The 124,179-nt window shown below is 47.5% G+C and overlaps 3 protein-coding genes and 1 long non-coding RNA gene across 13 annotated transcripts; 1 reads left to right on the forward strand and 3 right to left on the reverse strand.

Moving 5' to 3' along the window:
- Window positions 1-2,744: 2,744 nt before the first annotated feature.
- LOC129049356 (uncharacterized) lies at window positions 2,745-28,034 on the reverse strand. The gene is made up of 5 exons (XR_008512403.2): window positions 27,707-28,034; window positions 21,595-21,781; window positions 20,688-20,784; window positions 9,107-9,237; window positions 2,745-3,093 (listed from the first exon to the last, which is right to left on the reverse strand). It is a non-coding gene; the product is annotated as an uncharacterized LOC129049356 (long non-coding RNA).
- HNF1A (HNF1 homeobox A) lies at window positions 7,242-31,268 on the forward strand. Of its 3 annotated transcripts, XM_024257198.3 has the most exons (10): window positions 7,242-7,567; window positions 16,919-17,118; window positions 21,877-22,063; window positions 22,521-22,762; window positions 24,981-25,132; window positions 25,260-25,461; window positions 26,202-26,393; window positions 27,981-28,102; window positions 28,196-28,340; window positions 29,798-31,268. In XM_024257198.3, the coding sequence occupies exons 1-10, from the start codon at window positions 7,242-7,244 to the stop codon at window positions 29,923-29,925; spliced, it is 1,896 nt and encodes a 631-aa protein (XP_024112966.1). In that variant the 3' UTR covers window positions 29,926-31,268. The 3 variants fall into 3 exon arrangements, with proteins under 3 accessions (XP_024112966.1, XP_024112964.1, XP_054384307.1); XM_024257196.3 differs by having other exon boundaries at window positions 27,981-28,340; XM_054528332.2 differs by lacking the exon at window positions 26,202-26,393 and having other exon boundaries at window positions 29,798-31,250.
- A 912-nt stretch (window positions 31,269-32,180) lies between these two features.
- On the reverse strand, window positions 32,181-45,117 carry C10H12orf43 (chromosome 10 C12orf43 homolog). 7 transcript variants are annotated; one of them, XM_009248323.4, is made up of 6 exons: window positions 44,949-45,117; window positions 39,833-39,875; window positions 39,553-39,651; window positions 35,061-35,134; window positions 33,763-33,853; window positions 32,181-33,249 (listed from the first exon to the last, which is right to left on the reverse strand). In XM_009248323.4, exons 1-6 carry the CDS (start codon window positions 45,091-45,093, stop codon window positions 32,904-32,906), a joined length of 798 nt encoding a protein of 265 aa, XP_009246598.2. In that variant the 5' UTR covers window positions 45,094-45,117; the 3' UTR covers window positions 32,181-32,903. The 7 variants fall into 7 exon arrangements, with proteins under 7 accessions (XP_009246598.2, XP_002823917.3, XP_024112967.2 ...); XM_002823871.6 differs by having other exon boundaries at window positions 32,181-33,252; XM_024257199.3 differs by lacking the exon at window positions 44,949-45,117 and adding an exon at window positions 41,125-41,382 and having other exon boundaries at window positions 32,181-33,252.
- A 3,087-nt stretch (window positions 45,118-48,204) lies between these two features.
- Window positions 48,205-68,211, reverse strand: OASL (2'-5'-oligoadenylate synthetase like). 2 transcript variants are annotated; one of them, XM_002823870.4, is made up of 6 exons: window positions 67,741-68,211; window positions 62,406-62,688; window positions 60,371-60,546; window positions 56,553-56,794; window positions 53,015-53,162; window positions 48,205-50,143 (listed from the first exon to the last, which is right to left on the reverse strand). In XM_002823870.4, the coding sequence occupies exons 1-6, from the start codon at window positions 67,936-67,938 to the stop codon at window positions 49,646-49,648; spliced, it is 1,545 nt and encodes a 514-aa protein (XP_002823916.2). In that variant the 5' UTR covers window positions 67,939-68,211; the 3' UTR covers window positions 48,205-49,645. The 2 variants fall into 2 exon arrangements, with proteins under 2 accessions (XP_002823916.2, XP_054384308.1); XM_054528333.1 differs by lacking the exons at window positions 48,205-50,143; window positions 56,553-56,794 and having other exon boundaries at window positions 53,052-53,162.
- Between the last annotated feature and the right edge of the window lie 55,968 nt (window positions 68,212-124,179).

The raw sequence follows: 124,179 nt of genomic DNA on the forward strand, positions 1-124,179 counted from the left end.
GATATCATGAAGCTGTTAGATGTTAAATGAGAAAATGAATGAGAAAATTGCATGTACTGTCCATAAAGTTGAAAAGATAATAGGGGTGGGAAGGAGAACAGTCCGAGTTTGAATGCAGGTGGGCCCTGGGGCGTTGTATGGACTGAAGGACAAGGGTCAGTTGAATTGCCAAAGAGCTCTGAGACTGGCTGAAGGGACACTCATCTTGTGCTGGCTGCTAAGACCAAGGGGAAGCCTGTGCCTCGCCCGAATTTTAGCCTTGCAAACAGCTGCTCACCCATAAAACTCACAGCCACCATTTATTGAATATCTACTATGCCCTGGGACACAGCAGACTGTTTTAGAGAATCTGCGAAGGAAACACAGTGACATCTGTTGGACACCTTGCAAACTGCCAGCTCAGGATAGTTAAGTTTGAATGTTAGATGGAGGGACCTTCCTTTCCACAATGACATGATTTTGTGAAGCTGAGTGTACGGCAGTTGTCATGATTAAAAGCAAGTGCCATGCAAAACTTACTGTGTAACAGGAAATTAAGGTGATAGCGTCCAATCTAATCTCAAGGTTTGAGTAGCTGTGGACAGCCCAACAGGCACACACCTCCCGTTAGTACATCCTTACAGGAAGTTAAGAATGAGTGAAAATATTGTTTTCTTTTTGTTTAATTTATGTGCATTATTTTTTTCAAGCAGCTACTAAGTTGTTAGGACATACTTAGTAGTTATCTTGGCCTACCTACTGCACTTACTAAACATAACTGTTCATTTTTTAATTTTTAATTTTCAGATTTTTTTGAGACAGATTCTTACTCTGTTGCCCAGGTTGGAGTGCAGTGGTGTGATCTCTGCTCACTGCAACCTCCGCCTCCCGGGTTCAAGCTATTCTTCTGCCTCAGCCTCCTGAGTAGCTGGGACTACAGGTGTGCGCCACCACACCCAGCTAATTTTTGTATTTTTAGTAGAGATGGGGTTTTACCATGTTGGCCAGGCTGATCTGGAACTCCTGACCTTAGGTGATCCACCTGCCTCCGTCTCCCAAAGCGCTGGGATTACAGGTGTGAGCTACCGTATCCGGCCATTTCTTTTTTTTTTTTTTTCTTTTTCTTTTTTCTTTTTTTTTGAGACAGAGTTTCTCTCTGTCACCCAGGCTGGAGTACAGTGTCATGATCTCAGCTCACTGCAACCTCTGTCTCCCGGGTTCAAGTGATTCTCCTGCCTCAGCCTTCCGAGTAGCTGGGATTATAGGTGCCCACTGCCAAGCCTGGCTAATTTTTGTATTTTTAGTAGAGACGGGTTTTCACCATGTTGGCCAGGCTGGTCTCGAACTCCTGACCTCAAGTGATCCACCCACTTCGGTCTCCCAAAGTGCTGGGATTACAGGCATGAGCCACCGCACCCGGCCACTGTTCGCTTTTTTTCTCAGTGATTCTCTAGTCCATTGCCTTAACCACTCACCATGACTACAGCTCTTATTTACAGTGACTCTCAAGAATGCAAATGCAAATGCCATTCCTGACCTTGAGTTAATTCAGCTTTGTCCCCTGAGCGTGGGGGAAAGGCAGGCTGGGGGCTGGAAATTTCTGCTTGTGTACCTATCTCTGTAGACTCTCTGGAGGCTGCTCCCCAGTCTCTGTCACTCCCTCTCCAACCAAATCCACCTGCTGTCCCAGACTCAAATGCTCAGCCACCTATCTGCCTGAGGACCCAGCAGTTAATGAGTTTACATGCTGAGGGCAGGAGTCAGGGCCCACCATCCTTGGTTCCTCTGGCTCCCTGGAAAGGGAAAGTCACCAAGAGGCGGCTGCAGGCAGCAAAGAAAGTAAGCAGGAGAACCTCGAAGCCACAAAGGGACAGCACACAGCATCTTCCCTGTTTAGCCTGGACTTGAGAATGCTGTCCCCAGCAGTAAGCTGCCCAACCTCAAAGCAACTTGCGCGGGGGTTTACAAAAAAATGCACTTGGCCAGGCACGGTGGCTCACACCTATAATCCCAACAGTTTGGGAGGCCGAGGTGGGCGGATCACTTGAGGCCAGGAGTTTCAGACCAGCCTGGCCAACGTGGTGAAACCCCGTCTCTACCAAAAATACAAAAATTAGCCGGGCACGGTGGTGTGTGCCTGTAGTCCCAGCTACTCAGGAGGCTAAGGTAGGAGGATTGCTCGAACCCAGGAGGCAGAGGTTACAGTGAGCTGAGATCGCACGACTGTACTCCAACCTGGGTGACAAAGTGAGGCTCTGTCTCAAAAATGAAAACAAAACAAATGCACTGGAGGAAAGAGGGTACCACTCTCCTTAAGGCGGGGGCTGCCAACTTGTCCTGCACAGCCAGTCCACCTGGCTCAGGGGGACTTAAAGCCCAGCTCTGAGGGACTCTGAGCAGTCATTTAACCTCTCTGAGCCTCTCTTTCCTCCCCTGCAGAAGAGGGATTGTAACAGTTCCTAATTCATGAGTTGTTCTTAGAGTGAAATACATTACTGGCCAGGTGAGATGGCTCATGCCTATAATCCCAACATTTTGGGAGGCTGAGGTGAGAGGACTGCTTGAGCCCAGGAGTTCAAGACCAGCCTGGGCAACAAAGCAAGACCCCCATCTCTATGAAAAGTAAATAAATAGGCAGGGTGCAGTGGCCCACCCCTGTAATCCCAGCACTTTGGGAGGACTAGGTGGGCAGATGGCTTGGGCTCAGGAGTTTGAGACCAGCCTGGGCAATGTGGCAAAATCTTGTCTCTACAAAAAAATACAAAAAAATACAAAAATATTAGCCAGGCATGGTGGCATGCGCTTGTAGTCCCAGCTACTGGAGAGGCTGAGGTGGGAGGATCACGGGAACCCCAGAAGTATAGGTTGCAGTTTGCCAAGATTGTGCCACTGCACTCCAGCCCGGACGACAGGAGGAGACCCTGTCCCAAAAACAAACAAAAAAGACAAATATATAAATGAAGCTGGGCATGATGGTGCGTACCTGTAGTCCCAGTTACTTGGGATGCTGAGGTGGGAGGATCGCTTGAAGCCAGGAGTCAGGAGTTCTAGGCTGAAGTGAGTTATGATCATGCCACCACACTCCAGCCTGGGTGACAGAATAAGAATCTGGCTCTTAAAAAAAAAAAAAAGTAAAATGGAACAGGTGAAGTTATTTTAATTTTTAAAATAAAAAGTTATTTTTATAAATAAAATTTTAATTTAAACCAAATTATTTTAAACTAAACATTATATTAATATATAATATATAAATTTTTAATTAAATCTAATTTAAAATTATTCTAAATGTTAACTTTTTTTTTTTTTTTTTTTTGGAGACGGAGTCTCGCTCTGTCGCCCAGGCTGGAGTGCAATGGCGTGATCTCGGCTCACTGCAAGCTCCGCCTCCCGGGTTCACGCCATTCTCCTGCCTCAGCCTCCCAAGCAGATGGGACTACAGGCGCCCGCCACCACGCCTGGCTAATTTTTTGTATTTTTAGTAGAGCCGGAGTTTCACCATGTTGGCCAGGATGGTCTGGATCTCCTGACCTCGTGATCCGCCCGCCTCAGCCTCCCACAGTGCTGGGATTACAGGTGTGAGCCACTGCGCCTGGCCTAAATATTAACTTTTAAATTGTCCTTTTTTTTTTTTTTTTTGAGACGGTGTCTTGCTGTATCACCCAGGATGAAGTGCAGTGGCATGATCTTGGTTCACTGCCACCTCCGCCTCCCAGGTTCAAGCGATCCTCTGGCCTCAGCCTCCTGAGGCTAACTTTTGTATTTTTATTAGAGATGGGGTTTCACCATATTGGTCAGGCTGGTCTCAAACTCCTGACCTCAGGTGATCCACCCACCTCGGCCTCCCAAAAGTGCTGGCATTACAGGTGTGAGCCACCACACCCGGACTAAGTTTTCTTAATTTAAAAATTTAAGTCAATATATTTTTTTAAAATTATCACTTCAAGAAGTGACATTAGCCATCTTTGAAGTGCTTGGTAGCCACATGTGGCTGGTGGGTGAGGGCAGGGCCTGTTTGTTTTTTTTGTTTTTTTTTTTTTCTTGAGACGGAGTTTTGCTCTTATTGCCCAAGCTGGAGTGCAATGGTGTGATCTCGGCTCACTGCAACTTCCACATCCCGGGTTCAAGCGATTCTCCTGTCTCAGCCTCCTGCGTGCATCACCAAGCCCAGCTAACTTTTTAAATTTTTAGTAGAAATGGGGTTTCATCATGTTGGCCAGGCTGGTCTCAAATTCCTGACCTCAGGTGATCTGCCCACCTCAGCCTCCCAAAGTACTGGGATTACAGGAGTCAACCACTGTGCCTGGCCACAGGGCCTGTCTTTATTTAGAAGTTTGCTATTTTGTTCAGCACAGATTATTTTATATTAGTTAATAAATATTTTTTGAGGCTGGGCATGGTGGCTCACACCTGTAATTCCAGCACTTTGTGGGGCTGAGGTGGGAGGATCTCTTGAGTCCAGGAGTTTGAGACCAGCCTGGGCAACATGGTGAAACTCCGTCTCTACCAAAAATACACACATACACACACACAAAAATTAGCTGGGTGTGGTGGTGCACACCTGTAGTCCCAGCTACTCGGGAGGCTGAGGTAGAAGGATGATTTGAGCTCAGGAGGCAGAGGTTGCAGTGAGCCAAGATCATGCCATTGCACTCTAGCTTGGGCAACAGAGCTAAACTCTGTCTCAAAAAATAAAAATAAATAAAAATGAAAAAAAAAATCAGAATTGCACACATGAAATGGGTGAATTGTACGGTAAGTATATCTCAAAAAAGCTAAAACAATATTTTTATTGATTTACATACCATCAAACTCGCCCTTTTAAAATGTGCAATTCATTGGGTTTTAGTACAGTCACCGAGTTGTCCGATATCACCACAATCAATTGTAGAACATTTTTATCATCCTAAAGAAACCCGGCACCATGGAGCAGCCACTCCCCATTCCCTTCTCCCACCCAGGCCCTGACAACCACGAATCCACTTTCTCTCTATGGATTTGCCTGTTTTGGACATTTCATATAAATGGACTCACACACTATGTAGTCTTTAGTGACCACTTTTTCACTTAGCATCATGTTTTCAAGGCTCATGCATGTTGCGGCATGTACTGGAAGTCCATTCCTTTACATGACCAAATAATATACCATTGTATTGGCTGGATGCCTGTAATCCCAGCACTTTGGGGGGCCAAGGCGAGGGCATCACCTAAGGTCAGGAGTTCGAGACTAGTCTGGCCAACATGGTAAAACCCCATCTCTACCAAAAATACAAAAATTAGCTGGGTGTGGTGGTGTATACCTGTAGTTCCAGATACTTGGGAGGCTCAGGCAGGAGAATTGCTTGAACCCGGGAGGCGGAGGTTGCAGTGAGCCAAGATTGTGCCACTGCACTACAGCCTGGGCAACAGAGCGAGACCCCATCTCAAAAAAAAAAAAAAGAAAAAAATATATGTCTATACCATCACATGGTCAAGCCATATTTTGTTTATATATTCATCAGGTGATGAATATTTATGTTTTTTCCACTTTTTGGCTCTTGTGAATAATGCTGCTATGAGCATTCATGCACAAGTTTTTGTATAGACATCTGTTTTTAATTCTTTGGGGTTTTGCATTAATTTTAATTTTTAAAATATATTGCATAAAAATATTATTTACCTTGATGACTGGGTTTGGCACTCCCTTAAAATTTGCAGCTGGGCTGCCAGGCATGGTGGCTCACTCCTGTAATCCTAACACTTTGGGAGGCTGAGGTGGGCGGATGGCTTGAGTCCAGGAGTTTGAGACCAACCTGGGCAGCATGGCAAAACCCTGTCTACACAAAAAATACACACACAAGGCCGGGCACAGTGGCTCACACCTGTAATCCCAGCACTTTGGGAGGCCAAGGCAGACGAATCACTTGAGGTCAAGAGTTCAAGACCAGCCTGGCCAACATGGTGAAACCCCAACTCAACGAAGAATACAAAAAAATTAGCCAGGCATAGTGGCATGTGCTTGTAATCCCAGCTACTCCGGAGGCTGAGGCAGGGGAATCACTTGAACCTGGGAGGCGGAGGTTGCAGTGAGCCAAGATCGCTCCACTGCACTCCAAGCCTGAGTGACAGAGTGAGACTCTGTCTCAAAAACACACACACACAACCCAAAACACACACAACACACACACACACACAAACAAAATCAGCTGGGTGTCGTGGTGCGTGCCTGTAGTGCCAGCTACTTGGGTACTTGGGTGGCTGAGGCGGGAGGATCACCTGAACCCAGGAAGTCAAGGCTGCAGTAAGCCATGATCACACCACAGCACTCCAGCCTGGGTGACAAAGTGAGAACCTAGCTCAAAAAATAAAAAAATAAATTTGCACCCGGGGCAACTACCACACTCATCTCAACTCAGTCTCACCTTGCATGTTTTGTGCCTTGCTGGCTGTATGACCCTGGACAAGTTACTTAACCGCTCAGAGCCTCGATTTCCTCCTCTATAAAATGGGGATAATCTCTGTACCTACTCACAGTTGGTAGCAGAATGCAATGAAGTGAATTCACCCTCACAGAGCCAGCACTGTTCTTGGCACATGGTAATCTTAACATATTTTTTCCTACAGGGAGGCCTGGTGTCAGGCCAGGAGGCGGGTGGAAAGGTCCCAAAATGGATGGAAGGGTCCCAAAATGGCCGTGAGCGTCCTCTGCCCTTGAGAAGAGCTAGCCCGGCTGTCTAGAGCTCCCCGCTGCTGCCGCTCTCGTAAGCAGCAAGCGTTTTTGGCTCTCCTGTCTCAGCATGATGCCCCTACAAGTTCTTTCGGGGGTGGGACCCAATGCTGCACTCCTGACGGCCTCCCTGGCTCCCAGCACCTTCCATCCCAGCTGCTCAGGGCCCCTCACCTGTGCCTCCCCCACCCTCCCCTCTGCCCACTCCCATCGCAGGCCATAGCTCCCTGTCCCTCTCCGCTGCCATGAGGCCTGCACTTTGCAGGGCTGAAGTCCAAAGTTCAGTCCCTTCACTAAGCACACGGATAAATATGAACCTTGGAGAATTTCCCCAGCTCCAATGTAAACAGAGCAGGCAGGGGCCCTGATTCACGGGCCGCTGGGGCCAGGGTTGGGGGTTGGGGGTGCCCACAGGGCTTGGCTAGTGGGGTTTTGGGGGGGCAGTGGGTGCAAGGAGTTTGGTTTGTGTCTGCCGGCCGGCAGGCAAACGCAACCCACGCGGTGGGGGAGGCGGCTAGCGTGGTGGACCCAGGCCGCGTGGCCCTGTGGCAGCCGAGCCATGGTTTCTAAACTGAGCCAGCTGCAGACGGAGCTCCTGGCGGCCCTGCTCGAGTCAGGGCTGAGCAAAGAGGCACTGATCCAGGCACTGGGTGAGCCGGGGCCCTACCTCCTGGCTGGAGAAGGCCCCCTGGACAAGGGGGAGTCCTGCGGCGGCGGTCGAGGGGAGCTGGCTGAGCTGCCCAATGGGTTGGGGGAGACTCGGGGCTCCGAGGACGAGACGGACGACGATGGGGAAGACTTCACGCCACCCATACTCAAAGAGCTGGAGAACCTCAGCCCTGAGGAGGCGGCCCACCAGAAAGCCGTGGTGGAGACCCTTCTGCAGTAAGGAGCCCTGCCCCGTCCCCACTCCCAGGAACAGCCTAGAGAGGCCCCTAACGAGCCCCCCTTCTGAGTTGAGTCCCCATGACCTTCAGCCTTTAGCCTAGTTGCTGGGAAGGGGGACAGGGCCCATGAGAGCCCAGGGGTCCTTGCTTGGAGGTTTAAGCCTCCAGCCCCTGAACTGCTCCTCTGCAGAGTCCCAAATCCCATGAACTGAGGCCTTCAGCCCAGTCCTTGGGCAGGGGGGACATTTCCCAGGGGAGTCCAAGATGGGAGAAAAAGCAGGTGAGTTCACAACTCAAATGCCTGGAGAACTGGGGAGTGGTGGAAATTTTTAGCCACTGTGATCATTTATACTCTCCAGACCCTAACTCCTGCACTGAGTCCTCAGTGGGTAGGCTCCGGGGTCCAGGAAGCACTGCCAGGGAGGAAGGCCCGAAGCTGGGGTTTGGGGGCTTTCCTGGCCTCCTAGGGACTCATGCATTTAGCCAGGGAAGCCCAGGTCTTTCTTACCTGAGGCAAGCAGAGCCTCGAGGTGGGAGCTGCTCCCCTTTCCTGTATGGCCACAGGCACCCCACCTCACCAGCAGGCGCCATTAGAGGCTGCCCGTTCTACATCCCCATCCGCTGGCGGACTCCCCGTCTCCTGGAGAACTGGGTGGGTCCTGAGCTCGATGCCTCCCCTCTCCTCAGCAGAGCTGACCTAGTTACTAATTACCCACGTGCTTTATTATTTCTCTTTTGTTTTATAAATTTATAAACGGCAAAAGGCTCTGATAAGGTCTGTGATCATTAACTTGTAGGAATGGTGGCCTGGAAAGATCTGGGCCAACCCACCTCCCACCTAGTGGGGGTGGGGGATGGGGGTGTGGGGGAGAAGGAAGGATGGCCTGGGGGCTGCAGGGGCCACCCCTCCCCAGCGGCTCCCTGACTTCCACCCTACAGCGCCTGCTTGAGGAGGTTCACTACTTCCTGGGCGCTGTGCTGAGGTTTCACAGGAATAATTTCCCTTCATGGTGAGGAGTCCTGGGCAGAAGCTATTGGTGACTCTGCTTCACAAATGGGGAAACTGGGGCTTAGAGCCGGGAAGGAGCTGGACTAAGTTCACCAAACTGAGGCCCCAAACCTACTCTGTTTAGTGTTCTCAATTGCTATGACCGGGGACCAGAGGCCTGCAAGGGGTGACCAGGGAGTCACAGAGAGACCAAGCCCCAGAGATGCTCCAAAGGGGCCCATCTCTTTTCTGTCCAAGGTCCTGATCCCAGTTGGGGTGGGGGAGGGCTGGGGATTCCTGCTTTCCCAGAGGCCTCAGGGAGCCTCCCGAAGGCCTGGACAGGGGGCAGGGGAGCAGTCAGGGCCCCCTGACTTGGCAGGAAGAGGAGGGCAAAGGACTCCAGAGCTGCAGGGGAGGGGCAAAGAGTCAGGCATCCCAGACCCAGGGCAAAGGCAACCCGACGGGGTGGGGCTGGGCCTGACCTGCCCGGGGCCCCAGATGGGATTGGGGGCTTTGGGGTGAGGGTGGGGGCAGGGGATGCTTTCTTACCTGGCTGAGTGAGCTCTCTCGGTCAGCAGCCCCCTTTGGTGGGATGGTGGGGTTGGGGAGGCTTGATCCACAGCATTTGAAGGGGAAGCAGAGGTCAAAGTGCTTCCTAGGGACCAGCAGAGACCTGGAAGCTGAGGCAGAGAGGCCATTGGGGGAGATGGAGAGAGAAGCTGGGAGAAGCAGAATGGAGAAGCCGGGGGGTGGGGGCTCAGACCCAGCTGGGAGAAGGGGCACGGGAGAGAATGAGGCGCCCCAAGCTTGCAAGGAGGCTGGAGTGCTTCCCGCCTGCCCCGATTGGGTTTTCTTTAATGCTAACAGCATGCTATTTACTTTCCATTTAAATTTGAGATGTTGCTATAAATTATCAACCAGCTCCTTGTTCCTGCAGAGTTTATAACTAACTACCTGGGTTACTTATTGTTCAGGTAACAAAAGGGATCGGAAAACGCCCTGAGTGAAAAAATTGGGGCCTCCAGCGTCAGGGTCGGGGAAGGAGCCAGGGAGAGAGGGGCGGGGGACCCCTATTGAAGGGCTGGGCCATCGGGGAGGTTGAGGCTGGGAAGACGTTACAGAGGCAGAATGTCTAGTAGAAGCTGTTTCCTGGGAGAAGTCATTGTCTGGGAAGAAGCCGGGGTGGGTCCTGGGTCCCAGGCCTCCCTGGGGAGCCCCGTGTTGGTGGCCACAGCAGGAACCTGAGCTCTTTCTTCAGATCTCCCCCTTAGCTCCCTGAGCGACCTTGGGAAAGTCTGTTCCTCTCCTTCTGCCTCAGTTTCCCTCCTTGGCCAAGGAATAAAATCCAAACTCCCTGCCATGGTTTCGTTTCCCTCCCTCCACCCCACCAAATTCCTGGATCTCTTCCCAGGTCTTTCTCTTCCTCGCTGCCTTTGCTGCAGTGATTTTGGCTTTGCTGTTCTTCAGCACCCCAAGCCAATTCCCAACCCAGGGCCTTTGCACGTGCTCTTCCTGCTGCTCAGAACCTCTTTCCAGATCTTCCCATGGCCGATTCCTTCTCCTTCAGCTCCCTGATTGCTCCATCCAAAAGGGGGCCCCACCCCGTCATTCTCTTCCACTGCTGTTGTTTACTTTCTCTGGGTCCCTGTCAAGACTTGTGATCATCTGATTTGTTTGTTTTCTATCTCCTGCCATGAAAATAGAAGCTCTTCAAGGACAAGGCCTGTGTTGCCTTATTTATCACTTGTACCCACATCCTGCCCAATGGCTGATGCACAGCAGGAATGAATGAGTGACTGGGATTCTCTGAGGCCCTGAAGACATCTGCTGCCCTGTTGGTCAGGGCCCAGCAGCCTGAGACATGGCCAAGGGAGAAACTGGGACCCAGGGTTCCTTCCTGGGTGTCCTCCCGGGTCCTTTCTTTCCCTGATCAGCTCAAACCCCAACCTGTTTCTTTTTTGTTGTTGTTGTTGTTATTTTTGAGACGGAGTCTCGCTCTGTTGGCCAGGCTGGAGTACATGGCGCGATCTCGGCTCACTGCAAGCTCTGCCTCCTGGGTTCACGCCATTCTCCTGCCTCAGCCTCCCGAGTAGCTGGGATTACAGGCATGCACCACCACGCCTGGCTGATTTTTTGTATTTTAGTAGAGATAGGGTTTCACTATGTTGGCCAGGCTGGTCTCAAACTCCTGACCTCAGGTGACCCACCCACCTCGGCCTCCCAAAGTGCTGGGATTACAGGCACTCAGAGCCACTGCCCCTGGCCTTCAAACCCCAATCTTGAAGTATTCTGATCCTGCCCATCAGGCAGCATCAGAGCACTGAGACTCAGGAAAACAGTAGCCACGGGGGGACAGAGGATCTGACGTCCCCAACAAAAGCCAGACTGCCTGCATCCTAATCCCAGTTCTGCCCCTTTCTAGCTTGAGCAGGTGATTTTATTTTTCTGAGCCTCAGTTTCGTCTGCAGGGTACAGATGACAATAACCCTTGTCCACAGGGTTAAATGGCATGGCACTTGTAGAGTAAACATGTAGTAAGTGCAATATACAGCAGTTATTATTAGTGATCCCATTTTACAGATGAGCAAGTTAAGGCTGAGAGAGGCAGTGCCTTACCAAACGAAACTCTTTCAAACGACTGAAGGCAGGCCAGGACTTGGACCTGGGTCCTCCTACCTCACGCTCCATACAGCAACCTCGAGGTCGCACTTTCCCCTCCCCAGTCATTGCTGCTGTTCAAGTTGACCATCAACTCACTTCCATACAGTGCTTCGGAGTTCACAAAGGGCTTACAAAATGCGCTAAGCTCATTTTTTCCTCCTCCCCATCTCTGAAGTCTGAAATATCATTAGCCCCATTGCACAGATGAGGAAACTGAGGCACACGGAGGTTAAGGAAAGAATCAAGGCCAGGTCTAAAGCCCCCACACTGAGAAGTCAGCTCCCCCTCCAGATGTGGAGATGAACACCACAACCTTGCATGGCCTGAAACCCCAGGGGCCAGAGGGCAAGAGGCTCAAAGCCTTGGACGTCCGATTGACCCCGGAAACGGTAGGAGAGAGAGGAGGAAGATGTGGGGGGGTCTTCACTTCTCTTGGGCTCTGCTGTGTGGGGCCAAGGGTCTCCAGGGCTGCATTGTTAAGATGATGATGATGACAATATTATTCCACAAATTCAGCACTTACTGTGCGCCAGGCACTACCCTAAGTTCATCCTCCCTATTTGAAGCTCATTTAATTTTCCCAGTAGCAGTGTGAGGTAGGGGTGGATTTCCCCTACGTTACAGGGCAGGTGTGGGTCATGCAAGAGCACGCGCGGCTAGGTTGCAGTGGTGGGATTTGAACCCACGTTGGTTTGACTCTCAAACCCATTAGAGTCAAAGCAGGAGATGCCTGGAGACTTGGCCCCTTAGTTCTTTTTTCTTTTCTTTTCTTTTTTTTTTTTTTTTTTTTGAGATGGAGTCTCACTCTGTTGCTGGGGGTGGAGTGCAGTGGTGCAATCTTGGCTCATTGCAACCTCTGCCTCCCAGGTTCAAGTGATCCTCCTGCCTCAGCCTCCTGAGTAACTGGGACCACAGGCATACGACACCACACCCAGCTAATTTTTGTATTTTTAGTAGAGACAGGGTTTCGCTATGTTGGCCAGGGTGGTCTCTAACTCCTGACCTCATGTGATCCACCCGCCTTGGCCTCCCAAAGTGCTGGGATTACAAGCATGAGCCACCACGCCCAGCCTTGGCCTCTTAGTTCTGAGCTAGGACAGTTGGAGAATCTGCCCTCAAAAACAGTCAGGCCCTTGGAGACTCTGTGTGTGTGTGTGTGTGTGTGTGTGTAAGAGACACACAGAGAGACAGAAGAGAGTGAGTAGGGGGTGGGGGGAGAGAGAGAGACATTGATTCAGTAGGTTCTAGAAAAAAGTGGCACAGGTGGCTTCTCCCAGAAAAGGGAAAGACATGCCCTCTTGGTTCTCTGTCTCCTAATTAGCATTTAAAAGTCACTTTTTTGTTGTGGATTTTTTGCCCAACTCTACTAGGAATTGTTTAAAAGTGGAACATTCGTATCAGCTCACTTTAACAGTTTGCTTTCCATTTTCACATTCAAAAGCCTGTCTTCTGTTTCTAAGAGTTGCACATGTATTTGTGCAGGGTAGCTGGCCTTTGTTTTATTTTCAAGTTCAGCTTAAATTTGACCTGGCATGGGAGAATGAGAATGAGAGAGAGAGAGCGAGACAGAGAGAGAGAAAGAAACAGACAGACATGGAATCAGATGGACAGGGGCACATGGCAAATCTTTGGTTTGAACCCAGGAGAGGCTGTGAAGAGGTGAGAGGAGACTGACCCTGTTCTCTTTGTGGGAGAGAGAAGGGAAGGAGGGAGGAAGGACACAGGAGGACACCGCACAGGAGGGTGATGGCTGCAGATGGGGGAGGGGAGGCATCGGGCAGCCTGGCTCTAGGATCAGATAAACATGTTTGCCCCGGAGCACCAGGCTGGACTTTGTACTGCCCTTCCCTCTGAGCTCTGACTGGCACTCAGCGAAGCAGGGAGGTGAAGGAGAGAGGATCCTAGGAGCCCCGGAAAGAAGGGAGAGAGAGAAGCTGGGGAGAGGCCTGGGGAGGGGGGGCGTCCTGGCAACATGAAATATTTTTGAGTCCCAACTAGATCACCTTACACAAGTGACTGTGCCTTTCTGAGCCTCAGTTTTCTCCTCTGTGAAATGGGCACAGCGTCTACTTCCTAGGGTTATAAGATGTAAGTGGCCAGCCCTCAGCACAGTGCCCTGGCTCACAGTAAATCCTCAAGAAACATGAGTTCTCAGATTTTTTTTTTTTTTTTTTTTGAGACAGCATTTTACTCTGTCGCCAAGGCTGGAGTGCAGTGGTGCCATCACAGCTCATTGCAGCCCCAACCTCTCAGGCTCAAGAGATCCTCTTGTCTCAGCCTTCTCAGTAGCTGGGACGACAGGCTTATGCTACCACACCTGGCTAATTTTTCTATTTTTTGTAGAAACAGAGTCCCACTATGTTGTCCAGGCTGGTCTCAAACTCCTGGGCTCAAGGAATCCTCCCACCTTAGCCTCCTGAGAAGCTGGGACTACAGGTGTGCACCACCATGCCTGGCTAATTTATTATTTTTTTAATACAGACAGAGTCTCACTATGTTGTCCAGGCTGGTCTTGAACTGCAGGGCTCAAGTGATCCTCCCACCTCGGCCTTTCAAAGAGCTGGGATGCATGAGCCACCATACCCGGTTTACAATTCAGTTTTAAATATTATATATGCCAAGGTGGGAGGATCGCTTGAGCCCAGGAGTTTGAGACCAGCATGGCCAACATACCAAGACCCTGTCTCTACCAAAAGAAAAAAAAAGAAAAAGAAAAAAAAGTACAAAAATTAGCTGGGCATGTTGGCATGTGCCTGTGGTCCCAAGTACTTGGGAGTCTGAGGTGGGAGGACCAATTGAGCCCAGGAGTTTGAGGCTACAGTGAGCTATGATCACGCCACTGTGCTCTAGCCTGGGAGACAGAGCAAGTAGCCTCTAAAAAGAAAAATAAATAAATAAAAATAAATATTGGCTGGGCACGGTGGCTCACACCTGTAATCTCAGCACTTTGGGAGGCCAAGGCGGATGGATCACCTGAAGTCAGGAGTTTGAGACCAGCCTGGCCAACATGGTGAAACCCTGTCTGTACTAAAAATGTAAAAATTAGCTGGGTGTGGTAGCGCGCACCTGTAATCCCAGCTACTCGGGAGGCTGAGGCAGGAGAATCGCTTGAACCTGGGAATCGGAGCAAGGCTTTGTCTCAAAAAAAACTAAATAAAAATAAAAATAAATATCATGTATGCATATATAGTATATTATATATTACGTAATTTACAAAGTACACAAGGACAACAGAGAAAACTGTCCTTCTCACTCCCATCCCCAGCACCCCATTCTCCTCTGGAAGGAACCAGAGTCCCCAGTTCCTTGCGTGCCCTCCGGTATTTTACATGTGCACAAATATGTAGAAATCCTCTTTTACCTCACTTCAAATTATTCATAAATAGCAGCACAGCAGACACACCAGATAAACTCCGCTCCATCTGGGCACACAGAGCTTCCTCAGCGGGGTTTTTTCAGTGGTTGCATTGAACAGATGCATCTCCATTTAGTTAATCAGTAGCCTTTTGCTGGGCTCCTTGGTGGCTTCCAATCTTTTGCTATGGCAAGCAGCGTGGCAAGGAATTGCCTTCTACTTGTGCCATTTGTCACCTGTGCCAATATTAGAAGCCACAAATTCTAGAAGTGAATTGCTCAGTGAGGCAGGGGAGAGCACAGGCTTTGGAATCACGCAGACCCAAGTTCAAATCCCAGTCTGCCTGTTTCAGTGCTGCTGTATTGAGCTGTATTTATCTGTAACTTTTTTTGTTTGTTTGTTTTTTGAGATGGAGTCTTGCTCTGTTGCCCAGGCTGGAATGCAGTGGCGTGATCTTGGCTCACTGCAACCTCTGCCTCCCAGGTTCAAGCAATTCCCCTGCCTCAGCCTCCCGAGTAGCCGGGATTACAGGCACCTGCCACAATACCTGACTTATTTTTTATTTTTGTAGAGATGGTTTTCTCCATGTTGGCCAGGCTGGTCTCGAACTCCTAACCTCAAAAGACCCACCCACCTTGGCCTCCCAAAGTGCTGGGATTACAGGTGTGAGTCACTGCACCCAGCCTATCTGTGACATATTGGTAATATAAGTTCAGGAGAGGGAGAAAGAGGTGGGGATTGAGACAGAGCAAGAGAGGAGGACAGAAAATTTATATGGCTCAGGCATCTGATCCCTTCTGTTCCCCCACAGGGAGACCCACAGTGAGCAGAGACATGACTCACAGGTGGCATCGGGTCCCTTGAGTCTCTCTGGTGGGAGAATCTCAACCCACAGAGTAGGATTCCAGTGTTCACATGCATTTTTGGTACTATGAGGCCTCTGAATGTCAACCCTGTCACCTGGGACTCTGTTGAAATACCAGCCGTGGCCGGGCGCGGTGGCTCACTCCTGTAATCCTAGCACTTTGGGAGGCCGAGGCAGGCAGATCACGAGATCAGGAGATCGAGACCATCCTGGCTAACACGGTGAAACCCCGTCTCTACTAAAAATACAAAAAAATTAGCCGGGCTTGGTGGCGGGTGCCTGTAGTCCCAGCTACTCGGGAGGCTGAGGCAAAAGAATGGCATGAACCCAGGAGGCGGAGCTTGCAGTGAGCCGAGATCGCGCCACTGCACTAGAGTCTGGGCGACAGAGCGAGACTCCGTCTCACAAAAAAAAAAAAAAAAAAAAAAGAAGAAGAAAAGAAAAACCAGCCGCCTGTTCTGGTGCTGCGGGGAAACTGGCCTAACCACAGCCAAGGGTGCAGATTTTCAAGAAGCGTTTTTTAAAAATATATATATACACAGACAGAGAGAGAGAGAAGCCACTGAGGCCCACAGAATTTGCATCATTTTATCCCTTGCCCAAGGTCACAGGATAAGCAGAGTCCCATCCACCTGAAAGGATTCAGTTCTAAGACAGCCTTTAGGGCAAAAAATCACAAAGTTGATATCTATATATCTATATCTATATATCTATATATATCTATAGATCTATAGATATATATAGATATATATACCTGTTTGTGCCCTAATCACTGGCAGTAAATGCACTTTTTTTCTTTTCTTTTTTTGAGACAGGGTCTTGTTCTGTCACCCAGGCTGGAGTGGGTGTAAAATTGGAGAATCCGTATTTCTTTCCTTGTTTTCAGATTTAATGCTTTCCTTTTTCCAGCAGGTCTCTTTCGTCCATCCATCCATCATCCATCTACCCACCCACCCACCAATCCATCCATCCATTCATCCAACCATCCATCCATCCATCATCCATCCACCCATCTATCTGTCCATCTACTCTACCCTACCATCCATCCACCAGTCCATCCATCTATCCACCAATTCATCCACCCATCCACCCATCCATCCATTCACCCATCCATCCATTCATCCATTCACCCATCCATCCATCTACATATCTTCATCTGTGTTGTGTGTCTGTGTATCCATGTTTCTAAACCTTTATCTGTTCCAGTGTCTGTGTCCATAGGCCTGTGTCCACGTTTGTCATGTGTGTGCGTCTACAAGTCTCTGTCCTCATGACCATGTGTCTGTGTCCCTGTGTCCTGGCATAAATGACCATACCTCACTGTCCCTGAGTCCATGTGTAGGCCCCTGGGCTCCATAACTGCTTTCATGCACAGTCCCCACCCTCAGGGCTGACAAGGTTCCAGCACCCAGGACCCCAGCCCCACCTATGGGGAGAGACACCCCTGGCTGAGCAGACCCTGTCCTTGCCCTTCTCCCAGGGAGGACCCGTGGCGTGTGGCGAAGATGGTCAAGTCCTACCTGCAGCAGCACAACATCCCACAGCGGGAGGTGGTCGACACCACTGGCCTCAACCAGTCCCACCTGTCCCAACACCTCAACAAGGGCACTCCCATGAAGACGCAGAAGCGGGCTGCCCTGTACACCTGGTACGTCCGCAAGCAGCGAGAGGTGGCACAGCGTAAGTAATGACCCCACCCCGCGTCTTCCCTGGGAGGCCCCAGGACTCTCCCCTAACTCATAGGTGGGGCTGGAAGCTTCACCATCCCCATTACACAGACAGGTAGATGGAAAGGAAGTCAGTGGGATTCAACCTGCGTTTATTGCCTATTCTGCGCCAGGCACTCTGTGGGACGGGAGTAGGCTTGGTCCTGAACATCCAAAGATGAATGAACTGGGTCCCTGCTTTCTTTTTCTTTTTTTAGATAGAGTTTTGCTCTTATTGCCCGGGCTGGAGTTCAGTGGTACGACCTCAGCTCACTGTGACCTCCTCCTCCCAGGTTCAAGCAATTCTCCTCCCTCAGCCTCCGGAGTAGCTGGGATCACAGGTGCCCACCACCATGCCTGGCTAATTTTTTGTAGTTTTAGTAGAGACGGGGGTTTCACCATGTTGGCCAGGCTGGTCTTGAACTCCTGACCTCAGGTGATCCACCCGCCTCAGCCTCCGAAAGTGCTGGGATTACAGGTGTGAGCCACCATACCCAGCCTGGGTCCCTGCTTTCTCAGAGCCCATGGTTAAGTGGGAAAGTGGGAGAAAAGCTCATTATGATCCAGCGAGTCATGTATTAGAATGGGACAACAGCAGCCACAACAACAACAATAATGGCTACTATTTATCATGTGTTTTTGGGGTGCCTGGTCCAGTGCAGTGTATTACACAAAGCATTTCAGGGTGCTGAGCTGACTGTCGACTGGGGAGTAACCTGTTCTTCCTCAGGAAGGCAGAGGTATCAGGAAGGCTCACATTGCAAATATGACCTTTAGACTAGGTCTTAAAGTGGGAGTTGAATTTTGACCCATGGAAACACAGGGAAGGGTGTTTCAGGCAGAAGGAACAGCATCAGTAAAGGCTCAGAGGCAAGGTCTACGCTCAGGAAATCCTCCACTGCAAACTCAGGAAGCTCTGGGAGCCCTATTACTCAGGGAATGGCGGGTTTTCTTCTCCAGGCTTCATACCCCACCAAATCCCAAGGGCACTGTCACCTTCCAACCTCCATCTATGTGTGACATTTTTTGACATTTCTTTTATTAATTATCCAGGTTTTTTATTTATTTATTTTTTATTTTTATTTTTTTGGGACAGAGTCTCGCTCTGTAACCCAGGCCGGAGTGCAGTGGCGTGATCTCGGCTCACTGCAAGCTCCGCCTTCCGGGTTCATGCCATTCTCCTGCCTCAGCCTCCCGAGTAGCTGGGACTACAGGCGCCTGCCACCACGCCCAGCTAATTTTTTGTATTTTTAGTAGAGTCGGGGTTTCACCGTGGTCTCGATCTCCTGACCTCGTGATCCGCCCACCTCGGCCTCCCAAAGTGCTGGGATTACAGGCGTGAGCCACTGCGCCTGGCCTTAATTATCCAGGTTTTTAAAAAAGGAAATAGCCAGGCATGGTGGTATGCCATAATCTCAGCTACTGGGGAGGCTGAGGTGGGAGGACTGTTTGAGCCCAGGGGTTCGGGTCCAACCTGGACAACATGGCAAGGTTCCTCCTCTAAAAAAGAAAGAAAGGAAAGATAGGAAAGGGAGGAAAGATAGGAAAGGAAGGAAGGAAGGACGGAAGGAAGGGAAAAGAAAGAAAAAACGAAAGAAAGAAAGAAAGAAAGGCAATACACATTTGGTTAAAAAAAAGAAGAAAAACAGAGTTTATAAGAAAAATTAGATGCCTTTCCCCTAAAGCAGCCACTGGAATTCCCAGACTCTTGTGTATCCTTCCAGAGAGATTTTCTGCATATAGTAGCAATAGATATGTTATTTTCTTGCTCTTTTTCTGATTAATGGGAACATACTAGACACACTATTTTGCACCTCATGTTTTGTCTCTTGGCAATAAATCCTGTACATCTTTTCATATTGGCACTGAGAGATTGATGGATCTCATTCTTTATAAGGGCTGCTGGCTGTTATTTGTTTAACTGGCCACCTATTGAAGGACTTTTAGGGTTTTTGCAATCTGTGAATACAACCAACTGCAGCAAAAAACATCCTTCTTTATAGAAGTGCGTGTTCACATGTGACTGTGTCTGTAGGATACATTCCTAGAAGTGGAGTGCTGGAACAGAGTAGCTGCTTTAAAATCTTGGGTACATATTGGCATAGTTCCTTCCAAAGAAGTTATATCAATTTACACTTCCACCAGCAGTAAAAATCACTGTTGAGAAAAAAAAAAAAAAAAAAGTATGCAGGCCGGGCGCGGTGGCTCATGCCTGTATTCCCAGCACTTTGGGAGGCCAAGGCAGGTGGCTCACTTGAGGGCAGGAGTTTGAGACCAGCCTGACCAACATGGTGAAAACCTGTCTTAACTAAAAATACAAAAATTAGCTGGACATAGTGGCGCATGCCTGTAATCCCAGCTACTTGGGAGGCCAAGGCAAGGGAATCACTCGAACCCAGGAGGCAGAGGTTGCAGTGAGCCAAGATCACGCCACTGCACTCCAGCCTGGGTGACAGAGGGAGACTCTGTCAGATAAATGTATGTACGTATGTATGTATTATGTATGTATGTATGCATGTATGTATGCATGCATGCAATAGACAGCTCTAGTCCTTACTCTATAGCTACCCCTCATCCCAATTATTGGGGTGCTTACACTCTACTGTGCTGTAATACACACTTGGAAAAACAGTACATTTTAATACTATTTTAATTTGTATGAGAAGAAACAATAAAGATTTATTTTGAAAATCTGTTAGAACTAGATTTAGTTTCTGAAAGAAATAGTGTTCTCCTAAAACCATCACTAGAAGAAATTTTACAATATTCGATAAAATGCATTAAAAAATTTCTAACAGAAATGTCATCAAGGACTTCAGCCCAGAGCTGAGAACAGAGATGTAAACTGTGGCCCAAATAGCTTTCCCTGGGGGATTTTTAACTTTTAAGGAGAAATTGGAGAATTTGAGATGCAGAGTCAGTATATGTCTGAAGTATTAGGACTCTTTCAGTAACAGGGGACAGAACCCCAACTCAAATGGATTTAAACAGAAAAGGGAATGTATCGACTGAAGCAATGTGAGGAGTCCAGGGCTGCTTCAGGCATGGCTAGATCAAGGGGGTCAAATGAGATTCACACAGCATTTCTTGACTCTTTTCTTTTTTGTTGGCTTCATTCTCAGACAGGATCACCTCATATAGGCAAAGATGGGTTCTGGAAGCCCTGGGCTGCCATCCTACCAGCTTAGCAACCTCGGAAGGAAAAGAGCTCTTCTTTTCAGCTACTTGCAGTTGAATGACTCTTTTTATACTTAATAATGTAAACTTTTATTTATTTTATTTTTTGAGATGAGGTCTTGCCATGTTGCCCAGGCTAGTTTTGAACTTCTGGGCTCAAGCGATCCCTGCCTCAGCCTCTTAAGTAGCTGGAATGGCAGGCACGCATCACTGTGTCTGCTATAAAAGAAACTTTTAAATGAAGTCTAACATAAAAAGTGCCCAAATCCAAAGCATACAGTTCAATGAATTTTCACAAAGTGAACACACCAATACAGATAAAAAACAGAATATTACCAGCTTCCAGCCTGGTGTGGTTGTACCCACCTGCAATCCCAGCACATTTGGGAGGCAAAGGTGGGAGGATCACTTGAGCCTAAGAGTTCAAGACCAGCCTGGGCAACAACAGAAGGAGACCCCATCTCTACAAAAAATAAAAATAAAAATAAATGAGCCAGGTGTGGTGCACCAGGTGTGTAGTCCTAGCCACTTATGCCCGCTGCTGCTTCTTGGCACTGAGATGGTGAGCGCCCTGCTGCTGCTGCTGTGCCCCTGATTCAGAATCTACCTTCCTCTCGGCTGGGTGCAGTGGCTCACGCCTGTAATCCTAGCACTTTGGGAAGCTGAGGCGGGCGGATCACGAGGTCAGGAGATCGAGACCATCCTGGCTAACATGGTGAAACCCCATCTCTACTAAAATTACAAAAAATTAGCCAGGCGTGGTGGCAGGCGCCACCTACTTGGGAGGCTGAGGCAGGAGAATGGCATGGCATGAACCCGGGAGGTGGAGCTTGCAGTGGGCGGAGATCGCGCCACTGCACTCCAGACTGGGCGACAGAGCGAGACTCCGTCTGAAAAAAAAAACAAAAAAACAAAAAAACAAGAAAACAGAATCTACCTTCCTCTCTTCTCATAAAGTGCTGACCTAACACTTGTGTGTCCCAATCCTTTGGTGGCCTGCTCAGGGATAATCCGGTAGACTAGTTTCCAGTAAAGTGATACCAGCTGATGAAGGCTGGCTGGGTCTCTTCCTCTAGCTAATATTTGCATTTTAAGCCTGATTTTCAAGTCTGGAAAGCTGAATATAATTCTGAATCTACTGAGGACATATGGCTGAAGTTTTTGCTCTACTGCGTGACCCTGGAAAAATATGGAAGCTCTCTGAGCCTCAGCCTCCTCATCTGTAAAATGGGGATAGTAAATGTGCCGAATCAGAACAAATGCTAATGCTTACCTGCAGTCTTGTATTGAGAAAGATGGTGAGATCATATCTTGGGTTGGTAGGAAAGCATTCAGGGATTGATTAGTGATGTTTGCCTTGAACACAGGTTAAGAAAGTGATGGCATGTGTGCTGTGTGTTTGTCATCACTGGATTAGATGATTTCTAAGTTCTAGCTGTAAGCTCCTCTGGTTCAGCACCCTGGCAATGAGAAAGAATCAAGGGCAAGGTCAGGGGAATGCACCTGGGAAGGTGAGAGTGGCCAGTACCCCATTCACGGCTTTCTATGCCTGCAGAGTTCACCCATGCAGGGCAGGGAGGGCTGATTGAAGAGCCCACAGGTGATGAGCTACCAACCAAGAAGGGGCGGAGGAACCGTTTCAAGTGGGGCCCAGCATCCCAGCAGATCCTGTTCCAGGCCTATGAGAGGCAGAAGAACCCTAGCAAGGAGGAGCGAGAGACGCTGGTGGAGGAGTGCAATCGGTACAGCGGCGGGCGGGAAACAATGCTGGTTTGGTCTGGTCTGCGGCAAGGCCAGAGAAGGGGAAGGTGACTCTAGGTCCTGTAAAAGGCTGTCCAGTCACCGAGAACTCCTGATGTTGGCTTAGCCTGGCCCAGAAAATTGAGAATACTTGAACCTAAACCCATTCCTCGCAGCCCCCCTGCACCCTGGACACCAAGCAACCCCTTCCATGGATGCTCACCTAATTTGATTCCCTCTACAATCCTATGGCTCTTTTGCCCACTTTATTAATGGAGATACTGAGGTCAGAGAGACTGTCACTTGCCCAAGGTCACACGGCAGACCTGGCATTGGAACCCAGATCTGCCAGCCTCAAACCCTCCCGCAGAGCTCAACTTCTCAGAACCCTCCCCCTCATGCCCAGGACAAGGTTCCTCTGAGCCTGGCCTAGAGGCTCACGGGTGGCTATTTCTGCAGGGCGGAATGCATCCAGAGGGGGGTGTCCCCATCACAGGCACAGGGGCTGGGCTCCAACCTCGTCACAGAGGTGCGTGTCTACAACTGGTTTGCCAACCGGCGCAAAGAAGAAGCCTTCCGGCACAAGCTGGCCATGGACACGTACAGCGGGCCCCCCCCAGGGCCAGGCCCGGGACCTGCACTGCCTGCTCACAGCTCCCCTGGCCTGCCCCCATCTGCCCTCTCCCCCAGTAAGGTCCACGGTGAGTGGTATGTGGGGACAAGGGACACGTGGGAAGGTGGGAGGGTTGGGGAGGACTGTCCCAGTGACAGCAGTCACCTAAACCTCTTAGCACTTCGGTTTGGTTCCATTCCATTCACGCCACTCCTTATCACTCTACTTCACTCTGTTCATTCATCCATTCCACTCTATCTCCATTCCATTCACTCTACTCCTTTCCACTCTATTCAATCCATCCACTCCACTCCATCTACTACAATTAAACCCATTCCATTCACTCCATTCACCTCCACTCCATCCACTCTACTCCATTCACTCCAGTCAACTCCACTCCATCCTTCCATCCAACTTCATCCCATCCACTACATTCAACTCCACTCCATCCACTCTACTCCATCTACTACCTTCAACTCTACCCCATCCACTCCACTCCATCCATTCCATCCAACTTCATCCCATCTACTACATGCAACTCCACTCCATCCACTCCACTCCATCCTTCCATCCAACTTCATCCCATCCACTACATTCAACTCCACTCCATCCACTCTACTCCATCTACTACCTTCAACTCTACCCCATCCACTCCACTCCATCCATTCCATCCAACTTCATCCCGTCTACTACATGCAACTCCACTCCATCCACTCCACTCCATCCTTCCATCCAACTTCATCCCATCCACTACATTCAACTCCACTCCATCCACTCTACTCCATCTACTACCTTCAACTCTACCCCATCCACTCCACTCCATCCATTCCATCCAACTTCATCCCATCTACTACATGCAGCTCCACTCCATCCACTCCACCCCATCCATTCCATCCAACTTCATCCCATCTACTACATGCAACTCTACTCCATCCACTCCACTCCATCCATTTCATCCAACTTCATCCCATCCACTACATTCAACTCCACTCCATCCACTCTACTCCGTCTACTACATTCAACTCTACTCCATCCACTCCCCTCCATCCATTCCATCCAACTTCATCCCATCTACTACATTCAACTCCACTCCATCCACTCCACTCCATCCATTTCATCCAACTTCATCCCATCCACTACATTCAACTCCACTCCATCCACTCCATACCTGGCTCCATCCACTCCACTCCATCTACTACATTCAACTCTACTCCATCCACTCCATACTCTATTCCATCCACTTACTCCATCCACTCCATTCAGCTCTACTCAATCCACTCCACTCACTCAACTCCATCTACTCCACTCCCTCTACTTCATTCAACTCTGCTCCATCCACTGCACTCCACCCATTCCATCCACTGCACTCCAACCAGTTCCATCAGACTCCACTCCATCCTCTCCACCCATGTGATTCCATCCACTCTACCCACTCTTCTCTCCATTCCATACCATTTTATTCTATCTGTCCCATCCACTCAACTCCATTCACTCCACATGACTCCACATTTCATCCATTCCAGTCTACTTCATCCACTCACTCCACTCTATACCATTCCACTCCACTCCACTCTATTCACATACTCCATCCATTCCACCCTACTCCATCCACTCCACTCCAACCCACTCACTCCACTCCATACCATTCCACTCCACTCTGTTCACACGACTCCATCCATTCCACTCTAGCCACTCCATTCATTCCACTCCACTCCACACTATTCCTCACCATTCCATCCACTCCATCCTACACCATTCCACTCCACTCCACCCTACACCATTCCACTCCACTCTATTCCTCCCCACCCATCCTCTCCACCCTTTACCACTCCACTTGACTGTATCTATTCCACTTGATCACACTCATTCCACTCAATTCCATCTATTCTACTCCACACCATCCACTCCACTTCATATCATTCCACTCAACTCAACCTAAGTTGATTTGGGTTAATTCAATTCGATTCATTCATTTCAGATTGTATCAATTCAATTCATTTCAATTCAACTAAATTCAGTTAAATTCAGTTCAGTTGTCTTCTACTGAGCACCTACTGCATGTCAGGTATAGCACTAGGCAGTGGGGGGAATGGAGCTAATAAATGCAGTCCCAGCCTTCAAGGAACTGGGAGCAGCTGACCCAGGGCTTGGCAAAAGGTAGAAACACAGGCAGATTTGCTGGCTGCATAAAGGCAGACAGGCAGCTGGCCTAAGCAAACCAATGGAGTTTGAAGTGATGAGGGCTATGGAGGCAGGGGAGGGCAGGGAAGTGGGGTGCCGAGGCAGGACACTACTTTCCTCTCCAGGTGTGCGCTATGGACAGCCTGCAACCAGTGAGACGGCAGAAGTGCCCTCAAGCAGCGGCGGTCCCTTAGTGACAGTGTCTACACCCCTGCACCAAGTGTCCCCCACGGGCCTGGAGCCCAGCCACAGCCTGCTGAGTACGGAAGCCAAGCTGGTGAGCGTCCCTGCTTGTAAGAAAAACCCAACCTCATCTTTCCTTGGCAGGGAGATTCTGGAGCAGTCCCTAGGGAGGCCCTGTGGGGACCCCGGCCCCCCGGACTCAGCTTGGCTTCCCCTCGTAGGTCTCAGCAGCTGGGGGCCCCCTCCCCCCTGTCAGCACCCTGACAGCCCTGCACAGCTTGGAGCAGACATCCCCAGGCCTCAACCAGCAGCCCCAGAACCTCATCATGGCCTCACTTCCTGGGGTCATGACCATCGGGCCTGGTGAGCCTGCCTCCCTGGGTCCTACGTTCACCAACACAGGTGCCTCCACCCTGGTCATCGGTAAGCTGGTGGGGACGGGTGGGCACCTGGGTGGGAGGCTCATGGGGCAACCACAGAATCCAGGAGCTGGAAGAGCCACTGGGACTCCATTCATTCATTCATTCATTCATTCAACATGTATTTATCCAGTGCCTACTCTGGATCAGTCACTGTGCTACATCAGTGATACCTGGGTGAACCAAACAGACCAAAATCTCAGCAACTCAAGCAGGGAGGCAGGCACTAAGCATAATACATCAATTCTGTGGTACCTCAGAAGGTGAAGGGTCTATGGGCAAATTATAGCAGGGTAAGGGGGACTGATGTTTTCTAAGTTTTTGTTTTATGAAGAAAAATTAAGCCCAGAAAGCCTTTATTTGCAGGTAAAATTATGCAGAAGCCCAGTACATAAGATAGATAGGGAGCTGCTAGGAGAGGGGAGAAGAGAGCTAACCCCAGGGCCTTTGCACTGCTGTGGAACCCCAGAGCTCCAGGGAACCTCAGTTTGACAACTTTTGAACAAGTCACTGCCTGCCTCTCCCACTAGCCTAGATAAAGAGCTAAAGGCTCAGAGAGGGGGAATGACTTGCCAGAGCCACTTAAATTAGTGGCAGATCCCAGTGGAGGGCTGTTTCCTGACCACCCTGCCCCCTCCTCCAAACCACGGGCTCTGGGAAGGAGAGGTGGTGCCCTTGGGAGGTCTTGGGCAGGGGTGGGATGTAACTGGGGGGCCCAGCTGATTCCCGCCCCTTCCACTCCAGGCCTGGCCTCCACGCAGGCACAGAGTGTGCCGGTCATCAACAGCATGGGCAGCAGCCTGACCACCCTGCAGCCCGTCCAGTTCTCCCAGCCGCTGCACCCCTCCTACCAGCAGCCGCTCATGCCACCTGTGCAGAGCCACGTGACCCAGAGCCCCTTCATGGCCACCATGGCTCAGCTGCAGAGCCCCCACGGTGAGCGCCCTGTGCCCCACACAGGGGGAGATGATGATAGAGGTTGGCTGTCGGTGGATGCACGGGAAAGGGGTGCCTGGCAGGCACTGCAGTCTGAGTGTGTCTCTGGAACAAGCGTGTTTCCGTGACTGAGGGTGTCCGCAGGCCACAGTGTGTTCCCATGTGAATGCATGTATCCATGTCTGCGCACATGACTGCTTGTGTGAGCAGATCCCTAGTGCGTGTCTGGGTGTGTATCGGTTGTGCATGCGTTTGTGTGTGCGTGCCCGTGTTTCTCTGAAACTCTTAGGACCATATGAATTTCTAAAATCTATTCAGATTTTAGAGAAGTAATCTGGGGCCAGGCGTGGTGGCTCATGCCTGTAATCCCAGCACTTTGGGAGGCCGAGGTGGGTGGATCACTTGAGGTCAGGAGTTCGAGACCCGCCTGGCCAACGCGGTGAAACCCCGTCTCTACTAAAAGTACAAAAATTGGCCTGGTGTGGAGGCACGTGCCTGTAGTCCCAGCTACTTGGGAGGCTGAGGCAGAAGAATCGCTTGAACCTGGGAGGCGGAGGTTGCAGTGAGCTGAGATTGTGCCACTGCACTCCAGCCTGGGCAACAGAGTGAGACTCTGCCAAAAAAAAAAAAAAGAAAAAAAGAAAAAAGAAAGAAAAGTAATTTGGTGGATATGCCAGCTATCACATAACACTCCCAGCAGGGTTTAAGACAGCCCCCTGTGATCAAAGCACTGCTATTTCTGCAGCCAAAGATAGGATTTCCACAAGGCAGTTTAAACACTCATAACCTCATGTCAGGTTCAGGCTGGGTTTTGCCACCAAATGAGCTCTAGTGCCAATCTTAAGGAAATCTTTTGGTTTCAGACCTTTTTGGAATTTGGGACTGGGTGAAGAGATTTGGGGCCTGTATATGTCTGTGTGTACATGGTTGAGAGTGTATGTGTTACGTTTTTATCTGAGTCACTGTGAGAATGTGTGGTTTATGTGCGTTTTCCTAGCGTGTGTGTGTCTCTTGTAGGGTCTATGTGTCTCCTGAGGGGTGGGTGGAGGTGCTGTAGGCAAAACATGGGGTTATATTTGGAAAGGTGGCCTGGAGATGGAAGTACTGCTGTCCTCTGCCTTGCTCGTTGACAGGGGCCACCTGAACTTACTACACAGCACCTGAGTTTAGTACAGTAGCACCTGTGCTCAGTACATAGCACCTGTGCTTAGTACATAGCGCCTGCATTTAGTACAGTAGCACCTGCGCTTAGTACGTAGCACCTGTGCTTAGTACAGTAGCCCTGCACCCGCACCTCCCGTTCCCTTTCATACCTGCTATCTCCAGGTGACAAGAGGAGCTGGGGTTGGTTTCTGGCCGCCTCCAGGCTCCCCTGCATCAATCGCAGCTGAGCAGTTCCCTGTAATGGGGAGAGGGTCTGTCCCTCTATCTGGAGCCCCCAGTTTTGAAAATCAGCCCTGGATCTCCAGCTGCTGCCCAGTCTGGCTGTTCAGCAGGCCCCGTGCCCCCCTTTCCCCAGTCTTGAGGCCTGGGACTAGGGCTGTCAGGCACGTCTGCCACGTCTGCCCCTCTCTCCCCTGCGGCCAGCCCTCTACAGCCACAAGCCCGAGGTGGCCCAGTACACCCACACGGGCCTGCTCCCGCAGACTATGCTCATCACCGACACCACCAACCTGAGCGCCCTGGCCAGCCTCACGCCCACCAAGCAGGTAAGGTCCAGGCCTGCTGGCCCTCCCTCGGCCTGTGACAGAGCCCCTCACCCCCACATCCCCCGGGCTCAGGAGGCTGCTCTGCTCCCCCAGGTCTTCACCTCAGACACTGAGGCCTCCAGTGAGTCCGGGCTTCACACGCCGGCATCTCAGGCCACCACCCTCCACGTCCCCAGCCAGGACCCTGCCGGCATCCAGCACCTGCAGCCGGCCCACCGGCTCAGCGCCAGCCCCACGGGTGAGAGGCCCTGGCTCCACCCCCTCCCTTACTGTCCCTGCCCCCTTCCATGTTGGTCCCACCCCTTTTGTTGCTGTCCGTCACTGTGGGGCTGTGCATGCAGCAGGCCTAGGGCTGCCTCGAAGAAGCACTGGCAGGCATGGGGGGTGGGGTGGGGTTCCCCGCCTCCCAGACACGGCCTGTGTGCCCATGAAGCCCAAGAGGCACAGGCGACCCCAGGAAGACGGGGCCCACCTTACAAGAACATCTCAGGGACTGGATTGAGGAAAAAGATGAAGTAATCATTAGAGGCAGTGGAGGGTAACGATAAGGACCAGGTCTGTGAGCCAGAAGCGACTCTTGCACGGCTTGGCTCAGGGTTGAACATTCTTTGAATTTGTTGCCAACATTTCAAAATCAGGAATTTTCACATAGAAATCTGGATTTCTGGCATCTTTTGGAAAATTGGAAAAATTCATATTCCCATATAACAGTGCACCAGGCCTCACTGCATCCACTCACATTGGCGCCAATGACCCCTGGCGGTGGGGCGGTCACCTGAGTTTGTCATCTATGATGTCATTGCCAGGAGTGGGCACTTTCGAGTCAGGTGGGTGGGCTTTGCAGCCTGCCTTTTTGCAAGCTGCCCCCTTTCTATAAGGTTCCTGGACCCGGCCCTGGCAGCTGTCATGACAGCCACTGAGACCATTCTGTGTCCTGGCATTCACCCCATGAGGCGTGTCCATGATCACCCCCATTTTACAGATGAGAAAGTGGACACTCAAGGAGGGGAGGGACTTGCCTCATCTCCCACAGCTACCAGATGGCAGGGCCAGGACTCGAACCCAGGTCCAACCTCAAAGCCCATTCTCTTAACCATTGCCATCAGTCAGGGTTCTCCAGGAACACAGAACCAATAGATTTATTTGAAGGACTTGGCTCATGTCTGCGGGGGCTGGCAGGCCTGAAATCTGTTGCTGGCAGCTCCAGGGAGTGAATTCTGCAGACTTGAGGCAGAATTCCTTCTTCTCTGGGGAACCGGTTTTTGCTCTTACGGCCTTCCACTGATGCAGGAGGCCCACCCATATTTTCAGGGTAATCTCCTTCACTCAAAGCCAACTGATTGTGGCGTTAACCACATCTACAAAGCATCTGCATTCACAGCAGCACCTAGATTAGCATTTGGCTCAGCCTAGCCAAGCCAACACGTACAACTACCTACCACGGCATCTCACCGGGACTTCTCCAGTGTTCCCACTAAGATGTATTGAGGCCACTCCCTGGGCGGCCCCGGACCCTGGCTGGGAGGCTCCCTTTGTTAAGAACCCAGGATAGAGGTGTGACTTTGGGGTTCCTGTTATCTGCTGTGATCCAGGAGGTGTGGCCCTGCCTCCCCATCCCGAATACCCCTAGGGACAGGCAGGTGGGGTGGGTGTGGGTGGCTGGTGGGTGGCCAGCAGCCTTGTTTGCCTCCGCAGTGTCCTCCAGCAGCCTGGTGCTGTACCAGAGCTCAGACTCCAGCAACGGCCATAGCCACCTGCTGCCATCCAACCACAGCGTCATTGAGACCTTCATCTCCACACAGATGGCCTCTTCCTCCCAGTAACCACGGCACCTGGGCCCTGGGGCCTGTACTGCCTGCTTGGGGGGTGATGAGGGCAGCAGCCAGCCCTGCCTGGAGGACCTGAGCCTGCCGAGCTCCTGTGGCCCTTCCTGGACAGCTGTGCCTCGCTCCCCACTCTGCTCTGATGCATCAGGAAGGGAGGGCTCTGAGGCACCCCAACCCGCGGAGGGCTGCTCGGGTTGCACAGGAGGGGGTCGTGGAGAGCTAGGGGCAAAGCCTGTTCATGGCAGATGTAGAAGGGACTGTCGTTGCTGTGTGGGATACAGTCTTCTTACTTGGAACTGAAGGGGGCGGCCTATGACTTGGGCACCCCCAGCCTGGGCCTATGGAGAGCCCTGGGACCGCTACACCACTCTGGCAGCCACACTTCTCAGGACACAGGCCTGTGTAGCTGTGACCTGCTGAGCTCTGAGAGGCCCTGGATCAGCGTGGCCTTGTTCTGTCACCAATGCACCCACCGGGCCACTCCATCCTGCCCCAACTCCTTCTAGCTAGTGACCCACATGCCATTTGTACTGACCCCATCACCTACTCACACAGGCATTTCCTGGGTGGCTACTCTGTGCCACAGCCTGGGGCTCCAATGCCTGAGCCCAGGGAGGCCGAAGCTAACAGGGAAGGCAGGCAGGGCTCTCCCGGCTTCCCCTGTCCCCAGCGATTCCCTCTCCCAGGCCCCATGACCTCCAGCTTTCCTGTATTTGTTCCCAAGAGCATCACGCCTCTGAGGCCAGCCTGGCCTCCTGCCTCTACTGGGAAGGCTACTTCAGGGCTGGGAAGTCGTCCTTACTCCTGTGGGAGCCTCGCGACCCGTCCCAAGTCCAGGTCCTGGTGGGGCAGCTCCTCTGTCTCGAGGGCCCTGCAGACCCTGCCCTTGTTTGGGGCAGGAGTAGCTGAGCTCAGAAGGCAGCAAGGCCTGAGCAGCTGAGCAAGGCCCGAGCAGCTGAGCAAGGCCTGAGCAGCTGGCCAAGCTAAGGTACCCAGGAGAAGAAAGAGGTGACCCCAGGGCACAGGAGCTACCTGTGTGGACAGGACTAACACTCAGAAGCCTGGGGGCCTGGCTAGCTGAAAGCAGTTCGCAGCCACCCTGAGGAGTCTGAGGTCCTGAGCACCGTCAGGAGGGACAAAGGAGCCTGTGAACCCAGGGCAAGCATGGTCCCACATCCCTGGGCCTGCTGCTGAGAACCTGGCCCTCAGTGCACCGCGTCCACCCTGGGATTCAGGAAAATGCCTGGGGTGACCCGGCACCCCCTGCAGCTTGTAGCCAGCCGGGGCGAGTGGCACGTTTATTTAACTTTTAGTAAAGTCAAGGAGAAATGCGGTGGAAATTTCTTGCTTGTCCACAAATCATTCAGATGGGGTTTGGGCAGGTAGAGGGAGGCTGGGGCAGGCCAGGAGCCTGCGAAGAGGAGACGGGCTCCAGCACCCACGCTCTCACACCCCACGTCTCTGCTTTTCTTGCTCTGCTAAGACTCTAATGACAAAGCCAGATTTCATCTTAACCTCAAGCTTCTACTTTTTAAAAAAAATTTTGTTTTGGAGACAGGGTCTCACTGTCACCCAGGCTGGACTGCAGTGGGATTATACAGCTCACTGCAGCCTTGACCTCCTGGACTAAAGGGATCCTCCCACCTCAGCCTCACAAGCAGCTGGGACCACAGGCGCTCACTACCATGCCCAACTAATTTTTGTATTTTTTTTTTCTAGAGACGAGGTTTCGCCATGTTGCCCAGGCTGGTCTGGAACTCGGCTCAGGTGATCCACCTGCCTCGGCCTCCCAAAGTGCTGGGATTACAGGTGTGAGCCACCATGCCTGGCCATGAGCTTCTATTTCTTTTCTTTTTTTTTTTTGAGATAGGGTCTTGCTCCATTGCCTAGGCTAGAGTGCAGTGGCGCAATCTCGGCTCACTGCAACCTCTACCTCCTGGGTTCAAGCGATTCTCCTACCTCAGCCTCCTGAGTAGCTGGGATTACGGGCGTGTGTCAACATGCTCAGCTAATTTTTGTATTTTTAGTAGAGTTGGGGTCTCGCCATGTTGGCCAGGCTGGTCTCAAACTCCTGGCCTCAATTGATCCACCCTCCTTGGCCTCCCAAAATGCTTGGATTACAGGCGTGAGCCACTGCACCCAGCCACAAGCTTCTACTTCGTGCAGAATGCCTTTCTCCCATGAAACCTAGTCCACGAGTGCTATGACACTTCCTGAAGTCTTGGGTGGGGTGAATGCACAAATCCTGGGGGTGTAGAGAGGAGGAGGATGTTTACTTAAAATGTCTTAAGGTTCAGCATTGACAGAGAGGCAATATCCAAATCACTCTTAAGTTTTGTTTTGGGTCCTCTGACAATTGAGTTTCCATAATCTGGTCGGCTCAGAGACACCATCATGTGTGGTATATTCACAAATGCAGACAAAGAAAATTCTAGAAAGCCAGGGGTGAAAAAGCTCTCCTTTCTCAGACAATCCTGTGGAGTCTATGTGGGCTAAGGAGAGAAGAACAAAAGCTTCTCTGGGCCTTGGCCTCTTGGGGATCCCTTCTCTCATTTTCTAAAAACTGTTTCTCACACCAGGCTAAGGAGGTGGTGAGGAAGGTCTCCCTTCCCCTGCCCACCGCAGACGGTTCTAGGGAGATGGAGGTTTCACCACTTGGCCATTAGTCTCAAATAACCGGAAGGTTCCTTTTTTCCTGAGGTCATGAAATGTTCTGGAACCACAGCGCCCCCCGCCAGCCCTCTGTGGGAGCACAGAGGGGCAGGCCTTGATTGGGCTTCTCACCCTACAGCCACTTTTTTGGCCCAACTCTCGAGCAAGCCCTCATCACCATCAGGGTCTCATGGGCAGTCTGGGTTTGCCAGCCCAGTCCTTGAACTTGGAGAGGGAGGTGGAGCTTGGAAATTCCTTGTCCCCGGGGCGGGGGGGGGCACCTTGTCCTTGGAGCTGGCTGAGCCCTGTGCCCACGGCTGGGTTCAGTTTGCAGGTACAGCTGTGGCACTCTTTGCTGGTGGGAATGGAGAGGCCTCGCTGGCCTTCTTTGCCTTTTTCTTCTTTTTCTTCCTTTTGGTCCCAAGTGACACCTGGTCCCCGTTGAGCTCACCTGACTTCTGCTTCTGGACTGTGGCCATGCTGGTGGGAGTGGTGGCAGCGACAGCCGAGTCGACACTGGCCACCTTCTTGGCTTTCTTTTTCAACTTCCTTTTCTTCTTTGCCTCCTTCTCCACTGTGCCAGGGCTGTGGATGGCTGACTCCTGCAGAATGTCGGACGCCGACACAGCTGCCTCCCGGCACCGCCGCCACTCCTCGTCACTGTCCTCACTGCTGCAACAAGAGGGTACCCTGGGTTAGCTGGAGTCAGGACACAGCCCCAGAGCTGCCTCTCGCTGTCCTCCCTCGGTCCAGGTCACCAGAAGGTGGCCGCAGAGGGAGGCAGGTAGTGAGTTCAGGCTTGGGAGTGAGGCCAACCTGGCTTCCAATACTGGCTTCTGGGCGTAGCAGCCTTGTGACCTCCTTAAGTGACTTAACCTCTCTGACTGTATCATCTATAAAATGGGGATCTTAACAGAGTCCAGGCCTCCCAGGGATGTCCCAGGAAGCAACTATGATCAAGTGAGGTGTCTGGCCCAAGACAGGTGCTCAAAAGCAGTAAACATCCAAAGCCGCCGCCAAGAGGGCTTTCTCTCCCGCTGAGCTCACGATTTCTCTAGCTGCCTGACAGGGTCGCTGCCTTGGCCTGGTCCTGACTGGAGTCTGCTTGGCTATTCCGGGGAACCCACCGAGACAGAAGAGGAGAAAAAAGGAGGGGACGTGAGGAGAGGTGTGAGTTCTCACCTGGAGCTGGAGGGCTGTCGCTTTCGGCGGGGTTGGGGAGACTCTTCCTTCTCACGGTCTCCAGGGACAGATGTGAAGAAAAGGCGGAAACCTAAGATTCAAAGGGGCAGAGTCAAACAAAAACAAAACAAAACAAAAAGAAACATAAACAAAACAAAACAAAAAAGAAACAAAAAAGAAAAAATTTTAAAAAGGAAAACAAAAGAAACAAAGAAAGAAAAAATAGAGAAACAAAAAAGAAAAAAATTTTAAAAAGACACAAATTAAAAAAATTTTAAAAAGAAACAATAACAAAAAAACCCAACCAACCAAACAAAAAAAAAGGGGCAGCGTCAGCACCCCCAGATGCCAGCCCCTCCTCCCAGGTGCCAGGTGCTGAAGGTGCCCGCCTCTGCCCTCAGGAGCTCCTGGTCCAGAGGCAAAGACCCAGGAATCGGTCGTCTAACTACAAAGTGATTCTGCATCTGCCAAGAGTCGTGCTGATGCCTGATGGAGCCAGTGGAGGGCGCGCTGGAGCAGGAGCCAGCAGCCACATCAGCTCAGCAAGCCCTCAGAGGCTTCTGGAAGTCAGCACTTGAGCTCCTGACCTAAGGCAGCCTTCAAAGTGGCAATGTGTTGGTACAGGACAGACGCAGATGGGCGAGGCTGTGGAGGGCAGCAGTAAAGTGCTCCTGCTCAGGGTGACACAGACAAGGCCACCTCAGGCAAATGACTTCGTTTCTCAGGGCCTCAGTCTCCTTGTCTGTACATGGGGTTCAGTCATAATACCTGCCTCACCACAGGGGCTGAGCAGATGAAAGAATGGTGTGGTGGCTCATGCCTGTAACCCCAGCACTTTGGGAGTCTGAGGCGGGAGGACAGCTTGAGGCCAGGACCAGCCTGGGCAACATGACAGAACCCTGTCTCTAAAAAAAATACAAAAATTAGCCAGGTGTGGTGGTGCACACCTGTAGTCCCAGAACTTTGGAAGGCTAAGGTGGGCAGATGGCTTGAGGCCAGGAGTTCAAGACCAGCCTGGGCAACATAGCGAGATCCTGTCTCTAAAGAAAATAAATAATTAGCCAGGGGTGGTGGTGTGTGTCTGTGGTCCCAGCTACTCAGGAAGTTGAGGTGGGAGGACTGCTTGGGTCCGGGAGGTTGAGGCTGCATCGAGCTGTAATCGCTCCACTGCACTCCAGCCTAGGTGGCAGAGCGAGTTCCTATCTAAAAAAAAGAATATACCAAAACTGTTTTGCCCAGCTCCAGACACACATTAGGTGCTTAATAAATGATAGCTTCTATTAAGTATAACCACTCACCATCATCCTCTGAAGCAGCTTTCTGTACCTTAGCTTTTGTTGGCTCCTTTGCTGCTTCTGAGATGGTAATGAAGCTACAGGGAGAGGAGATGGTTGATTTAAGATGAGATTTTTGGATAACAACAAAAATAATTAAAAAAATTCTTTTTCAAGTGGAGGGGATGGGGCATGTGATTGTAAATGCAAAAGCAAAAGCGTGCAGGCCTAGTAAGAGGGCTGATGGTCTGGTTACAACATGCTGACCAGCCTCTGCCATGCGAACTGCGGTGCTTCATTTCTTTAAAGCCCACTTTATTCCAGTAAGTGTTGAAGAAGTTTTAAAGACATAGTAAAACAAAATGAGGCCAGGCATGGTGGCTCATGCCTGTAATCCTAGCATTTTGGGAGGCTGAGGCGGGCAGATCATGAGGCCAGGAGATCGAGACCATTCTGGCTAACACAGTGAAACCCCATCTCTACTAAAAATACAAAAAATTAGCCAGGCGTGGTGGCGGGCGCCTGTAGTCCCAGCTACTTGGGAGGCTGAGGCAGGAGAATGGCGTGAACCTGGGAGGCGGAGCTTGCAGTGAACTGAGATTGCGCCACTGCGCTCCAGCCTGGGCGACAGAGCAAGACTCCATCTCCAAAAAAAAAAAAAAGAATTTAACAAAATGAATGCAATTTCAAATAGGACAAAGAGATATAAGGGCAAGAGGAACAGAAAGACCTAGAAATGTAGTCAGGAAGTCCTATACACTTGTTAGAGAGAGGGCATACATTTTGCTCTGAGCTTCCTAGCAGCAAGCATGAAAAGGGAAATATGACCAATCTAGAAAACTGGTTCAGAGGACAGCTTCTGGAGCAGGGCAGACCTATTTTTAAATTTTTTTTTTTAATTAAAAGAAATTGGAGATAATTGTAGACATGCAGTAGCAACAAATAATGCAGAGGTTCCATAGACCCTCCATCCATTTTCTCACAATGGTAACACTGTGCCTCACTATAGTACAATATCACAACTAGGAAATGCAAATTGATCCAGTTCATAGACCTCATTCAGACTTCAGAGACCTGGGTTTTGAATCCTGGTTTTGTCACTTATTAGCTATGTCCCTTAAGCAAACGACTTTATCTCTCTGAGCCTCTGTTATCCACCTGTGCAGTGGGAACGATGAAGGTCCCTACCTCTTAAGGTTGTCACAAGGATTGAAGGGGAAAATGGATATCAAGCACTTGTGGCACACGGCCTGGCCACAAGTAGCTGCTCAGTAAATGGTAGCTATGATGATGATGCAGATGATGACTGTCATCAAGAAAAGCTTCGGCCTTCACAGGATCTCTAACATAAAAATAAACCACATTTCTCTAGAGGCACAAGGCCAGGAAGCATGTGTCTGGTGAGTGCGGATGGAGATGCCACTGTGCATGGCAGAGAACAAGGCTCTCAGCAATGCCCTCGAGGCAGACGCAGCAATGCCCTGGGTGCTTTCCCTAACCTCCCTTCCTGTATGCCAAAGGCGCCCCCCCAAGCCCTGTTCAGGAAAAGCAACCTGGGGAGAGGGTAATAGAGATGATGCCACCCAGGCACCTGTTCTTGACCCCACACAGTGGTTCAATGGTGGCCACCAGGGGCATTTGGCAATGTCTGGAGACATTTTTGGATGTCACAACTGGTGGGGTGAATGCTACTATCATCTAGTAGGTAGAGGACAGGGATGTTGGTAAACATCCTATAATGGGAAGAAGGATAGACCCCCACGACAAATGCTACTCAAAGATGTCAGTAGCGCCAAGGTTGAGAGACACTGACCTAACACTAGGGACCAAATGCAGTATCATTTACATTTCTTTTTTTTTTTTGAGATGGGGTCTCACTCTGTCACCCAGGCTGGAGTGCAGTGGCATGATCTCAGCTCACTGCAACCTCTGCATCCTGGGTTCAAACGATTCTCCTACCTCAGCCTCCCAAGTAGCTGGGATAACAGGTGCACGCCACCATGCCCAGCTAATTTTTGCATTTTTAGTAGAGATGGGGTCTCACCATGTTGGCCAGGCTGGTCTCGAACTCCTGTCCTCAAATGATCCACCCGCTTCAGCCTCCCAAAGTGCTGGGATCAGAGGCATGAGCTGCCATGCCTGGCCTAAGGTATCATTTAGATTTCTTTGGAGAAACATGAAAACGCTGCAGGGAATATTCTAACCATGGCTGACTGGCATTTCTACTGCAGAAACATCTCTGTGACTCAGTGCAATGCCAAGCAGGCCCTGTTCAGCCTGAAGCCAGAGAGTCACAAAGGAAAACTGCTCCCACAGGCTGAAATGCAGCTGCCTTCCTAAACACCTCCTCTACATTCTCCAATTGAGGGGAACCCTGTGGGGTTCAGGCTGCGGGGCTCTGGCCCATCATTCTGTCTCGGGAGAATAGCTGGTTCACACTTTGGGAAGGCTCATTTGTCCTTTTTGATATCTACTTCGATTGGAATGACAATGGCCCCAAATCCTGCCTCATCTCCCTTTCAAAACCCTGCCAGGGCTCTGCCAGTCAGGAACAGGTCTAGACCAGTGTATCCCAAGACCTGTTCCACAGGTTGTTGACTGGTCTTCCATGGAACAAAGGCACTGTGGTCAAACAAGTTTGGAAAATGCTAGGCTAAACAGTTACACAGGTCTCTTCACTACAGGAATTCTCAGAGCCTTGAATATACTACTATGGCTTGCAGTCTGCAAGGACATGTGGAGGTATGTAGATTGCAGTGTTTCTCACACTTCTTTGCTGTTGGACCTCCTTTTTTCTAGAGCCACGCTTTGGGCTAGTGCTAGAATCCAAATGTTTGCGTCCTCCCCAAATTCTTATGGTGAAATCCTCACCCCAGCTGGGCATGGTGGCTTACACCTGCAATCCCAGCACTCTGGGAGGCCGAGCCAGGTGGATCACTTGAAGTCAGGAGTTCGAGACCAGCCTGGCCAACATAATGAAAACCCATTTCTACTAAAAATGCAAAAAGTACAAAAAATTAGCCAAGCATGGTGGGTGCGCACCTGTAACCCCAGCTACTCAGGAGGCTGAGGCATGAAAATCGCTTGAACCCAGGAAGTGGAGGTTGCTGTGAGCCGAGATTGCGCCACTGTGCTCCAGAGGGAGACTCTGTCACCAAAAAAAGAAAAGAAAAAGAGAAATCCTCAACCCAAGGTATTAGGATTAGGAGATGGGGGCCTTTGAGAGGTGATTAGGTCGTGAGGGTGGAGCCTTCATGAATGAAATTGGTGCTCCTATAAAAAAGGTCTGAGAGACACCCCTCACCCATTCCACTATGTGAGGACACAGTAGGAAGGCGCCATCTGTACTGGCAAGAGGGCTCTCCCCAGACACTGAATCTGCTGGTGCCTTGATCTTGGACTTCTCAGCCTCCAAAATGTGAGAAATCCATTGATTTTGTTTATAAGCTACCCAGTTTATGTTATCTCGTTATAGCAGCCCATACGGACTGAAACAGGTTGTCTTCCTTGACACCTACTTTAGGAATGCCAACCTGAATCCTTACCGACTGGGTTATCAACCTGTGCTGAGAATGTAAGATAGAGACCTGGCACAGCGTCTAGCACACAGAAGGCACCCAAGAAATAGGAACACGGTCCTTCCTTGCCCTCGTGGCGGGAATGAGCTTCTCGATGTTCCTCTCTTACTCTCAAGGTTGCAGGATAATGCGGGGTTAAGAACATGGGCTTGGCCCGGCACAGTGGCTCACGCTTGTAATCCCAGCACTTTGGGAGGCCAAGGCAGGCAGATCACTTGAGGTCAGGAGTTCGAGATCAGCCTGGTCAACATGGTGAAACCCCGTCTCTACTAAACACAAAAATTAGCCTGGTGTGGTGGCGGGTGCCTGTAATCCCAGCTACTTGGGAGGCTGAGGCATGAGAATCGCTTGAACCCAGAAGGTGGAGGCTGCAGTGAGCCAAGATTGTGCCACTGCACGCCAGCAGAGCAAGACTCTGTCTCAAAAAACAAAACAAAACAAAAAAATGTGGGCTTGGAGTCAGACGCACTTGGGTTGGAAGCCCAATTCTGTTCCCTCCTGGGTTCTGAATCCTGTCACTTAGTAGCACCATCCCCTGGGCAAATGACTTTGCCTCTCTGAGCCTCAGTTACCCACCTGTACAGTGGGAATGATAACAGTCCCTACCTCTCAGAGTCATCAGAAGGATTAAATGAGAAAATGGACATCAAGCACTTAGCACAGAGCCTGGCCACAAACAGTTGGCTCAGTAAATGGTAGCTACGACGATGATGTGACTTCAAGCAAACATGTCTCCTTGCTGACAGCCTGTTTCCTCACCTGGAGAATAAAGGTAACAACAGGACCCACATGATAATGTTGTTTATGAATGCAGGGAGATGACATATGCCAGGTGCCTGCTACCGTGCCAGCCTGGACACCGTGAGCACTCAGCCAACGTGAGCCATTGCTGTTCATATTAACAAGGGCAGGAGAGGAGAAACTGCACCTTTGTTTACCTGTCCAGCAGGGCTCCCAGCTTCTTGGCTACGTGGGCTCGGAATTCAGGGGTGGTCTGAAGCTCATTGCCATCTTGTTCATGCTCATCGACCTTATGCCTACAACACACACAAAGAGACCTCACTTCCTGCCTGCTCAGAAGCTGTCCCCATGAGCGCAGGGACCATGTGTGTCTTGTTCACCTGGAAATGCCAGGCATGTAGCCTAGCATCTGGCACACGCAGGGGATCAGTATTTGTTGAATGAATAAGTGAAACTTGAACCCAAAGTGCATAATACCTGAGGCTCGGTTGGGAGGTTGACAACTGGTTATTTGCAGCACCTGTGGAAAAATGAAAATTAGGGCATTTATAGAGGAAACAATGACCAACAACAAATGCGTGCCAGGCACTATTTTCAGCAGCTTAAAATACATATAACTCATATATATACATACATATGTAACTCATATATATTATATTTATATATAACTTCAAATAGTTATATATCCATAACTTCAAATAGTTACATATATAATTTAGTTATATATGTCTATAATATAGTTACATATTTTATGTAAGTACATTTTTTATATATATAACTTAGTTATATAACTTAAAATAGTTATATATATAACTTAGTTATATATACATAAAACTTAAAATAGTTATATATGTAACTTAAAATATATATAACACATATAACTCAGTGAATCTTCCCAACAACCCAATTGGAGGGGTTACAATTATCCCATTTTGCAGAAGAAATGTCAAAGAGATGTAAAATAACTTGGCCAGAGTCAAATACCTAATAAGTGACAGGGGTGGGCTGAGGGCCCAGGCCATCTGACTCCTGAGCCCCCTCTTAACCACCACGCTGTGCTGAACAGGCAGGTCTAAGTGTGATTTGAATGCACAGTTTAATGCCTGCCTGGCTGTGTGCTAAGTGCCATGGAAGACAGAGAGAGAAAGTGGCTCTTTTGTGGATCACATTTTTCAAGCCAAAACAGTGGGGATGCCTGGCCTTTTGGTCATTCCCTCAAACCAGATACTGAATGCCTTTTATTAACCAGGTGTTGTCATTGCTGAGCAACTTACTCGACTACCACTGTCTGCAGGAGCTTACATTCTAGTTGGTGGAGAGAGATGATAAACACACATACATAAACAAAATGTAAAGTTGGATAATGGTAAGCGTATGGAAAAAAACAGAAACAAAGTAGGCGAGAGAGGCGGGGAGTGTTAGGCTGGGGATTGTTATATAAAGGTGGGCAGAGAGGGCTTCATTGATAAGGCAACATTTGAACAGATATTTGAGAGAGGAGAGGGAGTGAACCAAGTGGACATGTGGGACACAGCCTTCCAGGCAGAGGGAAAGCATCTGCAAAGGCCCTGAGACTGGAGCCTGCTTTGTGTGTTTAGAACCAGCAAAGAGGTCAGTGTGACCAGAGCCCGCCCAGTAAACCGGGAGCAGCAGAGATGGAGAACTCAGAGGGGCCAAATCATGAAGGGCCCTGACATGGGCCAACGGGAGGACCTGGACTTTGAGGAGGAGGAGCTCTGGAACTGAGCAGAGGAAGGACATAAACTGACCTGGGTTTTGACAGAACATCTTTGGCTGCTGTGCAGCGTGAGACTGTTGGGGCAAAGGCAGGAACACGGAGTCTGCTGCAGTAATTGATGTGGTGAGAATTGGCTGGACTCCAGATAGATGCACTTTTAAGATGGAGTCAAGGCCGGGCGCGGTGGCTCACGCCTGTAATCCCAGCACTTTGGGAGGCCGAGGCGGGCAGATCACGAGGTCACGAGATCGAGATCATCCTGGTCAACATGGTGAAACCCCGTCTCTACTAAAAAATACAAAAATTAGCTGGGTGTGGTGGCACACACCTGTAGTCCCAACTACTTGAGAAGCTGAGGCAGGAGAATCGCTTGAACCCAGGAGGCGGAGGTTGCAGTGAGCCAAGATCATGCTACTGCACTCCAGCCTGGTGACAGAGCGAGACTCCGTCTAAAAAAAAAAAAAAAAGATGGAGTCAATAGGATTCACTGATGGACTGACTACAGGGCGTGAGAAATGAGTGAAAGTTAGCTATGAGGTTTCTGACTTAACTAACAAGACAAAACGTGCTTGTATATTTAAGGGGCCAACTGAACAAAGTGGACACTTGGTAGCTCCGGGCCCAGTGGAGGGCCATGGTGAATGAAACAGCTCCATGGGGGCACTGCTGTGTTTATGTCATCACCCATACACATTGCATCTGTGTCCTAGTACGTTGTGGTCGATGTCACTGTACTCCAGAGCACAACACAAGATGCTAAACATGCCCCATGCTCCTGAAGGTGGGTAATGTGGGGGCCTGGATGGACAGTCTTTAAAGACCTGGTCTTTCGTCTTCAGCACATAATCACTCGGAAGAAGAGCATCTCTTCCATCATGACTACAGTGTGATGAAGGTGAGGTACCGTCAGGGAACAGAAACAGTATTACAGAGGGAGACGGTTCAGTTGAGTCCTGGCTCTGCCACCAAGCTGTGTGATGCTAGGCAAGTCACTTTATCTCCCTGAGCCTTTGTTTTTCTATAAAATGGGAATACGATTACCAACCTTCTGGAGTCAGTTTTGTGGACACTGTTTCCATACCCATCCCCTTCCTGGATTTGTAAGCTACTTGAATACATGGTCTGCCTCTTTTTATCTTTATATCCCCAGATCCTGCCATAATATCTTGGTTTGAATTGATTGTCAGAAAAATAAATCAAAGTATATGCTACCCTAAAATTAAAGTGGTTTGAGTGACCAGTTCATCACTGGATTTAAGAGCTGTCTCTAGAGGTTACATAAATAAAATAGTGACCTATATTTCCACATAGTCATGGACCAAAGGGTGGGAGTTTTGACCACAATAGACACTTGTCCATGGCAGAGTGGCACAGCAGCAATGAAGAGCATGGACTTGGAGTCAGGTAGGCCTGGATTTATGCGGTTCTGCCACTCACAAATTGGACAACCTTGGCCAAGTTATTTCACCATTATGAGCATCAGTTTTCTGTAAAATGGGGCTAATACACCCTTTTGTGGCATTGCTGGGAAGATGAAAACAGACAACAAATACAAAGTGTTTAGAACAGGGGCAAAAAGTAAATTCTCAACTCCTGGTGGCTATTACTAGACGCACTCAAGAATGTAATCTAGGCTGGGTGTGGTGGCTTATGCCTGTAATCCCAGCACTTTGGGAGGCCACGGTGGGCAGATCACCTGAGGTCATAAGTTCGAGACCAGCCTGGCCAACACGGTGAAACCCTGTCTCTAATAAAAATACAAAAAAAAAAATTAGCTGGGCCTGGTGGCAGGTGCCTGTAATCCCAGCTACTTAGGAGGCTGAGGCAGGAGAATTGCTTGAGCCTGGGAGGCGGAGGTTGCAGGGAGCCAAGATCGCGCCATTGCACTCCAGCCTTGGTAACAGAGCGAGACTCCGTCTCAAAAAGAAAAAAAAGACCAGGCGCAGTGGCTCACACCTGTAATCCCAGCACTTTGGAGGGCCGAGGCAGGTGGATTGCCTGAGGTCTGGAGTTCGAGACCAGCCTGGCCAACACGGTGAAACCCTGTCTGTACTAAAAATACAAAAAATTAGCTGGGCGTGGTGGCAGGCGCCTGTAATCCCAGCTACTAGGGAGGCTGAGGCAGGAGAATCACTTGAACCCAGGAGGCAGAGGTTGCAGTAAGCTGAGATCGTGCTATTGCACTGCAGTCTGGGCAACAAGAGTGAAATTCCATGTCAAAAAAAAAATGCAAAAACAAACAAACAAAACTAGAAGCCGGGCATGGTGGCTCACACCTGTAATCTCAGCACTTTGAAGGTTGAGAAGGGAGGATCACTTGAGCCCAGGAGTTCGAGACCAGCCTGGGCAACGTGGCAAAACCCCATCTCTACAAAAAATACAAAAAGTAGCTGGGACTATACATCTGTAGTCTCAGCTACTTGGGAGGCTGAGGTGGGAGGATCATCTGAGCAGGGGGAGGTCGAGGTTGCAATGAGCCATGATTGTGTCAGCCTCGGTAACGGAATGAGACCTAGTCTTGAAAAAAAAAAGAGCAAGAATTAGGCAGGAGGAGGAAAGCAGTCCATGTGGAAAGACCAATCACATATTTGCCACCATGTATTGGGCCTTTAAGATGTGCCAAGCACTGTAGATTGCATTATCTCAGTTACTTCTCAACCTTATGGGGTGGGTACTATCACTACCTGCACTGTACAGATGAGGACATTTAGGTACAGTGAGATTTAAGTACTTTGCTCAAGTTCCCACTGCTAATGAGTGAGATGGAAAGGCAGATCTGTAAATAGAACTTGCAGAGAAAACTGTGGTTATGGTACTAGGGGGCGAGGGCGGCAGACTATGGTCTGGAAGCTACCTACAGGAAGCGCAGTATGGCAGGAGGGAAGGAAGGGAGAGGAAGGCAATGGATCACCAAAGTGCTTGTAAGTCCTTTTAAACAAATCCAGCGGTTCTTAACCTTGCTTTGCCATAGCCTTCTCTAACAGCCTGGTGAAGCCTGGTTCTCTTCTCAGAGTAATGTTTTAAATGCATGAAATGCAACATATAGGATTACAAACAAAATCAATGATACCAAAATTTAATTATCATGATAGTAAACAACCAAACTTGTGATGTATGTGCTTCTTACATCTTAGATATAGAGATGGGTCTAAAAATTAGAGTGGCACATTTTAAATCAGGGATGAGTGTAAATGACTTTTTTCCCAATGTCTTATTATCAATAAAATGATATATTGATATCTGTATCTGCAAAGATTGTAATGAGATATGAAAATCTATGACTTCTGTTGGGATAAAGTAACGGTATTGCCAGAACTATTGTGGCTTAGTGCTTGCATGACTGAAAGAGATGCTAAAATTCAGTCAGAGATGAATAGAAAGAACCCTTGGGTTCTATCCATGATTAGGCCCCTTGATGTTGCGGGGTTCTGTATTTATTCCCAGGGCACTAGGGAGTCACGGTCAGAGTGATGTGCTGGGCACTGCTCTTGACAACAACCTCCAGGGTGGGAGAACGTGTTGGAGGTGGGGAAAGGCTGGCTGCGAGAATACCGGGAGGGGGCTGTTGCAGTTATCTCGAAGAGACGGCGGCCTTCCCAGTGTGGGGCAGTGAGGATAGACCCAAGGAAGGAGAATCAAAAGACATTTGGGTACCTCAGTTTCCCCGACTGGGATAATGAAATACCCTCCCTACTGCACCTGCCCATGCTTTCAATCTGCACTACACCCAGTCCCTGGAGCTCTCTCGGGGAAGGAAGTCCAGTCCCAGTGACTCTCTCCTCACCATCCATCCTCTCAGGCTCCGGGGGAAGATCCCACGCCCCTCAGCCGGTCTCCCCAGACATAGTATCCTACCGGCTCTTGGCTTCACTGCCACATGCGGGCGACGCTCCAACCCCCAGGCCGGCATTGCCGCCTCGCGGCACCGCTCCAGCTCCTCCGCATCGCTACTGCTGTTACTACTTTCCAAATCGCTCACAGTGCCACTGGGCGCCTCCATCTTGAACCACCGCAAAGGATTGTGGAGAACACCGCCGTTATCAAGCCTCCTGCACGACCTCACGTGAGAGGAGAGGCGCGAGGCATTGTGGGGATTGTAGTTCCAAGGCTTGGACCGCCATTGGCCATGAACTGTACTGGGTTGGGGATACCAGGTGGGAATGGGGAGGTGGGCGGTTCTCAAAGGCAAGAGCTAGAAGGGCCTAAGAGATTAACTTCTCCAATCATTTCTTGATGACGAGATCTCCAGAGGGGAAGGGAATCTCCTAAGGAGTTAATGACAGACCCAGGATTAGTGCCCAGGTTTTGATTCAATGTCATTTATTCTAGTAATTTCCCAGTCCAGCTGGGCCTAAGAAACACCTTAGAGAGCTGGTTAAACTGCAGACTTTTGGGTCTCACAAAAAATACTAACAGAATCAGAATCTCTGATAAGTGGAATCCAGGAATCTGTATTTCCTTTAATAGCCTAGGGCCTTACTACTTAGAATATAGTCCATGAGCCAGAAGCATTGGTAACACCTGGGAGCTAATGCAGAATCCAGGCCGGGTGCGGTGGCTCACGCGTGTAATCCCAACACTTTGGGAGGCTGAGGGGGGCAGATCACAAGGTCGGGAGTTCGAGACCAGCCTGGCCAACATAGTGAAACCCCATCTCTACTAAAAATACAAAAATTAGCTGGGCATGGTGGCACGCACCTGTAGTCCCAGCTACTCGGGAGGCTGAGGCAGGAAAATCACTTGAACCTGGGAGGTGGAGGTTGAGGTGAGCCGAGATCGTGCCACTGCACTCCAGCCTGGGCAACAAAGTGAGACTCTGTCTCAAAAAAAAAAAAAAAAGAAAGAAAAGAAATGCAGAATCCTGTCCAGGCACGGTGGCTCACATCTGTAATCCCAACACTTTGGGAGGCCGAGGCGGGCAGATCATGAGGTCAGGAGTTCGAGACTAGCCTGACCAACATGGTGAAACCCCATCTCTACTAAAAATACAAAAATTAGCCAGGCGTCGTGGCGGGCACCTGTAATCCCAGCTACTCTGGAGGCTGAGGCAGGAGAATCGCTTGAACCTGGAAGGCGGAGGTTGCAGTGAGCCAAGATAGCACCATTGCACTCCAGCCTGGGTGACAAAGCAAGACTCCATCTCAAAAAAAAAAAGAAAAGAAAAAAAGAAATGCAGAATCCTTGGTGGTGTGCACCTTGTAGTCCTAGTTTCTCTGGAGACTAAGGCAGGAGGATGGCCTGAGTCCAGGAGTTCAAGGTTGCAGTGACCTCTGATGGTGCCACTGCACCCTGCCTGGGCTACATAGCCAGACCTTGTCTCTAAAAAAAGAAAGAAAAAAAGAAATGCAGAATCCTGGGCTCCACCACAAACCCACTGAATCAGAATTTGCATTTTAACAAGATCTCTTGGTGATTTGTGTGCTTATTAAAGTTTCAGAGGCACTGTCCTGGGTGATTCAGATGCATGGTTTGGTCTGAAAAACACCTAGTTTTCTAGGTTTTTAAGTTCTAGGGAACTTAAAAACAATACTGACTTCCAGGATCCATCCAAGACCAAAAAATTAGAATCTCTGTGGTTAAAATACCTCACAGTGAAGGATGAACAAAATCACTTTACTTTTGTCTGTGGAATGCTGTTTCATGTTTTATCTTTGAAGACAGGTATGTCAAAACTTTACTAAAATAAACTCTCTGGCCTTGAGCTTTTCTATTTCAAAGAAGAGGAAGGTGACTGATATGGTCTGAATGTTTGTGTTCCTCCAAAATTCATATGTTAAAATTGACACCGTAAAATAAATAACAGAGAGACTGACTCTCCAAAATAAAGCATTTATTCAAGAATTGCAAGGAGTTGCAATTTGAGATATGCATGCTATAGTGGACTGCAGGCACATTAAAAGAGGTTGTGGCAAGGAGAAAAGACAAAGTCCACATAAGCTTCTTTGAAACAAGTACCGTTGATTACAGGAGCCTGTTGCAGGAGTTGGCATTAGCTTATTGTGGAGACACCCACTGTTAGGCAAATATTCTTGTGCAAGTGGCTTATCTATAATACTGCAGATTTTAGGAACTTCTTGAGATAATTTTTGTGACAGGCATCTGTTAGGGTTTGACATAAGTGACTCCATTTTGATACTGATAATTTCCAAAAAGTCCTCACTCCCAAGGTGATGGTATTAGGAGGTGGGACCTCTGGGAAGTAATTAGTGAAAGGGTCTTGTATTAGTTCGAACCCCAACAGCGCCGCCAACAGACAACACGAGGCAGTATGTGTGCAGGTGGGCTGAGGCTTAAAATGGCGTCCGCACCAAATGATGACAGGGCAGGGATTTTATAGTCTCCTGTAAACAGGAAGTGTCTCAGTCTGATGTAACTGCTACGTTGTACCCAGACGACCTCTCTCTCAGTCTTCGGGGGGTATGTGGCCAGCTCTCTTCCTGCTTCTGCTATCTTGCTGACGCATGCTGCTGGCGCAAGTGGCCTTGCGCCTTGGGACTGGGCCCGAGGAGGGAGGGGTCATTCATTCTCTTAAGCTTTCAGGCCCCACGGAGAATCTTTCAACTACATAATGGGTCCTGAGCCCTCATGAACTGGATCAATGCCCTCATAAAAGAGACCCCAGAGGCCAGGGGTGGTGGCTCACACCTGTAATCCCAGCACTGTGGGAGGCCAAGATGGGTGGATCACAAGGTCAGGAGTTCGAGACTAGCCTGGCCAAGATGGTGAAAGCCCGTCTCTACTAAAAATAAAAAAAAATTAGCCAGGCACAGTGGTAGGTGCCTGTAGTCCCAGCTACTCGGGAGGCTGAGGCAGGAGAATCACTTGAACCTGGGAGGCGGAGGTTGCAGTGAGCTGAGATCATGCCACTGCACTCTAGCCCGGGTGACAGAGCAAGAATCCATCTCAAAAAAAAAAAAGAAGCGACCCCAGAGACACATTTGCCTCTTCTACCATGTGAAGACTCAGTGAGAAGCTGCAGACACCAAATCTGCCAGTGTCTTGACTTGGACTTCCCAGCCTCCAGAGCTGTAAGAAATAAATGGTTATTGTTTATGAGCCATCCAGTGTATGGTATTTTGTTTTAGCAGCCCAGATGGACTAAGACATTGAATTTTTCATTCTTTTTTTTATTTTAAACAATAATTTTCCCACCACCTACAATGTGGGCTGTGCTGGGCATTATGAAGGACACAAAGATGGGGACTGGAACAGCCTGTCTACCTCCTGGAAAGGAGGCACTTTTTCTGTCCCTGAAGGCAAACAGGTGGGAAATACACAGATTATGATTGCTAAATTGACCAGAGGCTGTTGATAACCAATTGCAGTGTGCATTTTCTATGCTATGGTAGGAGAGTAGCCCACCAGAAAACTAGGCAAAACGGTGGGGGCAAAAGGAAACTTTTTATTGCTTGGAGTAAACCTGATCACATGACGTCCTTTGATAATAAAGATGATATTATTTTCCTACAGTTTCCTGACTATTATGCACTGTTTGTGTATGGGTTTTAGGAGTTGAGGTGATTTTTTTTTACACTGCATCATCCTCAATCTCCCATTCTTTGTCTCTTTTTGCCTCAGTTTTCCCAGTCCTCATTTCTTAGAGTTGAGAAGCTCAAATGATCAAGCAATAACCATTAGGACAGCATTAGGCCCTGTGGAATAAAGAGCGCCTAAATGAGAACTAACAAAGGCAATTTATTCCCAACTTACTATAGCAAAGGAACCAGCCACCCATCTCCTGCTTTTGACAGAGATTTAAAGACAGGCAGGAAAACGGGAAGGCTTCAGGGATGCCCTGATTGAGGCTGTTGGTAGGGGGAGGCTGGAACTGCACTCACCAGAAGCGGGGCTAACCATGTGATTGGTCTAGGGAGCTTATTTGGGTTTTTTGGGTTGGTCATAAATAGGAAGCAGGATGGGAGTGGGGTGGGGAGTTAGAGACGCTGCCAGTTATTGCCCAAGTCCTGATGGTTTGGGGTTGATTGCTGCAGAAGGTTGTGGGTCAGAATTCTATTGTTGTATGTCATGTGACCACTGTCTATTTGTGTATTTAGTCTCTCACACCCCTCCTCATCCTCCTCCTGGCAGGGCTGGGATAATTCTTATTTTAAACAGATTTACTTATTTTTATGTTTTAGTTTTTAGACACAGGGTCTTGCTCTGTTGCCTGGGCAGGAGTGTAGTGGCGTGATCATAGCTCACTGCAGCTTCAACCTCCTGGGCTCAAGTGATTCTTCTGCCTCAGCTTCTCGAGTGCCTGAGACTACAAACGTGCACAACCACACCCAATGAATTATTTTTTATTTCATAGGGACGGGGTCTCCCTATGATACCCAGGCTGGTCTTGAACTCCTTGGCTCAAGCGCTCCTCCCACCTCGGCCTCCCAAAGTTCTGGGATTACAGGTGTGAGCTACCACATCCGGCCTGGGATAACTCATTGTAAAACTGGTGAAGACCTGGGACCTTCCCAGTAGACAATGGGACAGAGTGATTGACAGGATGAATTCTGGAGTAGATGGCAGAAATGTACAGAGAAGTTTCCCAGAGAAAACTAACTGGCTGGAAACAGAGCCTCTCCTTTCTTCTTAGAGAGGATGAGAGTGTCACTGTCTTGGATGCCATAAATCCCCAGACCCAACCAGTCCTGCAGGACTTGGCCTTGGAATTCCAGCTGCTGCTGCTTTTTAGGAAGCCCCTGCTGGTCTTCAATCTGCTGCTTCAGACCCAGGATGAAGCTGTTGGGGTCGATGGCATAGGCGTAGCTCCTACCATCAGGATTCTTCACGAAGACCTGGATCTCGGGGGGGGTGGTCTCCAGCAGATAGATGTGAGTGTGGGAGAAGATCCCATATTTGGCTAAGGAGCACCTGCTGCTGAGAAGCTGCCTCTCACTGCCAGGAACCTGGAAGGACAGACGCTGCAGGCCAGAGTAGCCCCTGGTCCTCCGGATTTTCTCTTTAACCTTCCTTATGGGCTCATAAGGGTTCACGATGAGGTTGAAATCTGGGTAACCCCTCTGCTCCACTGTCAAATGGATGTCTCGTGCCCTCTGGAAGGGAGAGGGAGAAGGAGAGGTGTTAAGTCCACGTTTCTCTGTCTGATGTGCAAACGTTCCCTTCATCTGTCCTTATCTTTACAATAGTAGCAGCAGCAGCGGCAGCAGCAAATGTTTAGGGAGTGGTAAGCACTTTCCAGGCTGTATACTGAGCACCTTCCATACCCTTAATGCATTTTATTCTCAGAGCATCTCTATTAGTTGGTTGGTTCTACTGTTATCCCCATGTTATTGATGAGGAAACTGTTGGAGCAGGATTAGGTAATTTACTGAACACCAATCACATAGGTAGTAAGGAGCAGGGCAGATATGTGAAGTGAGGTTGGTCAGACTCCAGACTCTGTGTTCTCACCACCTCCAGAGGCTACACTCCAGGGCCTGAGAGCCCCAGGTGGCTGGAGAGCACCTGGAAAATGCTGGAGAAGGTCAGGCCTCTAGCTGATTCTTTCCAGAAGAAATATAAGCCTCGGCTGGGTGCAGTGGCTCACGCCTGTATTCCCAGCACTTTGGGAGGCCAAGGCGGGCAGATCACTTGAGGTCGGGAGTTTGAGACCAGCCTGGCCAACATGGCAAAACCCATCTCTACTAAAAAATGCAAAAATTAGCTGGGTGTGGTGGCGTATGCCTGTAGTCCCAGCTACTTGGAAGGCTGAAGTGGGAGAATCTCTTGAACACAGGAGGTGGAGGTTGCAGTGAGCTGAGATCGCACCACTGCACTCCAGCCTGGGCAACAGAGGGAGACTCTGTCTCAAAAGAAAAAAAAAAAAAGAAATATAAGCCTGGCATTGCCAAGTTTTCTGATTTGTCAAGATAACAAATATTTGCACAATGTTTCGTGTGTTTGTTTTGTTTTTTGAGACAGGGCCTTGCTCTGTCACCTCAGGCTGCAGTGCAGTGGCGCAATCTTGACCTCCCAAGCTGAAGCAATCCTCCCACCTCGGTCTCCTGAGTAGCTGGGACCACAGGTGCTTCCACCACATCTGGCTAAGTTTTGTTTTTGTTTTTTTTGAGACAGAGTCTCACTCTGTTGCCAGGCTGGAGTGCAGTGGCACGATCTGGGCTCACTGCAACCTCCGCCTCCCAGATTCAAGCGATTCTTCTGCCTCAGCCTCCCGAGTAGCTGGGACTACAGGCACATGCCACCACACCCAGCTAATTTTTGTATTTTTAGTAGAGATGAGGTTTTACCATGTTGGCCAGGATGGTTTCGATCTCTTGACCTTGTGATCTGCCCGCCTTGGCCTCCCAAAGTGCTGGGATTACAGGTGTGAGCCACCGTGCCTGGCCTGTATTTTTAGTAGAGATGGGGTTTCACCATGTTGCCTAGGCTGGTCTTGGACCCTTGGGCTCAAGGGATCCACCTGCCTCAGCCTCCCAAAGTGCTGTGATTACAGGTGTGAGCCACCACCCCCAGCCTACAATGGCTTTTATATTCAAGAAAAATCCAGAGGTGTATATTTTCCAGCCCATGTGTGGGCCTCCTCATTTGGCCGGTGGGTCCCTATTTATACTCTCTGTACCTTACTGGAGCTTCTGATTCTGCTTCTGCCTTCTGCTCCAAGCAGGTCAGTCTCCTGTTCCTGTAGACATCTTGCTCATCCCAGCCTCCCATCCTTTACCCCTCATCATCCTTTGTCCTCTGTTCTGAGTGTCTATATCTCCCCCTGGCCTTTAGGACTCATTTCAACTCCTAACTTTTTTAAGGAATCTTCTCTGGTGACTTCAGTTAACATTTATTCTGCTTCCAGACCCCCAGAGCCCCTGGTTCTGCTGCCTCTTAGCAGAGTGACCTTAGTTAATTAACCTCTCTGAGCCTCAGTTTTCTCTTCTGTAAAATGGCAATAATAGTAATGATGATAATAATAATAAAGATAGTGATAATACTCGACCTTCTTACTTTACAGAATTGCCTGTGAGGATCAACTGAGACGGACCTTGGACAAGAGCCTTGCAAACTAGAAAGTGTAATGTTAATAAAATAGATTTTTGTGATCTCTGCCTATACTATAGGTTTGGCATCACATAATATTTTTTGTTTGTTTGTTTGTTTTCAGAGTATCTTGTCTTCTCTGGTAATTCTAGCAGTTTTGTGTAAGTTTGTTTCATGGACTTGCTTCCTAACAATATAGGGTGAGTTCTTTGAGAGTGAGGGTCTTGTCTTTTTTTTTTTTTTTTTTTTTTTGAGGCGGAGTTTTCCTCTTGTTGTCCAGGCTGGAGTGCAATGGCACGATCTCAGCTGACTGCAACCCCCGGCTCCCAGGTTCAAGCAATTCACCTGCCTTAGCCTCCGGAGTAGCAGGGATTACAGGCACCCGCCACCACGCACGGCTAATTTTGTATTTTTTTAGTAGAGATGGGTTTTTTCCATGTTGGCCAGGCTGGTCTTGAACTCCTGACCTCAGGTGATCCACCTGCCTTGGCCTCCCAAAGTGCTGGGATTACAGGCGTGAACCACCGCGCCTGGCCGAGCATCAGGGTCGTGTCTTATTTTTGTGCCTGTGTTGTCCCCCAGCCCACATCCCCTACCCCATCCCTGAGCACAGCACTGGCAGAGAACAGCGATTGAGCTGACTTGGCTGGACCCAACTCACGCAAAGAATGATCAGGAACACGGAATTGATTCTCCAGTAGGTTACTGGAAAAAGAAAGGAAAGGAGAACAAGAATTTGAAGGTAAGAAACCTGAGGCTCTGAGAGCCAAAGAATTTGTCCTAGTTCACAGAGCCCATGGGTGGTGCATCTGGCCCTTAAACGGCGACTCTAAAGTTCTGTTCTCTGTCGGCACGGAACTGAATGAGTAAATACTGAGTAGTTCATCTATCATTCTGAGCTTCAAGCCCTTGACAGCCCAGAGAGGAGCCATTACCTTCACGTTCCAGCTGGAGATGGGGTTCTCCCTGTTGTCATAGCAACAGTCCTGTTTCAGGCACTGGCAGGCCCTCTGAGCGACGATGTCCCATCTGTACCCTTCTGCTACGTTGTGGGTGGGGTCGGCCGGATCCAGGATGATGGGCCTGTAACACAGGAAAAGGTTGCCCAGGCTCCTAATGGTTTGGAGGCCTTCAAGCCAGGAAAAAAACTTCTCAGCAATTATTTGGTCCAGCCACTGAGCATCGTGATGTCCACATCCCGGGGATGTTCAGGAGGGCCTCAAAACACCGCAGGAGAGTAACAGGATGGAGACAATGCTATTTCTAAGAATTCCTATCTGGGCCGGGCACGGTGGCTCACGCCTGTAATCCCAGCACTTTGGGAGGCTGAGGCGGGAGGATTGCTTGAGGTCAGGAGTTCAAGACCAGCCTGGCCAACATGGTGAAACCCTGTCTCTACTAAAAATACAAAAAATTAGCCAGGTGTGGTGGCACGCACCTGTCATCCCAGTTACTCAGGAGGCTGAGGCAGGAGAATTGCTTGAACCTAGGAGGTGGAGGTTGCAGTGAGCCAAGATCACGCCACCACCTTCCAGCCTGGGTGACCGAGTGAGACTGTCTCAAAAAAAAAAAAAAAAAAAAAAGAATTCCTCTTTGGGAGAGTGCCTTAGGTATTTGCAAGGAATTTAGGGGGAGAATGAGGCCCCAAGAGGCATGCTGGAGGAATAACAGATGCCCTTTCAGGCAGGGGGGCCCTGTACCTTCGGAGCAGGCTTTGCAAGTTTAGAGCTGCTGAATTGCTTTGGATAATAGAAACACCACCGCCACCAACTACTGACATTTATTGAAGCACAAGGCCAAATCCTATGCAGATTAACCTATTTTAATCCTTACAGCAATTCTATAAGGTAGGGACTGTTATTTTTATTGTTGTGGCTGTCCCTGATTTACAAATCTCCCTAAGTTCTTTTTTTTTTTTTTTTTTTGAGACAGTGTCTCGCTTTGTCGCCCAGGCTGAAGTGCAGTGGTGCAACCTTGGCTCACTGCAACCTCCCCCTCCCGGGTTCAGCCAGTTCTCTGCCTCAGCCTCCCAAGTAGCTGGGATTACAGGTACCCACCACCACGCCCAGCTAATTTTTGTATTTTTAGTAGAGATGGGGTTTCACCATCTTGGCCAGGCTGGTCTTGAACTCCTGACCTCGTGATCCACCTGCCCCCACTTTCCAAAGTGCTGGGATTACAGGCATGAGCCACCATGCCCAGCCTAGATCACCCTACGTTCTTACAGCCAGTAGATGGGGCTCTTACCCATCTACCTCCTCAACAGAGCAGAGGTTGGGCTTTCTATAAATATTGAATAAATATTTTAAAGAATGTTGGCTTGAAGGGGATCTTGGGCTTGCTTATTAACTTGGGGTGACTGCAAGTCCATGATTAAGACCAGCTCTTTGAGCGGGGCACAGTGGCTCACGCCTGTGATCCCAGCACTTTGGGGGGCCGAGGTAGGCAGATCACTTGAGGTCAGGAGTTCAAGACCAGGCTGGCCAACATGGTGAAACCGCGTCTCTACTAAAAATACAAAAATTAGGGCATGGTGGTGGGTGCCTGTAGTCCCAGTTACTTGGTTGGCTGAGGTGGGAGGATAGCTTGAACCCAGGTGGTGGTGGTTGCAGTGAGCCAACATCGTGCCACTGAACTCCAGCCTAGGTGACAGATCAAGATTCCATATATATAAAAAAAACAAAAACAAACAAACAAACAAAGAAAAAATAGCCCTTCGTACCCCAGGGCTTGGGAGGGAGCTGCGACTTTATCTGTGTAATAGAATGTGACACAGGCTCCTGGAATGAACTGGACTTTGGGCTCCAGGCTGGCTCCTCCCAACACTGACTGCTCCCTAAAACAGTCCTGCCTGAAATTGCCAGGCTGTCCTATGGGGTGGGGTCGCTGATCTAAAGTGGCTCATTCTGTTGGCTGGCAGGTGACCCAACACACGGGGCCTGTGTTCTGTGACCAGTAATCAGACTGGTTCTCTCTGGGGTTTGGACATGGGGATGATGGAGGTCCCTTATACCTGGGAGGCAGAGGGGAGCAGGACAGGTGTGGAGAGAGAAGCAGAGGCTGAGGGGAAAAGTGCTGTGGCTCATGAGAGAGAGTGACAGAGAGGGAGTCTCAGGTCCTGATGCTTTCTCGATTTTTCTGGGCATGGTTATAATAAATCCTCTTTTCATGAGCAGACCTGGCTTTTCTTCCTTACAAAAGAGACCCAATACTACATAACAGAACACTAAATACTGTGATGTTGCTTACACAGGCCCAGAGCTTCTAACACAGGGAGTTGTCTGGGTTGGGCTTCCCCTGAAGCACATCCCCAGATAAGGATTTGGCTTATTTGGAAAGTGATCCCAGGAAGCACGAATAAGGGAGTGAGACAGTGAGACAGATAAGGGAAGGCAGACAACAAAGAGTGGGTATTGAAGTAATTACTACTGTGGTCAACTGGAGGTGATCTTTGGGAAAGAGTATGGAATGGGGCCCAGTGCGGTGGCTCACACCTGTAAGCCCAGTACTTTGGATGGCCAAGGCAGGAGCATCACCTGAGGTCGGGAGTTTGAGACCAGCCTGGCCAACATGGCAAAGCACTGTCTCTACAAAAATACAAAAATTAGCTGGGTGTGGGTGGTTGGCACCACTCAGAAGCCTAAGGGAGGGGAATCACTCGAACCCAGGAGGTGGAGGTTGCAGTGAGTGGAAATTGCGCCACTGCACTCCACCCTGGGTGACAGAGCAAAACTCTGTCTCAAAAAAAAAAAAAAAAAGAAAAAAAGGTATGGAATGAGACCCAGATTCCTTCCATCTTTTGGGTGAGGGAGCTGTGGTATTTATCCACCAACTCCCACCAGATCTGGTAGAGGGCTCTTCTCAGAGTGGGTCTGCTGGCAAAGGGATGCAGGTGCTGACAGTTGGAAGTGGAACCAACCTTCCCTAGAACAGTAAAGGCCGAGAGGATATGAATGGGACGCTGACAGCGCATGCTCCAATATAAGCATTTACTCAGCATCTGCCAGATGCTAGATATTGTGGATCCTTAACACAGATTTTCTCCAATCCTTACATCAATCCTGTATCGTAGGTTCCAGTTTACTCCTGTCTTATGGATAAGGGACTGAGGCTCATAGCAGTAGGAAAATGGCTGAGCTGGGATTTAAACTTGAGTCTCCAAGATTCTTTCCATTTTCCCATCCTAGCTCCTACAAAGAACTGAAATGGTCTTCAGAGAGCAAGAGGGCCAAGCTAAGGTGGAGGGTGGCTTAGGAAACAAGGAACAGGCTTATACCCGCCCCATGGCCCCCCAATGACTTTGATAAGCCACCAACTTGAGATGCCAGCTGTGTTGGTGTGGGAGGTCAATGCTCAACTACGGTGGCAGCCTTACTGCTTAATACAGCGAATCCATAAAACTCTATGCCACGCTACGCTAGCCCATCGCTCTTTTTTTCTGTAAGATTTGGTGGGCAAACAGTGGTCCAGTACCTCTCTTTTTTGAGCTGTTTTCTGACACAATCCTCAATGATTGCATTGTGGAGTGTGTAGTACTTGGTCCAGTAGATACAGATGACTTCATACTCCAAGAGCAGGTCCATCACAGTGGTGAAGCCTTCGTCCAACATGAAATTCTCGTCTTCTTCAGTACCCATTTCCCAGGCATAGATGGTTAGAAGTTCAAGAGCGTAGAGAGGGGGCAGATTGGCCCTGGGGGACCTGGCTTTCACATACTGTTGAAAGAGATGGGAAGACAGAGAGAGAGAGACCCTAAGATTCTGTGTAAGGATGGCGTTGGACCAGAAGCTGAGAAATCCAAGTTCTAGTCCTGGCTCTGCTGCCTACTGGCTGTGTGACCTTGGCCATGTCACATTCCATCTCTAGACATAGGTTTCACCATTTTAGAACTAAAGGGCTGAGTTAGTCCATTGGGCTTCAATATGTGCTTGACAGATGTAACTCCTGGAATGAAGTTATGAACAGGTGTGAGCAGATTGTGCTCGGTCACAAACATCCAAGCCTAAGCAGTCCCATTTAAATCTATTTTAGTGTATTGAGCTTCTGAGAAATATTTCTTTAAAGAAAGGAAAGGTTTCCTTAGATAGAGGGAAAAAATGGTAATAGGTGAGATTCTGTAGTGAAGATTGGGGTTGCCTCTCTAGCAGACGTTCTTTCCTTCCCCATTGCATAGTAGCCATGATGTTTGGAAGGGGTTGACCCCCACCCGCAGCTCCAGGATGAGCCCTGACTGGCACAGGCCTATCAGCATAAACCTTTCCCGCTTGCAAGTGATTGCTTCAAGAGAAGGCATGCGATCTAAGTTGGCTCAACTAGAGTAAAGCCTAGTTCTTTTGTTCAGTGGTTGAAAGAAGAGAAGTCCTCCCATGTGTGAATATGAGGGCAGGAACAGTTGTGGCCATTTTGCCACCAAGAGGGAAACAAGCCAAAGGACCAAGCTGACATATAGAGGAATGAGAAGCTGAGAGAATTCCAGAGAAACAGAGCCAGTGCCCTCACCAGTGCCTGAAGCTCCCCCGTCCCCTGTACTGTTTAGGGGTTTTCATACATGAGCTGATAATTCCCTTTATTGTTTAAGCCAGTTTGAGTTGGTTTTTGTGTTTTTCTCTTACTTGCAAAAGGAAGCATCTTAACTGACACGGGTCACTTCCTGTGTTAAGAATCTCACTGAGGTCGGGCGCAGTGGCTCCTGCCTGTAATCCCAGCACCTTGGGAGGCCGAGGCGGGTGGATCACTTGAGGCCAGGAGTTCGAGACCAGCCTGGCCAACATGGTGAAACCCTGTCTCTACTAAAAATACAAAAATTAGCCAGGAGTGGTGGCAGGTGCCTGTAATCCCAGCTACTTGGGAGGCTGAGGCGGGAGAATCACTTGAACCCAGGAGGAGGAGGTTGCAGTGAACCAAGATCATGCCACTGCACTCCAGCCTGGGCAAGAGTGAGAACTAGTCTCAAAAAAAAAAAAAAAAAAAATTCACTGATACATTGATATTTAGCCAGAAAGTGAAAATTTTGGTCAAATATTCAGTAGTTTGATTTGTGGAAGTAAAACTGATGTGTTTTCCTATGGCCATCATATATGAATATTAGCTCACATCCCAAAGTCAGAGGAAAAAAAAAAAGCTATAACACTTTGGCCTTGAAACAAACACAGAATCATCTTGTATAATTCTCATCTCCCAAATAAATGAAACCTTGGGCCTTTCCTACAGGTCACTGACTTACTAACAAAAAAACTTTATCCCTGACTTTAGAAATTCAATTTTGAATTAAAATTTATTTATAAGGCTGGGCTCAGTGGCTCACGCCTGTAATCCCAGCATGTTGGGAGGCCAAGGCTGGCGGATCACAAGGTCAGGAGATCGAGACCATCCTGGCTAACACGGTGAAACCCCGTCTCTACTAAAAATATAAAAAATTAGCTGGGCATGGTGGCGGGCACCTGTAGTCCCAGCTACTCGGGAGGCTAAAGCAGGAGAATGGCGTGAACCCAGGAGGCGGAGCTTGCAGTGAGCTGAGATTGCGCCACTGCACTCCAGCCTGGGCGACAGAGCAAGACTCCGTCTCAAAAAAAAAAAAAAATTATAAGTTAATTAATTTGTTTTGTAACTTTTTGCGAATTCATCCTTAACACTCAATTTTGTAAATCATAACTAATAACATTATAATTTTGTTAGAAATTTAAACTCATGGTAATATAACTTATTTTCTTCAATATTAGTGAAATGTTACATTCTTAAAACTTAGATGATATATAAAATGTAGGATGCCTGTAATCAGTAAGATGTAAGCCTTAGTGAATGGATTAAAAAAAACCCAGCTCAACTTACTTCACCTCCTGGGCTCAAGTGATCCTTCCTCATCAGCCTCCCGAGCAGCTGAGACTACAGGAACCCACCACCACCCCCAGCTAATTTTTGTATTTTTGTATTTTTTGTAGAGACAGGGTTTCACTATGTTGCTCAGGCTGGTCTTATCCCTTGGGCTCAAGTGATCCTCCTAGCTCAGCCTCCTAAAGTGCTGAAATTACAGGTGTGAGCTACCACATTTGGCCAGTAATTGTTTTTTCTTTAAATCCCTGTTACATTTTATTTTATTTTTATCTTATTTTTTGAGACAGAGTCTCGCTCTCTTGCCCAGGCTGGAGTGCAGTGGTGCCATCTCGGCTCACTGCAAGCTCCGCCTCCCGGGTTCAAACCATTCTCCTGCCTCAGCCTCCCAAGCAGCTGGGACTACAGGCACCCGCCATCACGCCTGGCTATTTTTTTGTATTTTTAGTAGAGATGGGGTTTCACTGTGTTAGCCAGGCTAGTCTTGAACTCCTGACCTCAAGCGATCCTCCCGCCTCAGCCTCCCAAAGTGCTGGGATTACAGGCGTGCGCCGTCGTGCCCAGCCTATTTTATTTTTATTGGATCGAATCTTTCCTTCTGCTGTCTGATTCCCTTGTAACTTCTCTGCAAGTTTTATATAATAAATGATTTTTGTCTCTGAGTTCTGTTTTGCAGTTGGAGTTTCCATTATCTCGGGGGAAGATTTTGTTTCCAAAATTGACTGAGCTGCTACTTGAGAAATGTCCCTGAGGGCTGTTTAAAGAAATCCTTCCTCTTGTTAGTCCTTAACCTGCTGTGACGAATGGCCACAGTACCCGGCGAAGTTGACATCTGCCAGGCCTAGACTGTAACTGAAGGGTAACAAGAACTTGTGGGGTGGGTGTGGTGGCTCGTGCCTGTAATCCCAGCACTTTGGGAGGCCAAGGTGGGAGGATCACTTGAGACCACTTCGAAACCAGGCTGGTCAACATAGTGAGACCCTGTCTTTACAAAAGAAAAATAAAAAAATTAGCTGGGCATGGTTGTGCATGCCTGTAGTCCCGGTTACTTAGGAAGCTAAGGTGGGAAGATCGCTTGAGCCAGGGAGGTCTTGATCCAGGGAGGTGGAGGCTACAGTGAGTGGTGATCACACCACCGCACTACAGCCTGGGCAACAAAGCAAGATCCTGTCTCAAAAAAATAATAATAAAATAAAATAAAAATAACTAATTTACTGAAATACTGTAAAGTACCTATTTTTCTCCTTCCTTCTCTGTTTCTTTCTCCTCTTCCTCCTCCTGTTCTCCTTTTCCACCTTCTTCACTGACGGTTTCATTTTACATTTCAAAAGACTAGCATTCTCTCGCTCTCTACCTGCTTCCATTTCCCCTGGGTGCAGTTTCCTGAGATGAAAATCAGGCCCTGCCTTTCCTCCCCACCCTCTTCCCTCTCCTTGCCCCCGCCATCCTGGCAGCCCCCTCACCTGCTGGTACCAGTGTTTCACCAGGCGCAGGAGGCTCTTCAGCTTAGTTGGCCGATGTTTCACGAAATTTCTCTGCAGCTCGCTGAAGGAAGGGGAGAAATTTCCAGGACCACCGCAGGCCTCGATCAGGCTCACATAGACCTCAGGGGGTGGCTGGGAGTTGGGAAGAGAAGGCCCTGAGGAGTGAGGGAGCAAAGGGAGAGATTGGGGATTGAGGAAGCCGGAGGGTGGTAAATAGTATTTCGGGGAGAGCTTGCCTTTACATTGGAATTATCCCTCCAGGGACACTTGAGACCTCATATCTTCAGAAACCAAAGGTTTGCCTTGTCTAATTGTCCTTTTTGTGAAATTCTTACTCTGGAGAACCAACCTTGGGCCTTCCATGCATCAGGCCCCTCCCTGGATGTCCTCAATGTCCCTCATTTTCTTTAATGTCTGTTTTGGATCTCTTTCAATACTCATAGGGAGGCCGGGTGCGGTGGCTCAAGCCTGTAATCCCAGCACTTTGGGAGGCCGAGGCGGGTGGATTACCTGAGGTTAGGAGTTTGAAATCAGCCTGGCCAACATGGTGAAACCCTATCTCTACTAAAAATAGAAAAATTAGCCAGGCATGGCATGGTGGTGGGCTGTAATCCCAGCTACTCAGGAGGCTGAGGTTGGAGAATCACTTGAACCCTGGAGGTGGAGGTTGCAATGAGCTGAGATCACGCCACTGCACTCCAGCCTGGGCGACAGAGCGAGAGTCTGTCTCAAAATATATATATATGTATGTGTATATATATATATATATATATGGAGAACCAGTTCCATGGTACACATCACTGAGACATCCCAGCACTCTCTTCCTTGCTAAAATCAGATCCTGTCTCTTATACCTTTTCCAAAGAGCAACTCCATGCAGCCAGCCACTACAGCTGATAGGAGTTAGCACATGAGATGAAACCTCTAGGATCTGGGCTTGCAGCATGTAGGTTTTACTTCAAACACCTAGGAGTCTGCCCGAGGACAAACAACAGGGGCCAGTGAGTTAGTGCTCCCAAAGCAGCCCCCAACCAGTGACGGCTGGGAAGCTGGTGAGTAAGCACGCCAGTGTCCCACTTGGGATCCCGAAGAGGCTCGCTCCATAATGGGACTGCGAATTCTCCCAGGACATGAAGCTCAGGGTGGTGACTTGCCCACGGATGCACACGTTGTATTGAATTCTTGCCTTTCCCATCTCAATTCCATACTTCCCTACCGGTGTTTCCTGGGATGAATACCCAAATAAACTGCTTGTCCTCACATCCATGTCTTAGGATCTGCTTCTATAAAACGCAGTGACAGACCCCCACTCCCACTTTTAGCTCCTTCCCCTCACTGGGTGTCAGAGCCTCCTGAATGTTCTTTCCCCAGAAAGTCACTTCCTGAGCACCCTTTCTGTGTTTACCCAGGCCAACCCATTCTTTTTCTCTGAGCACTTACACCATTTGCAATCATGGTTTTTTTTTTGTTTTTGTGTGTGTGTGTGTTTTTTTTTTTGAGACGGAGTCTTGCTCTGTTGCCCAGGCTGGAGTGCAATGGCACGATCTTGGCTCACTGCAACCTCCACCTCCTGGGTTCAAGTGATTCTCTGCCTCAGCCTCCTGAGTAGCTGGGATTACAGGCACCCACCACCACACCCAGCTAATTTTTTGTATTTTTAGTAAAGACGGTGTTTCACCATCTTGGCCAGGCTGGTCTTAAACTCCTGACCTCATGATCCACCTGCCTCGGCCTCCCAAAGTGCTGGGATTACAGGCGTGAGCCACCATGCCCAGGCTGCAATCTTGTATTTATCTCTGCAATTCTTTGGTCAATTTCTGTATTCCAAGTTGAGTGATATGATAGCCAGAGTTGGGTTAATCCTGTGCACTGCAATAACCCAGCCCCAAGCATAGGACACAGATGGAATGAATAAATGTGGGTGTGTGCACGTGCCCATGAGTAAAGGTGAGACACTGGGAAGTTTCCTGGGGCGGGCAAGTGTGTGAGTCAGGTGAGCTTCCCCTCCCCTTACCCAGGGCTCTGTAGGCAGGCACAATGGTGACCGTGATGGGCTCCGCAGTCCCCCTGGTCTGGATGGTGAAGACGAGAGCATCGGGGACCCTCTGCTCCACCCTCAGGTCCTCGAGTCCGAGGTCCAGCAGGTCCTGGCTTTGGCACATGGTTTTCCATATCAGCCTCAGAACATCTTGGTGATGCTTGGCTGCCTCCTGGAAGCTGTGGAAACAGCTCAGAAACGCCACCAGCTCCACCTCTCTGGTGCTCCTGAGAATCGTGCCATTCCCGAAGGAGCCCACCTGCAGAACACAGAGCCCCATCACCCTGAGGCCCACTGCCATGTGCCAGGCAACCCCTGCGGCACTTCACATGCACTGTCTCACTGAAAGCTCACCACCACTGAGGGATGGGTTGTGGGTAGTACTAATACCCACACTTTACAGGTGAGACAACTGAGATGTCTGGAGGATCTCGAGACATGGGATCGAGAAATGGGGCAGCCCGAAAAAGATCTTGACTCTTCCCTGTTTCTTAGCTGGGTAAACATTCTGACTCCTAAGACCTTCATCTCTAAAATGAAAGCAATGGCAGAACATGAGTCACTGGGCTACTGGGAGGATCAGATGAAATAATGTATGCCAAGGGTTTGGTGGGGTGCCTGGCACACAGGAAGTCAGCAACACATTTGTCTTTCTCCTCATTAGTCACTTGTCCCAGGTCTCGCAGTTTGCACCCCTCAGAGCCCAGCCTCTTTTTTTTTTTTTTTTTTTTTTGAGACAGGGTTTCACTCCTGTTGCCCAGGCTGGACTGCAGTGACGTGATCTTGGCTCAAGCGATCCTCCCACCTCAGCCTCCCAAGTAGCTAGGACTACAGGCCTGCACCACCATGCCTGGCTAATTTTTGTATTGTTTGTAGTGACAGGGTTTTGGCATGTCGCCCAGGCTGGTCTCGAACTCCTGGACTCAAGCGATTTGCCCCCTTGGCCTCCCCAAATGCCCAGCTTCTTATCTACTACACTGCATTGCTTCTGAGACCCAGTCTTCTTATCCACAGAGTAAGGTCAACTCCAGAGGAATGGTAGCATCTACTCCGTAGGGTTGTTTGAGGATTCTGGGGGTGGTGGTGGGGCTGAATAATTTCATGACATTATAAAGCAAGGAGCAAGTTTGCCTGGTAGATTTAAGAGCCATAGGCTGTGAAATGGAGCAGTCTGAAAAAGATCTTGACTCTTCCCTGTTTCTTAGCTGGGTAAACATTCTGACTCCTAAGACCCTCATCTGTAAAATGAAAGTAATGGCGAAACATGAGTCACTGGGCTACTGGGAGGATCAGATGAAATAATGTATGCCAAGCGTTTGGTGGGGTGCCTGGCACACAGGAAGTCAGCAACACATTTCTCTTTCTCCTCATTATCCAGCTGACTTAGACAATCCCTTCTGCTGCCAGGGGGGTCAGTTTTCCCATTAGTAATGGAAAGAGGTGGAGAAGGGATGTTTTGATGTTTCGAGATTCTAGATGAGCTCTCCAGGGCCTGTTGCCTCTGGTATGCAAAGCCCCACAACTCTCTGGCCTCCTCTCCTTCTCATTCTGTGTCGGGAGGTGGAATTGCCAGGGAGGCATCAGACTCCCAGTAGGCTACTTTTCCTGGTGGATGGAGTCAGATTCCAGCTGTTGCCAGATGATATAACACGCCCTGTGTGACATGAGCATGGATGCTGGATGACATGAGCATGCCCTGTGTCTGGCACCACTGAGAGCCCTGTATACATATTATTCCTTTTAATCTTTACTTCCCAGCCAGGCATGATGGCTCATGCCTGTAATCTCGGCACTTTGGGAGGCCAAGGTGCGTGGATCATGAGGTCAGGAGTTCGAGACCAGCCTGGCCAACATGGTGAAACCCCATCTCTACTAAAAATACAAAAATTAGCCAGGTGTGGTTGTGTGCGCCTGTAATCCAAGCTACTGGGGAGGCTGAGGCAGGAGAATCGCTTGAACCCAGGAGGCAGAGGTTGTGGTGAGCTGAGATCTCGCCACTACACTCCAGCCTGGGCTACACAGCGAGACTCCATCTAAAAAAACAAAACAAAACAAAACAAAACAAAAAACCCTTCACTTCCTGTATTGAGGTGGGTACTAGGAGAATTATCTCCAATGTACAGATGAGAAGACTGAGGCAATGAGGAGCTTGCCATGGTCTCCCAGCCAGGAGGCAGCGGAGTCAGAGAAAGGCCAGAACTCAAGTAGTGGGTGGTTCTTCTGCCTCTTTCTTCCTCGTGACCCAAGGCTGTGAGCCAGGCCCTGCTTCCCAGGGACCATGGGCATTCAGACCCAGCACCTCCACCCCCTGGGAGAGGGTTGGAGATGGCACCCTGTGTGTGAATGAAGGACCCATTTCCCCCAAAGGCCAGTCTAGACTTCCCTTTCTTTTTGAGACAGAGTCTTGCTCTGTTGCTCAGGCTGGAGTGCAATGGCACGATTTTCACTCACTGAAGCCTCGACCTCCTGGGCTTAAGCAATCCTCCCACCTCAGCCTCCTGAGTAGCTGGAACTACAGGCATGCACCACCATGCCCAGCTAATTTTTTATATATTTTTTGTAGAGTCGGGGGTCTCACCATTTTGCCCAGGCTGGTCTCGAATTCCTGGGCTCAAGCAATCCTCCCACCTCGGCCTCCCAAAGTGCTGGGATTACAGGTGTGAGTCACTGCGCCTGGCGTAGACTTCCCTTTCTGCCTTTCCCACTGGTAAGATCCAGGCAGAGAGAAAAGAACACATCCAGAACAGGCTTCCTAATTTGCTTCGGTTTTAAACCTATTTAAGCACAATTCATTTGAAGACAAGTGTTCCCTTGTGTGGACCAGCTCCGCTCACTAGATTTTCAGAGGGTGGGGAAAGTGAGGGTTTAGACTCTAAATAAGATATATGATTCCTCGTTAGTCATGGCTCACTGGGGATTGCTACCATTTAGTATTTTCAAGAGGAAAAGTGGCTATGATGTGCAGGAAGAATTTGAGGCTTGGGTGAATAGCATTTCCTGCTGAAAAACTCATTCTTGGCCGGGCGTGGTGGTTCACACCTGTAATCCCAGCATCTGGGGAGGCCGAGGTGGGTGGATCACTTGAGGTCAGGAGTTTGAGACCAGCCTGGCCAACATGGTGAAACCCAGTCTCTACTAAAAATGCAAAGATTAGCCAGGCATCGTGGAACACACACACACATACACACACACACACACACACACAATAAACTTATTCTTGTAGCATCCTCCTCTTACCAGACATTCCTTATTCCCTCCACTTTATTCTCAAGGTTGTTGGGGAGGGGGTGGTCTGGGAGGGTCTACCAGAGTCAGACTTGAGTCCCAGGCCCAGAAGAAAGCTTGGCAAGAATTATAATGATGCTTCTGTTTCTGAGCATTTATCATGCATGAATCATTCAGCCTGCATTGCACCACTGGCTTGGTGAGGGAGAGATGATGATGATGCCCTAATCACAGATGAGAAGATTGTGGGTTTGAGAAATAAGAGTGGGAAGGTCAAAACCACACAGCTGGTAAAGGAAGAAGCAAAGAGTCTGTCTAATATCAAAATTTGTGGTTTCTCACTTGTAAATTGTATGGCCTCAGGCTTCGTATGCTGGGGATAGGTGCGAAGAACGGATAGGGGCCCAGGGCTTCTAGATCCCTCTGTGAGTTGGTTGCCCCTAGAGAGAGAACTTGAGCACTGGGCCGGGAGTCAGGGGTCCTAATTCTAGTCTTGCCTTTGCCACCAACTCACTGTGTGACCTTGGGGTATCTCTCACCCTCTCTGTGCCTCAGTTTACTTAATTATTTAAGTGAGTCATTGGTGAGACTGTCTGATTCTCCAAAGTCTTTCTAGCTCTGACCCTCTTGAATTTTGATCTTAGCTAGCACAGGAGGTGGCATGAAACAGCTGGAGGAAGGGCTTGGGGAAAAATCTCAGTGAGGGGGACTTGGGTCCCTTGAGTCAAGTTCAAATCCCAACTTCAGCACTGTGTGACCTTGGGCAAGTCACCTCACCTCTCTGATCCTCCATTAAAAAGTCATTTTAGGCTGGGTGCAGTGGCTCACTGTAATCCCAGCGCTTTGGGAGGCCGAGGAGGGCAGATCATGAGGTCAGGAGATCGAGACCATCCTATCCAACATGGTGAAACGCTGTCTCTACTAAAATACAAAAAAATATCCAGGTGTGGTGGTGGGCGCTTGTTGTCCCAGCTACTTGGGAGACTGAGGCAGGGGAATTGCTTGAACCAGGGAGGTGGAGGTTGCAGTGAGCTGAGATTGTGCCACTGCACTCCAGCCTGGCGACAGAGCAAGACTCCGTCTCAAAAAAAAAAAAAAAAAATCATTTTATTGGCCGGCAAGACATGGTGGCTCACACCTGTAATCCCAGCACTTTGGGAGGCCAAGGTGGGCATATTCTTGATCCCAGGAGTTCAAGACCAACATGGGCAACATTGGTGAAACCCTATCTCTGCAAAAAATACAAAAATTAGCTGAGCATGGTGATGCATGCCTGTAATCCCAAGCTATTTAGGAGGCTGAGGATCACCTGAGTCCAGTTAGACTGAGGCTACAGTGAGTGGTGATTGTGCCACTGCACTCCAGCCTGGGTGACAGAGCGAGACCCTGTCTCAAAAAAAAAAAAAAAAAAAAGTCATTTTATTATCAAAAAGTTAAAACATATAGAAAAATAGATGATACAACTAACACTCATATACCCAACTAGTTGATTCAACAAGTCTAAATTCCTGGCTACATTTGCTTAATCTAAGCCACGTTAAAGTAAATTATAGGCACCAAGGAACTTTGTCCCTAAAATACTTCAGTGTTCGTGTCCAAACAAAAGAGAACATTCTGATAACCACAAAACTACTGTTACACCTGACAAAATCAACAGTGATTTCCTATATCAGATATATATACTATCTGATATCTAGGCCAGTTGTCCCTAAACTGTATTTTACAGATGGTTCATTCACACCAGGATCCAACCAAGGACCTCGCATTGTGTTGGTTCTGAGCCTCCATTTGCTAATCTGTGAACTGGGAAAAGAATAGCACCTATCTCACAGAGTGCAAGAATTAGAGATAGTGTATGTTAAGAGGTTAGGCCAGTGAGCCCCCAAATGTGAGCTATTACTACTAGACTGATTCTACTCAAGGCAGTGGTGCAGTGGGGTGTAGACAGCTAGGTGGGATGGGGTATTCTGAGATGTCATCAGCATGGGCTACGGATAAGGAGGACAGGGGTCCCCAGCATCCTCAGGGACGTGGACTCTGATACTGGGTTTTGTCTCGCGTGGGGGCTGGAGGAGCCCAGTCTTACCTTGATTACCTTCAGCACCTGCACACGCTGGTCCAGCCCACGCTTCCCCTGGAAATGCTCCTGCCTCAGAAACTCCTCCACTGTCCGCACAGCGTCTAGCACCTCTTCCTTCCACTCCCGGTGGGGCTGCAGCCACTGAGCCACGAAGGAGTCCAGCCTGGAGGCTGGTGTGCTATACAGTTCCTGCATCAGTGCCATCTCTGTCCTGAGAGTACCGCTGCTGGGCAGATATAGCCAGGCTCCTACCCAGCTCCCTGGCACACACCTCCTTTTTTAAGGTAGCTCCTCCTCAGCTGCCCTCTAGCGCTCTGTGGGATGAAGGACTCTAGCAGAGAGGAAACCAGGTGTGATGGGCTGACTCCGGGTCCCCCTTCTTGGAGACCCCCTTGCTGCAGTAGGGGCACAGGAGGACTCTGGGCTGAGGCTGGAATATCTGGGGCCACCTTAACAGGTCGGCCGTCTAGTCAATCTCTCTGCCATCAGTTTCGATTCTCAACTTTTAGAGTTCCCTTTTATGACGTTGGGAAACTGAAATTGGATAGTGTTTGACCCCGGAGGAGGCAACTTACCCAGTAGGTTGGGGTTGGATAGTTGTTAGTCAATTCAACTGCTTAAATCTGCCTAAGGAAATTGAGGCTTGGGAACGGAAGGGACTCACTCACGTTCAGGCGGTGGAGTGAGAATCTGGAGCCCAAGAGAACACACTGGGAATTCTACCTGTGCCAGACTCTAGCCTCTCTGACCCTCACTATTCATATTCATAGAGTGGGTTTTTTGTTTTTTTTGTTTTTTGGGTTTTTTTTTTTTTTTTTGGCCGGGTCTTGCTCTGTTGCCCAGGCTGGAGTGCAGTGGTGCAATCTCACTCACTGCAACCTCTGCCTCACGGGTTCAAGCGATTCTCCTGCCTCAGCCTCCCTAGTAGCTGAGACTACGGACATGCGCCACCACTGTCGGCTATTTTTTTTTTTTTTTGTATTTTTAGTAGAGACGGGGTCTCACCATTTTGGTCAGGCTGGTCTCAAACTCCTGACCTCAAATGATCCACCCACCTTGGCCTCCCACAGTGCTGGGATTACAGCGTGAGGCACCGCGCCCGGCCCATAGAGTGGGTTTAACAGGTATTATGATTCACACACTGAACCAAGAAGTTCATGCATTGAGCCAAGAAGACAAAATAAGATGAGATTCCTGTTCCAAGGGGACTCCCAGAACGGCGGAGGAGACACAGAAAAAGGAGACTCCAAAAGTCCAGTGCAATGAGTTAAGTAGGGAAAAAGCATGAAAACATGAAGCCAGCAGATGAGTTTCGTTTGGTGTTAGCAGACACCTGCTTGAGAGGAATCTTAAAGACCAGGGATCCGGGCTGGGCATGGTGGCTCATGCTTGTAGTCCCAGAACTTTGGGAGGCCAAGGTGAGAGGATCACTTGAGGCCAGGAGTTCAAAACCAGCCTGGTCTTGAACTGCAGCTGGACGCCTGCAACTTCCCAAACTCTGAATAATATTAAGTGCTCCAGGGCTTAGTCCTGGGTCCTTTTCTCTTCTTGTTCTAGACTTACTCCCTTGGTGATTTCAACCAGTGTTTAAATGTTTTTACTCTGGCAACTTCCACATTTTAATTTTATTTTTTTTATTTGTTTATTTTTGAGATGGAGTCTCACTCTGTCGCCCAGGCTGGAGTGCAGTGGCGCAATCTCGGCTCACTGCAACCACTGCCTCCTGGGTTCAGGTGATTCTTGTGCCTCAGCCTCCCAAGGAGCTGGGATTACAGGAGCCCGCCACCGCACCTGGCTAATTTTTTTGTATTTTTAGTAGAGACAGGGTTTCACCATGTTGCCCAGGCTGGTCTTGAACTCCTGATCTGCCTTCCTCGGCCTCCCAAAGTGCTGGGATTACAGGCATGAGCCACCACACCCAGTGACTCCCACATTTGTATCTTAAATCCATACCTCTTCCCTGAAATTCAGGCTCATGTATCCAACTCCCCACTCCACATTGGCTTTGAATTCCGGTCTGCCTTTGCCACACTTGTAACTTCTCTGCTTCTGTGGTACGGATGATTGCAAGGGCAAGAACAGATGTAGGGAGATGGTCAGGACACTGCGCAGTGGTGCAGGTGAGAGGCAGTGGTGGCCTGGAGCAGTCGCTACAAAAAAGTTTTTAAAAAAATAGCTAGGTGTGGTGGTGTGCACCTGTAGCCCCAGCTACTTGGGAGGCTGAGGTGGGAGGACCACTTGAGTCTAGGAATTTCAAGCTGCAGTGAACTATCATGGCGCCACTACACTCCAGCCTGGGTGACAGCATGAGACTCTGTCTCCAAATAAAAAATAAAAAAGACTGGCACTCCAGCCAGGAGGATGAGGGTACAGCATAGAGGCTGAGAAGTGTAAATAATGCTAGGATATGCCAGGGACCCAAGTGTCCTGTGTGCCTTGGTGTGAAAGGGTGAGCAGGGGAGAGGTTAGAAATGTACCTGGACAGGTGGGCAGGATTCAATCTTGGAGTGCCATTCACTCATTCATTCACTCATTCATTCACTCATTCAGCAGATACTTATTGGGCACCTACTCTGTGCCAGGCGAGTGCTGTGGATACAACAGTGAACAAACAGTAGTGAAAAATCCCTACCTGCAGATAGTTTTCTTTCTGGTAGTGGAGACAAACAACAAATAGGATAAATAGGTAAAATTATAGTAAAGAAGATGGTGATAAGTGCTAAGCAGAAAAACAAAGCAAGCGAAGGGATTAAGAGGTCGTGTGTATGTGTGTGTGTGTGTTGGGGGCGTGTATTTAGGTGTTCAGTCTTACATAAGGTGATTAGGGAAGGCCTCCCTGAAAAGGAGACATCTGAGCAAAGACATAAGAAGGTGAAGAGTTTGGGAGGCCGAGACAGGTGGATCACAAGGTCAGGAGATCAAGACCATCCTGGCTAATATGGTGAAACCCCTTCTCTACTAAAAATACAAAAAATTAGCCGGGCGTGGTGGCGGGCGCCTGTAGTCCCAGCTACTCAGGAGGCTGAGGCAGGAGAATGGCATGAACCTGGGAGGCGGAGCTTGCAGTGAGCCAAGATCATACCACTGTACTCCAGCGAGACTCCGTCTCAAAAAAAAAAAAAAAAAAAAAAAGAAGGTGAAGAGTGAGCCGCGTGTGTAGCAGAAGGAAGAGGACTCTTCATGGCAGAAGGAGTGGAAAGTACGAGGACCCTGTGGTGGTACTGCCTGGTGGCAAGTATAAGGAATATCAGTGTGCCTGGAATGGAGTGATCAAGAGCAGAGAGTGGAAGGGAATGCGGTTTAAGTAGTAAAGGGTGGCAAGGCAAATAGATACAGGATCTTTTTTTTTTTTTTTTTTTGAGATGGAGTTTCACTCTTGTTGCCCAGGCTAGAGTGCAATGGCACAATCTCGGCTCAATGCAACCTCCGCCTCCCAGGTTCAAGCGATTCTCCTGCCTCAGCCTCCTGAGCAGCTGGGATTGAAGGTGCACGCCGCCACGCCTGGCTGATTTTTGTACTTTTAGTAGAGACGGGGTTTCACCATGTTGGCCAGGCTGGTCTCTAACTCCTGACCTCAGGCGATCCACCCGCCTCAGCCTCCCAAAGTGCTGGGATTACAGGCGTGAGCCACCGCACCTAGCCAGGATATAAGATCTTTTTAAAAAGATTTATTCCATAAATAAGGAGCAGGAGTGGATAGGATCTTGAAGACAACTGTTAGGAGTTGGCTTTACTCTGAATGAAATGGGGAACTACTGGGGAGCATTTTTTGTTGTTCTGTAGGAGTCTGACACCATACATTGGAGAGTTTTGAGTGGAGGAGTGACACCGTCTTTCATTTTAATGGGATTAATCACATTGGCTGCTGGGAGGAAATTAAATTAGAAGCAGAGGGTGGAGTGGAGGTAAAAGTGGAGGCAGGAGTATGATTAGGAGGCTACTGCAACAGTCCAGGCAAGAGGTCAGTTGACTTGGATCAGAGCGATAGCAGTGAAATAGTATGTTTTAATTTTTCTGATTTTGGAAAATTTCAAACAAACAGTGGAATAATACCATGAACCTCCATGTACCGTCACCAGTTTCAACAATGATCAACTTATAGACAATCTGGTTTCAATTCTGCCCCCATCCCTAGATTCCCTACTGTGTTATTGGAAGTGAATCTGGACATCATGTCATTCCGCTGGATATATTTTGACTCTAAGGCTGACAGGTCTTGCTAATGGGTAGAGTATGATGAGAGAGAAAGATCAGAGTCAAGGTCTAAGTCCGGGGCTTTTGGCCTTAGCAACAGAAAGGTTTAATTGCCCTTAACTGAGGTGGGATAGGCTGGGCATGGAGATGAGGAAGGAACTCAGTTTGGGAACTGAAGTTTGGGGTGTCCGTCAGAGACCCAGGTGGAGATGTGTGGTGGGGAGTTGGATATGCGAGCCTGGATTACAGGGAGGAGGTCTGGACTTGAGATACAAATGTGGGGGTCACCGGTATAGGGATGTTTAAAGCCATGACACTGAATGAGATCTCCAAGGGAGTGATGACACAGCAGGAAGAGAAAAAGACCCAGGACTGAGCCCCAGAGCACTTAATATTATTCGGAGTTTAGGGAGTTGCACGAGTCCAGCAAAGAAGAAGGAAAAGAAGTAGCTAGTGAGATGGAAGAGAAATCAGGAGTGATGGTTTGATGGCCAAATGAAGATACTGTTTTAAGAAAGAGGAAATGGGATGGGCATGGTGGCTCACACCTGAAATCCCAGCACTTCGAAAGTCAAGGTGGGAGCATTGCTTGAGCCCAGGAACTCAAGATCAGCCTGGGCAACATGGCAAAACCCCATCTCTACAAAAAATACAAAAATTAGCCAGGTATGATGGTGAGTGCCCATAGTCCCAGCTACTCAGGAGGCTGAGGTAGGAGGATCGCCTCAGTCCAGGGAGGTCGAGGCTGCAGTGAGCCATGATCATGCCACTGCACTCCAGCCTGGGTGACAGAGTGAGATCCTGTCTCAAAAAAAAAAAAAAAAAAAAAAAAGAAGAAGAAATGGAAATGATCCACTGGGTTAAATGAATGCTAGGTGAATCTGCTTTTTGTCCTGAGGGCAGTGGCAAATTTAGGGGAGTGGCATGTAGTGGAGTTAAGATCTAGAAAGATTGGTCTGGCTGCTTCTGTGGTGAGGACGGACTGCACAGGGCAAGGGCAGATGCAGGGAAATGCATCAGGACACTTCACAGGGGTGCAGGTGATAAGCAGTGAGGCCCAAGACAAGGCTGGAAGCAGTGCAGGTGGAGAGGAGGGGCTGGATTCTAGGTCTATTTTGGAAGAAGGGTGGACAGGACTTCTTGTTGACTACAGGTGAGGGGCAGGGAGAAGACGGGGATGACTCCCAGCTCTCTGGCTTGCGTCCTTGAGTAACTATTGGGGCCACCATTCCCAAGGAGAGAAGGAGGAGTGGGTATGGCTGTGGGGAGTTCGAGGGGTGCATTTTGGATGATGATTTGGTAGTACCCAAGGATGAGAAGCGAGTGACCTGCTCCATGTGAAGACTGTGAAGACATATTTGATTTCCCTCAGTATACACATGGTCACTGGTACCTTGGGGAAGAATGAATCACACCAAAATGAACTAATGTAGAGACAGAGTCTCGTTCTGTCTCCCAGGCTGGAGTGCAGTGGTGTAATCATAGCTCACTGCAGCCTCGAACTCCTGGGCTCAAGCGATCCTCCAACCTCAGCATCCCAAAGTGCTGGAATTGCAGGCATGAACTGCTATGCCTGGCCAAGCCCCAAATTTAAGTGATGAGCAGACGAAGAGAAATTTAGGCGGTACCTGCTGGGGTGGCCAAAGAGGTGGGCACAAAACCAGAGTTAAAAAAAAGTCACCCACATTGCTGAATGCTTCTGAAAAGCTAAGAAATACAGATCTGAGAAGTACCCAAGAAAACCACTGGTGATCAAGGTGGGTGCAGTTTTAGGAGAGAGGAGGGAGCTGAAGCCAGATTAGGCTGAGTGGGGTGGAGCGCATGGAGACCAGAAGCGCGGATAATTCTTTCAAGGAGTTTGTCCATCATGACATATTCCAGTTTAACTTTTCAAACTGGCTAACCCCAAGTGGAAAGCATCACGTATTTTAATTACATAAATTCTATAATGTTTGGTAGTACCAGATCCTTGAGCAATACCATATTATGAGGATTTAAAGAGCAGTGACAATTTCACAAAGCTAACTCAACAATCAGTTAAGACTCCAAACATTTACCATATGGTTATGATGACTGACAATGAACTTCAAGGCAATATAGAAGTTATTCAAACAATAAACATTCAGACCTTAACCTATTCGTTTTTTATTCGACTTCGTGAAACCTCTGAGGGTTACATAGCTTTCAATTATTTGATCATTAATATGTTGGATGACATTTGAGGATTTCAAAAGGGAACATGAAATCAGTAATGTGTTGGTTTTATGGTTTGTTAAAATACCACCCAGTTGAGGAGGCATCTGCAGGGAGGGAGAAGAGCCAGTGGATAGGAAGGGGCTGAGCTAGGTTTTGAGCAGGAGAAAGAGACACAAAGATGAGTATTGTCTTAGCTTGGATTCCCCTCAATGCAGAGCATGAGACAAGGGGTTGCATGAAGGTGGTTTGTTCTGGGAAATAATCTCAAGGGGTAAGTGTGGGGGATTAGGAAGCAGAGAAAGCCAATCTGAGTAACTAACTTTCTTTCTTTCTTTCCTTTCTTTCTTTCTTTCTTTCTTTCTTTCTTTCTTTCTTTCCTTCTTTCTTTCTTTCTTTCTTTCTTTCTTTCTCTCTCCCTCTCTCTCTCTCTCTCTCTCTTTCTCTCTCTCTCTCCTTCTTTTCTTTTCTTTTTGACGTTGTCTTGCTCATTCACCCAGGCTGGAGTGCCGTGACATGATCATAACTCACTGTAGCCTTGACCTCTTGGGCTTAAGTGATCCTCCCACCTCAGCCTCCTGAGTAGCTGAGACTACAGGCACAAGCCACCATACCCGGCTACTTTTAAATTTTTTTTTGTTGTTGTTGTTGAGACAGGGTCTCACTATGTTGCGCAAGCTGGTGTCGAACTCCTAGGCTCAAGTGATCCTCCCACCTCAGCCTCCTGAATAGGTAGAATTACAGTCACCATGCCTGGTTAATTTTCAGAAAATTGTTTGTAGAGATAGGGTCTTGCTATGTTGCCCAGGCTGGTGTCGAACTCCTGGGGCCAAGTGATCCTCTCACCTTGGTCTTCCAAAGTGCTGGATTACAGGAATGAGCCACTGCACTTGGTCTCAAGGAACATTAAATTGATTACACTGTGGGCATCTGGGGCTTGATCCCACTCAGGACCCTCCTAGGAACTGTGTAGAATGTGCCTTAAAATTGTCCATCTAGGGCAGGCACAGTGGCTCATGCCTGAAATCCCAGCACTTTGGGAGGCCGAGGCAGGCAGATCACTTGAGGCCAGGAGTTTAAGACCAGCCTGGCCAACACGGTGAAACACTGTCTTTACCAAAAATGTTACAGGCATGGTGGTGAACACCTGTAATCCCAGCTACTTGGGAGGCTGAGGCAGGAGAATAGCTTGAATCCGGGAGGCAGAGGCTGAAGTAAGCCAAGATTGTGCCACTGCACTCCAGCCTGGGTGACAGAGCGAGACTCCATCTCAAAATAATAATAATAATAATAATAATAATAAATTGTCCATCTAGGCCACATGCAGTGGCTCATGCCTGTAATCCCTAGCACTTTGGGAAGCTGAGGCAGGAGGATTGCTTGAGCCCAGGAGTTCAAGACCAGCCTGGGCAACATAAGGAGATCCCTTCCCTACAAAATATTTAAAAATTAGCTGGGTGTGGTGGCGTGTGCTTGTTGTTCCAGCTACTTCGGCAGGGTGGACGGCAGGGCTGAGGTAGGAGGATCTCCTGAATGTGGGAAGTCAAGGCTGCAGTGAGCCCTGATCGCTCCACTGCACTCCAGCCTGGGCAAGGGAGTGAGACTCTGTTTAAAAAAAAAAAAAAAATTGTCCATCTGAGAGGTAGAAGAGGGGCCACTGGTTCTGGCCTTCCCCTTGGTTATGGGTTGCTCCGTGGTGTGTTAACTCCCTTGAACTTGCAGTTTTGCTCATGCATCCTAATGGGTGAGTAGGCACCCACAGATGTGTCTTATGAGGTGGCGGAGAATGCCTTGATAGAAAGCAGGGCCATGTTTCCTATTCATGGAGAGAGATTATAGAAGAAAATGTCTCACAGGCCGGGTTTGGTGGCTCATGCCTGTAATCCCAGCACTTTGGGAGGCTGAGACGGGCAGATCACCTGAGAGGTCAGGAGTTCGAGATCAGCCTGGCCAAATGGTGAAACCCTGTCTCTACTAAAAATACAAAAAATTAACAGAGCACAGTGGCAGGTGCCTGTAATCCCAGCAACTAGGGAGGCTGAGATGGGAGAATTGCTTGAACCGGGAGGCGGAGGTTGCAGTGAACTGAGATCGCACCACTGCACTCCAGCATGGGCAACAGAGCGAGACTCCTTCTCAAAAAAAAAAAAAAAAAAAAAAAAAAAAAAGGCTAACAATGCATAGAATAATGTTGCCAATTTCCTCTCCTCCCTGTATACACACTGCTTTGCAAGGATGGCTTTGCAGCTCCTACCCACAAGAGGTGGAGTTTATTTATCTATTTCCTTCAAATCAAGGCTTGGCCACGTGCCTCGTTTTGGCCAGTGGGACATTAGCAAATGCGATGCAAGCAGATGCTTAAAAAGTGCCGGCCTGGGGGGACTTGCCCTTTCTCTTGCTCCTGTCAGAGCCCAGTGACCACATGCACAAGCTCAGGTCGGCCTGTTGGGTAAGGAGAAACCTACAGTGAAGGCAGCCCTATTTTCCCAGCTGATATATATATACATACATATATATACACACACACACACACATATATAGTTTGTTTGTTTTTTCTTTAGACGGAGTTTCGCTCTTGTTGCCCAGGCTGGAGTGTAGTGGCACGATCTCAGCTCATAGCAACCTCCGCCTCCTTGGTTCAAGTGATTCTCCTGCCTCAGCCTCCCGAGTAGCTGGGAGTACAGGCGCCTGCCACTACATCCGGCTAATTTTTTGTGTTTTTAGTAGAGGCGGGGTTCCACCCTGTTGGCCAGGCTGGTCTCAAACTCCTGACCTCAGGTGATCCACCCGCCTCAACCTCCCAAAGTGCTGAGATTACAGGCGTGAGCCACTGCGCCCAGCCTTCCCAGCTGATATTGAACCAACTGCCAGACATGTGGGTGGAGCTGGTGTAGATCTCCTGTGGCAGGTGAGCCAGATCAGACCAGGAAAACTGCTCAGCCAAGTCATAGAATCATTGAACAGAAAAATGGGTGTTGTGGAGTGATTTACTATGCCCAGAACCAAGCCGGGTCCGGCTGCGTTTTCTCGAGGCCCAATAACGAGAAGCAGAGAAACTAGAAAAGAAGGAAATTTATTGCTGTAACCAGATACAGGGAGATAATTCCACCAGACCAACTCAAAGTGTTACCATTTTCTTAGTGCTTATATAGGTTGGGGTTATGTGCCATATGGCATTTGCCTAAGTCTATTGGTAACTAATTTTGTTTCAACTAGAAGGTCAGAGGCCAAAAAAAAAAAAAAAAAAAAGACTTGCTAGGTTCGATTAAGCTGTGAGAACCCCGGTACCTTTTATTTTTTGAGATGGAATCTTGCTCTCTTGCCCAGGCTGGAGTGCAGTGGCATGATTTCGCCTCACTGCAACCTCCGCCTCCCAGGTTCAAGAAATTCTCTTGTCTCAGCCTCTTGAGTTGCCGGGACCACAGGTGCATACCACCATGCCTGGCTAATTTTTGTATTTTTAGTAGAGATAGGGTTTCACCATATTGGTCAGGCTGGTCTTGAACTCCTGACTTCAGGTGATCCACCCACCTCAGGCTCCCAAAGTGCTGGGATTACAGGTGTGAGCCACCAGGCCTGGCAGAGAACCCCAGTACCTTTAAGGCCTGTCTGTTGTGTGATTATTTCTGTCTTAATCTCCTTTACAGCTTGGTCCGGATTGCTGCCTTAGACTCTCCAATGAATTTATTCAAACAGCTGCCTTTGTGCTGCTGTGTTTTGCTTATCTGGGAGCGAGAGTTTCTGTGTCTGTTCCCAGGCATCTTCTTGCAGCTGCAGGCATCCCCGCCACGTCCGCTTCTAGCTTCCCTGTAGTCTTTGTGCTGCTCTGTGGAAATGGGTTGGTGTAACTGAAGTGCTATGCAGGTCTGTGTGTGTGACTGTCAGGGAAGAGTTGGCCTGCCACATAAACCAGCTGGCACCCCCTCTGGCATCATCTGGACTCCTGGATCCACATGACAGTTAATTTTAGGTATCAGGATGCCCAGAGAGTAAAACATTATCACTGGGTGTGTCTGTAAGGCTATTTCCAGAGGAGATTAGCATTTGAATGAGTACACTGAGGGATGAAGATCTGCCCTCACTAATGTAGGTGGGCACCGTCCAATCCACTGAGAGCCTGGACAGAACAAAATGTGAAGGAAGGGTGGTGAATTTGCCATCCTTCTTGGGAGCTGGGACATTCATCTTCTCCCACCCTCAGACATCAGAGCTCCAGGTTCTCAGATCTTCGGACTCTGAAACTTACACCACTGGCTCCTCTGGGTCTCCAGCTTGTTGACGGCATATTTTGGAACTTTTAAGCCTCTGTAATCATATGAGCCAATGATTTGGTTTGGACCTGTGTCTCTGCCCAAATCTGATGTTAAATTGTAATCCCCAGTGTTAGAGGTGGGACCTGGTGGGAGGTGATTGGATTATGGGGGTGGAGTTCTCATGAATGGTTTAGCACCATACCCCCTTGATACTGTATAGTGAGTTCTTGTGAGATCTGGTTGTTTAAAAAGTGTGCAGGGGGCTGGCAGGCGAATTGCTTGAGGTCAGAAGTTCAAGACCAGCCTGGCCAACATGGTGAAACCTTGTCTCCACTAAAATACAAAAGTTAGCTGGGCTTGGTGGTGGGCACCTGTAATCCCAGCTACTAGGGAGGCTGAGGCAGAATTGCTTGAACCCAGGTGGTGGAGGTTGCAGTGAGCAAAGATCACGCCACTGCACTCCAGCCTGGGTGACAGAGCAAGGATCTGTATCAAAAAAAAAAAAAAAAAGTATGAAGGACCTCCCCCTTCTCTCTCTTGCTCCTGCTCCAGCCATAATTGTAAGTTTCCTGAGGATTCCCCAGAAGCAGAAGTTGCAATGCTTCCTGTACAGGCTGCAAAAGTGTGAGCCAATTAAACTTCTTTTCTTTGTAAATTACCCAGTCTCAGGTATTTCTTTATAACAGTGTGAGACCAGACTAATGCAGCCAATTCCCCTAATAAATCCCCTCTTCTTTATCTACACGTATACCCTATTGGTTCTGTTTCCATGGAGAATCCTAACTAATACGGTCCAGTTTTACCTAATGTTAGCTTCCCCTGGACTCTTACGGGCCATTATATGCTATTTATTTTGTATTTGTATTTTTAGAGTCAGGGTCTCACTCTTTCACCCAGGCTGGGGTGTAGTGGCACAATCATAGCTCACTGTAACCTCAAATACCTGGGCTTATGTGATCCTCCTACCTCAGCCTCCCGAGTGGCTAGGACTATAGATGTGCGCTTACCACACCTACCTTACTTTTATATTTTTTGTAGATATGAGATCTCTGTGTTGCCCAGGCTGGTCTCAAACTCCTGGCCTCAAGTGATTTTCCTGCCTTGGCCTCCCGAATTGCTGGGATTGTATGTGTGAGCCACCGCACCCAGCCCATTCAACTTATTTTTGCTTAAACTATTTTGAATTGGGTGTCTGTCACTTGCAACCCAAAATGTCCTTATGTTCCAGGAATGAATGGACTGGAAGGATAAATGGGCAGAAAATTGAAGGCATCCACTAGGGAGTGACTGGCAGGCTTGACCATGGGGTCTGGGCTGGATAGAAAGGCAAGTAAACCAGGGTGTAGAAGAAATGGGTCAGTAGCCCAAGGTCCTTCCTCCTTGAAACCTTAAGACTTCCTTCTCTGAATCTCTTCTTGGAGCTGAATGAAATTCACTGGGAGCCTCCTGGTCTCCCCAGTGATACTGGGCTCTTGCTAATTCATATCAGCCTGCTTTCTATAGGCCCCTGGAATTCCACAGAATTGTGACCGCCTCCCTGTTTAAAGGTAGGAAAACTGTGGAGCCCCGTTCCTGATCATTACCATAATTTATCTCCTTGTATTCTGGCAAAACAGCTCAGTTGGACTTCTGGGTCTTAGGGATTTTCTCATTGTGATATCTGGAGCACCACGGAATAAAGCTGCATCCAGTTTTCAACCTACCCAAAGGACAGAAACTTGCACAAAAATTGTCTCAATGCCTAATATCACAACGTTTTCTCCATCCTCCTTCCTAACTCTAAAGCAGGAGGGAGATAGCTCCTGGGGATTCTGAAACCAACAGGCAAATGGCAAATGGCAAATGTTGTCAGGGATAAACACGCAAATTTATGCATAAAATATGAAAAACGCCAATGGTCAGAACTTAATCACATGGTCACACTCAGCTGCAAGGGAGGCTGGGAAATATAGTCTTTAGCCTTTGGCAATGTGCCTAACTAAAAATTCTATTGCTATGGAAGAAAGGGAGAAAGGATATTGAGGGAAAAAAGCAATTTCTGCCACAACATGCATTCTGTTTTTGCCATCTTGGCCCTGGTATAGAACTAAGAGTTAGGGAACTTCCAGAACTGGAAAGAATACAGCTCTTTAGAATTCCCTCTACTCCAACACGAGGATATGAAGGGAGAATTTGGAGGGGGCAGTGGCAGGAGCTAATAACAGCTGGTAGCTGTTGCATTTAGTGAGCACTTGTGTGTTAGGCACTGGGTGAAGAATTTCACCTGTGTCGTGTTGTTCCAGACCTCATCCAATACTTCATTCAGTCCTCCTTAAATTCATCCATTCATTCAACATGTATTTACTGAGCTCCTATTATGTGTTAGCCACTGTGCCAGGCACTGGGAGACAGTGGTGAATAAGACGGTCCTCCATTCCTGGTGAGTTTACAGCAAAGCAAAGTAGTCGCAGCATGAGCTTTGGAGCCAAAGTGTCTGGATTCAAATCCAAGTGTATTCATTGTGTGAATGTGGAAGTCATCTAAACTATTTGTGTCTCAAGTTCCCCACCTGGAAAATGAGGATGATAATAGTACCTACATCCTAAGGCTACTGTAGTGCTCCAAAGAAGTGATGGATGAAAAGTACTCAGCCCAGTACCTGACACATAGTTGGTGCTCAATAAATGTGAGCTATTATTCTAATGAGAAGACAAATCTCAAATTGGAATTTTAATGAGATGAGTGTGAACAGAAAGAAGAGCAGGGTTCACTGTTAGCAGTGGCTAGAAATCTGGGAGTCATTCTTTTTTTTTTTTTTTTTTTGAGATGGAGTCTTGCTCTGTTGCCCAGGCTGGAGTGCAGTGGTACGATCTCAGCTCACTGCAACCTCTGCCTCCCCGGTTCAAGCGATTCTCCTGCCTCAGTTTCCCTAGTAGCTAGGACTAGAGGTGCATGCCACCACGGCCTATTTTTTTTTTCATACTTTTAGTAGGTGTGGGTTTTTGCCACATTGGCTAGGCTGGTCTCAAACTCCTGACCTCAAGTGATCCACCCGCCTCAGCCTCCCAAAGTGCTGGGATTACAGGCGTGAGCCACCGAGCCTGGCTGAGTCATTCTTTTTCCCAGATTATTCAGTTGAGATATAACTCACACACAATAGAGCACACAGGTTTGAAGTGCAGTGGATGAGGATGATGGCACTTGCCACCAGATGCCCCTTCAGGACTGGGGCACTCATTTCCCAGCTGTTGGGAGTGTTGCTGCTAACAGCTCCTAGTTGAGTCCCTGCCAGAGCATTGCCCTCAGACAATGGGAGGTTGCTTCACTCAAGATCATGTCTTCAGGCCAGGTGTGCCTGTTATTCCAGCACTTTGGGAGGCCACAGAGGGAGGGTTGCTTGAAACCGGGAGACAGAGGTTTCAGTGAGCTGAGATTGTGCCACTGCACTCCAGCCACTGCACTCTAGCCTGGGCGACAGAGCGAGACTCCGTCTCAAAAAAAAAAAGAAAAAGAAAAAAGAAAAAAAATAATAAATATCTACAAGTTACAACGAGTTCTTAAAACTGATAAGGAAGACAGACAGTTCAATGGGAAAATGTGCAAATTACATTAATAGATAGCTCCCAAAAGTTCAAGTTGAAAAGTCAATAAACAAATGCATTTTTTTGAAAGGTAGACTACAAAACCAGTATGCGTGATATGACTCCACTTATGTAAGCTCTGTGTGCACCGTACGCATATAGATTTCAAGAGAGGCAGGAGAGGCTAGGCGCAGTGGCTCACGCCTGTAATCCCAGCACTTTGGGAGACCGAGTTGGTAGGATTGCTTGAGCCCAGGAGTTCAAGACCAGCCTGAGCAACAGAGTGATACCTCCTGCATCCCATCTCTACAAACCATAAAAAAATTAGCTTGATGTGGTGGCACATGCCTGTGGTTCCGGCCACACAGAAAGCTGAGGCAGGAGGATTACTTGAGCCCAGGTCAAGGCTGCAATGAGCCGTGATGGCACCACTGCACCACTCCAGCCTGGGGGACAGAGGGAGATCCTGTCTCAAAAAAGCAAAAAAGATGATAGTATAGCACAGTATGGCAACAACAAACAAACAAAATGGCTATCTTTAACATTGTAAGGTATCCTTAGACAATGAGGTTATTTCCATTTTTTTCTCTTAAAAAATGCTGGAGGCTGAGCGTGGTGGCTCACACTTGTAATCCCAGCACTCTGGGAGGCCGAGGTGGGCAGATCACCTGAGGTCAGGAGTTTGAGACCAACCTGACCAACGTGGTGAAACTTCGTCTCTACTAAAAATACAAAAATTCGCCAGGCGTGGTGGTGCACGCCTGTAGTCCCAGCTACTCGGGAGGCTGAGGCAGATGAATCACTTGAACCTGGGAGACGAAGGTTGCAATGAGCAGGGACTGTGCCACTGCACTCCAGCCTGGGCAACAGAGCGAGATCTTGCCTCAAAAAATAAAAAATAAATAAAAACAAAAATTAAACAGTGCCCAACACCCTGCAAGCAACCTTTCTAATCCCAAAGGATTAGACAGAAATCACCTGCTTGGGTTGGGTGGGAATCCATCATTTGGAAGTCCCATTTATTTCCCCAGGCCATGATGGAATATGGTAACACACACATTTATGGGAGGACTTAATCTCCAAGGTATCGCTCCAGTCCTGTCTCCCCGTAAAAGGGCAACCTCCAGTCTCTCCCACTGGATTCCATTTTCTCAAGCCTCCTGAGGCCAGGTTGGCTAAGAGGCCCTGACTAGTTTCTCTGGACCCGACCTGTCGTCTTTACCCAGAGCATAGAAAGCCGGGACCTTATCCATCCAAATGACTCCGCTGCTCTTCCTGGACTGGACCTGGAGGGACAGGAAGTCAGGGGCCCTGGTCCCCTCCCTGTGCCGGACCACAGTGATGTTGTAGGCCAGGCTCTTGCTGCAGCGAACCAATTCTCTTCAGTGAAGCTGATGATACGGTCTTGCAGCTGTGCCTGGTCTTGGATGCTGGAGAAGCAGCTCAAGAAGAGAATCAGGTCCAGGTCGGAGCTGTAGTTCAGCGTCGTCCCCTTCCCTGTGGAGACGCTCTGTGGAGGATGACATGGGTGAGTGTCACCCCTGCTGAGATCTGATGCTTTGGGGTTAGGAGTGAAGCCAGAGGCACCCGGGTTAGGCTGTTCACCCAGGTCCTAAAGGAGCCCTTGGTCTCCATCATGCATTATGGTCTTTGCTGAGTACTACTTTACTACTTTTTTCATTGATTCAAAAAAGTTAAATACCTGGTAAACACTTCAAAGGATGTAAGTAAAATGTAAAACTCCACTCCTCTTAAAGCCCTAAACTTGTTTTCCAGAGACAACCACAGTTACAAGCTTCTTGTATATCGTTCCATAAATGTACAGCAAGACCTGTATCACCCAACATGGTAGCCAAGAAACACACGTGGCTATTTAAATTTAAATTAATGATGCTGGGAGCCGTGGCTCACGCCTGTATTGCCAGCACTTTGGGAGGCTGAGGTGGGAGGATTGCTTGAGGCCAGGAGTTTGAGGCTGCAGTGAGCCATGATCACCCCACTGGTCCTACAGCCTGGGTGACAGAGACACTGTCTCTAATAGATAAATAAATAAATTTAAATGAATTAAAATGAAATGAAATAAAACATTCAGTACTTTGGTCCTACTGACCTCATTTGAAGTGCTCAAGAGCTGCCTAGAAATAGTGGCTATTGTATTCGACGGTGAATACATAGAACCTTCCCACAGGGTGCGGTAGCTCACACCTGTAATCCCAGCACTTTGGGAGGCCAAAGCGGGAAGGTTGCTTTGTGCCAAGGAGTTCGAGATCAGCCTGGGCAACAGGGCGAAACCCTGTGTCAACAAAAAATCAGCCAGGGGTAGCGCTGCATGCCTGTAGTCCCAGCTTCTCGGGAAGCTCAGGTGGGAGGATCGCTTGAGCCAGGGAGGTTGAGGCTGCAGTGAGCCGAGACTGTGTCATGGTACTCCAGCCTGGGCAACAGAGCAAGACCCTGTCTACAAAAAAGAACCTTCCTATCATCATAGAAAATTCTATGAACACTTCTGACTGAAGCATATTGTTGTGCATATATTTTGTATACATCTATTTCGTATTGTAGAGGCGTGTGTATGTATAATCATTTTTGAGACTTTTAATTTGGAAGTAATTACAGATTCACAGGAAGTTGTAAAGATAGGACAGAAGGGTCTGGTGTGTCCTTTACTCAGTCCCACTCATTGGTCACATCTTACACAACTATAGTGGAATGTCAAACCGAGCAAATTGACATCAACACAATGTTTGTATTCGTTTTGTGACATTTCATCACATGCAGGGATTCCTGTAACCACCACTGCAATCAAGATAGAGAACTATTCCATTACTGTCAAGATGGGCCTCATGCAGCTTCTTCATAGTCACACCCACCTCCCTCCCCTCCTCCATCCGAAATCAGGGAAACTATTAACCTCTTTTCCATCTCTGTTGTCTTACCATTTTGAGAATATTATATAAGTGGAACTATATGGTATGTGACCTTTTGAAATTGGCTTTTCCCCCCCAACTAAGCAAAATGCTTTTGATATCCACTGGTGTTGCATGTTTTTTGTGTGTGTGTTTTCTTTTGTTTATTTATTTTTTTGAGGCAGGGTCTCACTCTGCTGCCCAGGCTGGAGTGCAGTGGCACGATCTTGGCTCACTGCAACCTCCACCTCCTGGGTTCAAGCAATTCCCATGCCTCAGCCTCCCGAGTAGCTGGGACTACAGGCATGGGCCACCACACCTGGCTAATTTTTGTAATTTTTGGTAGAGATGGGGTTTCAGTGTGTTGGCCAGGCTGGTCTCCAACTCCTGTCCTCAAGTGATCCACCTGGCTCGGCCTCCCAAAGTACTGGGATTACAGGCGTGAGCCACCGCGCCCAGCCATCACTCTTGTTACAGATTATTCAAGATTTGACTTCAGTCCCTAATCTGCCTGCCTGCTATTGTTTAGTTTTTGGAGTCCTCAAGTACTTGCTTTCTACTGTCTGTCCAGAGTTTTAGTTGTAATTCATGAGATGTTTACTACATCTTGGCTGGCACCGGAAGTTTATAATCACTTTTGAAATAAGTATATTTATAGTTACACATGAAATAAAATATTTTCCAGTTCTTTATAAACATTGAAAATGTGATCATAGTGCACTAAAATATAAATAGTGCTTATCTATGAATAGTAAGGGCATTCATTTGAGTGTTTTTTGGTATTTTCCCATATTTTTGTGACTCAATGTATTATTTTTGTAATTAAAAACATTATGAAGCAATTTTGACTTCAGATTCCTCTGTAACCTTAATTTAGACATTGGATTCCTTGACCAGAGGACACAGAATAGTAGAAAAGGAAGAATATCGGTGTCAGGTGGAGTTAGTGACTAAGTACTGCAAGAGATGTCCTTGCAAACGTTGTCCCTGGTCCCAGAAGACTCTCCAAGATACTCATGGTAGGAAATCAAATGGAACCACTATATTTGACTCTAGAAAAATACAGCACTCTTGTCTTAATAAGGATGAATGAAAGCCAGAAGACTAAAATGCAATTAAGAAAACTTAGGGCCGGGCACGGTGGCTCACGCCTGTAATCCCAGCACTTTGGGAGGCCGAGGCAGGCGGATCACCTGAGGTCAGGAGTTTGAGACCAGCCTGGCCGACATGGTGAAACCCCGTCTCTACTAAAAATACAAAAAATTACCCAGGCGTGGTGGCGCATGCCTGTAATCCCAGCTACTCAGGAGGCTGAGGTAGGAGAACTGCTTGAACATGGGAGAAGGAGGTTGCAGTGAGCCGAGATTGTACCAGTGCCCTCCAGCCTGGGCGACAGAGTGAGACTCTGTCTCAAGAAAAAAAAAAAAGAAAGAAAAGAAAACTTAAAGGCCGAACATGGTAGCTGACACCTATAATCCCAGCCCTTTGGGAGGCCAAGGCGAGCAGATTGCCTGAGCTCAGGAGTTCAAGATCAGCCTGGGCAACATGGTGAAACCCCATCTCTACTAAAATACAAAAAGGAAAAAAAATTAACTAAGCATGGTGTCACGTGCTTGTAATCCCAGCTACTTGGGAGGCTGAGGCTGAGGCACGAGAATTGCTTGAACCTGGGAGGTGGAAGTTGCAGTAAGCCAAAATTGTGCCACCACTGAATTCCAGCCTGGGCAACAGAGCAAGACTGTATTAAAAAAAAATAGAAAAAAAAAAAACTGAAAGGAAGAAAACAGTGCTTAAACAGCTCAAGCAAATGTTGAATTATGTGCAATGTGCTTCCATCTTCCTAATACAGAAACAAAGTCCTTCTTGTTGCTTGTTTTCTGATGTTTATTCAAATAGGATCTCTAGCTCTATAGATAACTTTGTTGTAGGCATTTTCTGTGCTGGTCAGAACCGGTGGAAATAGGTATTCTAGGGGCGTTTCCACCTCTGGAAATAGAGATGGTTGAGACAGCAAGAGGAAAGGTAAAATACATTTTTTTTCTTATACAGACAAATAGTCTCCATTTGAAACACATCCCTGCAGAGGTGGGAAGAGGAACTTCACGATGTGAGTATTTGAGGTCATATGAATGGCGCACCTCCCATCAAGACAGTGCATTTCAATCAGTAGAAGAACTTTATTATAACATATGTTAAAATACTTGAACACCCTCAAACCCATTCTTAAGAGAATATGCACTCCATTTCTGGTTCTGATCGGGATTCCCCTTTTCTTTGTGTTTTTGTTTTGGATCTGGAAAGCAAAGATGCTGCCAGAGCTCTACAGCAGAGGGACCTTAGGGCACCTTCAGATGTGTGGACGAGTCAAAAGCCAGAAGAGCAAAGTTGTATCTTTTTAAGCAACCATGGAAGCTTGAATTTCTGTTTTGAAGCTCAGGGTTTGCTAGTAACACTCCTGATTATTTGCCTTCAACTCCGTATTTAAAGATTCTTTTTTTTGAGACACTATCACCCAGGCAACAGTGCAGTGGCATGATCACAGCTCACTGCAGCCTTGACCTCCTGGCCTCAAGTGATCCTCCCACCTCAGCCTCCCGAGTAGCTGGGACCACAGGTGGATGCTACCATACCTGGCTAATTTTTTTGTATTTTTTGTAGAGACAAGTTTTTGTTATGTTGCCCAGGCTGGTCTTGAGCTCCTGGGCTCAAGCAATCTGCCTACATTGGCTTCTCAAAGTGCCGGGATTACAGGCAAGAACCACTGTGCCTGGCCTGAGATTCATTAAAGCTGCATTTCCTTCCTTTTCAGTCTTATTCTCGGCAGCCATTGCCACTCCCAGGTGAAGTCTGATTTGCTTAAGATAATGTTAGATGTCTTTCATTCTAGCAAAATAAACCAAATCTAGATTTATGGTTAAGGCATTTTTGATTTAGGGTGATATGTTAAAAGTTGAACTATAGTTTAGTACTTTCCCAGGGGAAACCATGCTATAAATACGTATTTGAGTCCATGGTCAGCCTCTAACAAATCCTCTGAACCCAGAGAGTACCCTCTGATATTACCTAATTGCTGGGTAGTTTCTAACAAAATCAGTCAGTGCCATTTTATTTTTTCACTTTAATTTTTTTTTTTTTTTTTTTTTTTGAGATCGAGTCTCACTCTGTCACCCAGGCTGGAGTGGAGTGGTGTGATCTCAGCTCACTGCAAGCTCTGCCTCCTGGGTTCACACCATTCTCCTCCCTCAGCCTCCCGAGTAGCTGGGACTACAGGCGCCCGCCACCACGCCTGGCTAATTTTTTTTTTTGTATTTTTTTTAGTAGAGGCGGGGTTTCACCATGTTAGCCAGGATGGTCTCGATCTCCTGACCTCGTGTTCCACCTGCCTCAGCCTCCCAAAGTGCCGGGATTACAGGCATGAGCCACCGCGCCCGGCCAGTCAGTGCCATTTTAGAAGGAAAATATAGATGATCTTTATGACTTTAGGGGTAAAGTGGGGCTTGTTAAAGAGGAAACAAAAGACATAAATTTTATTTTAATTTCTTTAAAAATTTTTAAAAAATAATATATAAAAAATTTTAAAATTTTAAATAATTGAGATGAGGTCTTGCTATGTTGCCCAGCCTGGCCTTGAACTCCTGGGCTCAAGTGATCCTCCCCACTCAGCCTCCCAAAGTGCTGGGATTACAGGTGTGAGCCACTGTACCTGGCCAAAAGGCATACATTTTATACAAACCTGCTATCCATAGTCCACTTGATTCCCTGGCACTTAGACAGCTGGATCCCAAATCATCATCATCATCATCATCCAGATTTGTAGAATAGTTTACTGCTTAAGAGCACTTTTCTATGCTTTATCCCATTTATTGTTCATTAGAAACCAGTTATAGAGAGGAAGAGACTGATGCTCAGAGAGACAAAATAACTCATCCCTTACCTATCCCACAGCCCCACAGTCCCACAGGGCAGAGCTGGGATTTGAACCCCGGGGGTTCCTTAGTGCTCACCTTTGCCATCTTCAGCACCCTGACTTCTTGGTCCAGAATCAGCTCATTATAGAAGCACTGATCCCTCAAGAACTGCTCAATTCTATGCCTGGCATCCTTCACTTCATCCTTCCAGTCTCCCTGGGGCTGGAGGCTGTTTTATGAAGGCAGACTGGAAGGATGTTTTACGAAGACATCCAGCCTGTCCCTGGGGGTGTCATACAGCTCCTGGAAGCCTGCCATCTCTGTGGGACCAGGAATGAATCGTCTCTGCCTCTGCCCAGCCCTGTAAGGGGCAACTCCCAGCCTTTGTCCAGCAGGCCACAGAACTGCAGAAGGGCAGGGAGATGGTGTGGGTTAGAGAGAGAGTTAGCTGCCCTTTTTTTTTCTTTTTTTTGATACAGAGTCTTGCTCCGTCACCCATGGCGTGATCTCAGCTCACCGCAACCTCCGCCTCCTGGGTTCAAGCAATTCTCCCACCTCAGCCTCCTGTGTAGCTGGGATTACAGGCACCTGCCACCACGCCCGGCTAATTTTTGGTATTTTTGGTATTTTTAGTAGAAACGGGGTTTCACCATGTTGGCCAGGCTGGTCTCAAACTCCTGACCTCAGGTGATCTGCCCGCCTTGGGCTCCCAAAGTACTGGGATTACAGGCGTGAGCCACCGACGGAAGAATCACTAAGCTTATTTTCCTCTTTTTAGGGTGCAGAGAGGGCTAGGGGGCCCTCCAGGCATCAGCTGAGCCTCCCTCTGCTAAACTGCCTTAGTTCAGCAGCCATCTCTCCTGCCGGCTGAGAATGGAAACTGAAACTGAGCTTTGTTTTGTTTGTTTGGGGGTTTTTTGTTTGTTTGTTTTGTTTTGTTTTAATTGGAAACAGAAACTTTGCTGAGCTTTGAAAGAGGAATTTTCTCGTTCCATTTGAGGTTGCCAGGAAAAAAGGCTGGAGATGGAGCCAAGTGCCCCTTGGGCTTCCTTGAGAGGAAGGTTCTCAGGCTGGGAATTTCCCAGGGTGTCCTGGAGCTGGACTGCCCCCACCTCTCCATCCCCTATTTCCTGCTGCAGGAGGAGACCTTGTCTCCCTATAGGAACTCAGTAGCGTCTGCCCCGGGATCAGGAGATGCTGGCTCCTTGGGGTGAGGAGATGGGGGCTTGGGCTGAGCCCGGGGAGTCCTGGGGCCTGGGATTGACTCTTTATTTTCTAAAAGCAAAGACATACTCACCCCTATACTACTTGTTTTGTTGCGTATATTTAGGTCTACCTTATCCCCCCACCAATAATCCACAGGAAGGAGGTAATCTTTTAAAAAATTGTCTTTAGGGGGCGCTGTTCTCTCAAGAACTTCATTTTGAAGAGCAAACTGACAGTTTGTGGTAGACACATTGGCCTTTAAAGATCTCAACTAGCGACCAGGCGCGGTGGCTCACCCCTGTAATCCAGCACTTTGGGAGGCCGAGGCGGGAGGATCGCTTGAGGCCAGGAGTTTGAGACCAGCCTGGCTAACATGGTGAAACCCCGTCTCTACTAAAAATACAAAAAAATTAGCCAGGCGTGGTGGCAGGCACCTGTAATCCCAGCTACTTGGGAGGCTTAGGCAGGAGAATCACTTGACCCCAGAGGCGGAGGTTGCAGTAAGCCAAGATGGCACCACTGCACTCCAGCCAGACTCTGTCTCAAAAAAAAAAAAAGGAAAGACAATAAATCCCACATTGATACTGTGGAGGCCATAAGTATGCACCTATAGGATGCATTTTAAAAATGCCCTAACAACGCATAAATATATCACTGAGGTTTGTTAAGAATGTCCAGATTTCCAGCCTGGGCAGCATAGTAAAACTCCATCTCTACAAAATATACAAAAAAATTAAGGGCATGGTGGCTTGTGCCTGTAGTCCCAGCTACTAGGGAGGCTGAGGTGGGAGGATCACCTGAGCCTGGGAAGTCGAGGCTGCAGTAAGCTGTGATCAAATCACTGCACTCCAGCCTGGCCAACAGAATGAGACCCTGTCTAAAAAAAATTAAAAATAAAAATGTCCAGATTCATGACAGCCTGTCTCTCATTCTGCTTAATGAAGTAAAAAATATGAGCCCTGAAACACGGGCTTAGAAGATTCAAAAATTGCCTTGGAGAGGGAAAACCACCGAGTGGGAGATGCCTGTGAAGAGCTTGAGTTAAATCTTTTTGAAAACTGAAAGTGGAAAATAATATTTATATATTACCCCATAACATATACAAATGTATAGTTGTATCCAAATAAATTAACAAAATATTGGAAGTGCATATTTGATTTCCTTTAAGCTTATGTAATTAGGGCTACGCCAATATATTTTTATTTTTCATTTATTTATTTTTATGTTTTTCCCCATTGGTCCATGTGATTCTGAAACACGTTTTTATTTTCTCCCTGGTAAATATTTGTTATTAGTCCATTGGAAAAATTGATTGGATTTGGGGATCACCTTGCATTAGGACATTTTTGGTATATGTACTTATATTTTAAAAACTGTGGATTCCAATATATATTCTTAATAGGAAACTGCGACATTTTTGTCAATTTTCCTCTCTTCCACCAGATGATGCTCCACACCCACCTAAAACAATCACCATTTCTAGTTCCTAGGATCCTAGTACAGAAGAGACAGAGGGGATCTGCTGAATCCTTGTTTTTCAGAAGGCAGACAGGAGCCCAGAGTGTTTACCAGGGCTCTTTGACATTATGGTATTGATATTAACTCCAATAGCTATACTTATCAAGCACTTTGTGTATACCAGGCTCTCTACACAGTTTATTTTATTCTTTTATTTTTTTGAGATGGGGTCTGGCTCTGTCACCCAGGCTGGAGTGCGTGGCACGATCTGGGCTCACTGCAACCTCGCCTCCCAGGCTCAAGTGATTCTCCCACTTCAGCCTCCTGAGTAGCTGAGACTACAAGTATGCACCACTACGCCTGGCTAATTTTTTTTTTTTTTTTTGTAGAGATGGGGTTTTGCTATGCTGCCCAGGCTGGTCTCAAACTCCTGGGCTCCAGTGATCCGCCTGCCTTGACCTCCCAAAGTGCTGGGATTAGAGTCGTGAGCCTCCACACCCAGCCTCTTTTCACAGTTTAGTTCCCATAATCCCCACAAGACTCTGTGATGCAAGTTCACACCATGTTACATTATGAAGAAATCGAGTCTCAGAAAGATGATGTGACCTGCCCAGAGTCACACACCAAAGAAGTGGACAAGCTGTGATTCAAACCTAGACAAGCTCTGATTCTAAATGCCAGAGGTTTACCCACGACATTATCTTACTGCCCAAGGCGCTTCTTATTTATTGAGCTCCTACTACGTGCTGGGCACTGGGCGAGGCTTGGAGGATACATAAATGGATAAGGCAGCCCCATTCTACGGGCAGTTTGTTATGTGTCTTTTCTACTGGGAATCTTCAGGGTGAGAGGCACGTGGTCCCAGGGTCTAGCACAGATCTTGGCACACAGTGGGGCCTCAGTTAATGTTGGCTGAATAAATGAATGAATGACACCATGTTTCCTAGGAAGCAAAAGCACTTCAATCTTGTGACTATCTTTTTTAGTCCATAAAAGGGATAGATGGTGGAGGACAGAGAATTTCCTGGTGACCTTCTGCTTGCTCCATCAAAGTGTCTATCAAGGGTCTCCATCTTTGAGTATGGTGGCTCAACCACAGTGGACCATCCCAAAGGTCCCCTCTGGTTCTGCATCGCAGGCACTCTGTGCATGGTGGTGCGGGACCTCTTTCCTGGAGGTGCTTGCTTCTTCATTTACCCCAGTGTTTCTTAACATTTTGGAGTCTTGTGCGCACCAGAGAAAATGATGAATGCAAGGGGCCCTCCGTCTAAAAAAACATGTTTATGCTTATATTTTGCATGCAATTTCAGGGGCTTCCTGGACCCCAAGTTAAGAATCTCTGCTGTGGGGCCGGACACGGTGGCTCATGTCTGTAATCCCAGCACTTTGGGAGGTTGAGGCGGGTGGATCACTTGAGGTCAGGAGTTTGAGACCAGCCTGGCCAATATGGTGAAACCCCATCTCTACTAAAAATACAAAAGAATTAGCCAGGTGTGGTGGTGGGCGCCTGCAATCCAAGCTGCTCAGGAGGCTGAGGCAGGAGAATCACTTGAACTGGGGAGGCAGAGGTTGCGGTGAGCCAAGATTGCGCCACTGCACTTCAGCCTGGGCGTCAGACTCTGTCTCAAAAAGATAAAAAAATTAAAAAAGAATCTCTGCTGTGGAAGATGCTTATTTTTTTATTTTTCAAAATTTTTATTAGAGATGGAGGGGCGTCTTGCTATGTTACCCAGGCTGGAGTCAAATTCCTGGGCTCAAAGGATCTTCCTGCTTCATTCAGCCTCCTGAATAGCTGGGATTACAGTGCATGCCACCATGCTTGGCTTCTCCTGTGGAAGATTCTTGAGGACCAAAAGACATCCTAAACAAGAGTCACATCTCAAACCTTTTTATTGAATTCCTGTTTTTTGTGCATCATGCTGGGTGCTAAGGGATAGTGTAGGGAAAATCTGCAGCCTTCATATCAGTCAGAAGGGAGCCCTGGGGCAGCAGGGCATCTAGTCATCAGCCTCTCAGCTCTCAAGTCACGTGTGGGCCTGGGATCCGGGTGTTTCCCACCTCCCCAGTAAGCCTGCAACTTTTTCTTCCATCTGGCTCCCATTTTAGAGCCTTGCATGTTTCTCCAAGGGAAGCCTGGATAATCCTGAATTGCCTCTAATAACCACATTCTTTTTTTTTTATTTTTATTTTTATTTTTTGAGACAGAGTCTCGCTCTCATTGCCCAGGCTGGAGTGCAGTGGTGGGATCTTGGCTCACTGCAACCTCTGCCTCCCAGGTTCAAATGATTCTCCTGCCCCAGACGCCTGAGAAGCTGGGATTACAGGCACAAGCCACCACCCTTGGCTAATTTTTGTATTTTTTGTAGAGACAGGGTTTCGCCATGTTGACCAGGCTGGTCTTGAACTCCTGACCTCAGGTGATCCGCCTGCCTTGGACTCCCAAAGTAGTGGGATTGCAGGTGTGAGCCACCGCACCTGGCTGTAACCACATTCTTTAATTCTTGTATTCTCAGGTATTCCCAGGAAGTACAAAAAGCAGTTCTACTCAGGGTTCTAAGTTCGAAGTTGCCCTCATCCCAACAATCATCAACAAAACGCCAGAATGATTTTCTTCTTCTTTTCATTAATGGTAAAAATAAGATTTTGCCATTTGTTGGGATCATACGTATTGAGCACATTTGGGGAACTTGTGACTCTGGGTCACAAAATAAGACTGGGTTTTTGGAAATGTAGGTGGTTAAGGTGGAGTGAGAGGGGCGGGATAAGCTCATGGCTGGCTGCAAAAGCCTATCCAGGATTTGTGGAGCTTCTAAAATTTTCTACATCCCTTTAAAGAAAAATGACATAAAATAGTGAATAAAAATTTCTGACCTATTTTCCTTGTCTCTGAACAAGGTTGTTTTTTGTTTGTTTGTTTGTTTGTTTGTTTTAACATTTCTTACAAGACAGATCTACTGGCAATAAATTACTGATGAATTTTGCCTAAATGCGATTCTCCATTTCCCTCATTCTTTCTGCATTTATGAAATGGAAATCTATATTCTTCCAAAATGCCCCACCATTTTTTTGCTTACCTGAAAGTTCTTTATTTCTCTTTCACTTTTGAAGGATAATTTTGATAGGTACAGAATTCTAGGTGTGGGGGCTTTTTCTTTCAACACGAGGTATTTTACTCCACTCTCTTCCTTCTTATGTGGTTCCTGAGAAGAAGTTCAATGTAATTCTTTTTTTTTTTTCCTGAGACAGGGTTTCACTCTGGTGCCCAAGCTGGAGTACAGTGCCATAATCTTGACTTACTGTAGCCTCAACCTCCCAGGCTCAAGTGATCCTTCTGCCTCAGCCTCCCGAGTAGCTGGAACCACAGGCACACACTGTCAAGCCTGGCTAATATTTTGTATTTTTTGTAGAGATGGGGTTTCTCTATGTTGCCCAGGCTAGTCTCAAACTCCTGAGCTCAAGCAGTCCTACTGCCTTGGCCTCCAAAGTGCTAGGATTATAAGTATGAACCGCTGCACCCTGCCCAGTGTAATTCTTATATTAGTTCTTCTGTGAGTAATATGTATATTTTTCTTTGGCTTCTTTCAAAGTTTTTTTTCTTTTTTTCTTTTTCTTTTTTTTTTTTGAGATGGAGTCTTGCTCTGTTGCCCAGGCTGGAGTGCAGTGGCATGATCTCGGCTCATTGCAACCTCCGTCTCCTAGGTTTAAGCAATTCTCCTGCTTCAGCCTCCTGAGTAGCTGGGATTACAGGCACCCATCATCTCGCCCAGCTAATTTTTGTATTTTTAGTAGAGACTCTGTTTCACCATGTTGGCCAGGTTGGTCTCGAACTCCTGACTTCAAGTGATCAGCCCACCTCGGCCTCCCAAAGTGCTGAGATTACAGGCCTGAGCCACCGTGCCCTGCTTCTTTCAAAGTTTTTATCTTTGATTTTACAAAATTTGAATGTGATATGATGAAATATTGACTTCTTTGTATCTATCCTGTTTGGTGTTCTGAAATTCCTGGATCTGTGGCCTGGTGTCTCAATAATTTTGGCGAGTTCTCAGCCATTATTAGTTAAAATATTTCTTCTGCTCCTTTCATTTTTCTCCTTTTAGAATTCCCTTTACAAAGATGTTATGCCTTTTGTAATTGTCCTGCCATTTTTTCATATTTTTTTCTGTTTTCCTCAGTCTTTTTTTCTCTTGCTTTTCAGTTTGGGAAGTTCTATTGACATTTCCTGAGGCTCACTGATTCCTTCCTCAACCACGTGCAGTCCATTGATGGGCCCATCAAAGGCCTTCTCCGTTTCTTTTACGGCATTTTTTATCTCTAGCATTCCCTTTTGATTCTTTCTCAGAGTTTTCACTTCTCTATTTACATCCCATTGGTTCTCGCATCTCATTCACTTTTCCATTAGAGCCTTTAGCATATTAATCATAGTTATCAGTCTGATAATCATCCAATCTCTGTATATTGCAGTCTGGCTCTGATGCATGCTCTGTCTCTTCAAACTGTGGTTTTTGCCCTTAAGTATGCTTTGAACATTTTAGGATGAAGATGACAGAGTTGTTATGTTTCAAAGAAAATAGGTACTGGCTGGCAGCGGTGGCTGATGCCTATAATCCCAGCACTTTGGAAGGCCGAGGTAGGCAGATCACCTGAGGTCAGGAGTTCGAGACTAGCCTGGCCAACATGGCGAAACACCATCTCTACTAAAAATACAAAAATTAGCCAGGCGTGGTGGCACGTGCCTGTAATTCCAGCTACTCGGGAGGCTGAGGCAGGAGAATTGCTTGAACCCGGGAGGTGGAGGTTGTACTGAGCCAAGATCACGCCACTACACTCCAACAACACAGAAACACACACACACACAAACCCCAAAGAGAATAGGTACCTTTCATGATATAAATATCACAGTACAAATGTCCATCATTGCTAAGTACAAATAAACAGGTCATGAATGATGTATACAACCTGCATTAATATAGAGGATGCCATATTTTGTCCATTGATTACACAACAGAGGGTGTAACGGGGTAATTGCTGAAAGAACAGGTCATTCTGAATTGTTATAAACAGAAAATTTCAATGGCTTCCAGATTGAACAAATATATGGATATACAAATTTTATATTTATACATATACATGCACACTGATAATATAGTTATATGTGTGTGTGGGTGTGTATACTCAGAAATGCAGCAAAATTTAAAAAAAAAACAGATTCACAGATTTGAATGCCCAATTGGAGGGGAAAATTTAAAAAGAAGTAGGAAAGATAGTGAGAAAATGTCCTCATCCTTTTAGAAGAGCAGCACTTGAAAGGCAATGATGAAGAGCGGTTCAAAGTTCCCATTTGGGGAACATTGGTAATGATGCTGAGCACTTTCCCTCCAGCTACCACCCGACTCACCACAGTAAATGAAGAATGAATGAGAACACACAGGTAGAGTCCTGAGATAAATGACTGTCCCACTGTCCATGCTGTATAATTATCCAATTAAAAATGGTATGACACAACTAAAACAGTGCTGAGAATAAATCTGATCGCCCCAAATGCATACAGTAATGATGAAAAAAAAATTCAAATCAGTAATATAAGGTCTTATCTCAAGATCCTAGAAGTTAAAGAGCAAAATAAACAAAAAAGCAAGCATAAGGATGGACATATTAAACAGAATAACAGAAATCAATGAAATTCAAAATAGGAAAATAATAGGAAAAATCTGTGAAACAAAGAATTGCTGGCTGGGTGCGGTGGCTCATGCCTGTAATCCCAGGATTTGGGAGGCCGAGGCAGGCGGATCACCTGAGGTCAGGAGTTTGAGAACAGCCTGGCCAACACAGTGAAACCCCTTCTCTACTAAAAATACGAAAAATTAGCTGAGCATGGTGGCATGCACCTGTAATCTGAGCTACTTGGGAGGCTGAGGCAGGAGAATGGCTTGAACCCGGGAGGCAGAGGTTGCAGTAAGCTGAGATGGTGCCATTGCACTCCAGCCTGGGCAACAAGAGCCAAACTCCGTTTAGGAAAAATAGTCTTCTCATTATTTATCAGTTTGGGACAGGTGCTGAGGAGTGGCCAAGCACTGAAAGAATTTTACTGGCTGTCCCAAGTGGTGTCCCCGAGCTCTCAAAATCTACAAGCTGTCCGAAAGCATTTGGGCTTTCTAAGTGGGTTTCACATAATGACTGTGATAAACCTGCGGTATTTATGCACTAATACCTGTGCTGGACTACGTGACCACTGACAGTAGCATATATTGTGGATAGTGTGTAGGAACTCTATAGGCTCAGATAATTCCAGACATGTCAGTACATACAGATGATGGAACTCTTTTGCACAGTGACTAGTGGCCCACAGCTGAGTGATGATGGTGTATCAGTTGCTCAGAGCCTCGGCGCTGGGGCCACATGCTTAGGTTCCCATCTTGGCTCTTTTACTTAGGAGCTCATAAACTTGATCACATTCATCTCTGTCTCTTTTTCTCCATATGGTGAAAGGTGAGAGTAAGTTAACCATGCCATATGTATGTGGGTGACTTCTGAATGGTTCAATGTGTATAATGTTATCAGTGCAAATGCTCATGAAGCTTAATTATCAGTGAAATGCCTTGCTTTAGATTGCACAACTTAACAAGCTCAAAGATTCATGCAAGCCCGGGATTCCGAACTCCCAAGCCATTGTTCTTCCTATGACATCTTCCTGCTTGGTCTACAACCAACCACTTTATCCCAATTCATACTCAATTTTGAAATACTCAGATAAAGCTTTCAAAAGTGCTGTCTGTGTCTGGCTGAGTGCACACTCAATGGCCACTCCACATAAAAGGGCACATCGGGAGGCCAGGCACGGTGGCTCATGCCTGTAATCCCAGCACTTTGGGATGCCAAGGCAGGTGGATCACCTGAGATCAGGAGTTCGAGACCAGCCTCGTTAACATGGGGAAACCCCGTCTCTACTAAAAATACAAAAAAATATTAGCTGGGTATGGTGGCACGTGCCTGTAGTCCCAGCTACTAGGGAGGCTGAGGCAGGAGGATCACTTGAACCTGGGAGGTGGAGGTTGCAGTGAGCCGAGACCACACCACTGCACTCCAGCCTGGGCAACAGAGCGAGACCCTGTCTCAAAAACAAAACAAAACAAAAAAAGGGCACTATGGTCCTCCAGAGTGGTCCAGTTGCTTGAGTCATGGTCAACAGATAAGATGAGCGAATGAGATGAATACCAGTGCCCTGGGTGGAGCCGCTTATCTACTAACAAGTCTGCTGTGCTAAAGCCAGTGAAAAATATCATCTTGCCTTATTTATTCCTAACAAATGTAAGTGCCTCTAACCTTAGATTGCTTCCGAGTCACGGAACCAACAATATCTTAGCTCTTGGGAAGAACTCTGGACGATGGGTTAGGGGAACAAGTCACACAATATATCAAAACAATATTAACAGTTTTTCAGAGCTGCAGCTCTATATGCAAACTTGTACAATTATCACTTTATTATTTTTAAATTTATCTTTATATATATATCCGTATGACTTACTTGTTTCTTTGTGTGAATAAATCTGTATATTCTTGGTTAATAGTGTCTACGGATTCATTTCATTTCACTATCTTTATTCAATATGGGCTACTCTTTGGATGAGAAAAAAATGATTGTACTTGAGTATATTTACCTTTGGAAAGGTAAGTAGGTTGGGTGATTGACTGTAGTTGATACCTCTATGATTCTGCATAAACTCATTTATAAAATAAACTCAAATCATAAAATAAATAATAAAAAATAAAAGTGGGTCTTGTTTTACACACTAACACATAGACAATAACATTCTTATTATTTCTTTTTTAAAAAGTTAATTTATGAATATAAATGACGTATCCCAAGTTTACTAAACTAAATAAACATTTCATCAAGAGGAAAGACATATTAAAAGCAAAGATAGGTAAACTTTGTTGTGTGAAAAGCCACAAAGACATCTGCATCTTTTTAGGTTTGCTCCAAATTTTTGAAATTAATTATTTTAGTAGCTACTTCATTAGGTAAAAAACTGCATTACAACAAACTTTGCCATATTTTCCCCAGGAGTATACCTAATTGGGCGGTTTGAGGGGTGCAGGATGTAATAGGAAATAACACACGTTCTTTAAAGGAAAAATTCAAAGGGAACCTGCTTGATACTAGAATCAAATACACAAATTAAGGAATAAAATAGAACCCGAAAACACATTTATAACTGCATACGAAAAATACAGAGGATAATTTTTAAATACATTTAAGAGGACAGCTTTCAACAGGCCAGTGTGAACATACCTCTAATGCAGGAACTCACGTTCCCCGTAAGAAAGACCAAAATCTGGCCAGCGTGGTGCAGAGTGAGACTCTGTCTCCAACATGCCCGGCCAGAGGTTCCATTCTTGAAATTCCATCACCAGATATTTCTACCATTCCTAAGTGATCTAATACTTCTAGAAGCAATAAGCAAACTGTTCAGAATTAGATAAAAGACAGCATAAATAGATATTCAGTTATAAAAGTCATATTTCTCTAAAAGTTATATTTCTAAAAGTCGTATTTCCCTAAAAAGTCATATTTCTACCATTCCTGAGAGATCTAATATTTCTAGAACCTATAAACAAACTGTTTGGAATTAGATAAAAGATAGCATTAGTTGATATTAAATAAAAATCGTATTTTTTTCTTTTTAAAATATATTTTTTATTAAAAATAAAAAAATATTTAATATTTTAATTAAATAAAAATCATATTTCTCTAACGATATAATTATCAAAGTTAATTTTTCCACTTATCTCTATATATTACTATGCATTTAGTTATCTCCCAATCTGTGTGAATTCACAGAGGAATTTATCTATCATTGTGTATGTAAATGGCTGGCTATTCACTGAGTCTTTAGGGGAAAAAAATCACTATGTTTTCACCAGTGCATCTCCTGAGGGGGTGAACAGTTTGGGGGAATACATGTATTTTTCTTTTTTTGAGACAGGGCCTTGCTCTGTCACCCAGGCTTGAGTGTGGTTGTGCGATCACGGCTCGCTGCCGCCTTGACCTCCCAGGCTCAGGTGATCCTCCCACCTCAGCCTCTCATGTAGCTGGGATGTAATAGGCAAGTGCCAGGAGTGGTGGCTCACACTTGTAATCCCAGCACTTTGGGAGGCCAAGGCAGGTGGACTGCTTGAGTCCAGGAGTTCGAGACCAGCTTGGGCAATAGGGTGAAACCTCATCTCTACAAAAAATACAAAGAGTAGCTGGGCCTGGTAGTGCACACCTGTAGTCCCAGCTACTCAGGAGGCTGAGGGGGTAGGATTACTTGAGCCTGGGAGTTTGAGGCTGCAGTGAGCCATGACTGCACCACTGCACTCCAGCATGGGCAACAGAACGTGATCCTGTCTCAAAAAGAAAAAGAAAAGGCCGGGTGTGGTGGCTCATGCCTGTAATCCCAGCACTTTGGGAGGCCGAGGTGGGTGGATCATGAGGTAAGGAGATCAAGACCATCCTGGCTAACATGGTGAAACCCCGTCTCTACTAAAAATACAAAAAATTAGCCTGGCGTGGTGGCGCATACCTGTAGTCCCAGCTACTTGGGAGGCTGAGGCGGGAGAATAGCATGAACCCGGGAGGCGGAGCTTGCAGTGAGCTGAGATCACGCCACTGCACTCCAGCCTGGGCAACAGAGCGAGACTCCATCTCAAAAAAAAAAAAGAGAGAGAGAACACAACTAAGCAAAAGGCCACCTAACAACCTCAACTGAATTGTAGGATGCTGCCTAGAGGAACCAGACTAACCAGATCATATTATTCAATATAATATTTTAGGGAAATGATCCCTAAATTGAGAGCCTCTTCTATTTTTAGGTTTAATTTCATATATTTGACTCAATCATGTGAACATCACTGCAAGAGGTGTTTTTTTTTTTTTTGAGATGGAGTTTTGCTCTTGTTGCCTAGGCTGGAGTGCAATGGAGTTATCTTGGCTCACTGCATCCTCCACCTCCTGGGTTCAAGCGGTTCTCCTGCCTCAGCCTCCAGAGTAGCTGGAATTACAGGCATGCACTACCACACCTGGCTAATTTTGCATTTTTAGTAGAAACGGTATTTCTCCATTTTGGTCAGGCTGGTTTCGAACTCCTGACCTCAGGTGATCCACCCGCCTCGGCCTCCCAAAGTGCTGGGATTACAGGTGTGAGCCACCATGCCCAGACAAGAGGAGTTCTGAGATACTATTTACACTGAATTGTGATGATTACAAACTTCCAAGGACAACTAATCATGCATTATGGTGCTAGGATCTTTTTAAAAATGTGATTTAGTAGATAACTTTAGAGAAAACAGCAGATGAAAGACCTCCAAGAATTCTCTCCTCCAAAAAAATCAATGAGAAAACTGGGAAAAATTATCACCATTAACATTTTTAGACCTCTAGAAATTAGCCAAAAGCTTGCAGTAATCCAGAGGGTGTTGATTAAAAACCAAGCAGAATCTCAATAAGAGCAGTGAGTTTTGTGGCAGTTTAATTTTCTCTAGTCCTATTTCCTACTCTGCAGTTCCATGGTAACCCAGAAAATTAAGGCCCACATTTGCCATGACCAGCAACCTGCCAGCCATTGCAGAGAGCAGAATAGGACTGGAGCTCCCTCAAAGCCTTGTTCCCAGAGAATTATCACTATTTGAAGTCATATTTGAAGTCTCTATAAGATTCCACCTTGTTAGACTGTATTTGACCTGACTTGAAGTTTGTCCAAGGCAAAAAAAGCCTTTTCTGTGGTACAACTATCAAAAACAATGAGAGGCAATTGTTTAACTTTGTGGCTGCTTGAAGTGGTGGATTACAGTTGGGGCAAACAATAGACTAACTAAAAAGCTTAAAAGAAAAGCTGGAAAGTGAGATGACCATATGGCTTCTGAAAAGTTCTGACACATTCCTGGGTATCTAGAAAATGCTCAGGGGTCCCATTCTCCGATAAGAGGAGCTCACTGTGCCTAAAATGCTTTCACAAACACTATGGTTCGTGCCAAAGATATTTTTCTATCTGGGATACTGGAATTTAGGTATGGGCTAGGAAGAGGACACCAAATAACCAGTCCCCATTAAAAACTGTGGGCACTTATTCCCTAGTGAGCCTCCCTGGTGGACAATGTTTCATACATGTTGTCACAACTCGTTGGAGAAATTTTCTGTGCCTGTGTGATTTGTTTGGACAGGATTCTTGGAAGCTTGTGCCTGGTTTCCTCTGGATTTTGCCCCATGCACCTTTTATCTTGTTGATTTTGCTAGGTGTGCTTTCACTGTAAGAAATCACAGCCAGGTGTATGACTATATACTGAATCCAGTGGTTTATCCTAGAGAATCACTGAACCTGCGGTGCTCTTGGGCCTCTCCAACACAGGCTGATTGATACACTAGAGAAAAAAAGCAACCAATAGATACCATCCATGAGGAAGTCCAGGCATTGGATCTACTAGACAAAGATTATATTAGCTGTTTTAAATGTATTCAAAGAATTAAATAAAACTATATATAAAGAATTAAAATATAGTATGACAATTATGTTTCATCAAATAGAAAATAGTAATAAAGTTATAAATCATAAAAGAGAACTAAATAGAATTTCTGGAATTGAAAACTAAAACTACAACTAAAAATTTACTGGAGGGGTTTGTATTTGTTTCCTAGGGTTGCCAAAACAAATCATCTCAGTGGCTTAAAACAGCATAAAGTTATTTGTTTACATTGCTGGAGGATAGAAGTCCAAAGTTAAAGTGTCGGTTGGGCTGTGCTCTATTCAAAGGCTCTAGGGAATTATCCTTCTTTGCTTCTTTCTAGCTTCTGGTGGTTGCTGGAAATCCTTGGCTTTCCTTGGCTTGTAGCTGCACCACTCCAATCTCTGCCTGTGTCATCACATGACCTTCTTTCCTCTGTGCCTGTGTTCAAATTTCCCTGCTCTTATAAGAGAAACAGTAACTGGATTAGGGCCCACCCTAATACAAGATGACTTCATCTTAATTGATTACATCTGCAAATACCATATTTCCAAATAAAGCCACATTTACAGGGACTAAGTAAGAGAGCCTTGAACATATCATTTTGGAGAACATGACTCAACCCACAACAGTGCTGAACAGCAGATTTCAGCAGGCAAAAAATTCAGTGAATTTGTAGATTGGTCAACTGAGATTATCTAGCCTGATGAATAGTAAGTTAAAAAAAAATAAAACGAAAGAGCCTCAGAGAACTATGGAACCCTATCAGGCAATACCAACATATGCATAAAGAGAGTCCCAGAAGGAGATGAGTGAGAGAAAGGAGACACAAGAATATGTGAAGTCATAATAGCCAAAAACTTCTCCAATTTTATGAAAAACATTAATCAAAATATACAAGAAGTTCAATAAACTCCAAGTAGCATAAACTCACATCTTAATAAATTAATCAAAAGCCAAAGGCAAAGAAGAATCATGAGAGCGATAAGCAAGAAATAAATCATCATGTATAAAGGATCATTGGTAAGATTAACAACTACAAACTTTCAGTTTAAGATAAGTTCTAAGCATCTAATGTATAGCATGGTGACTGTAGTTAATTGTACTGTATTGTATACTTGAAATTTGCTAAGAGAGTGGATCTTAAGAATTCTCATTTCAAAAAAGTAACTATAATGTGATGAATGTCTTAACGGACTTGATTGTGGTAATCATTTCACAATGCATATGTGTATCAAATCAACAAACTGTACATTTAAAATATAAACAATGCCGTTTGTTAGTTATACCACAATAAAGCTGAAAGGAAGAATCCATGGAGGCCAAAAGGCAGTGGGATGACATATTCAAAGTTCTAAAAGGAAAAATAAATGTCAGCCAAGAATTTTATATCTAGCAGTGGTGTCCTTCAAAAAATGGAGACATTAAAGCATTCCCAGATAGACAACATTTGAGAGAATTCATTGCTGTCAGACTAGCCCCATCAGAAACACTAAACAGAGTCCTTCCAGCTGAAATGAAGACAAGAGAGTAATTCAAAACCACATGAAGAAATAAAGAGCACAGGTAAAGTTATGCAAGTAAAAATGAGATAGTATGTCTAAATAAATAAAATGTATGGGATGGACATGGTGGCTCATGCCTGTAATCCCAGCACTTTGGGAGGCCAAGGTGGGTGGATTGCTTGAGCTCAGGGGTTCGTGACCAGCCTTGGCAACATGGTTTTACCATGTTGAGAGGCTGAGGTGGAAGGATGGCTTAAGCCTGGGAGGCAGAGGTTGCGGTGAATCGAGATCGCAGCACTGCACTCCATCCTGGGCAACATAGTGAGACTCTGTCTCAATAAATAAATAAATAAATAAATAAATAAATAAAATGTATGTAGTAAACATGTATAAATAATGTATTTTTCCTGTATCTGTTTTGAAGGACAACTATGTAAAGCAAATATAAATCTATGTTCTTGAGCACACAATGAATAAAGACGTGTTTTGTATGACAATACCAACATACAGAATGGGGCATGGAACATACGAGAAAAATGTTTATATGCTATTAAAATTAATTAATCATACTTAAATGTTATAAGTTAAGATGTTAATTGTAGTCTCCAGGGCAACTACTAAAACAAAAAAATTCCAAAAATATATATGACAAAAGAAGTGGCAGAGGGATTAAATCAGCACAATAGGAAATACCTAACACAAAATAAGATGGTAATGGAGGAATATCAAGAGCAAAAGACATCCCACATATAGAAAAATAGCAAAATAGAATATTTCAATCCTGTTAGTATTTTACTAAATCCTAATTGGTAATTAAATCAAATGGAGTTTCATTACACACTTCAGTTAACTGGCAGAGATTGGTAGAACAGATAAAAAATGTGATCTACCTATATGCTGTCTACAACAGTCAAACTTTAAATTCAAGACACAAAGATGATCAAAGTAATAGAACAGGAAGAAATGCATCAAGCAAGTATTAACCAAAAGAGAGCCAGAATGGCCTTATTAATATTAGATCAAATAGACTTAGGACAAAATTATTCCTAGAGATAAAAAAGAACATTTTATAAGGATCAAAGGGTCCATTCTTCAAGGGTATAATAATTACAAAATTGTTATAAAATTATAAATGTATAAATTATAAAATTGCATTTTGCACTTAACAACAGAGCTTCAAAATACATGAAGGAAAACTGACAGAATTGAAAGTTGAAATAGACACTTCAACAACAATATTTGGAGAATTCAATACCTAACCTTAAACAGTGGATAAAAAATGAGGCAGACAAGTTCAACAACGAAGTAGAAGACTTGAACAATACTAGCTAAGAAATCTAATGGGCATCTATAGATTGCAACATCTGGCAATAGCAAGACACACATTTTTCTCAAGCACACATCAAATACTCCCCAAAATAGACCATATGATAGGCAAGAAAACAAATCTCAATAAATTTAAAGTGATTAAAATCATACAAGTTATGATCTCGGGCCACAATGTAATAAAATCAATAATAGGCAGAAATTTAGGAAATTCACAAATATAGGTTAATCAAACAACACCACTTCTATGTAGCTTATGGGTCAAAGGCACCATAATAGGAATTAATAAAATACTTTAGATGGATGGATACAATAACACAAAATATCAAAACTTAAGGGATACAACAAAAGCTGTGCATCGAGGGAAATTTATATCCTATATTAAATGTCTATATTAAATACATTTAATATAGGAAATGCCTATATTAGAAAACTTGAAATAACTCAAATCGGTAACTTAATCTTCCACCTAAGAAACTGAAAAAAGAAGCACAAGCTAAACCAAAGAAAGCAGAATGAAGGAATAAATAGAGATTATAATGAAAATAAATAAAGTGGAGAAAAGAAACATAATAGAGAAAATCAACGACCAAAATTTCTTTGAAAATATCAAAAAAATTAACAAACTTTTAGCTAGACTGACCTAGAAAAAAAGAAGACTCAAATAATACCAACCCTACGAAAACATAAAAAGGTTATAATACCATGAACAATTGTATGGCAATGAATGATATAACCTAGATGAAATGAAGAAATATCTAGAAAGGAACAAACCAACAAAACTGAAAAAGAAAAAAGAAATCTGAATATACCTATAGCAAGGTATAGATTGAGTTATTAATTTTTTTTTTTTTTAAAAGGACAAAATCCCCATAAAGAAAAGCTCAGGGCATGATTGATTCACTGGTGAATTCTACCAAAAGTTTTTAATTAAGTCTTTCACAAACTTCTAAAACATGTAAGAGGAGGGGTCATTTCCCAACAAGCCATTCTATAAGGTTAATACCTTGATATCAAAACCAGACAAAGACATTGCAAGAAAAGAAAACAACAGACCAATATCTTTAATGAATACAGATGCAAAAAATCCTCAACAGCCGGGCGCGGTGGCTCACGTCTGTAATCCCAGCACTTTGGGAGGCCGAGGCCAGCGGATCACGAGGTCAGGAGATGGAGACCATCCTGGCGAACACGGTGAAACCCTGTCTCTACAAAAAATTAGCCGGACGTGGTGGCCGGCACCTGTAGTCCCAGCTACTCAGGAGGCTGAGGCAGGAGAATGGCGTGAACCCGGGAGGCGGAGCTTGCAGTGAGCCGAGATTGCGCCCCTGCACTCCAGTCTGGGCGACAGAGCGAGACTCTGTCTCAAAAAAAAAACAACAACAAAAACAAAACAAAACAATACAAAACAAAACAAAAAAAATCCTCAACAAAATACTTGCAAACCTAATGCAACAACAACAAAAAGGATGATACACGGGCCGGGCAGAGTGGCTCACGCCTGTAATCCCAGCACATCGGGAGGCCAAGGCAGGCAAATCGCTTGAGCCCAGGAGCTCAAGACCAGCCCGGGTAAAGTGATGGAACCTCATCTCTACAAAAAATACAAAAAAAATTAGCTGGGCGTGGTGGTGGTATACTACTGTAGTCCCAGCTACTTGGGAGGCTGAGGTGGGAAGATCACCTGAGTCTGGGGAGGTCAAGGCTGCAGTGAGCTATGGAGAGCCACTGCACTCCAGCCTGGGCGACAGAGTGAGACCCTGTCTCGAAAAAAAAAAAAAAAAAAGGAAAAAGAGAGAATGATGCATGATGACCAAATGGGATTAATTTTAGGAACGCAAGGTTGGTTCCAAAAATTTGTATCAATCAATGTTAATATACCATCTTAATAAAACAAGGTTAAAAATGCATAATTGTCTCTTGTGCGCCCGTGTCTTGATCGTGGAGCAGACTCCCCAGGTCTCCTCTGCAAATGGGCTCCGTGGCCCAGTGCCCCTGACCCCACCACCTGTGATCGTGTGCCAAGGCTGGAGAGGGGTCGCCGCCCAGGCCGCCTGGGTTCCACTTCCAGCAGCAGCTCCTGTGGCAGTACCAAGTGCCTTGGGGAAGCCATTTCCCACCCCCCGGCTTTTCCCAAGGCTGACCCAGGTCACTGGTGGGCCAGCTTATTTTTCAGGAAGTCCACCCTCCTGTTCATGGCCATGGTGTTGGAGTCGGTAGGGCACCCGGAACCCCCCAGGCCTCCAGCAGCATGACCACCTGGGGCCTGGCTCGGGAGACCCCGAGGAAGCAGCCCGGTGGCCAGTCCAGCACAGCCCTGTCCTGGACCCCCGTCCTGACCTGAGCGGCCACCAGCAGCCCCAGGCCTGTGGAGGGGCTAGGCCACCAGAGCCCCTCCCTGTCTCCCTCCCAGCTCCTCACCCTGTAGGACTAGGCAGCTGCAGCAATATGACTTTCACATCAACATAGCAGACACTAAAAAGGAGTGAGAAAGTCCCACTCCCTACCGCCCCAGTACTTGTGAGCTCTCCTGATACCTGAAACTGTGCACCTGACACCAAGCGGAAAATAAACTCCAAGCAACCAGAAAAACAAACAAAAAAAAGCATAATCATCTCAATAGACTAAAAAATGATTCGGCAAAATGCAATGCCCTATCATAATAAAAATAGTTGACAAACTAGGAATAGAAGCTAACTTCCTCAACCTTACAAAGGGCATCTATGAAAAACCCACCACTACTTTATACTTAATGGTAAAAGACTGAAAAATTTCCCCCGATATTAAAAGAAGATAAGGATGTCCACTGTCACCCTCCCCCCCGCCCCCCCGCCCCCCGCCCCCCGCCCCTTTTTTTTTTTTTCTGAGACGGAGTTTTGTTCTTGTTGCCCAGGCTGGAGTGCAATAGCATGATCTTGGTTCGCTGCAACCTCTGCCTCCCTAGTTCAAGCGATTCTCCTGCCACAGCCTCCTGAGTAGCTGGGATTATAGGCATGCGCCACCACGCCTGGCTAATTTTGTATTTTTAGCAGAGACGGGGTTTCTCCATGTTGGTCAGACAGGTCTCGAACTCCTAACCTCAGGTGATCTGCCTGCCTCAGCCTCCCAAAGTGCTGAGATTACAGGCGTGAACCACCGCGCCTGGCCAACTCTCATCACTTTTGACCCAGCACTGTAATGGAAATTCCAGCTACAACTACTAGGTAAGAAAAAGAAATAAAAAGCATACAAATGGGCAGGGAAGAAATAAACTGTCCCAATTTGCAGATGACATGACACTGTATAGAAAATCATAAGAAATAAATGAAAAACTATTTGGACTAATAAGCAAGTTCAGCAATATTACAGGATACAAAATCAATAGGTAATAATTTTTCTCACCACAAAAATGATAAGTAATTGAGGTTGTGGATATATCAATTAGCTTGATTTAATTATCCCACATTATATTTGTAAATCACAAAATCACTTTGCACCTCATAAATATATACAATTATAAATTGTCAACTTACAATGAAATAAAAAAAATTTCTTGGGCAAGAATTACTGTGTCAAAGGATATGGTGCATTTTAAGGATCTTGATAACTAGCCAACTTGCTTTCCAGAAAGTTTATATGAGTTTATTCTTCCACTTGTCCATAAGAGAAGATTTCAAGGTTCTTTGAACATAATCCTATATTGAGAAATACTAATAATAAACCTTCGACAAGGCTTGGAGGCTTGATAAACAAATCAATTGTATTTCTTGAACTTGCAATAAACAATCTGAACTTGAAATTAAGAAAAAATTCCTTTTGCAATAGCATCAGAAATAAATACTTAGAGGCCAGGTACTGCGGTTCATGCCTGTAATCCCAGTACTTTGGGAGGTTGAGGTGGGCAGAGAATTTGAGGTCAGGAGTTTGAGACCAGCCTGGCCAACATGGTGAAACTCTGACTCTACTAAAAATACAAACATTAGCCAGGAGTGGTGGCACATGCCTGCAGTCCCAGCTACTTGGGAGGCTGAGGCAGGAGAATCGCTTGAACCCGGGAAGCAGAAGTTGCAGTGAGCTGAGATCGTGCCGTGGCACTCCAGCCTGGGCAACAGAGCAAGACTCCATCTCAAATAAATAAATAAACAAACAAATAAATACATAGAAATGAATTCATCAAAAGAAGTACAAAACTTGTACATTGAGAACTATAAAACATCATTTAAAGAAATTTTAAAAGATCTAGAAAATGGAAAGACATATGTTCATAGACCAGAGTACTTATACTTAAGATGTTATATTCCCCTAATTCATTGACAGATTCAGCAAATTCCTATAAGGATTCCAGCTGCCTTGAAACTGACAAGGTGATCCCAAAACTCATAAAGGAATAGAACCCAATGTAGAGAAAATAATCTTAAAAAAGAACAAGGACTCAGACTTCCCAACTTAAAAACTTAATAAAAAGGTAGTATAATCAGTCTGTGCAGAACCGGTGAAAGGATAGATGTATACATCAGTGAAATAGAATTGAGAGTCTGGAAGTAAACCCTCACATTTACCGTCAATTTTTAAAAAGGGTGGCAAGGCCAAAGACAGAATATTCTTTTCAACAAATGGTGCCAGGACAATGAGCATCCACATGGAAAGAATGAAGTTGGACCGCTAACTCACACCATACACAAAAGTTAATTTATGCCTGTAATACCAGCACTTGGGGAGGCGAAGGCGGGTAGATCACTTGAGTTCAGGAGTTCGAGATTAACCTGACCAACATGGTGAAACTCCGTCCCTACTAAAAATACAAAAACTAGCCAGGCATGGTGGCACATGCCTGTAGTCCCAGCTACTCGGGAGGCTGAGGCAGGAGAATCGCTTGAACCCAGGAGGCGGAGGTTGTGGTGAGCCAAGATCATGCCATTGCACTCCAGCCTGGGAGACACGGCGAAACTCTGTCTCAAAAAAAAAAATAATAATAATAATTAAAAATGGATTAAAGGCTTAAGCCTTTGAAAAAACACAAAACAAAAAACATAAAAGAGCTAAAGTATATGAATCTCAGAAAAAAAAGGGCATAAATCTTCATTTTCTTACATTTGGCAATGAATTCTTAGATGTGTCGCCACGAGTAAAGGCAACCGAAGGAAAAATAAATAGGACTTCACCAAACTTAAAATCTTTTGTGTTTCAAAGAACACCATCATGAAAGGGATACAACAACACGGAGTTGAATAAATTATCTGCAATTCATGTATCTGATAAGGTCTATTATCCAGAAGAGATAAAGAACACTAGCAAATCAAAAATAAAATGTCTAACAAGTTTTCAAAATTAAAATAGGATTTGCATAGACACTGCTCTAAAGAAGATACACAAATTGGCAATAAATAAATGAAAACATGTTTAAAATCATTGGTTAATAGGGAAATGCCAGTCAAAACCCCTGAAATAGCACTTCACATCCACTAGCATGGCTGTAATTTAAAAAGCAAACACAAGTGTTAGCAATGATTAGAGAAATTGGGATCTTCCCACATTGCTTGTGCAAATATAAAAAGGAAAAAAGACTTTGGTGATTCCTCAAACAGTTACTCACAGAGCTACGATATGGCCTAGCAGTTCCAGTGCTAGATATATATCCAGGAGAAATAAAAATCATATGTTCGCTGGGTGCGGTGGCTCACGCCTGTAATCCCAGCACTTCGGGAGGCCGAGGCGGGCAGATCACCTGAAGTCAGGAGTTCGAGACCAGCCTCAACATGGAGAAACCCCATCTCTACTAAAAATACAAAATTAGCCGGGCATGGTGGTGCATGATTATAATCCCAGCTACTCAGGAGGCTGAGGCAGGAGAATTGCTTGAACCTGGGAGGCAGAGGTTGTGGTGAGCCAAGATTGTGCCATCACACTCCAGCCTGGGCAACAAGAGTGAAACTCCGTCTCAAAAAAAAAAAAAAAAAATCATATGTTCATACAATAACTTGAAGATGGGTGTTCATAGCAGTACTATTGATAGTAGCCAAAAAATGAAAATAACGCATCTGTCCATTACTGATAAATGGAAAAACGAAATGAGTTATGCTCGCACAATGGATGGTATTCCACCATAAACAGGTGAGGTCCAGGTATGGACACAACACAGGTGAACGTGAATACTTTTTGCCTACTGAAGAAGCCAGGACACAGAAGACAGCCTATTGTATGATTCTATGTATATGAAATATACAGAATAGAAAAATCCGCAGACAGAAAGCAGATTAGAGGTTGGCAGGGCAGAGTGTGTGAAGAGAATGGGGTTGGCTGACATGGGCAAGGGGTTTCTCTTTGGAGTGGTGAAGTACTAGAATTAGGTAGTGGGGACGATGGCAAAACCAGAATATACTAAAAACCACTGAACTGTATCCTTCAAAAAGGTGCATTTATGGAATATAAATTATATTTCATTATATATCAATACAAAAGAATATGACAACAATTTATTTTGTTTCTAAATATGATGCACTGAATAAACTACAACAATTGCTGATGAATAAATTCAATGATTAAATTCCCGCAGGCACTTCAGTGGAGAGGGTTGTACAGGATGATATTTGAGGCTTAACCTTGTTCTTTAGCCAGATCCAGTTTTGATGCAGCTGAACAGCTGTGGATCCAGGGGGTATATTTTCTTCCCCAAGAACCCATCCCCATGTACATCCTTTATTGGAATCCATTATCTTCTTATCACTAACTGTCCAGTGGGGCATATGAATGAAAGTGGAGTTAGGAAGAGGGATCCTGCAGTGCGGTGTGCATAAAATACCCCACAGATGGATTGTGTGGGAACAGTGGCTTTCTTTAGATGACAGTGTAGAAAGTCAGCACAACACAGTGACCAGAGCATGGGTGCTGGTGCCTGATGGCTTGAGATCAAAGCCACGTGTGCCTGGGACTGTCACTCAGCCCCTCTGTCCTCAGCTCTCTGTTCTGGGGTGAGAACATGTTACTAGGGCTTGCTTAGTACTACCATGTTATAAGACTAAAGATAAACACAGACACAGCCTAGAGAAAAATGACGGGTACTTCATAAGCGCTGCCTACCTAAGTGTTCAATGATTCCACATCTGGAAAAATAAAAAAGACAAGCAGCATGGGTGACCCCCAGAGAGGCAACATGGAGGGTGACAGACGGGGGAAGGACAGGGCCCTACTATTCCACATGGGCATGACACTTTATAGCTCCTGGATGGGCAGAGCAGGGGCTGTAACATTTACTTTATGGTTCAGGGCACTGAAATTGACAGAGATTCAGTGACGTGCTCAGAGTAGCAACACTGATGAATAATGAAGCTAAGGCAGGGAATTTAGTTGGCTCCCAAGGGATGGAGATCCCTGAACACCTGAGACTGAGGCAGGAGATCAACAGGACTCACTTTCCAAGCAACTATCACAGCCCTGCTGATGGAAACAAGATGTAGCAAAGAAACCGGCCCAAACCAGCTAGGACTAGGAAATCTATTGTATATGCTTGAGTCACTCCCACCAGGGCCATGACAGTTTACAAATGCCATGGCAATGACCCGGAAGTTACCATATGGTTCCGGGACTCCTGCTTCTTTTCCAGAAAATCGTGAATAGCCCACGCCTTAATTGGCATATAATTAGGAGTAGGTATAAATAAAGCTAGCCATCATGCCACTGGTGCTACACGCCTCTGGGACAGCCCTGCTCTGCCTGTGGAACAGCCATTTTAGCATTCACTGTTGTTCACACAAACTTGCCGGCTTTCGCTGTTGGCTGGCTCTCGTTTCCTGAGCAAATCAAAGGATCCTCGTGGCCTAAGATCCAATTTTGGAGTTCACCTGCATCAAGACCATTAGATCATGCATGCCCTGGACGCTGAACCAAGGAACCTCCTCACTCCTTTCTCAGATCCTCCCACCCCCACAGCTGCTGCAGGGAGACACTGTTGCCTGGAGGAGGTGCTTGGCTCAAGAGAAGGGCTCAAACCCTGACTCAACTCCCGGCTTTACATTTCAACCCCTGACCCAAGATGTGATGACTTTCCCCCAAATGAAGCCCTGCTGAATGCGTGGGGTCCAAATTTGTGTCTGTCTCCCACCACACTTGACTCTGTGGCTGCCTTGTAGAGAGAGTTCCCTGTGGTCTGGTGACTGCTCTGAATGACCAGTAGCCTCCTTGACTCCCAACCGACTCGGAATGCAGGAGGTCCCCCACCAACTGCCCACGTGACCGTTGGACTTTGAATCAGATTCGCCTTCAACTGACCAAACCGGGCTGCTGGGCAGTGCAGATTCTTTCATTGAAAAAGTGGCCTGCTGGGTTGGGGCTTGGGCAGCGTAGAGAGTGAAGCTGGCAAGCTGCCAGGGTCTCAGTGCCTCCTCTTGATCAGAGCAGCTGCCCGAGCAGCCTGGACTCAGGCCTGGCTGAGAAGAGGCAGTGGCTGCCCCAGCTCTGAGTGGGCGCCTCCCTGCTCCTGTCCTTCCTCACCCAGACTCAGGCCCTGCTGTACAAACCACAGCAATGATTCCAATCTCCTGATAGCTTCAGGTCCAGGACGCCTTCAGTGGAGGAGCCTTCAGTGGACGCCTTCAGTGGAGGATGTCTGAGCCTCCTCCTGCCTTTGGCCAGATGCCGATGGGATGTTTCTGGGAATGGCCAGGAGGTTTTCTTGAGCCCAGATCACTTTTCTGGCATATTCTGGATTTGAATCTCTCATGATCTTTTCTGGTTGTATCTCTGAGCCATAAGCGTTGGAAAAATGCATTGAAAATAGAGCCCCCTGTTGATATGGTGCAGGCAGGAGACAGTGGGCAGGTGTTCGCCTTTCCCAGGTCACACTTGTCTCCAGCAGCTGCCTCGGGGAGCAACCAAGTCAAAGCTGGCTTAGCAGGAGGCGTCCTGAGGTGCTGTGAGCACTTCACATAACACCCGGATGATTGCGTGGGGACGTTACTCTAATGAGACAATTCAGGAGGGCAGCTGAGCTCAGTGATTTAGAGCAAGTGGCAGGTGCCTGATGTCCTGGGCTCAGATCCTACCTAGAAGCAGACCCAGACGAAGCCAACAGAAAAATGACTGACACTTCATAAGTGCTAGAAAAGTGCTCAAATACATAACGTCTGAGGGAATGAAGGAGGCACGTAGTAGTGGTTGCCTCCAGAGTGGCTACAAGTCACGAGTCACTTTCTAGCCTTTCCATGGGCAGGAACTTCTAGCTCCTGAAGAGGATCTGTTGTCATTCCTCATGACCCTCATGGGAGCCCCGTGAAGTGGGCAGAGCAGGGCTGTGACCCACATTTTACAGTTGAGGACATTAAAATTGACAGGGCCTAAGTGACATACCCAGAGTCACAATACTAAGGAGGGACGAGGCTGAGCCAGGAACGTAGTTGTTTTCCTGGAGACGGAGATCCCTGAAGCCCAGATTCCTCTAGATCATGCCCTGGGTGCCTGAACCAGGGCTTCCCTCACCCCATTTCCCAAATCCTCTTGTTCCAGGATTACTTTGGAGAGAGGTGATGTCCTGCAGGAGGTGGCTGACACAGTCTCCTGCATCTATGTTGTAATCCTTGACCCAAAATGTGATGCAGCTGACCCCAAATGAAGACCCTTTGAAGGATCAGGGTGTCCAATCTGTGCCATTCCTGCCCCAGCACCTTCACACCATGAGCCACCTCAAGGTGAGGTTTCTGGATGTTCCAGCGACCACCCTGAATGACTAGTGTCCTGCTTGACTCCCCACTGGCTCAGAGCTCAGGACTCCCATGCCAGCCACACCCATAGGACAGAGCCTTCCAAAGAATTCGCTTCACTGTAACTGACAAACTCTTATGAGCAGGGAAGGCAAGTTAACTAGGGAGGAGGGCTGCTGGGCTGGTTCTCCGGTGCCTCTATCAATGAAGACTTCCAGCTCCCTGCTTCCCTTTCCCTTCATGGACTGAAGATCTGAGCAGCTGTCTGAGCAGCCCGGACTCAGGCCTGGCTGGGAAGAGGCAGTGGCTGCTCCAGCACACACTGGGTGCCTCCCTGCTCACATCCTTCCTTACCAAGACTCAGTCTCTACAAGCTCCTTCTCCCTCCCTAGACCCTGCGGGGGCAGGGGCAGAGTCCGTCTCCTCCTAGAGGGATCTGTGCATTGCCACAACCTGAAGACACCCACTCCAGCCTCCTCTCTGAGGACCACCCAGGGCCTCCTTCCCTCTGTCCCCAAAGGTGCATTCCAGGAAGCCTCTGTCGCCAAATGCGCACTCCAGGAGCCCGATGGCACCTCCCTTCTCACCACTCTCCCCAGCTGCACCCAGACAGCCAGGGGTCCTGTCCTTCTCAACCCCATGCAGATCCCACCGTGAGAGTTCAGCTGTTTTCCTTTCCAGATATATCGACATCGAGACTGCAGATTGCATCAGATTTTGACAAACACTCTCCAGAGCCTTTGGCCTGACATTCCCCTTCCCTGCAGTGTCTGCTGCTAGGGTAGGGCCAAGAGTCTCCTGATCTGATGAAGGCAGCGAGCATGAGTCCCCGCATCTAGTCTCTGGAAGAGTATGGAGGAGGCTGGCGTTCTACCTTCAACATCTGGTAGAAATCAATCTGGGCCTGAAGTTGGCTTTGTGGAAAAAAGAATTTTGCTCTATCTTGTTGTGAAATTGATGCTTATTTTACCTATGGTATGGTGCACAAATAGGAAGTGTACAGCCTTGTTGCTCTTTAGAGCCACGTGTCTTACCAACCCCAGTTCAACACACAGAAAGTCACCAGCACCCTGGCAGCCTGCTGTGGGTGGGGAGGGGAATCACACCCAACATCAGGTTTCAAGAAAAAAACCACTTACTCCATGTGTGTTTTGAGCACAAGACGACACATACTTTGCCCAGAGTGAGGGGGGCAGCATCCTCAGAAGGCGCGGGACAAATCAGGAGAGCCTGGAGAAGCCAACAGTGGGGCTGGGGGGCTTTCTGTAAGGAAGTCTGAGGGCAGGGCCAGAAACCGGAGAGAAACTTCTCAGGAGCACTGGGCTTCCACAGTCGGAGACACGACCGCAGCACAAAGTGTAGAGCCCAGAGCAGGGCATCAAGGCCTACCTCTCTCTAGGCTGCTGTTAATTTATCTTTTCTTGTACAGAAAATATTTTAAAAATAAAACTAGTTGTTGGGAAAGCCACCAGCATTAAAAATGAACATTTCTCAGCACAGTCCCAAATCTCTAATATTCAAAAATGAACTGCCACTCAATGAGGTGAAGCAGCCTGCGTCTAACCAGTCCTCCTCACAACCTGTGAGGCTCCAGAGCACCCCTAGACCTGGGTGAGATCTGCACATCAGGGCCAGCCCGTGTGTCAGTACAGGATCTGCCACACAGACACAGGCCCAGGGGTCACTGGGGAGGCACAGGATGGGGGCGGGGGTTGGAGAGGCTCTCTGGGCTGGGTGTGCAGGACCCAGAAGGCTCCTCAGGCCCTGGAAGGTGACCTGGTGCTGACATCCCCGGGTCAGATCCACAGGGCACTCAGGCCTGGTTGCTGCTCTCTGCTGAGGGTGCTGTCTGTCCACAGAGAGTGCCTATAAACGTCCTGCAGCAGCCAGTTAACCCAGGTGTTCACCTGGGCAGCCTTCGGGAGTCTGGTCTCTGGATTGTTGAAAAAGATGCATGAAAATGAGGAGGTCTCTGGGTCTCCCGGATGAAAAGGCAGAGTCCCCTGCACCTGGGCCCTGAGAGACCAGGAGGTCTGATGACACAGGGGTGGGAGAGGTGACCCTGCCCCTCCACCAGGACCCTCAGCAGGATGGGGTCAGGAACCGGCACATTCCTGTGGACAGCTTCCTGGAGCTCTTTGTTCTTTTCCCCTAATAATCATTTTCTCTGTCGAATCACCCAACCCAACTTGCCTGTGTGCTTTTTAACAAAAAAGAAAATCGTTCTGCTGTGGCAGGACAATTTCAGGGCATCCTCCCCTTGCTTGCATGGGTGCTCAGCATCCTCTCATCTGCCCCCTTTGGGTTCCCCTTAAGAGAAGCCGCTCCAGGGTTCTCCCGGACGGAGTTCACTGATTTGGTGGACACATCAGCAAGAAAGTGAGGGAAGCAATGGGACCATGTGCGCTTCCTGGCTTCCCCTCTTCCTGTTTGTTGCCCCTCCACACTCACACACTTCCATTTCTTCTGCCTGTTCAAGCTTTATATCCTCTATGTTTTCTGCTGCAAGGAAAATGGGAGAATGTCCTGACTTCTGGAAGAGAGGAATTGTGCATGTCAGAGCCCCCCAGTGCAGACAAAGCCCCGTGAGGGGTGTACAGGGCAGACCCAGACTTTACTCGGGATCCTCTTTTGCAGGAAGAGCCCAGCTCTTCCTAAGGACAACCCAGCTCCCTGCCTGGAGCACTTGAAGCTGCTCAGCAGGATTCAATGCTGCGGCCTGGGGTCAGCTACCAGTGCAGCGCCAAGACAGTGGCAGGATGCCTAGGAGAGGTTTTATCGACAATGCAGACCCAGGACCTCAGCCGCCTGGGTGGGACCAGGTCCTTCAGGATGACAATCCTAACAGAGGGAAGAAGGAATGGGGTAGGGCTCCAAAGAGAAGCTCTTGACAATGGAAGGGGGGATGAAAAGGAAAGAGAGGATGAAAGAAAATGAGACAGGAACTCAATGACAGGCATGCTGTTGCCTCCATTCTCAGACCCTTTGAAATTTGCACATACCCGGCTGCGTGGACTCCTGCAGGAAGGGGAATGGGGTTGCCTTGAGAAAGGGAAGCGGGGAGAGTTAGAGTACAGGTGGGAACCGGGGTTCCTGCTGCTCCTGGGATGATTGAGCCCAATCCCGGGAGTCTCCTGTTCCTCATCTCTAGTCACCTCCTCCCAGGACCTGGGTCCCTTTATATCTACGAGGAGGAGTGGGCCTCTGATCTCCAACACACTTTTCCGGTCCTCACATTTCATAACTGTGACCAGGAAGGGTGGCCTGGGCCATCCTGTTCCTCTGAGAGTTTCTCACCGTCTCCATAACTTTCTGTGCATAACATGTACTTCCCTCTGTCCTCCCCACTTCAGGGCCTGTTTCCATTCTCCAGAGTAACACCCATTTCCTTTCTCCTTGTCACTTGCCACCATTCATGTTGTTCTGCAATCACCGATGCAGTCACCGAGGGCATACTGCCACACCTCCAGTTCATTCATCAGTTCACCCAATGAACTGGTGGGAGAGCCTCCCACCAGCCTGGAGTTATGTTGGGTCCTATGGGAGAGAATTACATCCAACTCACTGTGTCAAGTGTTTTCTGGGCCTAGGATCACTTTGGGTACCTGGGGAGACATTGGATCTTCACAACAATTCTAGAGCCGATGAGAGATGATGAACACAAGCTTAGGGGTCATGTAACTTGTGAAATTGCCTTCGTTTATAAGTGAGGTAGCAAGGAGTCTACAACAGGCGGGATCATGGCCACATTCATTGAGGGGAGCATTCAGGATTTCCTCCAAGCCGTGGGAGGACGGGGAAGGAACCTGGTGCCCGGGAGGGCTGAGCACAGGGAAGAGGCTGGATTGTGGGCAGCAGGGCAGTGCTGTCTGGCCACAGCAGTGGGTATGAGAGTGCAGAGAGCCCTTTCCCTGCTGCCAAGGACTCTGTCCTGGGCCTGGAGGATTCCAGGGATCAAGTCATTGAGGCTGTGATACTCAGAGTGTGCAGCAAGCCCAGCACCCCTTCACAGGTCCTCTCCAATGGGGAAGGTCTCGAGGGGCAGCGGGACTGGGGCCTCTCAAATGGAAGTAAATCCAGGTTTTGTTCCTCATCCCAGGATTTGGAATTTGGGTGACAGCTAGGGCCAGAAATGTGCTTTCCTCTTGCCTCTTTAGGATGCCAGGGCATCTGTCGTTATGCCAGGGGAGAATTCTTTACCTCGTCCAGCCTAGGGAACAGCCTTTCAACCAGGAATAGACCAGGAAGCAGCAGCCACAAGCTGAAATTGCAGAGGGAGAGGGCCAGCCTCTCCCCTCACCTGCACTCGCTAGTAGGTGTTTGGTTCCCGGTTCCTGTGGTGCCTGAGAAGGAGTCATGTACCCTAGATTCTGTCCATTGCAGGTCGATGCCCAAAACCAAACCCAAAATCTCTGTGCACATTTCCCAGAGGTGCTCCCAGACATCACCAAAGGCTTTGAGGTCTCTTGGAGGCAAAGCCAGAAAAGATGTGGTTTTCTGGGAAAGATCATTTTTCAATACCACAGCAAGAAAAGATGATGACAAACACTGCACACTCAAAGCCCAGAGGCACCAAACCTCTCCCTATTGAGTAAGTGAACAATGACAAGGACAAAGCAGCCTTCTATACATGTTTCCTTTCACTTTCTAATTTCATCCCCCACTTCCTCAGTTTCTAAAGCAGCAGGCCAACCCCAAGCGCTGCAGGCACCCTCCTCCATCGGGTCCCTCCTGGGTTGTTTTAAACCTGGAGTGTCTTCTTCATCACTGCTTGAATCATGTCTTCTGTTGACAATGGAGTCTCTAGAGACAAAAATGGGAAGACAACTATTCTAGAGGAAGGCCCCATCCCTCCTCCGCCAGCTGAGGTCAAGCTGGATCGCACAAGACCACCCTGCTGTCTCTCTTGGTCTGTTCAACCCTCCTTTAACTCTGTGGAGTCCAGAGTCTCCAACAAGACACAGCTCACACGTGCAAACCCTCAGGAGCGACCACCCCCTTCATCTTCCCACTTCTGCGTTTCTGCTGGATCATTAGAGCTCGTTCCTCCAGTCCTATTCCACTGAAATTCCAACTTTGATGCACAGGTTTCTTAGTTAGCTGAGTTCCATGAACAGACCCCATGCCAGGCTCAGAGCAGGTTCCCAAGAGTGTGTTCTGTGTGGATGGAAATGTTCTCTGTGCTGTTGCATAAGGTGGCTGCTGGCACAAACTCTGTGGGGCACTGGAAATGTGGCCAGTGTGACTGAGGATTGGAATTTCTCATTTTATTTTGATTAACTGCACTAATGAATGAATGAGTTATACACAGCACCTCCAGGCTGGGATTCCCATGCTGGATGGTGCAGCTCTAGTGATACAAACATGAGGAAGACATGATTTCCTTTGTGGTGTTTCCTTGCAGTGGGGTTGGATGCTCTGATCCCATCATTCATGTGTGGCTTCTGAGGGCCTCTGCAAGGAAACAGGAACTTTTTTAGCAACTGCACAAGGGCCAGGCACTGTGTGAGATATGGGGATACAACCATGAGGACAGTGCCTTGGCCCAGAGGGAAGCCGTGGGGGAGGGGGGTACACTTGTACACAGAGAAGTGAAACTAACCTTGTCTAGACAGGATCAGAGCAGAGGGACCCCAGGAAAATGGACACCCCAGTCCACCCTCACCACCCTCTGACTTGGGTCAGATCCTGGGAAGACGCCTCGTTCAGTGAGAAGGTCCAACAGGCTGAACAGTGTGAGGAGGGAACCTTTGCCCACTCGAGCTAGAGCCCAGCCCAGGGGTGTTTTCACGAGACCTTCATGTGGCCTAAGACAGGCTGCCCAGGGCTGAGCACTGTGATGAGAGGAAATGCAGAGGGCACATTCCTGCCCTTGCACTGAACAGCTGTGGCCACAATGCGGATCCCCATGAGTGCGAGGACTCAGAGTTTGGGCCTGAGAACTCCAAGACCATTTCAGAGAACATCTCAAACCCATGTCCTCTGGGCCGTGAAACGGAAGATCAAGGATGACCTGGGTTCTGGGATCAGCCTCCATTGCTTTGCTGAGCTTGCCCTGAACAGGAGCCGATGCCCTCGCTTCTGCCAGGCAGCTACAATGTGAGCAGCTGCCCTGGCCAGGTGGGGCCACACTGCCTTCAGTTTCAATGCACTTCTGAGCCAGGCAATCTTTGGCTAGTGCCATCTACAGAGGGTGCTTGACAGGCAACTTCCAGAAGCAGGTGGAAGATGGAAACTGGTTTCTGTCCAGCCCCAGAAAGATCAGCCTGGGAACCTCTGTGTATCTGGCCTGATCTTGAGACCATCCCTGCTGAACTATGTCCCCAGTGTGGCTCAGAGGACTGGAAAGCTGATTCTTACTCTCTGCTTCTCACCAGCTTCCAGGATGGAAAGGCCTGCTTTGTCACACAGCATGATGAAGACGCCAGTCCCCAGCTCCTGTCACAGCTTCAACAGGAAGGAACTCCCCTCTTTTGAGAAATGTCAGCGATGTCCATGCAGGGTCACTCCAGCCAGGACCGTCCCCCCTGCTCTTTCCCACTTAGAAGGAGCAGGAAAATCATAGGACTCAGGGGATGATGATGTCATGAGTCTCCTGACATTAAAACCCTGGATTCCATCCTCCCCCAACCCCAACTCACCGGGCCCGGGGACCCTTGTGACTTCCTTCTATCCCTCTATATCTTCTCCCTCTGCAGGCCCAGCCTGGGGCCCGAGCCCTGCCTTCTCCCGCGGAGTCCACTGAGTGGCCATCTCTGGATTCCTGGAGCCTTTGGTCTTGTCGTCACTCCTTTCAGCATTGAGGTCCTCAGCTTGAGTTTTTTCTCAAGCACCACTGGGAAACTGTTCTAGAGAGTAAGAAATGTCTAGGACAGTCTTGTTATAAGAAGCATGTTTCTGTAGGCAAAAGTGACCCTTTTCAAATGGAGCAGTCTCATCTTTCTGTTTTGTGGGGATAAATATTAAGAGCTCAATTGCAGGCTAATGGACTTCTATGATGATACAAAGCATTTCACATGGTGTTCATGATCCAAATGGTTCCTCAAGCCATAATATGCTTCATATTACATCTACATTTGCTTAAGCAGGAATCCTGTGTCCTTGCAAAGGCCCTCAGAAGCCAGCAGACACCTATTTCACCCAGGAGGTTCGGGAGGGAATCAGGTGGGGATTCTTCATGGGATCTGCTGACTTGATCTTTCCCCGCCTTGCAATGCACAACCTACTGTGTCCTCCTAGGAACAGAGCCACGTCCCTGCCCTGATGCTCAGCCGTTGATGAAGCCCCTTTGCCATTTTCCATAGTGCGTGTGGCCCCACCACACAGAAGCCGTGGCTGGCAGAGGTGGTGATGGGAGGCACATTTTCCACATTCTTGGCAACATTACCTGCAGTGAAACTGTAGACTTCAGTTGAGAAGATTGGAGTGAAATTTCGCTGAGTGCATGGAGGATCCTTTTTTCCCTGATTTCTACCAGAACTGGCTGGGCAGTGGCTGCAGGGTTACTGGGAAATTTCAAACTTGGGGTGGAGCCACAGGACTCCAGTGCAGGGGGCTGCTGGTGTCCTTGGTCCAGGCCTTGCTGACATTGGGGGGCGTTGGAAGGGCCTGGGCAGATGGGAAGAAGCTCCCACTGGAGCCAACAAGAGACCTTGCAAGGAAAGGCTGGGAAGGGGGAGTGGCGATCATGGGGTGACCTCAAAGACAGATGCTGGCAGTGAATGAATATTGCTAAGGAGGATAAGGCCGTCTGAAAAAGCTGCCTACTCCATGATTCCAGGCCTGTACAATTCTGGGAGAGAAAACTCTAGAGACAGTGAACAGGACAGTTGTTGCCAGGGCTTCTGGCAAGGGGGAGACAGATTGGCAGGGGAAACACAGGGAGTATTTAGGGCATGTAGGTACTTCGTATGGGTGGTGAATGGCATTCGGAGTTTGTCACAACCCATAGAGGGCGCAACACAGTGAACCTCCATGCAAACTCCTGACTTCAGTTCGTAAGAATGTATCCATATTGGTTTGGTCATTGTTACTGTTGGGGGTGCATGGCAGCATATTCAAGCTTATGTACATGGCATTTGAGGTCGGGGCATGGAAAAATACTGAGGCACTGTGTGTTACTTATTTGTGCATGAGAATGAAACTCCTTGACCCTGCAAACAGGACAGGGAGAGGAGTGTGTGGTGGGATAGGGAAGGCTGAAAACAGCCTCCTGAGCATGCAGTTCCAGTGCTTTTCCAAGGCCACAGGTGTCTCACGACCTGACCTCAAAAAAGCCATCTAGTGGATGTTTGTGGTTTAACAAGCCCTTTCAATAAATACTTGGGGGGTGGATGCTGGTTGAGGGGACACTCTTAAAAGAGCTGCCCTCTGGCCCCGCTCAGCTGGAATTGTCTGAGAACTTATTCTTGGCATTCACTGCAAGCTATAAGCTCTGGAGTTTCGAATGGACCACACCACTGGAAAGTGGGGTTAAGAAAACTGTGGACAAAGGATCTGAGATCTTTCTGTGCTGTCTGTTCCATTTTCATGTTAATTTCAAACTGTTCTACACAATAACTATTTTAGTCAAGGTTGGCAACACTGTTTCAGGAAGAGGCTTATCTGAGGGGATGTTTAACACTCAGCTAAATGTGTCAACATAAGATTGAGATGTTGCTTTCTAGTAAAAGGGCATCAGTCTTTAAACTGTAAATACATCTTTACTTCTCCAGTTGCAGGAATAGCAATGACTTCGTTTTAAATGTGTGTAGATGAACTGCAAGAAGACTAAGGCACAACAGTGTGAGA

The sequence above is a fragment of the Pongo abelii genome, chromosome 10 (genome assembly GCF_028885655.2).
Source record: "Pongo abelii isolate AG06213 chromosome 10, NHGRI_mPonAbe1-v2.0_pri, whole genome shotgun sequence".
Taxonomy (NCBI): domain Eukaryota; kingdom Metazoa; phylum Chordata; class Mammalia; order Primates; family Hominidae; genus Pongo; species Pongo abelii.

Excerpts from the sequence above, each read along its gene's own strand:
- HNF1A (XM_024257196.3), top strand. The coding sequence starts at position 7,242 with ATGGTTTCTAAACTGAGCCAGCTGCAGACGGAGCTCCTGGCGGCCCTG. Across the intron at positions 22,763-24,980 it reads CTCCCCCAGTAAGGTCCACG|GTGTGCGCTATGGACAGCCT; the intron begins GTGAGTGGTATG and ends TTTCCTCTCCAG. Across the intron at positions 25,133-25,259 it reads TGAGTACGGAAGCCAAGCTG|GTCTCAGCAGCTGGGGGCCC; the intron begins GTGAGCGTCCCT and ends TTCCCCTCGTAG.
- C10H12orf43 (XM_002823871.6), bottom strand. The coding sequence starts at position 45,093 with ATGGAGGCGCCCAGTGGCACTGTGAGCGATTTGGAAAGTAGTAACAGC. Across the intron at positions 35,135-39,552 it reads CTGGGAGCCCTGCTGGACAG|CTTCATTACCATCTCAGAAG; the intron begins GTAAACAAAGGT and ends CTCTCCCTGTAG. Across the intron at positions 33,253-33,762 it reads CGACAGCCCTCCAGCTCCAG|CAGTGAGGACAGTGACGAGG; the intron begins GTGAGAACTCAC and ends CTCTTGTTGCAG.
- OASL (XM_002823870.4), bottom strand. The coding sequence starts at position 67,938 with ATGGCACTGATGCAGGAACTGTATAGCACACCAGCCTCCAGGCTGGAC. Across the intron at positions 56,795-60,370 it reads TGAAACACTGGTACCAGCAG|TATGTGAAAGCCAGGTCCCC; the intron begins GTGAGGGGGCTG and ends CTCTTTCAACAG. Across the intron at positions 53,163-56,552 it reads AAACAGCTCAAAAAAGAGAG|GCCCATCATCCTGGATCCGG; the intron begins GTACTGGACCAC and ends CCTGTGTTACAG.